The 144,179-nt window shown below is 41.5% G+C and overlaps 1 protein-coding gene across 1 annotated transcript; it reads right to left on the bottom strand.

Moving 5' to 3' along the window:
* Positions 1-52,948: 52,948 nt before the first annotated feature.
* On the bottom strand, positions 52,949-126,897 carry HECTD2 (HECT domain E3 ubiquitin protein ligase 2). Its single transcript, XM_025273811.3, has 21 exons — positions 126,628-126,897; positions 107,602-107,731; positions 86,319-86,457; positions 83,837-83,939; positions 83,197-83,283; positions 82,474-82,538; positions 80,173-80,218; positions 78,345-78,454; positions 76,497-76,645; positions 75,833-75,956; positions 73,072-73,168; positions 69,939-70,046; positions 68,993-69,125; positions 68,027-68,115; positions 64,028-64,186; positions 60,794-60,868; positions 59,524-59,611; positions 59,330-59,436; positions 57,468-57,583; positions 56,752-56,895; positions 52,949-55,456 (listed from the first exon to the last, which is right to left on the bottom strand). The coding sequence occupies exons 1-21, from the start codon at positions 126,763-126,765 to the stop codon at positions 55,336-55,338; spliced, it is 2,328 nt and encodes a 775-aa protein (XP_025129596.3). The 5' UTR covers positions 126,766-126,897; the 3' UTR covers positions 52,949-55,335.
* Between the last annotated feature and the right edge of the window lie 17,282 nt (positions 126,898-144,179).

The following is a 144,179-nucleotide window of genomic DNA, read 5'->3' as shown; positions in this document are numbered from 1 at the left end:
CAAGGACAAAGAGGCGGAGAGGTGGAGCAGCCTCAGCTAGAGCACTGGACAAACTCCCTGTTCTTCCCTTTCCGCGGACAAGGGCTCACTCCAGTGATTTTCCCTATAAACACGAAGTCTGCTCCAAGGTGACGTGCCGTCCCCACGTCTGGACGCAGAGGAGGCTGGCATTGCATAGGCCTGCCACACCGGCCACCCCCCGTCCAAATCCACATCCGATACAGCAGTGACTAGGCCAGCATGACTCATGGGTCACACCCTGCGGCATTCCTGTCCTAGTCGGAAAATTTGCTGTTTTCTTAAACACGCTCAGAACTTTCCTGTTTTCAGCCCCGTGTGCTACACTTCCTTCATTCTTTTGCTGCCAGAAATGCTCTCTTTTCAGTTTCCAACCACCCATCTCACCCATCCTTCAGAAGCCGGCTCAGAAACGCCCCCTCCCGTGGGTACTGAGATTGAAGGTCTCAACCAATCCTCTTCTTTGAGTGCCCATCACCCTTTGCTTGTCCCTCTCTCACTGCACTTATGGCTTGAATCCTGGCTCACTCTTTCTTGTCTGTGTGGCCTTAGGAAATGTACTTAACCTTCCTGGCTCTGGTCTATAAAATGAGGATGGGGATGATTCTTACCACATGGAGTGACTGTGAAGCTTAACTGGGATCAGTGCTGACTAGCACATGAAAAGTTAGCTATTCGTTCATTAAATATTTCTTGTGGGCCTACCATATGCGAGGCCCTGAGGATGCCACAGTGAACAGACCAAGTCCTGGCCTTCATGAAGTTCACATTTTAGTGGTGAAGAAACACAAGAAACAAACAAAAAAAAACCAATAACAGCTGTCTTGTATTAAGCAGTTTCTTTGTGCTCTGATATTTTCATTGATTATTCCCTTTGGTCCCCACAGAAGCCTTCTGTGCTACACATAATTATTATCTGCTGACAGACAGGAAGCTGATAGTAATTTGTTTCAAATCACACGCCTAGAAGGTGGTGGAACCAGGACTGGAATTCAGACAATAAGACTTCAAACTTGCACTTAAGTATTAGAAAGAAAATTAAGCTAGGAAAATAAAATAAATCTGGAAGGGGACTGAGGGTGTGTGTGCAGATGATCCAAGGGAGATCAGGAAAGGATGCTGAGAAAGTGACCTTGAGCTGGGGAAGGTCAGGACGGAGAGAGGGCGGGGCAAACACACAGACTCCAGGAAGGAATTGAGTTGGGTTTGTGGGACCAGCAAAGCTGGTCTGGTCAGATTTAGTGACCCAGGGGAGGAGGTACAACATGAGGTTGAGGAGCTGCTACCATGGACTATTTTGACTGCTATTAGAATATTTCCAGCCATTATAATTACAGGTCTTGCATCTCCCACTAACCTGTGAGGCAGGAACTGTGTGTCTTGTTCACACTCATATGTGACCAAAGCCCAGCTCTATGCCTTATTATGCATTGAACATTGTTGTTGAATTAGATTTTTAGTCTAATTGGGAAAAGCACAGGTTTTGCCAAAAATGAGAGCCGGGTTCACATTCTAACCCAGTCACTTAGTAGCATCCTTGGGGAGTTCACTCTCTCTCAATCCGTTCCTTCACTTGTCAAATGCAGAGAGGTCATGTTATTTTTGCAGCATTTTTTTTTTATTAAAAGAGATGCTGCATATACAACAGCTGGTGCATAGTAGATTTTTGATAACCCTTCCCTTCTAATACTCTAATCACTTACCCTTAGAACACCAATAACCACTCCACCTCCCCACCTAAGAAAGTTTTCTTTTAATTCCTTGAATGCCTTGGAAAGCTGGCCTATCCTATACCCCAGATGGCCTCTTTTTGTGGTCTGGGCTCAAAGGAAGCTTGAAGCCTCACCCTGGACAACAAGTCCTGGCCAATCCTCACTTCACATGTCCTTTGTGGGCATAACCTTCATAATCAGTTAAGATTTCAGGACTGTACATTGTCTCAAAGCTTGCCTAGGCAGAGGCCCAACTCTCAGCTCACCAATGCTGGCCAGGTAGGGCTGGTGAGGACATCTGTGGGACCTCCCACTCAGAGGAGAATTGGGCTGCAGTCAGGACCCTATTCAAACATACAGGGTGATTGCCTTCTCCTTGCAGCAGGCCCTTTATGAGACCTCATTTTCTCTCTGGTAAATAAATGATCCTTATTGTAGCTTCATGGTGAGTCCCTGGATGGTCACATTATTCAGGATGCCATCAAGTGGGAGGTTACCCCTTTTCACTCTTGGTCACTCTTTTTCACTCTTGGTCAGCCATTCACATAGCTGAGGCCTTTTCTTTGTCTTATCTGTGATCTGAGACTTAAGGCTCCACTCTTTAGTTTCTCCTCCCCTCCTTAAACTTGTCTAGTGATAAATCCTCTGAAGCACGTGATCCTCCCAGAGCTGAATTCGACTCCCTTGTGAGGAATTTCAGGGCATATATGTTAGGTAGGAAGGCAATTTACAGCTATGCTACAAAATCAAGAGTCCAGCTGTGCCGGCTGCATGCATCCCACTCATTGCCCTGTCTGGCCAGTATATTTGCTCAGCCCAACTCTTGGGTAAGCCCAGTCCTTTCTGGCTAGACCTCTGGTCTAACTCTTCTGAAGCCACTTAGTGCTAATAGTTTTCTGTCTTGAATTCTATAATTATTCAGAAACCTGTGATAGTTCCTCCACCTGCGCTCCCAAGTCTGGGGAAAAGTTTTATTAACATCCAGAACCTCAATCAGGGCTTCCCAGATTGAGCAGTGGTAAAGAATCTCCCTGACAATGCAGAGACACAAGAGACATGGGTTCCATCCTTAGGTTGGGAAGATCCCCTGGAGTAGGAAATGGCAACCCACTCCAGTATGCTTGCCTAGAGAATTCCATGGACAGAGGAGCCTGGCGGGCTACAGTCCATGGCATCACAAAGAGTCAGACACAACTGAGCAACTGAGCACGCACACACGCAGAATTTCAATCAAATGGCTTTCTTTTTTGTAGGCAGGTACCCATGGAAATCTGGTCCCATCACTTCATGGGAAATAGATGGGGAAACAGTGGAAACAGTGTCAGACTTTATTTTTTTGGGCTCCAAAATCACTGCAGATGGTGACTGCAGCCATGAAATTTAAAGACGCTTACTCCTTGGAAAAAAAGTTATGACCAACCTAGATAGCATATTGAAAAGCAGAGACATTACTTTGCCAACAAAGGTCCGTCTAGTCAAGGCTATGGTTTTTCCAGTGGTCATGTATGGATGTGAGAGTTGGACTGTGAAGAAAGCTGAGTGCCAAAGAATTGATGCTTTTGAACTGTGGTGTTGGAGAAGACTCTTGAGAGTCCCTTGGACTGCAAGGAGATCCAACGAGTCCATCCTAAAGGAGACCAGTCCTGGGATTTCTTTGTAAGGACTGATGCTGAGGCTGAAACTCCAGTACTTTGGCCACCTCATGGGAAGAGTTGACTCAGTGAAAAAGACCCTGATGCTGGGAGGAATTGGGGGCAGGAGGAGAAGGGGACAACAGAGGATGAGATGGCTGGATGGCATCACCGACTCGATGCACATGAGTTTGGGTGAACTCCGGGAGTTGGTGATGGACAGGGAGGCCTGGCATGCTGCGATCATGGGGTCATAAAGAGTCAGACACGACTGAGTGACTGAACTGAACTGAACCCACTTAACACCAAGGACTTCTTTTTTCTTTTACTTATCCTTCATGCAAAGATAAATTTACATTTACACGACAACTCTTTGTAGATTAGAATTATTGCTGGTCTTAACAGAAACAAGGAAGGTCCAAAATGTTAATTGAACCTGAGTATTCTTCGGGCCATATGGAAATTACTATATAAACATTTGTGGAACTGAATTAAGTTTTTTAAGGAGTACACCAGGTTATATCCTTTTCAGAAATCCAACCCAGTCTTCTGTGGGTATGCTCAGCTAAGATACTTTCAGCCTTACCACTGAAAAATACTTCTGTAGGATGATAGGAGATCCTCTCTCATGGTCCTTTCAAATGGAGCAGGTGCTGATGGGCTGGGGGGTGGGGGTGAAATATAACAGTAATGTTACAGGAAGGCAGAAGTTGGGCTGAAATTTGATCGAAGCTGCAACCTTATCTGTCATCAGCTAGATTAACTGTCATAGAGCGAGTGGGCCTTCTGTTATTATCACTGTGGGCACAGGGCCTTGGCAACTGTCTCACTGGCCAGCACAGCCCAATATAAAATCCAATGGCTTGGTAGGTTCTGGAGGCAGAGGCTATGGCCCCTCTTAATTTTGCATCCATAATGCCTGGGCCTGGTTTATAGTTGATGCTCAATAAATATTTGTTCAATCAATCAAAATATGGACTATGTATAAGATATGGACTATATATAAGACTATATAGGAATTTTAGAAGAGAGGCATTATTTTAGACTTTTCCAGGGCCTTGAAGGGTGAGACATGAGATGGTTATGTAATAAGTTACTGGGTAAGAACAATCTAAAACAGCTTGGAGTGGGAAGCTGCCAGCATGTTTCCAAGAAGATGGACACAGCTGGTCACCTTGGTTCAGGGTGAGTCCCTCAAATAGCATCTCTCAGTTTAGTAAGTATAAGCAGATACCTACTGGCCTGAGAGGAAGGTGAAATGGGGACTTGTCTTTTGTGGCTTACCAGCAGCCATTTCCCTCCTTGGTTTGCAGCGCCCTGAAGAAGGTTGGGTCAGTTCACATCCAAGGCCCAGGAATCTTCTGGGTGGGAAAGGACAAGAGCACAATCTCGTTTTGCAGAGTTTGGAAGTGAGGGGAATTTGATGGGAGTGGCCAGGACCTTTGACTGACTGGCAGAAAATCATTCCAAGGTCTACAGTGTCTGGTGTTGTGATGTGGGTTCAACACAGATGGCTGTGGAAAGCCGCTAGAATCCAGATCTGGGGACATAGCTCAGCAGAGATGTAATGATAGAAGCTATAACCTGTGTCCTGAGTTGGGGCAGATGTGTTCTAAGGTGGTTTAGGGGTGATCCTTCAATTGCACCAGGGGATAAGAAGCAAAAGCAGACGCGAACACTGTTTCATTTATCCTTAGAAAGCTCTTGGGGTTCTTAGACAAATTTAGGAGAACATAGAGGGAAATACAGTTCTAACAGGAACATGCAGGACCTCCAGGGGCTTCACGGAAAAAAAAAAGTGACTTTGTTTTACTGCAGGCAAATGGAGTAGATTAATGGGCTTCCTAAGTGGTGCAGTGGTAAAGAATCTGCCTACCAATGCAGGAGATGCAAGAGACACGAGTTTGTTTCCTGGGTTGGGAAGATCCCCTGGAGGAGAAGGAAATGACAACCCACTCTGGTTGGGAAGATCCCCTGGAGGAGAAGGAAATGACAACCCACTCTGGTATTCTTTCCTGGGAAATCTCATGGACAGAGGAGTCTGGTGGGCTACAGTCCATAGAGTTACAAAGAATTGGACATGATTTAGCATACACGCAATGAAATAGATTACACCAGTTACAGGTTGAGAAGCTTAGAAAGTTTGTCAGGTGGGAGGCACCCAATGAGCAAAGATGTGGACATGGAAACAAGTCTGCTGTGTGGTTTGTGGGTTGGTGAGAAGTCTTGACCCACAGTAGGAGGGATTTAACTGGCCAGTGGTCAGATACAAGTCTGTGCGGATAAATGAAGCTAGATTCTGAATGGATTACCACAGTGATGGACCAGGAGTGTATACATTATTCCCAGGAGGTCCTGGCTTAGGGGCACTTAAGCCCAAGAAGTCATTCTGAATGGTGCCCAGAGGAATAGATGGGAGGGGCAGAAGCTGGAATGCTGGGAGGTCAGCGAGGCTTTGGTCCAGGGAAAGGTCTCTGATGCCTTGAGGACAGGGATTCTGTCTTCTGCATCACAGACTGCCAGCAGAGCATCTGGCATAGGGGTATTCGATAAAGATTTGCTGAATACAGGAAGGCTGTCACATGGTGGGAAGCAACCTCTTGATATTAGGCAGAGCTGCTGATTTCTGAAGTCAGGAGACGCAGATTCCAAATTCTGGCACTTCCTTTCAGTGGGATGTGGTGAAACTCTTTTCACGATATTGGAATTTCAGTTTCTCAGGTCTGAGGAACAGCCACTCACTCACCAAGCATCTGCTGAGCACTAGTCACGTATCACTCATGCCAAATCTCAGAGAGGAATGACAGGTACTGGTCAAAGCAGGTACTGGCTCACTTAATCCTGTGAGGGAGCTACTTGTAGGATCCTCATTTTCTGGAAAGGGAACGGGAGCACGGAGGTTAAATAACTCGCCCAGGTTTCCACTGTTAGTAAGCGGCAGAGCTAGGACCCAGTCTGACTGTGGGGTTGGAGGCGGAGGTTCATTGAAGGATTCATAGGGATGTGATGTTTGAACCATGCTGGAAAGCTCCATAGGCATTTGAAAGATGGAGAGGGGCAACTAGCAGAGAGAACAGCAAAAGCGCAGGAGTCTGAAAGAGCATTTTGTTTGCTGGAGAGGAGACTGGTACAGGGACTGAAGAGGACCCACACCATCATGGGGTTTGAATGCTATATGAGAGAACTTGAACTCTATCCAGGAAAACTTTCCCACATTTTCCAAAGTGTACAAAGAAGCTCAGTTCGAAGGGACATAAAGAGGTATGTATTAGGATTCTCCAGAGAGAAAGAACCACTAGTAAGTGTGTGTGTATAAGAGATTTATTATAAGGAATGGGGGGCTGAGAAGTCTCCAGATCTGCAGTCAGCAAACTGGAGACCCAAGAGACAGGATAAGTTCCAGTCAGAGCCAGCAGGCTGGAGACTCAAGAAGAGATGGCATCTCAGTCTGAGTTCGGAGGAAGGAGACCCATGTCTCAGCTCAGGCAGCCAGGCTGGAGGAACTCACTTTTACTCCACCTTTTCATTCTACTCAGGCCTTCAACTGAGAATGGATGAGCTCACCTGCCCTGGGGAGGGCCATCTGCTTGACCCAGTCTACTAGCTCACCCAGAAACACCCTCTCAGCCACACCCAGGGTAATGTTTGGTCAAAAGTCTGTGCACTCTCTGGTCAACTCAAGTGACACAGAAGATAAACCATCACAGATATTGGTTGTGAAAGGAAGTATGCATTTGGAGTAAATGCTGCAGGTGGCCCAATCCTTCTCCTCTGCCTCCAACAGAGCTCCAGTTTTGTTCAGAGATGTCTTCTGGCTCACAGGGAAGCTGACCCACCAGCAGCCTGAGGGGGACTGATTGGAGGGAAAGGCTGTTCCTTTTGACAGTTCAGGACATGTGACCTGACTGTGGCCAACGAGACTGGAATGAATGCCAGGGGCCTTGTGGGAAAATTTCTTCTCATGAGGAAATGGTTGTCGTTCTTCCTCTGCCCTGTATCAGGCCATCTCATGACTGCCTGAGGAGAAAGCTGGCACTGAGGATGCCAGGGTAGAAAAACATGAGGATGTCTCCAGAGCCTGCCCTGCATCTCTAAACATCTGCTTTGTGAAATATCAATGTCCTGATTGTTTATCCCAGCTTTGCGTAAGCTTTTCTGTCCCTTGCAGCTGTGTCCTACCTGACACCATCGTCAAGTAAGACTGGGGATTAGACTTAAAGTCAGTGAGGTTTTCTTGATTCCAGGACTCCTCAGTGCAGCAGCATTTAGTATGTGGATGCACATTGCAACTACCCAGGAGTAGCATTTCCCAAACAGGCGAGACCAGATAAAGTTTTTCAGGGAAGAATCTCCTGGAGCTGGTGTTCATGGAAATGCTGGTATAGGTGGTGGGGAGACTTGTGAGACGTGAAAGCAGGCAGATGACAACACAGTAAACCCCACCCTTTTCTTCTCCAATCACACCAAGAATTATGTCTCTGGTGACCATGAAATTTAAGGAAATTCAGAAGTAGCTCCCCAGAAACAAGTTACCAGTCTTGACTTGCTCTGATGACTATTTCCTTTTCTCTTTTCAGTCCTCAAACTCTGTGAGGCTTGTATAATTTGGTACATTCATCTCTGAGCATTGAACAAAGTTTCCCTTCTTTTTTCAGTCACTTGCCAACATCTGTGAATGAAGTTGAAGTTGATATATATATATCTCTACACACACACACACACACACACACACGTACTCAACCAGTCTTTTTCTGGAGTGAATTATTTAAAGTAACCAACTGAATGAATCCCTGCTCAGTGGGCCTCTGACTAACGTTCAATTTCACTCAGGCTCTGACCATATTTTTAATTTCTCTGGTTTTCTGTTTTTTTTTTTTTTTAGTCTAACAGCCTCAGGGAAATGGCTTGAGGCCACAAAGGACAGTGTTAGAATGTTTTCTCTGCAGTTAGTGACAAGGTAGACAAATGGCATAAAATCGAAGCATCTACTCCATCTCACATGAGAAAAATTGCTTCTGTGGCTCTTCTTGATCTATGTTAAATTCATCATGGTTTTCAGACTGAAACTACTTTGGCTCCATAAAAGCAAAAGGAGAAGAGGAAGAGGAAAGTCTCTGGCAGGTCTCTGCACTAAATGAGCAGACCCCATGAGAATATGAACTGTGGGACCCTAGGCAGGACAACTCTCCTCAGTTTCCTTTTCCACACCATAGGATGCTGGCCATGACCTCCCAGAGACAGCATGATGTCGATGTGAACTAAGGGATGTAGCCAACAGCAGATCCGCTGTAAGGATGTGCTGACATGTCCCATGCTGTTTTCTGGTTTCATGGGCAGTGGTGAAGTCACTGCTGAGAACAACTGTGCTCCAGGGTGTGAGTGTGTCTCATAGGTGATGATTTATCGTGAGCTGGTGGTCATAGGAAGAAACACTTTCTCGGTCACCTCTCTCCTCGTGAGAGGAAGGGCCCTGTCCTTTCCTTACCCCAAAGCCCAAGCCTCAAAGGCCTACCCTGGGAATTCCTCTTTAACCCTTAGAGAACCATGCTGCTCATCTGGGTCTTGTGTTGATCCAGGGTTGCGCACATCACAAGAAATCCTTTACTTCTCTGTTGACTAAGTTCATATCAATATGGAATCTGCTTTAAAAAGCCCAGCTAGTGGCAGGAAGACCAGATGAGTGGACTTTTATTGTGGGGCAAGGATTGTGTGTTTCTTCTGACGAGGTCATTATTGGTTATAGGACAAGGAGGAAGCCTGATCAGCAGTCAACACTGTGAAATTAAAAATTAACATGCTCCTGTTTGCGGAACTGTAATCTTTGCATCAGTCAATAGCCAGAGGCTGCGCCACTTACCTAATTTGAGGGCGGTCACAGGTTCTGCTCAGAGACCAGCCCAAGTAAACAGTGAAGGCTGAGACCAATTGAGCAAGACTAGGACTAGATACATTTGGGAGTGGGGTCCTCACAAAGTGCTTAGGAATTTCTTGCGGGGAACTGGCATGTATGGTGCTGGGTGTGGGGGGCTTGAGAGGACCCAGAGCCCTAGACTTTTGGGAATGCAGTAATTTCAACTGTCCCTTTCCAAGGAAGGCCAAGGATATGGGCAACATCTTTCCCTTTTTCTCTCCTCTTTTCTACCCCTTTCTTGTTTCCCAACCCAATATGGCAGACAGTCAGATGGAGGTTGTGGGCAGGGAAGGAGCTGATCAGAGCTGGTGGGAAGTCAAGGAGTAACTGTCCCAGGCTGGATGACTCTTTCCCACCCCCCTCTTCATGTTGGGGATGAAAATAATCCCCAAAGAAGTGGGTGATGGTGAAAATTTTAGCTGTTGTTTAGTATTTTAATTTTATCTCTGAGCACAGTTCCTAGAACATAGGAAGTACTCAATAAATATTTGGCAAATGAAGGAAAGAATGAACGTGTGGACTAGGACCACAGAAGACTGGGAATTAGGAACAGGAATTGTAGCTCATGTTCAACTATTTTACATATATGGGATTCTCTGGTATCTCAGCTGGTAAAGAATCTGCCTGCAATGCAGGAGACCCCAGTTCAATTCTTGGGTCAGGAAGATCCCCTGGAGAAGGGCATGGCAACCCACTCAAGTATTCTTGGGCTTCCCTGGTGGCTTAGATGGTAAAGAATCCACCTGCAATACAGAAGACCTGGGTTCCATTCCTGGGTTGGAAAGATCCCCTGGAGAAGGGCATGGCAACCCACTCCAGTATACTTGCCTGGAGAATCCCCATGGACAGAGGAAGCTGGCAGGCTATGTAGTCCATGGGGTCGCAAAGAGTTGAACACAACTGAGTGACCCACCACAGAACATTTACATATATGTATCTGTACCTATGTCTAGGGCTTCCCAGGTGGCTCAGTGGTAAAGAATTCGCCTGCAAGCAGGAGACATGGGTTTGATCCTGGGTTGGGAAGATCCCCTGGAGCAGGAAATAGCAACTGTAGAGAACTAGTGATTAGCTAAGATGGCAATAGTCAGGCTCACTCACCCCACTTCCTGTAAACAATGACTTTGCATGGTTATATAACAACTGAGATCCTCTATAGCAATGCACACATGCATCGGTATGCAACAGCTTGGGAAATTGCCACCTCTGTTCATGTATACCTGTGTAATTCCTCCTGGAACATCTCTGGCTGCTGTGCCAGGCACTAGAGAATAAAGCATATCTGCAGTTTCTATGGCTCCTAGCATTTTCTTCCAGCTTCCCAGCTCGTGCCTTACCTACCCAGGGTTCAGTGATAAGCAAGAGAATTGTCATAGTAGGCAGGATTCCCAGCAGGTAGGGGAGCCTGAGGCTCCAATGAATGGAGGAAGTCAATGGCCCCTGCAAAGTGTGTGGTACCCGGTGGCCTCAGTCCTCTTGGTGTGGGCCCCAGTGGAACACACCAGTGGGAGGTGGTGGACGGGTCACTGGATAGTCTTGATAAGGCATTACAGGCAGTAAGTTCCCATTTGCCAGACAAGGTGGCACACGCTGCCACTGTTACAGTGAGAAGGATTTTCTTAACTTCCCTGGAAGCTAATATGGATGGTGCCATATGCAATGCTGCACAGGTCTGCAAATTGCAGGAACGTGAGGCAGAACTAGAGCAATGTATATGGAAGTTAGAGCCAGAAATGCATGGCCTGAGGAGCCCAATGTTTCCCATAACGAGGTGACACGGGATGGTGATGACGAACATTATGATACTGTGGGTCCCTGTTTGTTAGCGAGACCCGTCATGCGTCAGAAGATGAACCACCAGCAGCCTATGGCCCAGGTGTGGGGCATCCCCAAGGGGCTCCTAGTGTGTGTGACTGAGCTCACAACTTATTGGCCATGTATCCAGCCAGAGTTGATTGACCTGGGTAAGCAATTTCTACAGAAGCAAGGGGAACCCTTGGCAGCTTGCCACAGGGGTGCCATTTGTGCCAGGCATTATTTGTGCCAGAAATGAGATAGAATAGTTGGCATCTATAACCACTAACCCCTGGTTGAAACAAAGATTACAGAATGTTTGATACATGCAGGGTGTGCCTAACCAAACATACTCCCTGATGGAATGGATTAATGTTGCCATCCACGCTGTATGGACGAATGAGGACAACTCCTGGATGCTGCAAGTAAGTGGCATACCTTTGCTGAGTTAAGTTGTGAGATAGCTAGGAATGAAACAGTCTATGTTTAACTTAAATACTCGGGGCCCAGATGTAAAGCATTTTACAGGTGGCATGCGAGATGCCATTTTGAACAATGTCCCATGTACCTCCTTCAGGTCGTGTGCTATTCTTGTGCCCTATGTGGGCCATCCCATCTAGGAAGTGACCTCAATGGTGGCATCTTCAGAGAAGTAGAGGGATCGTGGCAGGCAAAGGGGATTAGAAGTGTGAAGACCCCAAAGGGGGGCCGAACTGGCAAAGGACCCAACTGGGTACGCGGATGCAGATGTGGGCCCATTGCTGACAGTGGGAGTTGATAAAACCAAGATGGATAAACAAGCCAAACTACATCCTAGAGCTACGGAGGCAATTGAGGCCAGAGCAGCAGTTTACCACATGTGGGAAACGCCCACAGCAAGAGAAACAGATCATCTACCTGGAGGACTATGTGGCCTCAAAAGGTGTATGCTCGGATGCCCTCTTTCAGTTTGAATAGGGCTCAGGCCAAGGTGTCCATCCAAAGAATCTAAGTGGGGACCAGAGGCCCCATGTAGAGCTTGAAACTTACTGGTCACAGGCTAATGTACAGAAGATAATGGCTCTGGTTGACACCGGTGCCCAATGCAGCCGTATTTACAGTAAGCCAGAACAGCTTCTAGGCCCCAGTGCACACGTTGATGGCTATGGCGGCCTAACAGTTAAGGTAAAGTCTGTGTACCTGCCTTTAGAAATCGAATGGCTCTCCGTGCGGATGTATACTGTGGATGTATCTCTGATCCCAGAATATATTCTGGGGATAAATGTTCTGCGAGGCCTAAAGTTGCAAACGTCTGGGAGGGAATTTTGTCTCCAAGTGCACGTGGTGAAGGCTGTTGTGAGGGGATACTGGAAGCATCCCCCACAGTTACTACTGACGCCTCGGAGGGCAACAGCTGTGAGACAGTACCGTCTACCGGGGGCATGAGGAAATAGTTACCGCCATTGCCAAGCTGGTGAAAGTGGGCATTGTACAGCCAGGTCATAGTCTAACTCCCCAGCGTGGCTTGTTCAGAAGGCAGATGGCTCATGGCGGATGACAGTGGGCTACAGAGAACTCAGCAAAGTCGTGCTGCTCTTTCTTGCATGCTGCCATACCATCAACCTGTGACTTGATGGGCCAACTGACCACAGCATTGGGCACGTATCACTATGTGGCGGACTTAGTTAATGATTTTTTTCTATAGCTCTACCTGATCAGAGCCAATATCAATTTACATTTACATGGGAGGGTCCTTCCCCAAGGATACCTACACAGCCCAACTGTATGTCATGGGCTGGTTGTGGAAGACCTGGCAAAATAGAAGCACCCAACGTCAGAGAAATTGTTCCATTATATTGCTGATGTGCTACTAACCTGATTCTCTTGAAGATTTAGAATAGTGTGTACCAGAGCTTTTTAAGCATTTAAAATCATGTGGGTGGGCTGTGAACACTGCAAAAATCAAAGGGCCAGGATCATCTGTCAAGTTCTTGGGAGTTGTCTGGTTGGCTAAGACCAAAGTGATACTGGAAGCAGTAATTGACAAAATACAAATGTTCCTGCAATCTACCACCATGACTCAATTGCAGACCTATGTTGGACTCTTAGGATACTGGAGGACATTTATACCTCCCCTGACCCAAGTGGCATGCCCCTTATACTCACTGATGAAGAAGGGGGTGGCCTGGGAATTGTTGGAAACCATAGGATAAGAATTCTGAGCCACGAACTGAGCAGCGCAGCAGACCCAGGCATTGCAGGTTGTGGGTCCAACCAAGCCCTTTGAATTAGAAGACCACGTCACCCATGAAGGGTTTGATGGAACTGGTGGCAATGGCAAGAGCGGTTATGCATCCCTTGGGGTTTTTGTCTCAATTGTGGAAGAGGGTAGAAATGAGGTAGTCCTTAGTGGAGAAGCAACTATACCACTTTATTGTCCACAGAAGCAAAAACAAGGAAGGCTCTGGTACATATCAAAGCAATGTACCTATAAGGGGCTGGCTATGGTCTTGGGTATCATCTCCCAAGATGGGGGTAGCACAAACCTCAGCTTTGGCTAAGTGGGGAGCATACCTAGAGCAAAGGAGCTCCTTGTCTGCCTGTCCTTTGTCACAAGAGTTGCAGCATATTCTAGGGCCTGTTACATTTACAGGAGAAACACCTGCTGTTGGTCTTGGGAGACACCCTGACAATAATGGAATGGAACTGGAATCCTTGCCACTTAAAGGAGATAAACCTTCAACAGATGTTCGAGCCTGGTACACTGATGGGTCCAGCAGAGGCCAGACTTCCTCCTGGATGGCTTTTACTATCTAGCCTGCCGCAGATGCAAATATGGTTTGACTTAGGATTGGGCCAAAACAGCCAGTGGGCCAATTGGAACTGTCTAGGGGGCAGCAAAGAACGAAGTAACACCCTTTACTATTTGTACAGAGAGCAGTATATAGAGGTCTTAACCTCATGGATCAACACATGGAAAACACAGCAGCGGCTAGCAGGGTACCAACCCCTGTGGGGACAAGCCATGTGGCAGGACCTATGGAACTGAGGGCATGAGAAAGACATAACAGTTGTACATGTGACTGGGCGTCTGCCTACGGCAAGCCTGGGGGAAGACGAAGCTGACAGGCTTGTGCGTGTCCCATGGGTGGAACCAGCCCTGCCTGGTGAGGTAGTGGGCTGGCTGCTCTGGTGCCTGCATTATGCAGGGATGAAAACCATGTGAGTGGTCACTAAAAGATGGGGTCTCCCCATCTCATGGAAAGAGATAGCAGGTGCTTGCCATGACTGCCCCACATGTGCCCTCTATCCCGTAGATAGAGGCCCGGGAGGACCTCTATCCCCGTAGATCGGCAGCCACTGATGGACAAGTGGTAAGAGGAAGGGTTCCCTTGACTCGGAGGCAAGTGGCCTTCGTAAGGCCTCTGCCAGCATCAGATAATCCCAGCTTTGCAGTAACAACTATAGACACAGGTACAGGTTTGCTTTTTGCCTGGCCATGTAGGGCCATGGATCAACGCTATACACTTAAGGCCTTCGATTGCCTGATGGCCCTATATGGCCAACCTCTGATAATAGAAAGTGATCAAGGTGCCCATTTCACTGGGAAGGTTTGGGAATGGGCTCGTAGACTGGGGATACAATAGATATTTCATGTCTCATGCCACCCATAAGCGGTAGGTATGATTGAGTGATATAATGGTTTGCAAAAACAGAGCCTATGGACATCTATTGATTACCCCCTCTTTGAAGGGTTGGGCCTGAAACCTATGGGAGATTTTTATGGGTCCTTAATGAGAAACCCTTCAGGGATGGAGTTGCCCCTCTGGAGGCTCTCCTACCTTGTGCCGCCGAACCTACACAATTGCAAGCAACAACAACAACAGACATTTTGTTAAAGTCTAGATACGGAACCCGGGGTAATATCCTGCTGCTGGCTCCGACAGGGATTTCACTAGGGCAGATGGTGGACTTGACTTGGCCATGGAAGATAAAAGCACCCCACATGTGGTAGATGGCTTTTCTAGCCCCATGGGGACAAGGACTGCAACATGAGTTTGAGGTAGTACCATGGGTGATGGGTGCCTGGCCCCCTCATGTGCAAGTCAGCTGGTTAGGACCACAGGGGGCCACCTCAGTGCTGAAGGATGCCTTCATGCTCTCTCTGTGGCTCCTTATGAGTTCACCTGTTATGCTTCATATAGAATCATAGGATGGGAGCAATCAGGCAAGCAAAGTGTGGTATACGAAGCCAAGTAAACCCCTGGTACCAGGAACAGTTCTCTCCCGAGACACAAAGCTTGCATGCATTTTGTTAGATGGGGAGGAATTGCCTATGTTGGTGTCTTTGACGTCTTTGTCTTTCTGCCCGTAGGTGTGTCATGATCAGTATGATTGTAGATGTGTAGGGTACACACTTATGCGATGGTACAAAACATCTATTGTTTTGTTGGCGTGTTGGTGTGTTGGGTCTGCACCGAACATGGGGTTTCCCTGGCATATTCAGCCTATGACATTGATTATCTAGACCTGGAAATGAAACACCTTCTGGTCCGAAAAGAAGAGCATTGAATAGAATGAGGCAAAGCACCTGATTGTACAAGATGTGAAGAAATGGTGGAATATGCCCTGCCCCTGGGGAGAACATGTAATATGGGGTGGGTTTTCCTGGTGGCCCGCAGTAAGTGGTGAATTACAGGAAACTGTACCCTTCGTGCAGAGGAGAATGGTACTGAGCCCACAGGTTGAACCCCCTCATCCCTCTGTGCTAACGTTAGCCTTAATTATACATATCGAGAGGCCTATAGGGTAATCCCTGTCCCTCATGGAACCCTATGGGTATGTGGGCTGTATGGGTGCCTGTCCAGGAATTGGACTGGACAGTACACTTAAGGCCAGCGGTACCTGCCTGCCTCAGTATATGTGACCCTCCCACAACAACCCACTAACTGGAATATAGTCTGTGCATGGTACCAACTGAAAGGGACCCCCTGGTGGTACTATGCAGTAGCCTTGTTTTGGCCCCAAGGGGCAGCTATAGTTACTGAAACACAAGTGACTGCACTTGCCTGGCATACTGCCCTTGCTTTGAGTTACACGCATCCCATCAGGCCTTAACTCTGTTGCATGAAGAAGTTTACCAAATTAGGATCAGTCTTACAGAACTGAATGGCCCTAGATTTATTAACTGCTACGCAGCGTGGAAGGTGTGTATTTCTAGGTACAGAATGTTGTGCATATATCCAGATAATCATAAAAATATTACAACAGCATTAGAGCACATGACAGGAAATTCATAAGATACAATGTCTTCCTGGAGACCCATTACAAGAATGGTGGGCCAATCGTCCAGTATCTGGCACTGGGTTTTGCTGTGTATTGGGGGTGTAGCTTGCACCCTAATATTTTGTTGCTGTAGCCTCTACTGCTGTTGTGGAATGTGGGTTCACAGGGTTTCTTTAGTCGCTGAAACAATGCCGCCGAAGACAGAAATTGCATAGTCTGTGGGGTGAGAGCCTCTGAAGGAGTGGCATCTAGAGAACTAGTCATTGGCTAAGATGGTGATGGTCAGTCTCTCTCTCCCCGCTTCCTGTAAACAATGACTTTGCATGGTTATATAACAACTGAGATCATCTATAGCAATGCACACACATATCAGTATGTAATAGCTTGGGAAACTGCCACCTTTGTCCATGAATACCTATATAAGCCTGCCTGGGAAATCTCTGGCTGCAGTGCCAGCCAATAGCAAATAAAGCATGTCTGCAGTTCCTATGGCTCCTCGCATTTTCTTCCAGCTTCCCAGCTCATGCCTTGCCTATCCTACCTGGGTTCAGTGATCAGCAAGACAGCAACCCACGCCAGTTTCTTGCTTGGGAAATTCCGCAGACAGAGGAGCCTGGTGGGCGACAGTCTACGGGGTCAAAAAGAGTCAGATAAGACTTAGAGACTAAGCAAAAACGTATCTATATTTATCTGTCCCTCTCCCTGCACCATTGCTCTGGCTTGTTTTCTCTTTCTCTCTGCATGTATATAGAACAGTAGATCTCAGGGAGGGGTAATTTTGCTTCCCATCCCCCGCACATTTGGCAATGTCTGGAGATGTTTTTGGTCGTCACAACTGAGGGGATGCTACTGGCACCTTCTGGGTAGAGGCTAGATACACTGCTGATCGTCTCACAGCAAAGAATTATTCAGCTCCAAATGCGAATAGTGCAGGGTTGAGAAAACCTAGTATGAACGAATGTTTGTTGCCAAACTGTTAGTAATGGTTACTGATGGGACAGGGAGAGGAGGACAGAACAGTTTGGGGAAAACTTTCCACTCACTAAGTTTATTTATGTTTTGTTGGGACTTTTTAACAACATGAGTGTATTACATTTGCACTCAGAATCAATTAGTAAGACAGAAATTTTTATGGTACACTTAGTGTATCTCAGGAGTCATCTAGACCCTGGGGATATAGAGATGAGTAAATAGTAGATGTTGCTCTTAAGGGGCCCACAGGTCAACAGAGAAGATCAAACAGTACTCATTTAGAGAGGTAGGAAGTGCTCAGAGCTAGCTGAAAATGACGTTTTTTTTTTTTTTTTGAAAATTAAGGAGAAAAAGTACTTGGTGTCACGAGGTGTAATCACTGTGCAGCTTGGTTCCAAAGCACGCAAGGGCATATTTGGCCTAAGGAGGAGGGGATGAGGCTCTGTCCAGGCCTGGAAACCCTCGTCTGGTTCTGGCCTCCAGGGCAGCCTCTCTGGGCAGGCCCAGCCTCTGCTCTGGCATCACCAACTCCCTCCCAGTGCCTCTCAGCCCTGATGGTGCAGGGAGCAGAGTCCCAGAGGAGACTGATATGAGAGGGAGCTCCCAATACAGAGTAAGTAGCGAGATTCTCTGACCAAGCCCAGGGCTTCTGCTGGAAGGACGTTGGGAACATCAGTGTTAATAGCTCATTGAATGGAAGAGGCCAAAGGAGGGGAAAGGCTTGTCATGCAGAGTTAATCTCAGGGCCGGGGCTAGAACTAACGCCTAGGCTTGGGGCTCTGCTGCTGCTCCAGGACACCATTTGCTTCTTGCAGGGCTGGCCAATTTCCTCCTCCCCCTCCCATCACCATGTTGTGGTAGGTGGTGGTTTAGTTGCTAAGTTATGTCCAACTCTGTTTCTATCCCATGCACTGTACTCTGCCAGGTTCCTCTGTCCATGGGATTTCCCAGGTAAGAGTGCTGGAGTGGGTTGCCATTTCTTTCCCCAGGGGATCCTCCCAACCCAGGGATCGAACTAGCATCTCCTGCATTGCAGGTGGATTCTTTATTGCTGAGCCAGTAGGGAAGCCCCCCCCCCCCCCCCCATTACCATAGCAGCCTTCAAATGTGTTTGCCTGGCCCTGAGATTGCTCCATATTCCCAGGCTAAAGTTTTTACTTCTGCAAGTTCTGGTGAAGGCTAGGGAGATTCAAGAGTAGCCTGTTCAGACTCACAGGTGGAATGGTTTCCACCACCTCTGAGAGTCCAACCAGTGAGGTTTTGAAAGCGGTTGTGAGAGAGAAACCACACAGCAGTAACCTCATGTTTGGTAGACTTGGGGCAGTGCCAGTACGAAAAGCCTTGGGAATGAGTGTGTGTGTATAATACATACATACATCTGTGTTAGCAAAATAGATGTGGATTAAGTGTGTGGGTGTGCGTAGCCATTTAAAAGAGTTAGATCCACATGTGTTGGGTGGAAGGAATGTCCAAAATACAATGTTAAAGATGAGAGTTACTGAAAAACAAGCTTAGTAATAACTCAATTTTTAGATCTAAACTTCTTGATGAACATTTACATATGTTTGTATTAGTTCAGAGAAAAATACAGAGGGATACACACCAAACTGCTAACACATCTAATCAAGGGATTGAGACCACTGGCGGTTTAGAGGTTTCTCTGAGAAAATCCACATTCCCCTTGTATAGGGTTTGTGGGGCATCTCCAGTGTGTAGAGTAGTGTGTGAAGTAGGAGAAGGTTTTCTTTTGGTTGGGGGTGGGGGTGGTGATGTGGAGGATGGCTGTACAAAAAAGAGGGTTTAGAAATCTCAGCCTATGTATTTTTTAAATTTTTTGGCTGGTCGCAGCTTGTGGGATCTTAGTTCCCTGAGGTATTGGTAGAACCATCTCTTTCCATCTCTTTCTCTCCCCCTCCCTCGCCACCACCTTCCCCCCTCCCTCCCTCTCTCCTTCTTTCCCTCTTCCTCCCTATCCCCCTCCATCTCCCGCTCTCTCCCTCTCCCCATCTTTCCCCTCTTCCTCCCTCTCCCCTCCCCTCTTCCCCCTCCTTCCTCCCCCTCCCTCTCTCCTTCTTTCCCCTCTCCCTCCCTCCTCTCCCTCTTCCCCCTCCCCCATCCCACCCTCCCTCCCTCTCCCCCTTCTTTCCCTCTTCCTCCCTCTCCCCTCCCTCTTCTCCCTTCTTCCTTCCCCCTCCCTCTCCCCTTCTTTCCTTCTTCTTCCCCTCCCCTCTCTCCTCTACCTCCCTCCTTCCCCCCTTCCTCTGTCTCCCTGTCCCTCACCCTCTTCCTTCCTCTCCCCTCCCCTCTCTCATTTAGCAGGATTTCTCAGGCGCCAGGATTTATTTGTTAAGTTTGAGTATGGGTCAGTGAAGTGGTTTACAGTGAAGCGCTCCCAACGCCCATTCCTACCCGTTAGGGGTTAGAAAGCCTTTTTTCCAATGTTAGGTGAGTTCCGGTGCATGTGTGTACGTGTGTGCACATGCACACTCACTGTCCCTCTGAGGAGACGCACCGAGACTGACCGAGGGTTGTACTGGCTGTTCCTCTGCGCACACGCGGTCCCTGTGAAACAGAAGCCAGCCATTCTGGTGAGCTGATGTCCTTCTTGCTGTAAATGCTACCACGTCCCTTCTCCCCCTAAGCTGTTGGTAGCAGCTTGGGGAGTCTGAGAGAAAGAGGGACACCCTTGTCATTGGACCCCCTTCTTTGGGCAGGTGTCACTAGTAGTAAAGAACCCATCTGCCAATGCAGGAGATGCAAGAGACACGAGTTTGATCCCTGGGTTGGTAAGATCCCCTGGAGAAGGGCATGGCAACCCACTCCCGTATTCTTGCCTGGAGAATCCCATAGACAGAGGAGCCTGGCAGACCACAGTCCATGGGGTCGCACGGAGGCAAACATGACTGAAGCGATATAGCACAGCTTAGCGTGCTGGGAGTGAGGCAGCTGCAGCCAGGCTGGCGGGACTAGCAGGCAGAGGTGTTCTGGCATTTTTCTGATATTTCTGGGCCCAGTCACTGGGTGGGTCTGTCCTCCAAGAACTTGGGGCTCTGAGGCTGCTTTTCCCCCAGAAGCCAGAAAGTGAGAAGAGGAAGAAGGAAACCAAGGAGGGCAAGAGAGAGGAGGAGGAGGGGAGATGGGCCTTCCCTCAGAACGACTTCCAAGAACCCAGGGGGAACCTTGCCCAGCTCTCTCCTGACTGCCTTGGGGCGTCAGTGCGAGGGGCAGGCAGAGGTGACTGTGTGCTCAAGCCTGCTGAGGGGAACCCTGGTTGCTGCTGTTTACTCTCTGTGCTTAATCACGAGCTCTGCCCTTTCTGCCCTCACTCAGGCTTCTCCAATCTGTCCATCTTCTTACCCCTGACAGAATTTTCCTCCCCTGAGCCTTTAAACCTGGACCTCTGTTCCTGGGGAGGGAGTGGGGTGGGTCTCTACATCGGTCTCCTGGTCTCCAGGTTCCCCTGTGCACCTTGGCTAGACCCTGCCACACCACTGCCCAAGAGCCTGCACCAGCTGCCGAAGGCTGGCAGCCCTCAACCACCTCAAACTCTTTGCTCCATTTTACTCAAGGGCCAGCTCGCCTGCTTTTCTCCCACCCAAACCCTCCTCTGGTGTCCCGACTTCATCTCTGCGCTGTGCCTCACTTTGCTACAGTTCTTATCCCTCCTGCATCAATTTAAAGTTCACTCTTCTCCCACGACCTGTTCACAGACTGGAAACCTCAGGAAGCCTCCCTGGTCTCTTCAACCCACACTGACCACCCCTGTTGCCCCAATTCTCCTGCATATACAGTTCAGAAGTCAAGAGTTTGCTGCTCATAGTTTTTGTCCCCCGCTACATGCAGGCTCCTTTAGGGCATTTACCATGCCTTTTACTTTCTTCTCTCTCTTCCCTAACCCAAGACTGGGTATCACTGATGGATTAAAATGGGAAAATGATCACAAGAGATTAGAGGAGGCAGAGCGCTTAGCCCAGAATCCTCCAGCAAGGTCGTCTTTGTCTGTGTTCACATGTTTGGCCATCGGAGGTTCCACCAACACTGTAGCAGATACTTGGATCTTCTATTGTTTATTGTCCTTTCTGGTTTCTTCTCCTCATATGGACATAGCCCAGGTGGCTACACAGAGGCAGAAAACATGAGAATGAAAACAGACTTGTGAGTCATTTCCCCTGCTCATTCTGTGACGAGAGAATCAACCACTCCATCTTGCTACCAAACCAGTTTTTTTTGACTCCTACACGCCAAGCCAAAACCCTGAGACACAGAGATTTGCAGCAAAACCACGGGTTATTCACCAAGGTAGCTAGAGGAGAAGACAAGACAAAAAAACTCAGACTGCCTCCTGGAGGGTGCTCTGAGGAGTGAGGAGTGTTGGGAGCTTGGGACAAGCTGATGAGAAACAGGTGTGGTAGTTGTTCTGTGCAGGAATTACTAGGCTGTAGGCATCTGCATGGCCAAAGGTCACCTAGCGGACACACACGCATGCCCAGTTGGAGGGTCAGTGGTCTCATCCAGTCTTAACAAGCTCAACTCCAGCTAGACACAGTTGATTCCAAGTTCCTAGAAAATTGCTCTGGCAAACACCTTGTTGTTTAGCTACGTGCAGCTTGGGGAACATTCAGGTCTTAAAACAACCTTGATTAGTGAAGGCAGGTGAAATGGACTTGACTAATCATTACACCAGGTTTCCAACTGAACCACTGCAGCTAATTTCGGAGATCAGGAACTCCCTTCATCTTAGGTGCGTGCACGCATGTGTGTTCAGTTGTGTCCGACTCTTTGTGACCCCTTGGACTATAGCCCGCCAGGCTTCTCTGTCCTTGGACTTTTCCAGGCAAGAATATTGAAGTGGGTTGCCATTTCTTACTCCAAGGGATCTTCCCAATCCAGGGATTAAACCTGTGTCTCTTGTGTCTCCTGCATTGGCAGGTGAATTCCTTACCACTGCGCCACTTGGGAAGTCCCTGGATCTTAAGACCACCCACTGAATCTCCATGTTTCCAAGCGTGGGGCATCCACCCTTCTTCAGAGTGCAACCTGCCAGTGATGGGGCAACGTCCTGGCTGGCCTGACACTGGTATCTGTAATTTTCTCCTAACTTCCTTTCCATGATGTTATGGCCTCTCTTTCCATAGAATAAAAGGTCAAGGAAGAGGGTGGATTTGAATGAGATTATCAGTTAAAATTCCTTACAACTTAGATTTGTGTTCCAATTATGATTTGCTATTGCTGTTCGGTCGCTCAGTTGTGTCCAACTCTTTGCGACTCCATGGGATGCAGCATGTTAAGTTTCCCTGTCCTTCACCGTCTCCCTGAGCTTGCTCAAACTCATGTCCATTGAGTCGGTGATGCCATCCAACCATCTCATCCTCTGTCATCCCCTTCTTCTCCTGCCTTCAATCTTTTCCAGCATCAAGGTCTTTTCTAATGAGTTGGGCCTTCGTATCAGGTGGCCAAAGTATTGTCGTTTCAACTTCAGCATCAGGCCTTCTAATGAATATTCAGGATTGGTTTCCTTTAGGATTGACTGGTTTGATCTCCTTTGACCTCCAATTATGATACATATTTTTATTACCTTTATAATGAGTCAGGAATCTCTGGTTGCAAGTTTCAAAAAACCTACAGATGTTTTCCACAGACACATCTGTGTCCATGGAATCCATTAACTGTTTCAATGATTGATACTGTCCAAGAAGGTGGACAATGTTGTCATTCCCCATAGCCATTCTACTCATCTTCTCCTCTGACAAAGCCCCAAGTGTGACCAGCCCCAGGGGCTGAATGTTGGGGGTTCCTGCGTTGGGGGTCCCAAGACCATCCCCAATTCCAGTAATTTGCTAGGAGGACTCACATGACTTAGCACATAGTTGTACTCATAGCTAAGGTTCATGACAGTGAAAAGACAAAAAACCAAATCACAAAGGGGAAGAGGTACATGGACTACGGTTCAGAGGAACCCAGGCACAAGCTTCCAAGAGCTCCTCCCAGTGAAGTCACATGGGACATCCTTAATTCCTCTCTCAAATTGTGATAGTACATGTGAAATGTTGTCCACCAGGGAAGCTCATTAGAGACTCCATGCCCAGGGTTTGTATCGGAGACTCTCTGCCTAACACATATCAATAATCCAGACTCCCAGAAGGAAAGCAGGTGTTCAACATAAACCATACTATTTTCATACACAGTTTCAGCACAGTGAGGGGAGGTCTCTATGGGGAGATCCTGAAGCAGAGGCAGAGAGAAGAGAAAGATCACTCTTTGTGTCACTGGGTCTGGGACAGACCATAGCTGGTTATGGGCTTTCTTCAGAGACAAGGACTCACGGGGGGAGTCAAATGACAGTTAGTTACCTCTGTGTGGCTTCTGGCTTGTTACTAGGAAAGATGGTCAGTTTTCTGTGGGATGCCTTGGAATGTCCTTCTGGTCAGAATGATTCTGGGCCTCTTGAGGATATTGTGTGGCCCAAGATTACTAGCTAAAGGTATAAGTAAGTCAGAGTAGCCACGAACCCAACTCAGATTAATTTAAGCAAAAAAAAAAGAAGATTTTATTAGCTTATGTAACTGGGGGTTCCAGAGCTGCAAGGGGCTTCAGTTGGATCAAGGGGCTCCTGAGGGTTGGTTTTCTTTCTCCACCTCCCAGTTCATCTTGTGTCTATGAGGCTTCATTCCTCCAACTAGCTGTTTCTACAAGACTGTCAAGGAAGTCACTCGCACACCTGCCAAAAGTAAACCCAGTCATGAGGAGATAATCAGACAGACCTAAATTCAGAAAGGTTCTACAAAACAGCTAGCCTATATTATAAAAAGATCCATCATGAAAGACAAAAAAAGGCTAAAGAGCTCTTCAAACTATGTAAGACTAAAGTGTCTCATTTTTCATTTATGAAAAGTAAATATAATGTACCAACCTGGATCCTGAATTAGATCCTGGAAAGAAATTGTTATAAAGAAATATTCTGTATATTAGGCAGTAGTATTGTTTCAATGTTAAATTTTCTGAATTTGATTTTTGTATTGTGGCTATATGGGCTTTCCAAGTGGCTCAGGGGTACAGAATCCACCTGCCAGTGCAGGAGATGGGGGTTTGATCCCTGGGTCAGGAAAATCCCCTGGAGAAGGAAATGGCAACTTAGTCCAGTATTCTTGCCTGGGAAATCCCATGGACAGAAGAGGCTGGCGGGCTACAGTCCATGGGGTCACAGAAGAGTTGGACATGCCTTAGTGACTAAACAACAACAAATTGTGGTTATATAAAAGAATATTCTTGTTCTGAAGAGATAAATTTAGAGTATTTAGGAATAAGAGAGTAAGATGTCTGCAACTTGCTCTCAAATACTGTAATAATTATGACAACAACTATATACTAGAATACTAGAATAGACTAGAATAGGATATGCAGGGAAGGGGCAGAGAGATAGAAAATGATAAAAAAATTTTGGCAAAATGCTAATCTAGGTGAAGGGCAAACTAAGTTCATTGTATATACTATTCGTACTATTTTCTGTAAGTTTGAATTTTATTGAAAATTTAGATTTAAAAATTGACAGAAAATGTTGTAATGGCAGACCTCTGTCTCTCAATGTGCCTGTACTGACCTCATAGACGAGTCTAACTGATGAGCCTGGATCATATACTCATTTTATGGGAATCAGATATTGTGATTGACAGCCCCACCAGGGACCTTCTGAAATGGGAAGAATTCCCCAAAGAATCCAAAGTAAAGAATGTCCCATCCATCACAACCCTCTCTGTCTTCTCTCTTCTCACAGCTCCCAGTCTCCCAGGCCCTCTTTTGTTGCTCTCCTGATGTCCACATGGCTCCATCTTTCCAGACCATGCCTCCCTCCAAAATGGCATCAGACAAGGCAGATTCCTCTCAACAAACAGTTCCACACTTGGGGCTTTGGGGGATTCCTCTCTCCTTTCATCACATCCATCTGGATCCCAGCCCTCTTGGTCCCACTTTCTCTTAGTTTGATGATGAAGAAATCTGTGTTCGTATAAAAGTGTTAACAAGGATTATGTGTGTGCTCTTACACTCAGCTTACAGATTCACATTTTTGACTGGACCTTACTTTAACCCAGACAAGAGAAGCCAATGGCAGGAGTTTCAAGCACAGAAGTAGTCCAAAGAGAGAGAAGTAATTTGGGGCAGGGGGCCTATGGCTTCCTTTGCACCCCACTGTGTGGGTGGCTTTTTTCTTCATCTCAGGCCAGGATTTCTGACAGGGGGCTGACTGCTGTTCCTTGCAGTTGGAGGAAGCCAGGGTAGCCAAAAGGAACAGGGCCAATATTACTTCATTTCCCAAAAGGCAATTTGATAATTGATTTGTTCCCAAGCAGGAAAGCTGAGTTAGCAAAGAGATGGCTGGAACTCCATCAGTGCAGTCTTGGCATGGTTATCTCTGCATTCAGCCTTCTTGAGAACAAGGCGGAATTTAGGAGACCCATCTGCTGAAAGTGAAACTAGTTAGAAGAAATGAAGAGAATTCATTCATCCATTTATCCTGTATTCACTCATTTGTTCATTTATGAAAAATTTAGAGATACCAAGGGAAACTTTTATGCAAAGATGGGCACAATAAAGGACAGAACTGGTATGGACCTAACAGAAGCAGAAGATATTAAGAAGAGGTGGCAAGAATACACAGAAGAACTGTACAAAAAAGATCTTCATGACCCAGATAACCACAATGGTATGATCACTCAGCTAGAGCCAGACATCGTGGAATGCGAAGTCAAGTGGGCCTTAGGAAGCATCCCTATGAACAAAGCTAGTGGAGGTGATGGAATTCCAATTGAGCTATTTCAAATCCCAAAAGATGATGCTGTGAAAGTGCTGCACTCAATATGCCAGCTAATTTGGAACACTCATCAGTGGCCACAGGACTGGAAAGGGTCAGTTTTCATTCCAATCCCAAAGAAAGGCAATGCCAAAGAATGCTCAAACTACCGCACAATCGTACTCATCTCATGTGCTAGCAAAGTAATGCTCAAAATTCTCCAAGTTAGGCTTCAACAGTATCTGAACCATGAACTTCCAGATGTTCAAGCTGGATTTAGAAAAGGCAGAGGAACCAGAGATCAAATTGCCAACATCTGTTGGATCATCAAAGAGCAAGAGAGTTCCAGAAAAACATCTACCTCTGCTTTATTGACCACACCAAAGCCTTTGACTGTGTATATCACAACAAACTGTGGAAAATTCTTCAAGAGATGAGAATACCAGACCACCTGACCTGCTTCCTGAGAAATCTGCATGCAGATCAAGAAGCAACAGTTAGAATCGGACATGGAACAACAAACCAGTTCCAAATTGGGAAAGGAGTACATCAAGGCTGTATATTGTTACCCTGCTTATTTAATTTACATGCAGGGCACATTAAGAGAAATGCAGAGCTAAATGAAGCACAAGCTAGAATCAAGATTGCCAGGAAAAATATCAATAAACTCAGATACATAGATGATACCACCCTTGTGGCAAGAAGTAAAGAGGAACTGAAGGGCCTCTTGATGAAAGTGAAAGAGGAGAGTGAATAAGTTGGCTTAAAACTCAACATTCAGGAAACTAAAATCATGGCATCTGGTCCCCTCACTTCATGAGAAATAGATGGAGAAACAATGGAAACAATGACAGACTTTATTTTTGGGGGCTCCAAAATCACTGTAGATGGTGACTGCAGCCATGCAATTAAAAGACGCTTGCTCCAGAAGATAAGCTATGACAAACCTAGACAGCATATTAAAAAGCAGAGACATTACTTTGCCAACAAAGGTTCATCTAGTCAAAGCTATGGTTTTTCCAGTAGTCATGTATGGATGTGAGAGTTGAGAAAGCTGAGTGGCATAGAATTGATGCTTTTGAACTGTGGTGTTGGAGAAGACTCTTGAGAGTCCCTTGGACTGCAAGGAGATCAGTCCTGGGTGTTTATTGGAAGGACTGATGCTGAAGCTGAAACTCCAATACTTTGGCCACCTGATGTGAAGAACTGACTCATTTGAAAAGACCCTGATGCTGGGAAAGATTGAAGGCAGGAGGAGAAGGGGACAACAGAAGTTGAGATGATTGGATGGCATCACCAACTCAATGGACATGAGTTTGAGCAAGCTCCGGGAGCTGGTGATGGACAGGGAAGCCTGGTGTGCTGCAGTCCATGGGGTTACAAAGAACCGGACACGACTGGGAGACTGAACTGAGTAACATAGTGTTGAACATCAGTTCACATGAACCTTCTTACAGGTTGTGCTGTGTTCTGCACAACTCCAGGGGGCGCTGTTCACAAGGATCGTACATGGCAGCCCTAGCTTAGAAGGCAGTTGTGTTGGGATTGCATCGCCTTGTTTCAAATCTGTTTACATCACCTCCAGCTGTGTGATCTTGACTAGACTCTTCACATCTCTTTGACTGAATGACTTCATATGTAGTTAGGATACCATCTGCCTCAAGGGGTATTGTAAGGATTAAACGCAAATACATCTTCAGTACTCTGAACAGTTTAGACAGCCTTGTAATGATCTGCTTCTAAAGGATTGGTAGAATTCTCTTGGGAAGCTGTCTGGGTCTGGAGTTTTCTGTGTGTCTGTATGTGTTTTACCAGACATTTTAAAAGCAAATCCCAGACAACATATTATTTCACGATAAAGATGGTATGTGCCTGTAACAGAAGAAGATGAAAGCAAAAAGCAAATAACAATGATAACTCACTCATTTACAAGGCCATTATCGCATAAACTTAGTTATTAATACTAATTCCTAATATCCAGTTCATATTAAAATTTCTCTGTCTCAATTTTGTTCTTTTTGTATTATCCAAAACGTGTTTAGTAGGGTGGTTTCCCCTTCATCCTGGGGCATTTAGCACTGCTTCCATCCAAAGGAGCATCCTTCAGGCAGCCTTGCCTTGCCTCCTGCAGTAGCCAACACGCACAACTCCCATTTGTGCTTGGTCACCTGCCATGGCCATGCGACAGCATCTGGGCATTTTGAGTCCATGAAGTAGGGTCTGGGGCTCTGAACCAGCAATTCTTGTGTTTCTTCCCCTGTTTTTGAGAGTGATGATGAGACAGGGATCCTTTGAGAGACATGGTCATGTAGGAAGCTTGTTCCTGCAGGAAAGCTCATACTTTTTACAGATGGTTTTCAAATCAGAATCCAAACACAGTTCACAAATAGTATTCATCTGATATTTTACCTGGCCAGTGTGACTTGTGTGTACAAATGCCTCAAACTCCTTCCCACACACTATGTCCCGTTTCCCTGGATGGGTGCCCTTGTTCCGTTTCCCACTTTGTGAAGGGTCTATATCCACATTCCCAGGTTTCTTGCTTTTCTCCTTCCAGCACCCATGCTGACATGGATGGTGGCCCATTTCCCTTCATTTTCTCAAAACACTGCCTGCGTGTATTGCAGCTGTCAGGGGCCTCAGAGGGGACTGGGAGCAGTGCTGGTATGAGAGGAGAACTGGTGAAATGGTAGCAACACACAGCACAACACTCAAGTCCTGATGAACCTCTGTTCTCTCCGTCACCTGAGAATTCTCCCTACTCTTTGCTTCTCTCCGGAATCCTGGCCTCTGGCCGTCTTGCTGGGCCCTCTCTCAGTTCCCATCAACGCAATCTCTCTCCATCTCTGAGCTTCCTCATCCCTTCCTCTGAGATTGCCAACAGTGACCTCAGTTTCTTCTCACATTATCGGGTCAGGCACAGAGTCCCCTTGGTCTAACTCCTCTCTCTCTCTCTCTCTTTAGTCGCTAAGTCGTGTCTGACTCTTGCGACCCCATGGACTGTAGCCTGCCAGGCTCCTCTGTCCATGGGATTCTCCAGGCAAGAATACTGGAGTGGGTTACCATTTCTTTCTCCAGGGGATCTTCCCGACCCAGGAATCAAACTGAGGTCTCCTGCATTGCCTCTGTCCAAACTCTCGAACCTCTTACTACAAAGAAAAGCCCATCGGAGTGCTTTGTTAAACAAGAGCCGGAGTTCTCAGCTTCCCAACTCCCATCCCTAAGTCCTCTACAGCCTCTGGCTGTGTTCATCCAGACTAGCACAGTTGTTCACCAGGACCACAGTAGCTTTTTACCTGGCCTCTGTGATGTCATCCTTGGTTCTCTCCAATGCATACTTTATACTAAAGCTAGAATGATCTTCCAAAAACACTGATGTGCTCACACGGTTGTCCTGTTTAACATACATCAGTGGTTGGCATATTCAAGATGGATAATCAACAAGGACCTACTGTATAGCACAGGGACCTCTGTTCAATGTTATGTGGCAGCTGGATGGGGGAGGAGTTTGGAGGAGAATGGATACACGTATATGTATGACTGAGTCCCTTTGCTGTCTGCCTGAAGCTATCACAACATTGTTAATCGACTTTACTCCAATATAAAATAAAAAGATTAAAAAAAAATCATTGGTGTTCCATTTGCTTCAGACAACACTCCAAATTTCCCACATGCTCAGTCCCTGCCTGAGTCCAACGCACTCCCCACCCTCACCTCTCATTTTCTCCATCCACTGGTTTTCCTTCAGTTCCTGCAGTTCTAATATCTGTGGTTATCTCTAGTGGCCAGACTGTGTTCATGCTTTTTTCTCCATCAGTTTTGCTCTCCTTCCTCCTTTCACCTGGTACCTCCCACTCCTCCTTTGAACATTTACTTATAGAGAAATTTCCTGGCCTTCGGTTGCACCTTCCTCTGCCTTTGTTGTAGAGGACAAATGTCATAGCATTGTTTGTCTAAAATCTGCTGTCCCTTCTGCAGTGTGAAATATGTAAAGGCAGGGGCCATGACTGTCTTATTCATACCCCATTGCCAACTCCTGACACAATATCAGGCACAGATATTCAATGAATAATTGTAAATTCAATTGAGCATCTAAAAGGATACCGGTGGTGCCATGGCCTCTGGTGATAATAAAAAAACTCCAGTAACTCCGAAGCAGACTCATCGCTCTTTTAAGGAAATCAAAAACACTGCATTAGGCTCGTACACAGGTGCCAAGATTCTGCCATTTCAAAAGGGAAAAAGAAATAAAAAGTGCATCCAAAGCTGCCCAGCTGGTGCTTACAGAAACATTGCTCTGCAACATTGCTTTCTTCACCCAGGAGAGGGTACTTTTTAAACCACATTTCCAGAATTATACAGTTGCATGAGAAATGCCTCAGCTCCTGCTGATGAAGTGATTTCTGCAGAAAACTGACTGCCTTCCAAGAGGAAGGAAGGGCCCCGGAGATGTCTCTGAAAAAGATGAAAGAATTTCTAAAATAGCAGCTTAATGTTGTATTACATATGGGATTTTCAAATTCACAGCTGGTTGGAAAACCATTTCTGGCTTCAAGTCACTGACTTACTGTCTCTGTGGCTGCAAGCACCCAGAGCTTTTATTTATCTCCTGGTGACCCAGGGGGTTTCTCTGCCTTTTTCTTCCCCTGGTCCCTCTTTCCTGTTGAGTATGTCCAGTTGTGTGACATTAGCATTTGACAAAGTGTTCACATAGAACAGAAACTCCACGGAGGTTGTACCACTTTTGTGCTTTGTCCCTTTGATCTTGCATATGGCTGTATCTTAATATGTTGTTGTTGTTCAGTTCAGTCGTGTCCAGCTCTTTGCAACCCCATGGACTGCAGCATGCCCAGCTTCCCTGTCCTTTACTAGCTCCCAGAGCTTGCTCAAACTCATGTCCATTGAATTGGTGGTGCCATCCAACCATCTCGTTCTTAGTTGTCCCCTTCTCCTCCTGCCTTCAATCTTTCCCAGCATTAGGGTCTTTTCTAATGAGTCAGCTCTTTGCATCTGGTGGGCAAAGTATTGGAGTTTCAGCTTCAGCATCAGTCCTTCTAGTCAAAAAAGCATCCTGAAGAGAATCCCTTATGGATAATATTGATCCCTTATGATAATATCAAAAGAGAATATTGATACCAATCTAAACCCTCAACTTAAATGCACTCACTCATGCCTTATGCACACTTCAGTTCCTATTGCTACCTAACAAACTACTCCAAAACATACTGGCTCGAAACAACTACCATTTTTATTTTGCTCACAGACTCTGGGTCAAGAATTCAGACAGGGCCAAAGGGAATGGCTGGTTACTACTCTGTGATTTCTGGGACCTCAGCTGGAAAGACCCAAAAGTTGGGGGTGACTCAACAGATGCGAACAGTTGATTGGGGAAAAAAAAAGCACAACCTAAAAGTTGAGAATTATGTTTTACTCAGTGGACATACTGAGGATGTAAGCCCAGGATACAGCCTCTCAGATAGCTCCGAGGGACTGTTCTGAAGAGGTAAGGGAGGAACCAGGATATATAGGAGTTTTTGCAAAAAAACTCGTGTAGCTGGAATATTGTAAGATTACTGTTAATTAAAGAAAAACAGACATCTAAAGTTAATAAATTTAGTGTTTTTCCACTATTTACAATATCCAGGACATGGAAGCAATCTAGATGTCTATTGACAGGTGAAGGGATAAAGAAATTGTGGTATATATAGTGAAATATTACACAGTCATAAAAAGAGTGAATTTGAGTCAGTTCTGGTGAGGTGGATGAACCTAGAGCCTGCTATACAGAGTGAAGTAAGTTAGAAAGAGAAAAACAAATATTGTATATTAATGCATATATATGGAATCTAGAAAAATGGTACTGATGAATCTATTTGCAGGGCAGGAATAGAGACTCAGACATAGAGAGCAGACTTATGGACATAGTGGGGGCAGGGGAACTGAAAGAGTAACATTGAAATATATACATTACCATATGTAAAATAGATAGCTAATGGGAAGTGTCTGTATAACACGGGGAGCTCAACCTGGTATCCTGTGACAACCTAGAGAGTGGGATATAGGAGGGAGGTTCAAGAGGGAGGGAACATATGTATACCTATGACTGATTCGTGTTGATGTATGGCAGAAACCAACACAACATTGTAAAGCAATTATCCTCCAATTAAAAATAAGTAAATTTTGAAAAAATTCAGTGCTTTCCTATGTATGGGGAGATGCAATGGTTTCTAGGTTCATTGAAATCATTCCTTAGCTATCCAGGGCCAGTATCCTGCTTATCTGCATCCTGACTCCCCTCAGGGTACACAGTCAGGGGCGGCTGTAGTGACTGATGACTTGGTGACCACAACATCGTTTGTTTACTGGAAGAGACATTCTTCATCCACTTGCGATAATCACCTGCAGGTCCCTCACTCACATCCGGTGCCCGGGCTGATATGACTTCAGGGTCAGTACTGACGACCAGAGCACCTACCTGTGGCCTCTCCGTGGGGCTTGAGCTTTCTCACAGAGTGGCAGCTGCAGGATAGTTGGACTTCTTACATGGCTGTGAATTTCCAGGGAGTGAGGTACAATCTGTGGAGAAGGAAATGGCAACCCACTCCAGTGTTCTTGCCTGGAGAATCCCATGGATGGAGAAGCCTGGTAGGCTGCAGTCCATGGGGTCGCACAGAGTCAGACACAACTGAAGCGACTTGGCAGCAGGCAGAGGTACAATCTGCATCTCTTTTAATGAATTAATTTATTTATATTAAGTCTGCATTGCAGAAAGGAATGTGAGACAGGAGAGATTTTTGCAGTCATCTTTGAAAGATTCAATCTGGCACACTCCTCCAGGCTTTCCCTGCTGATGGATGGGTAGCCAACTTCCAGGGTATTGGAAGTAAGGACCTGGAGACAAGGCCATTTCATGTTCATTCTGAATCTCTCTTGGGATTGTTTTTTCAAGAAGAGATAAATGTATTTTTTTTTTTTATCCATGCCTTTTTAAAACAATTTTTTTCAATGATAGTTGATTTACAATGTTGTGCCAATCTCTGCTGTACAGCAAAGTGACTCAGTTGTACACATGTAGACGTTCTATTTTAAAATATTCTTTTCCATTACGGTTTATCATGGGATATTGAATATAGTTCCTTGTTCTTTACAGTAGGACCTTGTTGTTTATCTATCCTATATATCATAACTTACATCCATTAATCCCAAACTCCTGGTCCTTCCCTCCCCCATCCTTCTCTCCCTTGGCAAAGGAGGAGTCTGTTTGAAGAGATTCGTCCTTATCTTCTTAGTCAGGATTGATTTTTGGCTTAGGAAATGATTTTTTTAGATACAAATAGATAGGCAAGATGAGACCAACATTTCCCACCTGTTATTTATCAAGGCAAGTGTTTGTTGTGTAAGAAAGGACTTAAAGTTTGAAAAAAGGTTAAAAATGATTTTGCTCTTAGAAATTAATGCACATGATATAAATACTGAGAAGCACTGCCATAAAGAAACCTCTTACATTTCAATTTTGGCACCTATTAGGTGGTCAACAAAATGGTTAATTTTGGGAGACCAGAGTCTGCTCCCCAGTGCTTCACTAACCATCTCATGACCCTGGGGAAGTTAATTCCCTTCTTTGAGTCTCAACTTACTCCATTTATAAAATGAAGAAGTTAAATTAGATGATATGGAAGGTCTGGTGGTCTTGAGGGGCAGATATCAGTTCCCCAAGCCACCCCCAAGTCAACTCACAACAGTGTGTTTCCATGCACACCAAATTTCAAGATAATCCCCTTTCCAGGTCACTGACCCAAAGAAATGACAATTCAGAAAACCTAACACGTGTGTGTGTTCTAAGCCGCTTCAGTCATGTCCAACTCTTGGCAACCCTATGGGCTGCAGCCTGCCAGGCTCCTTTGTGCATGGGATTCTCCAGGCAAGAATACTGGATTGGGTTGCCATGCACTCCTCCAGGGGATCTTCCTGACTGATGGATAGAACCCGAGTCTCTTACATCTCCTGCATTGGCAGGCGGGTTCTTTACCACTAGTGCCACCTGGGGAAGCCCCTGAGAAAACCTAGGGCAGATGCCAAAGGTCCACCTGCTCTTAACCTGCTGGGCCAGCCTGGCCCCTTCAGCCTCATGGGGTTGTGGTGAGCTTTGAGGGGTAGTGTGTAGCAGAGATGCTGCATATGCTCTGTCTTTCATCTTTGTAAATGACATTTATCATTATAAGTATCATTGAAATTCATCATTGTAAACAACAGCATAACTGCTCAGAGCTGAGATCAAAGTCCAACCTGACTCGGTCTTTAGAGTGATCGAAGTGAGGAGTGGTGGATGATACATAGGGCTTCCCAGGTGGCCCTACTGGTAAACAACCCGCCTGCCAGTGCAGGAGACATAAGAGATACAGATTCGATCCCTGGGTCAGTAAGATCCCCTGGAGAAGGGTAGGGCAACCCACTCCAGTATTCTTTCCTGGGAAATCCCATGGACAGAGGAGCCTAGTGGGCTACAGTCCATAGGGTTGCACAGAGTTGGACACAACTGAAGCAACTTAGCACACACGCGTAGATGATACATACCACTGACTACTTGAATTTGTAAACCATCTGTTAGGAGGAAATTTTTTGATTAGATTAGGTTAGGATTCACGGTTTGGTAGAAGGGCTAACAGACGGGGTGGTGAAATCAGTTGAGCAAACAGAAGTTTCCATCAAGCCTTTGCGACATTGGGCAGAGTGGTCTCTAGGTGGAAGAACCAATCAGAAGCTTGTGGTTGTGGCTTCTCTCTCCAGGACCCCTGAGAGATCCTTACCCTATGTCTCTACTATAGGCCATTGAGGGGTTTGTGTTGGGGAGTGATATGTACCAGCCAGCCTAGACTGCATGGTCCATGAGCTGTAACAGCAGTAACAGTTCAGTTCAGTTCAGTTCAGTCGCTCAGTCGTGTCCGACTCTTTGCGACCCCATGAATCACAGCACGCCAGGCCTCCCTGCCCATCACCAACTCCCGGAGTTCACTCAGACTCACGTCCATTGAGTCAGTGATGCCATCCAGCCATCTCATCCTCTGTCGTCCCCTTCTCCTCTTGCCTCCAATCCCTCCCAGCATCAGAGTCTTTTCCAATGAGTCAACTCTTCGCATGAGGTGGCCAAAGTACTGGAGTTTCAGCTTAAGCATCAGTCCTTCCAAAGAAATCCCAGGGCTGATCTCCTTCAGAATGGACTGGTTGGATCTCCTTGCAGTCCAAGGGACTCTCAAGAGTCTTCTCCAACACCACAGTTCAAAAGCATCAATTCTTCGGCGCTCAGCCTTCTTCACAGTCCAACTCTCACATCCATACATGACCACAGGAAAAACCATAGCCTTGACTAGACGGACCTTTGTCGGCAAAGTAATGTCTCTGCTTTTGAATATGCTATCTAGGTTGGTCATAACTTTCCTTCCAAGGAGTAAGCGTCTTTTAATGTCATGGCTGCAGTCACCATCTGTAGTGATTTTGGAGCCCAGAAAAATAAAGTCTGACACTGTTTCCACTGTTTCCCCATCTATTTCCCATGAAGTGATGGGACCAGATGCCATGATCTTCGTTTTCTGAATGTTGAGCTTTAAGCCAACTTTTTCACTCTCCACTTTCACTTTCATCAAGAGGCTGTTTAGTTCCTCTTCACTTTCTGCCATAAGGGTGGTGTCATCTGCATATCTGAGGTTATTGACATTTCTCCTGGCAATCTTGATTCCAGCTTGTGTTTCTTCCAGTCCAGCGTTTCTCATGATGTACTCTGCATATAAGTTAAATAAACAGGGTGACAATATACAGCCCTGACGAACTCCCTTTCCTATTTGGAACCAGTCCATTGTTCCATGTCCAGTTCTAACTGTTGCTTCCTGACCTGCATACAAATTTCTCAAGAGGCAGATCAGGTGGTCTGGTATTCCCATCTCCTGAAGAATTCTCCACAGTTTATTGTGATCCACACAGTCAAAGGCTTTGGCATAGTCAATAAAGCAGAAATAGATGTTTTTCTGGAACTCTCTTGCTTTTTCTATGATCCAGCGGATGTTGGCAATTTGATCTTTGGATCCTCTGCCTTTTCTAAAACCAGCTTGAACATTAGGAAGTTCACGGTTCACATATTGCTGAAGCCTGGCTTGGAGAATTTTGAGCATTACTAGCGTGTGAGATGAGTGCAATCATGCGGTAGTTTGAGCATTCTTTGGCATTGCCTTTCTTAACAGTAGCCAACATTTATTAAGTGCTAAATAAATGCCAGGCCCCGAGCTAATGTTCTTACAAACTCATTGCATTTAGTCTTGCCAACAACCTTCTGAGCTGGGTCCTGTTACTATTCCCATTTTGTGGATGAGGAAACTGAAGTTCCAGAAGGCCACATCCTTTAGCAGGATTCAAAGCCAGGTTTTCTAATTCCACAGGCATGTCCTAAACACTGCTTTGACCCTTGGCATCAGAGTTTCCACTGTTTGCTCCTCGAAGAGGGGAAAATGCCTTTTGAGAGTCCACAAGGAGGGTAGCACCAAGTACATAGTCTTCAATAAATCTTCAGTTGCCCTGCAAGGAGGGTGTTATTATTTCCACTTTACAGATAAGACTGAGCATGGAGATTTAACAAGGACAAAGTGACACAGCAGGAAGTGGAAGATTTACACCTGACCTGCCCAGCTCTTCATCCTCTGCTCCTGACCCTCCCTGTGCTGTCCCAGATCCACTCACAGAAATGATTGCTCCCTTCTAGGGATTCTGTGATGATTCTCTCTCACAGTATACCCCACCACATGCTCTATGACACCAGTATATAGAGATCCCATCTTTACCAGGTGGAGAGCTCTCATCTCTGCTATCTGTGCCCTGATGCCAAAGGAAAACATGGTCCTGAGTGGGATTACAGAGAAGCTTGGTGGTAGAGTCCTTGGGCAGAGCTTTGGGAGCTCAGACTAGCAGGAAGGATCCTGAGATCTTATAGGCAGGGAATGGTGAGTTGGGACAAGGTCCCATTAATGGAGGGCAGAGGGGTAGAGCAATGCTTTGGGGACTAAAGGCCTGGACAAGGATCTAGGATGGAGTGGGGAGGTCATCGAGGGGGTAAGAGAGATAAGAGGCTCTGAGAGCTGATGCCAACCAACAGGCCAGTCTCCAGGGCTTTATGTACACACATTCCCCCAACATCCTTGTTGGGAATGCCCTTTAAAAATGCCAAAGGGAGCATCGCATCGCCCCCACTGTCAGCCCTTGGTTCACACAGTGCTTCATCAGCACCCGGCAGTCCCTTGTTTAGAGGCGTCAGGCACAGCGAGCAGAGGCAGAGGGGTCCAGGGAGCTGGTGAGGCTCCCTGTCATGTGCCTCAGCACTGGGCCAGTATCGAGGAGCCAGGGGTACCAAACGCTCTTGCAAACTGTCCGGGGCCAGTACTGATGCAATCACAGGCCTTGCTGCAAGCTGACACGGCCATCAGACCTCCAGGAAATCTTGAAAAGAAGAAGAGTGGCTCCATGAAGGCTGAGTCACCAGGGGAGCCTGCCGGGGTCCAGCCCCAGCTGATCCAGGGTATTCGAAGGAGAGACGGCGTAGGCGAGGGTCAAGGAACAACTGCTTAATTAAACGTTAATTAAGGATATAAAGAGTAATAGAATGAGGATAGCTCAGTAGGAAAATTCAGTGGAGAAAAGAGGCTGAGTAGCTTGGTTTACGCGGGGGACCAATAAAACTTCAAGACAAGAAGCTTGCACCACTTACGTAGGCCGCAGGCGTCCTTCCGTTCTCCCGAAGGAGAGGAGACACTGAGGCCTCCCCGGTCGGATCTTAGAAGCCCAGGCATAATTAGTAAGCATGGTGGGTTCCGCGCTCCAGATGGAGACTCAACCAGAGTGAGAGAGAGAGAGACATGGGGAGACCAGTCTTTCGAGGAACTGATCCCCATTCTTTATTTTCCATGGTCTACTTTTATACACTGAGATGTTATGCAAAAGTCACGCGGGGTCAGCAGTCCTGACTTTTATCAAAGTCCGGTGCTTCATACAAATGTATACAGAGGTCTTAGGGGTGTTACATCATCTTCTGGCCAGGGGGCCTGCTGACAATTTACGACCCTCTCCTTGTGACAGCGGTCAGTCAACCAGGACACTTATTTCTCCAGGGGTGATTATTCTTAAAACAGACGCCACCCAAATAAAGTTACATTCCTATAGGGTGAGGGTGTATTGGGTTTTAGTTAAGGAAAGAATTTACTTAGCCTAAGGTCTAACGTGATTTATATCAAAGGTTAATACTTATTTCTTCTATATATTCATTAATGTGTGTAAGGGCAGGGGATGTGGAGACTTAGCAGTAAACATTGGCTCAACAAATGAAAAACCCTTCACCAATACAATTTCTAATCAGCCCATTACACTTATACTAATAATTTTCTAACTTTTCTAAAGAACCTGTTTTTAGAAGGTTTAAAGCATCTCGTGCCTCTCACGGTTGGGAGGCTGTGAGCAATCACATGTGGCCGGACAAGCCTGTCAGGCAGGCTAGAGAACCTTCAGAGGAGTTTGTAGGTTAAAACACTCCTATCACGCCCAGGAATTATTATTAACTGGAGCTCTAAGTTAACTCCTTCTCCGAAAGAGGTGGTGGGGGACAGCCCCCCGTAAAGCCAGAGGTGTAGGTGAGAGCACAAAGTAGTAAAGTAGGCAGGCTCTGGTTATGGGGGTAGATGCTCGAGGATTTCCAGGGGGACTCCTGAGGCTCGATCCCGCCTTTGCGTATGTCAAGCCTCCTTCCTCATGACCTTTGCCATGGGCGGAGTGCCTCACGCCGGCCCCCAACAGGAGCCCAGGCAGGGCTCTGCCAGCACTGTGAAACGATGGGACGGGTTTCCCCTCCCCGCCCCCCACCTCCGGCTCCTCCTGCAGCTACACCCCGAGGGGCTGGATTGGATGGGTGACGTTTTCTATTTAGGGTTTTGGGAGCCCTGAGGTTCTGCAAAGAGGCCTGGGGGAAACTACCAGATGGAAGCCAGGTGGTCTGAACCCCGAGTCCCTCACCCCATGTTAAACAAAGCCGCTCCTCTGATTTCTGTTCTTGGTTACAGGCGTCTCTCCTCCTGCCTGTGTTGTCCAGTGCTCTGCTGAAGAGCCAATGGGTACATACATGTGCACAAGCTACGAAGAAAGTCCACTTAGTTCCGTATCGCGCGTTCACAATGATGCATTCATAATTCAGACTACAGAAGTGGGTGAGGAGGTGGCCTGAACTTAGCTGCTCCATCTGTGCGGGGCCTTTCTCCAGCCCACAGAGGTGTCCCAAAGCAACTGCAAAGCATGGCTCCCTCATCACTTCTCACCACCCTTCTCTGCTCCTACCCTGAACCCTGGCTCCTTCTGCAGTCCACGCCCCTAGATGGGGAAGTCTCCAAGCCTTGAGCACGGAAGGGGGCCCTGTGATGAGTCATTCTTCCTGGGGGTGGAAGAGGGAGGGAAGATTGCCAACGTGGTTGGGGGCTGGGATAGGGTGTAAAGGTGTAAGGGGACCCACCTGCCTTTTCTTGCTTTCTGACACACCCTGGAGAGTGAAGCTGAAAATCTGATGTGAAAAGGTAGTTTACTCATGAGATGATTCCCAGAGCTCTGGGGGCCTTACCTGCTGTATACACCATTCATCTCCTTTGTGGTCTTGGGTACAAAGCCTGGGATGCTGTGACTATGTTCCCTCCTAGGTGGTCTCTGAGTTCTGACCCAGTGTGTGAGGTTTCTGGTTCTGTGGGCGCTGACGTCCCTTACAACCAGGTTGCCATACTGGCCACAGTAAGGAGGCAAAAAAGAAGCAAGCCTTCAACAGATCAACCCATAGTGATGCACAAAGGACTTTAGCATGATCCCCAGGCATTTGAACAGAGGAACTCAGAAGCAACAAAACCCTCCCCTGGGCGTCAGACCTCCCTGCCATCCGAGATCTGGTCTAACATCCACTCTACATGCCCATACCTGCTGTGCTGAGTAGGATTCCAGGTGCAAGACTTAGGGGTGGGGTGCTTTCTGCTTATCAACACAGGCTTATAAGCAGTGTATGTATGTGTGCTGGGGGTGAGGGTGGGAGGGATAATGGCTCCTTTTCCAGGGCCCTGTCTGGCTCTTGGGTGGGATAGAAGGACCACCTCACTGGCATGGAGAACAGCTTGTTGTCTTTCCCCACTGGTGAGTTCTTAAAAACCGGGATTAATGAGAACAAAACCATAGGTGGTTCTGGAGGAGATTCTCAGTGGTAAAAGGATGCTGAGTCAGGATGGACCCTTCATCTCTTTTCCATCTCACTCCCACAGAATAAAGCACATGTTTCCAGCTTTCAAGGGAGGGAGCAGGGCAGTGGTTGGACTCGGATGGTGTGGCATCCAAGTTCCTTAGAGACAAACTTGGTGACTTCCTGGGATCCGGCTTTGCTCATAGGTGGTGACACTATGGGGGTGTCACACAGAAGCTGCTCTACCGTCCTCACCAACGCTATGTGTCCCCAGCATCTACCACTGCATGCCCCGTCCTGGTTGCATGAGGGTATGGTGGCCACATCAATACTAAAAAAGAGTCTGGAAGAAAACGCTAGGTAGCTTTTCTAAGCTGGTTACCAGCTGGGCCTTTCTGTCTAGATTGCTGCCCACTTGAGAGCCCTGGGGCACATGCTGCTGTGTCCTGAGACCTCCAGTCCTGACCCTCTGGGCGGATCTCAGGCCTTTCCACATCAGGTAAGTCTTCCAGCTCTTTTGATGCTTGGTAGGTGATATAAACACCCCCCAGTGACTCTTAGAAGCTGCTTCCTCTTGTCTGCATCGATAGCGTCACTAGCCAGAACCAGCCTGGGATCCATGAGTCATGTCACATTTAGTTCAGTCAAATGTTGTTGTAAAACTGGTTGTAAAACTCCACACTTAAGGAGCCAAGAGCTCCCAAAGAGACCATCAAGATGGCAGTGTTAACTCAGATGGTGCTGGTTTGTGGGAGGAGCAGCCCAGCCATTTGTGATATGTGCATCTCTGAGCTGTTTGGGTGACAAATGCTCCCAGTATCACTCCCTACGGTCACCAGCGCCCAGCCTGGGGTGAAGTGGGGCATGAGTGGAGCCATTACTGCAGAACAGGGCTCTGCCAGTCTGTGGAGCCCCAGGATGGAACACCGCGTTCTGTGGTTGACCAGGGGCAGTCAAGGGGCAAGAACGTGGCTTCAGGGGTGCAGCATTACTGCTTACTAGCTGGTGACCCAGCTCTGGGCCCCAGGGTACAAGGGGGCCCTGGTGTTCTGTGACCTCAGCACCCCTCCCTTTGAGAAAGCTCTCGGATTCTGCCCTCAGGAATGGGAACTGGCCTATTTTGCCTGAATGTACTGTTTTCCAAACAAAATAAACCCTAGTTACTAATTACCTGACCTACATTTCCTGTGATTGCAATGGTGGGGGGCAGAGCTAAGATTTCTAAGGGAAAGTTGGAAAGAAGGGAACAGATAGTACTCAGAGGTGAGGCTGAAGGCTCACAACAATTGGGCAGAATCCTGAAATTCTGGTTGATGTCATTCTCCAGAAAAAGCTCTGTTTTAGAAGAGCCACTTAGTCTTCAAACACAAATAAGAACTGTCCTATTTTTTTATAGTTACAAAAATTAAGATGAGTTTATTATATTTATCACATTATGTAATTATGTTATGATATATTATGTTACTATTCTATCAATATTATATATATTCTATATATATGTTGCTATGTGATATTAATATATCATACATAGTAACTATTATATAATGTATACAACACAATTATTATGTATAATTCATATAATACACATGTGTGTATGTTAGTTGCTCAGTGGTGTCCAACTCTTTGCGACCCATCACCAGTCTCCTCTGACCCTGGTATTCTCCAGGAAAGAATACTGGACTGGGTCATCATTCCCTTCTCCAGGAGATCTTCCCAACCCAGGGCATGAACCCAGGTCGCCTGCAATGCAGGCAGAATAATACACATGACTAAAATCAAACACTATAGACACGATGATTTAGAAAATCTGGAATTCTATGGCTATTTCCTAGTTGTTCCCAACCAAGTTAAAAGTTTGGTTTATATTCTCATGTGTATTTTCAATGTAAAACCAAAAATAACTCTATGACTTTTATGGAAATTGAATGACACTGAACATGCTGCTCTGAAGGGTGTTTTTCATACTTCACCCATTTTGGGTATCTGTCCACGTTCAGTTCAGTTCACTTGCTCAGTCGTGTCCGACTCTTTGCGACCCCATGAATCGCAGCACGCCAAGCCTCCCTGTCCATCACCAACCCCTGGGGTTCTCTCAGACTCATGTCCATCGAGTCAGTGATGCCATCCAGCCATCTCATCCTCTGTTGTCCCCTTCTCCTCCTGCCCCCAATCCCTCCCAGCATCAGAGTTTTTTCCAATGAGTCAACTCTTCGCATGAGGTGGCCAAAGTACTGGAGTTTCAGCTTTAGCATCATTCCTTCCAAAGAAATCCCAGGGCTGATCTCCTTCAGAATGGACTGGTTGGATCTCCATCACCAACTCCCGGAGTTTACTTAAACTCATGTCCGTCGAGTCGGTGATGCCATCCAGCCATCTCATCCTCTGTCGTCCCCTTCTCCTCCTGCCCCCAATCCCTCCCAGCATCAGAGTCTGCCCATGTTAGCATGTGTCAATTTGTTTCATTTAACAGGAAGAGGTCTTCTTAAAGCATTGGGGAATTTTAAAAAAAGAAGTTTTTGAATTATATAAAGTTTTTTTTTCCAGTTTCAATATTGTTTCTGCTGTATTTAGGAAATGGAGATTATCCAAAATTAGTTTTTAAATACTTTAGATATAGTTGAAAAAACTATCACAGGAATGATAGTTGGATTGGTGTAGGAAATCAGTGAATAGATGGAAGATGCACTTGCAAGGGGCTTGCCTATTCTGACCATTCCATCATTTTGTTTTTGTCCATTTTTGCCTTCAACTGGACTGTTGGACAATGGACAACTGTCTGTAGTATGCAGAACAGTGGCTTCCAAAGATGCCCACCTCTGAACCCACGGACTTGCGAATGTGCTACCTCATCTGGCCAGTGGACTTCGCATATGACTAAATAGGGATGTTGAGATGAGGCAGACTATCCTGGGTTATCTAGGTGGGCCTGAGGTAACCACAGGCACTCTCGTAGTGAAAGAGGAAGCAGGAGGGTCAGGGTGCTACACCGGCAGCTCTGATGATGGAGAAGGAAGGACCCTTGAGCCAAAGGAACACGGGCAACCTCCAGGTGCTTAACAAGCCAAACAAACGGATTCTCCTCCGGAAGGAAGGCAGCCCTGTTGACACCTCAGTTTCAGCTGAGTAAGACCCACGTCGCACATTGGAGCCCCAGAACTGCTAAGATGATAAGTTCGTGTTGTTTTAAGCCTCTGGGTCTGTGGTAGTTTGTTACAGCAGCAATAGGAAATGAGTACACCTCCATTCATCTGTTCGTCTGCATGCTGAGATGACATTTGGTCCTCTTTTGGATCCAACCACAAAGGCTGTGTCCTAAATCGTGACACTGAAGCTCCAATACTTTGGCCACCTGATGTGAGGAGCCAACTCATTGGAAAAGACCCTGATGCTGGGAAAGATTGAGGGCAAGAGGAGAAGGGGGCGGCAGAGGATGAGATGGTTAGATAGCATCACCAACTCAATGGACATGAGTTTCAGCAAACTCCAGGAGATAGAGAAGGACAGGGAAGCCTGGTGTGCTGCAGTCCATGTGGTCACAAAGAACTGGACACGACTTAGTGACTGAACAACACCACCAAAATCATGACCCATCTGTGATCCCAGATGACCAGAAATCAACCAGAAGTGGCTTGTGGGAAGCATTTTAGGTTATTAAAATGAAAAGAAGTATGACAGAGGAGAGCCCACTGGTCTCCAAGAGGATGTGCAGGATCTCCAGGTTTAAAGGCCACCAGAAAGATAGGGGGACTTCATATTCTGGCTCCATTTAGTGGCTGGAGCATGAGGCTCTGTGAGGTTACTTCCCAAGGTCACAGAGTGGGCTAAGGCTTGAGCAGGTCTGAGAAGATCTCCTCCCCCGGGTTCTGTGATGGTTCCCCAGCTCCCTAAAGGGAACCCCAGCTTTGGGCACCACTGAGGCGTGGCAGGGGGAGGGGTGGGCCTACATTTGCCCGTGCAGCCAGGCCCACCCCTCACTTACCCCAGCTGGGGGCCCAAAGGGTTTCCTCCCTGGGGAGGTGCCATGGTACCCAATCCTAGTTCCAGGTGATGAGGAACTCACCCGGGCAGCCTCCCTGGCTGGTCAGAACTTGTGTTTGGGTGGAATTTCCCAATGCTTTCATGCAAGAGGCCAAAGAGGAGGGCTGGGCAGTTGTGACCAGCACAGAGACCTGCCCAACTTTTCCTCTAATCATGGGAACCTCAGACGTGACAGTCAAAAAGAAAAAGTGGGAAAAAAAAAGAAAAAGTGGGTCACTTGGTACAAAGTGGGGGACTTACTCTAGGTCTTCAGATTTCTCTCTTGGACCTGAAGGTGACTGAAGGCCTTCAGAACCTCGGAGGTCAGAGCTGACAGGCCAGTGCATAAACAAGGGCAGTTGTGTAACCCATTTTCATCTCTCCCTTTTACTTAATACTTCACTCTGAGTCGTGATGAGAGGGACTCCAGCGGGGCTGGGCATGCTGTGAAAGAAGTCAGATCCAGTCATGAAAGCTGAGACAGAAGCCACACGGATTGGGCACCTCCCGTCCAGGCACTTTACAGATACTATTCCTAGGGTTAAGTCCCTGGGCCTGCCACCCTGCTCCCCTCAGGGTTCTAGCAGGTGTGGTAAACCCGAGGCCAAATGCAGTTCAGACTGGCTGCGTGTTGGTTCCCTCCCAAGTGCAGGCTCCTCTGTAAAGTTGGAGAGCATGCTGAGACCTTGTCTGATTGTCAGCTGCCACCACACCGGGCTCCCCTTCCTCTTAGGCAGCTGGTCCACATTTCCTCAACTCCCTGGCAGTTAGGTGTGGCTGCGAGTGGCAGACTGCAGGCCTCTGGGGCCCCCAGGGAATGGCTTGCTGCCCAGGGGCAGACAGCTGCTGGCTGTCAGCCCTTCATGGTTAGCCTCAGCTGCAGAGAGCTGCCTGCCTGCCGTCACACCCTTCCCCGGGGCCACCTGACACCTGACAGGAAGGCTGGCCATTTTGGCCGACTGAGGACAACTCTGAGTGGCAGCATTGGCTTCATGACTTTGTCAGGACTGGGTTTTACCTCAGTGGACCTCTCCCCTTGCCCGATGTGGCTTCCTCTTCTTTTCCTTTCACAGGCGTTGATTCCCAGTAGCCTTTACAAACCCCACAATTTCATGTCAGCATCTGCATCCTGTGAGTCCACCTGCGACGGTGTGTGCCCGCTCTCCAGGGCGGTGTGGGCAGAGCGGAGGTCAGAGGAGAGGCTAGGGTGAGGGATGGAGCAGCCCCGGAAGGGGCCCTGAGGTTAGGGTGAGGGATGGAGCAGCCCCGGAAGGGGCCCTGAGGTTAGGGTGAGGGATGGAGCAGCCCCGGAAGGGGCCCTGAGGCTAGGGTGAGGGATGGAGCAGCCCCGGAAGGGGCCCTGAGGCTAGGGTGAGGGATGGAGCAGCCCCGGAAGGGGCCCTGAGGCTAGGGTGAGGGATGGAGCAGCCCCGGAAGGGGCCCTGAGGCTAGGGTGAGGGATGGAGCAGCCCCGGAAGGGGCCCTGAGCGATGCATGCCTGCTGAGCAGGATCAAGCGGCTCTGGGGCTCAACCCTGCTTATCTGCCACTGTTTCTTGTTTCTAATCTAGTGTGGTTTTCCTTTTTACCTGATTATAATTTGCTAGAAGTTTATTGATTTTATAAAGCTCAAATCTCCTTTTGAGTTTATGACTCAATTATGCTTCTTTTATATTTTCTAATTGAACTATTTATTGATACTTCTTTCTTTATTCCCTGTTGTCTCCTTCCCTGAAATTTTATTTATTGAATTCATTACTTTTATCTTGTAGGCTTCCCTGAACGCACAGCAGGTAAAACATTTGCCTGCCAATGCAGGAGACTCAGGAGACGTGGGTTCAATCCCTGGGTCAGGAAGATTCTCCAGAGGAGAAATAGCAGTCCACTCCAGTTTTCTTGTCTCGAGAATCCCATAGACCAAGGAGCTTGATGGGCTACAGTCCACAGGGTCACAAAGGGTCGGATACGACTGAGCAACTAAGCACACACAATTTTAGTAAGTAAAATATTTAGGGCTATAAACTTCCTCACAAATACTCTTTGTCTATATCCCATGAGATCAAATACATAGTTTGTTGTCACTGTCCTGGATTTCCAAGTAGTCCTTATTATAGACTTGATTTCTTCTTAACCCAGAGCAAACTGTAATCTGTACTATATTTTAAAATTCTAAGGATATCTGTCACTTTTTTGGAAGACAAAAAGAGAAGCAAAAAAATCATTTAAGGTTATACAGCAATTGAGTGTCAGACTTAGGCCTAGAACTCAAGATTGACTGACTCCAACTCATTGTCTAAACAGGGAGAACAAGTTTTATCCATTTCTATCACAACAGTTCAAGCTTGGGAGTTTCTGGGAAGCCTAACTAGTTGAGGGAGCATATGAAATGGGGAATAGTGATATTTAGAGCCAGAGGGACATGAATTCAAATTCTTGGGCAAGCTTCCAGGCCTGAGTTCCCATTTCTTATCTTTAGCATGGGGACAGTAACAGCAGGTTTATGCTGTTGTAAAGATTAAATGAAATGTGATACGGTGCACCTCATACATCTTAGATGATCAATAAACATCCATTTCTGCTCCTTCAATTTATATTCTATAGATACTTAGGATACTGGACGTTTTGTTTAGTCAGCGATTCGTGTCCAACTCTCTTGTGAACCTATGGACTAGAGTCTGCCAGGCTCCTCTATCCATGGGATTCTCCAGGCAAAAATACTGGAATGGGTTGCCATTTCCTTCTCCAGGGGATCTTTGTGACCCAGTGATCAGACCTATGTCTTCTGCACTAATAGGTGAATTCTTTACCACTGAGCCACCAAGCGAAGATCTGGGGTACTGGATAACTGGTTTAAAAAATTAAACGAAGGGTTTTTTCCTCTTATTACAAAGTGTTCATTGCAAGGAAACTTTTTAAGAAGCATGACAAAGCAAAAAAAGGTAAAATCATGTGGTCATTACATTAACTGTGATAAAATTTTTCAGAACATACACGCACATATACACACACATTCATATACACTCACACTAACTCACAAACACACCCTCAGAATCTGGGTGATACCACAGAGCTGCTCTACAACCATCTTTTCCCCCCTTTCATAGTTAACCCGCAAAGGCATCACTGCTCACTGGTTTTGTGTCATTTGGTCACTGGCGGTGGGCAGGCTAAGGCTGTGTGGGAGTGGAAGGCTGCCCAGACTGATGGGAATGTGGCAGTACATTTGGGGGCCGGGCTTTCAGAAGGCGCTTCCCTGAGGCTGCCGCTCCCAAGTCGTGACAGCCAGGCTGATGGCAGGTCTGTGAGTCAGGGCAAAAGGTAACAAACTATAGATGAGACTATTTACCCATGAAGGCTTTTGGTTCATTCCACTAATTTGATGAGTGTTTCACCTGCCCAGTCAAGTCAACATGTCAGGTAGGATTTTATCTGAGTTGACTGACCCCGCTCTGTGCTGGATGAGGACACAGGAGATGCCTCTCTTCTCAAGTGGCTAATGTGCACACAATGAACCACAGCAAGCCTGAAAATATTAAGAGGCATCTGAGCAATGAAGGCGGTGGGATGGGTGTGAAAAAGAGGGCGAGATGCCTTCCAGCTAGCTTCTTTCTTTGTGGGGGGAGGGGTGGTGATGGTGGTAGCTCGGCACAAGGTTTGGCAGAGGAGGAGAGAAAATTCTAGTCTGGGGAGGTTTAGAGGGCAGGAGATCTGAGCTAAGGGAGGAGTTGATTAGAAAGCAGGAAGAGGACCTCGGAAGCACTGGGCTGAGCAGTGATGCCACTGTGCAGGGTGTCCACAGGACACAAGAAAGGAGCGATCTTTCTGGAAGATGGTACTGGGGAATATGCGAAATAAAAGTGGAACACAGGCTAGGCTTTGGAGTTAGGAGGTGATCAGATAAGCATGGTAAGAACAGAATTTGATAAAGATTAATAATGGGGACCTTATGATAAATGGGGGAAGAGTAAGTCTATAGTCAGAGAAGCCAGTCAGCTATTGAGGGTCTGAACCAAGGAGGGGTCTGTGGAAATGGAGTAGAAAGAAGGGTCAAATCTGAGAAACAGCATAAAGATGAGGCTTGCAGACATGAGGTTAAAGAGAATGAAAAGTCAAAATGAGACCCATGTTTATGAGCCAAGCTCATCAGGAGAATTAAGATTGCCAGCAACAGCAGTAAGGAAGGCATACTGAAGGTCTTATAAGCAGAGGTGACCGACATGCAGGTGGAAACAGCACAAGATTATGCTCCTTGAGAAACCCTACTGAAATAATTCTATGCTTTTTCTATTGCAACTTGTGTGTGTGTTTGCACACACAGAAAAAGTCAAGTTGGGATGCTGAAAAAAATCTACCAATTTAACTCAGTGGTGACTAATGCTTCTATGGTGCTTATATCTGAGTTGTAAAATTTATACGGCGTGAAAACTTTGAGTTGTACAATTATCACGAAAGCCCTAGAGAAATTTTCTTGCTATGATAGACATTAATGCTTTGCAAGGTAAGTTCTCAGAACCACATTTGCTTATGTTTGTAAAGAATCAGCAAATGATGGATGGAACTGAAGATCAGCCTCTAACTGAAATATAATAGGCATGCAAAACACAAATGGCAAATTAACACATAAATAAATTCGTGTAAATCATCTATAGGAAACAATACATTAAAAGTTTTATGCACTGAATGGGGTAAAAAAACCCAAGAGGCAGGGCATGTATAGGCTGAGCTGAAATGGAAGAGGTGAGTTACGACAATAACTTTTATAATTTTTGGGCAAAATATAGTTACAAAAGTCTTAAAATATAAATGTCCAAGATTAAAAGGAAGGGAAGAAGAGAAATCATCAGTAATGGGAAATGAAGAAGAAATGCAGAAATAAAAAGCAAGATTAGGTGACTCATGTGGGTCATGAACTCTCTAATGGATATTAATGCCCATATGAATTCAACAGACATTCCTTAAGCCCTAGTCAAGGTGAAGAGCCAAAATTGATTCCACCTCATAAAGCCCAGAATTTAAAAGGGCTGTTATAGCTATGAAAATGGGACGGAAAAACTTTACTCATAAACCCCAACCTGTGCCACTATACGGGAGGGCCCCAAACATACACAAGTGGAAAAGAAGGCCCAATCTGAGGAGGTCACATACAAATTGGTATAGAAACCTATAGGGTCTTTGTTGGCAACAATATGAAATTACTCTACTAGGACACTTGCATTTCTCAGGGCCCAAAATTAAATTAAAAGCAAAATTATAAGTGACACCAGGAAATAAATTACTATGAGAGCCAGTAGATGAACAAATACAAGAATCAGTATTTCAAGAACTGGGGAGAGTAAAAAATAATATAAAATAGAATATCAAACATGTACACTGAAAATTTTTTTTTAAAAAACCATAGGAAAGAATAACAGTATGATATAAGAGCGGGTGGATTTGAAAAGGAACTGAAAGAATTTCTAGAAATTAAAAATACAGCTATTGAAATACACCTTGGTTAAACAGCATATTAGGCATTGAGAGGGATTTGATGATTGATATGGTCCAACCTATGTTTAGTAAGAGCCAGACATCCTGGAATGTGAAGTCAAGTGGGCCTTAGGAAGCATCACTACGAACAAAGCTAGTGGAGGTGATAGAATTCCAGTTGAGCTATTTCAAATCCTGAGAGATGATGCTGTGAAAGTGCTTCACTCAATATGCCAGCAAATTTGGAAAACTCAGCAGTGGCCACAGGACTGGAAAAGGTCAGTTTTCATTCCAACCCCAAAGAAAGGCAATGCCAAAGAATGCTCAAACTACCACACAATTGCACTCATCTCACACGTTAGTAAAGTAATGCTCAAAATTCTCCAAGCCAGGCTTTAGCAATATGTGAACCGTGAACTTCCAGATGTTCAGGCTGGTTTTAGAAAAGGCAGAGGAACCAGAGATCAAATTGCCAACATCCGCTGGATCATGGAAAAAGGAAGAAAGTTCCAGAAAAACATCTATTTCTGCTTTATTGACTATGCCAAAGCCTTTGACTATGTGGATCACAATAAACTGTGGAAAATTCTGAAAGAGATGGGAATACCAGACCACCTGACCTGCCTCTTGAGAAACCTGTATGCAGGTCAGGAAGCAACAGTTAGAACTGGACATGGAACAACAGACTGGTTCCAAATAGGAAAAGGAGTACATCAAGGCTGCATATTGTCACCCTGCTTATTTAACTTATATGCAGAGCACATCATGAGAAATGCTGGGCTGGAAGAAGCACAGCTGGAATCAAGACTGCCAGGAGAAATATCAATTACCTCAGATATGCAGATGACACCACCCTTATGGCAGAAAGAGGAACTCAAAAGCCTCTTGATAAGTGAAAGTGGAGAGTGAAAAAGTTGGCTTAAAGCTCAACATTCAGAAAACAAAGATCATGGCATCTGGTCCCATCACTTCATGGCAAATAGATGGGGAAACAGTGGAAACAGCGTCAGACTTTATTTTTTTGGGCTCCAAAATCACTGCAGATGGTGACTGCAGCCATGAAATTAAAAGATGCTTACTCCTTGGAAGGAAAGTTATGACCAACCTAGATGGCATACTGAAAAGCAGAGACATTACTTTGCCAACTCCATCTAGTCAAGGCTATGGTTTTTCCTATGGTCATGTATGGATGTGAAAGCTGAACTGTAAAGAAAGCTGAGCGCCAAAGAATTGATGCTTTTGAACTGTGGTGTTGGAGAAGACTCCTGAGAGTCCCTTGGACTGCAAGGAGATCCAACCAGTCCATTCTAAAGGAGATCAGTCCTGTGTTCTTTGGAAGGACTGATGCTAAAGCTGAAACTCCAGTACTTTGGCCACCTCATGCGAAGAGTTGACTCATTGGAAAAGACTCTGATGCTGGCAGGGATTGGAGGCAGGAGGAGAAGGGGATGACAGAGGATGTGATGGTTGGATGCCATCACTGACTGGATGCACATGAGTTTGGGTGAACTCCAGGAGGTGGTGATGGACAGGGAGGCCTGGCGTGCTGTGATTCATGACGCCGCAAAGAGTCGGACACGACTGAGTGACTGAACTGAACTGAACTGAACTGAAGAGAGATTAGAGAGAAGAGGGAAGAGCAGTGTTCAAAGAAGAAATGGCTGAAGAATTTTCTAAAACTGAAAGACAGAAATTCCTACTTTCAAGAACCATAACAAATCCTAAAAGAGATAAAAAAAAAACATATACAACATACAATATACATGTTGTATGTGATGTTTTGCAGTTTCACAAGAAAAAAAAATCTTACAAGTGGCCAGAGTAAAAGAGATTACCTACCAAGGAATGACAATTATACTGACAACTAACTTCCCATCAACACTACCAATACTTAAAATGGACAACCAAGAAGGTCCCACTGAATAGCAAACAGAACTCGGACCAATATTATGTATCAACCTAAAACTTATATGCAGAGTACATCATGAGAAATGCTGGGCTGGAAGAAACACAAGCTGGAATCAAGATTGCCAGGAGAAATATCAATAACCTCAGATATGCAGATGACACCACCCTTATGGCAGAAAGTGAAGAAGAACTAAAAAGCCTCTTGATGAAAGTGAAAGAGGAGAGTAAAAAAGTTGGCTTAAAGCTCAACATTCAGAAAACGAAGATCATGGCATCCAGTCCCACCACTTCATGGGAAACAGATGGGAAAACAGTGGAAACAGTGTCAGACTTTATTTTTGGGGGCTCCAAAATCACTGCAGATGGTGACTGCAGCCATGAAATTAAAAGACGCTTACTCCTTGGAAGGAAAGTTATGACCAACCTAGATACCATATTCAAAAGCAGAGACATTATTTTGCCAACAAAGGTCCGTCTAGTCAAGGCTATGGTTTTTCCAGTGGTCATGTATGGATGTGAAAGCTGAACTGTGAAGAAAGCTGAGCGCCAAAGAATTGATGCTTTTGAACTGTGGTGTTGGAGAAGACTCCTGAGAGTCCCTTGGACTGCAAGGAGATCCAACCAGTCCATTCTGAAGGAGATCAGCCCTGGGATTTCTTTGGAAGGAATGATGCTGAAGCTGAAGCTCCTGTACTTTGGCCACCTCATGCGAAGAGTTGACTCATTGGAAAAGACTCTGATGCTGGGAGGGATTGGGGGCAGGAGGAGAAGGGGACGACAGAGGATGAGATGGCTGGATGGCATCACTGACTCGATGGACGTGAGTCTGAGAGAACTCTGGGAGTTGGTGATGGACAGGGAGGCCTGGCGTGCTGCGATTCATGGGGTTGCAAAGAGTCGGACACGACTGAGCGACTGAACTGAACTGAACTGAATAGATCTGAAGTTGTTGATTGATGGCCAATGAAATGTCACACTTAGTTCATTTCTAGGTGACCTCCATGGTGCTATAATGTTCATTTAGTGGGGTATTTGTGATCATCCAGTCATTGCCTATATGTTGTTTCATACCGAAAAATAATGCTAGCGGTTAGCTGCATTTGGTGTCAATAACACACCTTTTGAAGGAGTATGTATTAATTTTCCAAAGCACCAGTTTAAAAGACAGTGTAACAAACAGAGTTATATTTTAAACTTTTAATTCATTGCCTAATGTTCAAAAAAAAATGAATTGAAGTCTAGTTGATTATATAACTTTAATATTTGAAAAAATTTATCCAGAAATTAACAATATAATACAATACACATTTGTACAAAAAAGAGGGGCATTTAAAAACTTCTGATCGTACAGACAAAAATATGATTAACTAAACAAAGATTAAAAAAGGACAGAACATTTTGTAAATACTGATAAATACTGTGCAATGCTTTAATTTACTGTGGCAGATACAAAAATCAAGAGTTCATGAACAGATTATATAAAAAGAAAGCAACTGCATGAATTTTCTAGCTGTTTAAATTAACGAAATATAACAGTAGTGGTTCTTTTAAAAAATGAGGTATTAATTACACTGTAAACCAAAACCAGAGCATAAATAAATAAAGGCAATGTGCAATTTAGTGATAAATGATTATAAATTTCAACAACAGACAACAAACATTTTCCAGTTGTTTATGGACTCTGTCATTTAAAAATCTGGCTTGCTTGTATACTTCTTATTTAAAAATGACATTAGCTATTGATATACAAGCACATCATAGACATGCAGACCAAGCCAACACAATTTTCCCATCTCTACCAAGTAGAAGTTTTGTTTACATTTTATTTAGAACACTTAAATCTGGTTTCTTATACATGATTCTTTTGTGCTTATTAGTTAGCAGTAACCTACACTAAAGACCTTACTTTCTAGTTCAAGCAGTGTAAGAGAGAAGCAGTTTTATTTGCACATGGATTACAAACAGAGCAAACAAAACAAAACCAACATGCCCTTAAATCTCTTAGGTGTTCCAAGAATTTTAAGAAGAAAAATCCTTTAAATAGTATGTCCAAGTGGAAAAGTGGAATCACTTCTGTCCCAAACAGAATAGTAAATGAACTAACTCCTTTCCTCCAGGATTCAAAAGTTGGCTTTGGAAATGCAGAACAAGCTGATTAGTTCCTCCACCCTAGAAGAATTCTGCTGGTAGGGGTGTAGGAATCCTAGCAATAAGATAGTAGTGTAACTTGGAAATCGGGAAAGTATTATTTGCATGAGAACCATGTGCTGGTACTAAATGCTGGCTTCATTATTATTGCAAATACACCCTCAGAGTTTTCTGAAGGAAAGCTATCAAAGTATAATACAGAAGTCGATTTGGAAATACTGTAATGTGCTAATAAAACTGCTTCATTTGCTGTAAATTAAAACCATTTACTGTCTGACTTAAAATGCAGTTTCTTTTTACATGCTGCTTTATTAAGAAACTCCAAAAAGGGTACTTTTGAATTTGCTATATTCAGAATCCAGTGAAAAACAAACATTTGGGCCAAAATGTTGAACCTTATCTTTCCATCAAGCTATGTCACTGAGTGACTTTCGCTTCGCTTCATGTCATTTTGACACAAATGTTATCGTATTCACTTTTGTCAAATATCTTATCCTACTTGTTTTCAAAAATTAGTGTTTCAGTACAACAGGTGATCAAAAAATACTATAAATAAGTCTTGTATGTCAATCAAAGTATATATAAATCAGTTCTCTCTTTTTGTGCTTGTAATTGACTTAATTTATCGGTGACTAGTCAGATCTATTTCCTTTCTAATATTCTGACCCCTAAGAAGAAAGGATTCTACAAACATTACAGAGTACTCAAAGTAACCAGTTTACTGCGCATGTGCATGCAGACTGACGATACTTAAAAGAATATAACCTTGAGTCCAATTAGTCTGAAAATAGTTACACTCTTGTACAATCATCTTTATTGATTTGTAAAAGCTGTACACACATCTAAAACCCTGAATTTACTTTGTAAAAATAAATCTTTAGCAATAAATGGCACTATCAAAATCCCATTATTCTCAGGCTATTATGTAGTTATTTACATGCTGATTTTCAGGAACGGTTGAAAAGAATCTTTAGAGGACCAAAGCCAGTATATCAAAAAAAACCCCTGTAAATTGCATTTGCAATTATACTGTTGTTTAACCGCTATATGAAAATATGGCTACATGCCCCACATTAATGATAATGTAGCTGTCCATGTTGCTACTGTGTGCGAGCAGCACACGCTCTGCCACTGGGCTCCACCCACGCTGTCATCGCTGCATTCTTGACTGCACGATGCTTCCCCAGCGGGACACCTGTGATGCACTACTTATGGAGGATGATAAAGTGCTATAAAAAGAGGGACCGGACCCACCTGTCTCTGCCATCTGGTCTTTTTCTCACTCAAACTGTGTGGTGTTTTTAGAAAACCATGCCTCTACTGAACACACTTCATATTTGATTTTTTTTTTTTAAGTCAGTCTTTTAAAGTTGGTGAGCTTTTTCAAGGTATTTTGAGACAGAAAACATGAAAAGGTTAAAGGCACAATAAGAGGGAAGTGAATGCTACATATAAATGTATTTCAAGTCTTCTTGGTTACTCAAGTCCGAAACCTTCTGAATTTGAAATTCCAATGATCAATTTCTGTTTCAGGTCCTTTTTGCTCTTGTAGGGGGGAAGGCAAAGTTGATTGAAGCAGGTGTGGGCCACAGGCAACCTAGGGGAAACATTTTCTTCAAAGATACCAAGTCTTAAAACACACACAATGACTGCTAAGCAACTTTCCAAGTACCTGAACACACATACTCAAATCTATTTCACTAGACTGAGACGACTCATCCATTCCTTTACTGAACAAATACTTCTGGAGTACCTGTTGTGTATGAGGCACCATTCCACACCCTGCGGCTGGGTTTACTGACAAGACAATGGCCCTGCTCTCACAAAACTTACATTCTAGAAGCATTATTTTTAGAGTCAGACAAATCAATCTGAATACAATCTCCCTCACTTTCTGGCTGTGAGATCTCGTTCAAGTGGCTTCATGTCTGCAAATCTCAACTGCCTCATCACATAAGGGCAAACTATCAGAATGGGTGGAAAGACCCAGTAGAATAGTAGGTAAAATAACTATTATTTTAGCCTTGACTGTCAAAAAAATCATAAGAACATTTCTGAGCCACTTGATACCCACACTTCTTCTGTTGCTGCCCTCAAGGTACATGCAACCTTCATCCTCTGAATCTTTCTGATCAGATCTCCCAATTCTCTACCCAATGACACTTTTATCTATATCCAAGATTGCAGCAGAATTCTTAGACCCTTTCCCTCAGTTTTTATGAACTCCACAGAATCAGAACAGCTGTTGGTGGTAGCAGTGATAAAGGAAAGGACAAATTTCAGTTCTAATTGATGAAAGGAAGAACTGACAGAGCTCGGGGAATATATAGGGCAGGAGAAAAAAACATTTATAATCAAAGTAGTATCTACTCAAATTAGCTTTAGAAATTACAATGAGATTGGGAAAAGAAGTAAGTAGATCAACATTACCCCACCAACACTCTAGAAAATAATTTAAAGCCATCATCAGCATCACTTTCATATGCAAAATAAGGGAAAAAAAAGACCGGCACTAGAGGTATTCCAGTACAACAGGACTTCTGGAACTAATTATAATAATAGCCAGAAAACTCACCTGGCATCTTAAATAAAAAGACTTTTAAGTAAAAATGAAGGTCAGACAAACTAAATACCATGAAAAACAAGCTCGATTCTGGAAGTGATGATAAAGTAATTGACTTAGCAAAGTAAAAAGTTGATGGAAAGGAATTATTATCAGTTAGTATTGGTATGTCTCAAAGAACCTTAAGCCATAGTCTATAGCCATGTTTACTTCGAGGATTTTTCTAAGAAAACAACTTCATGTTGAAAGAATCTTCTAATTCCAAGCATACTATTATTAGCAAGACCTACAGATTAAAAACAAAAATGAATGACAATCTGGAAATTTACCAGTTAGTAGACGTTTCATTCTTTGAGATTTTAAAGTTTAAATCAGCCATTCCTCCTACAGGAACTCTGTCACTTCCTGTAGTAAAATGTAACAACTTCTTTTGAAGATCAAGAGGAAATCCAAGCACAACATCCCAAAAGTATCTAGAGAACACAAAGGACATTTATATAAAATGTATATAAAATGACAAAAGTCCTGCAGATGAGAATAAAATAATATAAAGTAAGCTCTAGGGAAACAACTTCCCTTAAAGGTACATACTGCTCTCAAACTGAAATGGAGGAACGACAGGCTTCTATATATAAATTAGATTTTTGACTAACGTCATTATAAAAATAGTCCAGCAACAGAGAGTACATAAGCCATTTTTCTTCTATATAATTTTCCGTATTTTTCAACACAGTGCTATTAAAAGGCTTTTTATAAGCATGGCATCCCTGCAATTCTAGGACCAAAGTCATTTTTTAAAAGAAGTCAACTCTCTGGGCTTCTGTAGAAACTTACTTATATCACTTTCTCCCAAGGGGACTGCTAAGTGATTTCATATTGAATATTCTCACATTACTTTCAAGAGATAAAAGAAGGCAGTGTGGGCTGTACAAGATTTCTGGTGACTTAACTTGATTTGAAGATTGTAAGTTACACAAATAAACCAGCCACATTCCCTTTCATTCCCTCTTCAGCAGCCTCACTCTCAGAAGGACAAAGAGCTCACCGGATAGTCAAGTCAGTTTTTGCATAACCATCATACTGTGTACTTCTCTGCAGGGCGTGCATATCCAGCTCAGGACTTCCACAGACCAGAATTTCAACCTCTTCTGGACGAAGCAGCTGCCAATAATTATTCATCAAAAATGATAAGAAAAAGTGATGATGAAAAAACGTGAAACTGGAACTGTTTTCATTGAATCAAGCCACAAAAATCATGACCTTCTTATAGTAAATCAAACCATTTTTTAAGGAAAAATATTCTCCATTTATATTTTTCCTACTGAGATATTTTTGCTTCTGAAAGTTTATAAATCTTGTCCAACTCTTAGATTCCCCCTTTTGCAAATAACAGCAATTAGCTAGAAAAACAAGCAGATGAGTGAGCATAAATCCAAATTACAGCTCTTCCCCAAGACCCAGCTTGAAACTCTTTGAGCCACGCTAGCATCTACTGACACGCCCGCGTCCAACACCCAGGAAGCCGCCTGTGCACAGTGCGGCGGCTGAGTAGTAGGTTAGTCTGTTTTGTGTTGTTCACTTGTTTTTTCACCTACATAGCTTGTCTCCCACCTAAAGAGATTAGAATTTAAAAATGAAGACTTGCTACACTATTCATTTCCCCTCCTTCCACCCCTATAAATACAGTGCATTGCAGACAAAACTTAATTAGAAATCAACAAGTGCTCCATATTCAAAGGTACTTTCAATAAACATGTGATAAAGACCATCACATATTGAGAGCTGGACTAGAAACAAAAATGAGCGCCGAAGAATTGATGCTTTTGAACTGTGGTGTTGGAGAAGACTCTTGAGAGTCCCTTGGGCAGCAAGGAGATCCAACCAGTCCATCCTAAAGGAAATCAGTCCTGAATATTCATTGGAAGGACTGATGAGGAAGCTGAAACTCCAATACTTTGGCTACCTGATGCAAAGAACTGACTCATTTGAAAAGACCCTGATGCTGGGAAAGACTGAAGGCGGGAGGAGAAGGAGACGACAGAGGATGAGATGGTTGGATGGTATCACCAACTCAATGGACATGAGTTTGAGGGAACTCCGGGAGTTGGCGATGGACAGGGAAGCCTGGTGTGCTGCAGTCCATGGGGTCACAAAGAGTTGGACATGACTGAGTGACTGAACTGAACTAAACTGAAAGACCATCACTCTACAGCAAGTTCTCTCCTATGCAAAATAATTCATATGGAAGACCTCACTCCAAACCCTCCTTATAAAACTGAGTGGAGATGGCTTGATGGAGTGTGCCCAGAGGAGCAGGGATGAAGAGACACTTTTATGACATTTCTGATATGGTATTCTCAATAGCAGCTGACCCATACTCACATAGCTAAGAAAAAGTCAAACCAACCAGAGCCCACCATGACTCTGGAGACAAACTACTTCCTGTGGGTAAAAGGCCACTCAGAGTTGCTGGGGGACCCCTGAAAGGGAATGAAGCAGCTATAAAAACCTGTTCCTTAAACAGTGAGAAGTTGTAGCTTTTGCCTGGAGCTTATGTGTTAACCATTTTCCGTGCTTTGCACCTCAGTTTTAAAGATCTGGAGCCCTTAGGGATCTCTTCATCCACTCTACTTGGGGAAATTTTTTAAAGCTTAGAAGACATATTTTAAGACATAGCATGATGGGTGAGGGGGATGGAGTTAACTGGTCTTTTTTCCCTTTAGAGAATTAAGGCTGAAATGAGAGAACTATTTTTATTTCCAGCTCTATCTCTAAAAACTAAAAAACAATTTTTTTTAATTTAAAAGTTAAAAAAATATATTTTTTAATTTAAAATGTTTTAAAGAACTACTTGTCAATATCATGGTATTACAAACCCTAACTGAAAGCGTGAAGCTTTAAACTCACCATTAGGGCATTTGAAGCACACACACTATGAAATCCATAATAAAATGCAGCAAACTGCTTATAGATGGATTTGTTGAGAAGAAAGTCAATATAAAGCTGTACATATTCTGAAAAGCAATTTTACATCTGTTAAATAATAAAAGTAAATGGCAAACACTAATACACTTTAATTAAGAAATGGTGTTTTAACTTACCTTTCCTATTTTGATTGGTAACTGGAATTTTATCACCACCTGGCTTTAAATTATAGGACTTAATTATTCCAAATTCTTCTTGAAACACCTGATGGGAGATACCAACACACCACATTTATTGGTATATGTTAACAGACTTCAGTGAACAGGTTTGTAAAACTTGAGAAGTTTTTCCCCTTTTCTAAATTACAAAATACAAAAAGCTTAGGCTCTTGTGATATTTGTATTAAGAATGGTGTCATGAAAGCATTTTGGAGTAAAAAAGTGGGGTCTTAACTCTCTTGAATACAGCTAAACACTTTGCTGCTGCTGCTGCTAAGTCGCTTCAGTCGCGTCCAACTCTGTGCGACCCCATAGACGGCAGCCCACCAGGCTCCCCCATCCCTGGGATTCTCCAGGCAAGAATACTGGAGTGGGTTGCCATTTCCTTCTGCAATGCAGGAAAGTGAAAAGTGAAAGTGACGTCGCTCAGTCATGTCCGACTCCTCGAGACCCCATGGACTTCAGCCCACCAGGCTCCTCCTTCCATGGGATTTTCCAGGCAAGAGTACTGGAGTGGGGTGCCATTGCCTTCTCCAAAGCTAAACACTTTACTGACGTTTAAAAAAATGTGTGTGACCATTTGGGTAGCACTCAGGCCTTTGGAGCTATGGGGATTACTACCATTTCCACCTTCCGATTATTTTTAGGCGAGTGGAAGTGAGAGAACTTTGGTCTGATCGAGTAACTTCTGCTCCTTACTTCTTGTACTGAACCAACAGAAGAGGCTTGTTTTTAGAAGGTAAAAGCTCTGAGAAAGTAACTGCATCCAGGATATAGGCCAGGTGCCTTGCAGAGTACCCTCAGCCTTGCTGGCTTTCCTTGATTGTTTACTTATCCATGTCTGCTTCAATGTCTTTGGGCTTCCCTGGCGGCTCAGATGGTAAGGAATCTGCCTGCAATACAGGTGACTTGGGTCTGATCCCTGTGTCAGGAAGATCCCCTAGAGTAGGAAATGGCAACCCACTCCAGTATTCTTGCCTGGAGAATTCCATGGACAAAGGAGCCTGGCAGGCTATAGTCCATGGGGGTCAAAAAGAGTTGGATGCAACTGAGCAACTAACACTTACTTTTTCACTGTTTTTATCGGGTTAAGATCCTTTAATATAGGGAGTGGTATGTACAGATCAATCCTTGTTCCTCTTTTCTAACAATGGGTATATGGTAACAAAAGGTATTTTTCATACATAAAATACCTGGTTAACAGAAAGGTATTTGCCCTTAATGGTACCTGAAATGTGGAATAGAAATCTTCTTCAACATTGCCTTCATATGACAGGAGTTCACTTAATCCGTGGGCCAACTCCTGTAAAGAGAAACCTGTTATTTGTGTTTTTAAATCAAATAGTACTACCCAAACAGTAAACCAGATCTACTATAGCTCACTTACAAGTGAGATAAACTCAGATTTTGAAATAACGATAATATTGGGACATATTTTCTAGGGTAAAAAAATACTGGTTAACGATTTCTACCATGTAAAAGGTTTGGAAAAATTTACTGGAAAGGTCACATGAAGGAAAATATCCAGTTATACCCATAAAGGCATAACTCTGGGGTCTATTCTTATGTAGTAAGCTAAGAGTATAGTTTCCATCATAATTCACTGCTATTTGCAATATTACTGTTTATGAATTTGTAGTATTTCTCATTCTCAGTTTATATTCTTAAAAAAACCTGTTAGTGTTTTATAATTCCTCTTTTAAACATAAAAATACACAGTTTATATGTGTTAAGTGGCTTTTACATTTCAGTTAAGGGCTCTCCCCCCCGGCAATAAAAAGTTGAGAACACTGGAAGAAATGTTTTCCCTGAACAGAGATTTATAAATAGAAAAACTAAGCTGGTATTTTTTAAAATTTCAGGTTGTATGAAAAATGTTTTATTTTAAATATTGGCAGAAAGATAAAGAACAGCATGTTTAGAATGAGCTTACACACTTTACATATTAAGTTTTCCATTTCACTAAAATAAATTTTAAAACAAATCTAGGGTGACATAGGTTTTAGTATGATTCTTCTAATTTGTTTCAATTACTAATAAAGTTATGGCTGCTGAAAATTATAATTGGGAGATCTGAATTGTTTAAAAGAATTCAAGGAACTAGTAGATGAATCCAATTGAAAGAATTTACCATATTCTTTTAAAGATCAAATTTTTAGTGATAAAATACAAAGTCAATTAGGTAATAAAGTTATTTACTCAGATCTGCTTTATTCGACTGTAGGGACTTTTATTCCCAGCCTTTCTATTTTCAAAACTCAATTTTTATTTTTTATCTATAGTTAAGATTCTTAAATGTAAAAATATTATTAATTAGCCCATAGTTCATTTTCATGATTTTTATAAATATAAAATTAAAAGTGCATGAAGATATAGGTTTTATAAACTATTTGAATACCCTGGTATTATTTAACAGACTGTATTGGACAGTGACTCAAACAGAAAAGAAAAGAGCTACTACAGTTGCTGATTTAAGGTTATACTTAGCCTCTCCATTCTCAACTGAACCCCTCAAGGGTAATTTTCACAAGGCTGTGTGGGGAAGGTTTGTTGTTGCCATGGGACAGTTCTGATGCTTTGAGTCATGGATCCCTTCTCTACAAAAGCAATGGAGTTTCCACTAACGTGGTCACGGAAAAGCACTGGCCTATTAACGCTATACTGAAGGCTCCATCATTGATTATTTGCTTGTTTTCTGTGATATTTTTTAAATCCTTATTCACAAATACTGTGTTTAAGAAATGTATCACTATAGGTTTCTCTTTGCTTGCCTGCTTACTCTTCTTGAAACACATATTGTACAGATACAAATGGTAAACAAAGCACTGAATACAAAAAGCACTTAAAACTTTTTTCTAGATAATTTTGCCATATATGAAATGGGAATTAGGTGCTAATTTTAATAGATGCCATTAATAAATTGATATTCTGTTTTAAAAATTTAAAAAAATTCCCTGCATTCTACTATCCTAACACAGTAGTTTTCTTGCTTCCTTTCTATCTTCATTCATACCTGTACAGACACTCAGTTTTTTTCAGCTGATCTCATAGTTTATGCACAATCTTGATTCATCATTAAAGAGGCAATATAGGAATATGAAATTAACTCAGTATCATCTTCAGCTCCATAATATGAAAAAACATATTGGTACAGTCATTCATAAAATATCCATTATTATTAACTGAAAACTTGGATCCAAAGGACTCAAGTTCAAATAGCTTTAATCCTAAAATCAGACAATTTATTGGTAAAAATCAGTAATAACATAAGGAAATTTATTGGTAAAAATTTGACAAAAACTGCATATATGAGACAAAAAAAATCACAGAAATCTAAAATGAGAAGTTAGTTCAGCCATTAGTATATATAGTATTAATATGTTTTATACACCAGTATATATTAGTGTACAATTGTAACAATAACTCCCATTGTTATACAAATAAGCAAATTCAGTAAATTGTCCAGGGTCATAGGTAGCATGTGGCCAAAATACAAGACTATAGAGGGCAAATCTTTCTTAAGTAGAATTTACTCTATTACCTTTTCCAACTACTGAGTCTTGTAAAAATATGGATTTAGGCTCTTAATTCAAAAGAATCCAAACTTACTTTCAAAAATGTGTTTGATATCACATGAAGAATGGTTTTCTAATTGGTCACATGTTCTGGAGAGGTTTTTCAACTTTGGTAGGAAGGTTCCAACCCTACACCAAAGTGATCTGACCATTAACTAGAACACAACAATATTTAAATAGGCCCTTAATGAACAAAGAGGATGTCCACATCCAGCTACTTACTAATAATAAGGGGAATTCTCTGCTGACCAATGGCTATCGAAATTCAGCTGTGAAAAGTATTATTATTGTAGGGGATTGTCAGGATGATGAGCATACTATCCACATTCTTCTACTAAATTTTAACACTGGATTAAATCTGATGATTGGAAATCTAGTCTCTGACTAGCAGAATATCAGAGACAGGTCTGTGAAATTCATTAATTTTATTAAGGGTGTTGTTGCAGACATTGTTAACGATATTGCATAGTGACACATTGATAAGAATCCACAGAAGCAATCACGTATTGAATACTGAATACTTTATCATCTCATGTAATCTTCCCAATATGTAAGTTTTACTATTCCACTGTTCACATAAGGAAACTAGAGTTCAGAAACATAAACAGCCTATTCAAATTCACAGAGCTAGTAAGTTGCAGAGGCCAGATTCAAATCTCTGCCTCTGACTCAAAGCTTGTTCCACTATGCTGGAAGAACTAAGAGCTGCAAAGTGGGTTATGTATCTCTACAGGGAAGGAGAAAATTAGACAAAAGAGGAGATGGGTTACAAATGTAAAGGGAAACCATATCTAAACATAAAAATAGTTATCAGGAGGAGACAGACTGTAGTAGAAGAAAGAAGATTCAGCAGTAAGGGATAAGATACTAAACAATTGTATACTTACAGGCATAATTTGACACAAGTCGTCAGTGGTAACACTGCAGATGCCTACTGGCGTATTTTGATCACTAGGAACGATGGGAGGGCTCAATAATTTCTTATAGCAGCAGGGGGGGAAACGAATATCCAAAGTAATGCTGTTATAAACAGCTAGTCCCATAAGCTATGCATACTAAATGTTAAGCATTAACATAAAATCCATGACAACAAATGAGTTTTGAATTATGCATCTATTTCTCGCATACTTCTTTCAGATCTAACACTGATTTTCTAATTAATCCCACATACTTACTCTTTGCTTTATTTTCCCTTTATTTTATGTAATATAATTCCTTGATTACCAAAAATCATATAAAAAGGAGAGGTTCAGGTAATAGTATTTAATGATTTCCCTAGAAAACTGCATATCTAAGATCACAATAGCAAGTTCACACATTTCTATAAAGTATTTAACATATAAGAAAACTTCTAAATTTAAACAAAGATGGTGGTGATTTTATTAGCAGCAGTTTATTCAGAACTCGCTGCAGAACATGCCATTGATTTTGGTGACCATTCTGGGTATTTTCAAACTAAATACAGGCTACGTAGAGAGAGCTGTATTGAGTAGGCATATGGAAACACACACAGGGATGTCTGCATACACACACACTACTGATACGACACAATCTCCCACAGTAATACCTGAAAGACTTATTACTTGGAGTTTACTCAAAGTGTTAAGTTAAAAAGCTACAGATGTTATATTTATATACTTTGACCAAATGTATTTTTTTTATCAGTTATACAGCAGAATGTAACTTCATCCATTTGATAAATGAGGGGTTTTAGAGCAAATTTTATGACATTTCAACTGTCAAAGATTATAATAACAAGTTCTTAAGGAAGTCATTACTTTACTGACTTTAAAGGAAATCTAAACATATGGTCTGGACAAATCATTAAAAACAATTTAAAGGATTAGAAAATAGCCAATATTTTAATTTGCTAGGGCAGAAAAAGGCTAATAATAATCTGAGGAACAGTTATGTTATTTTATACGTAACCATACCAACAGAGACTGAGCAGTGTGTTCTAGAGGAAAGATACTGAAAATAAGCTCTAATATACTCCTATAACTATGATAATAACATTACAGAAGCACCATACTACTGTAGCTACCATTTATGATCATTTACTGTAGTGATAAGTTCTAAGCATTTTTCATTACAATTTTTTTTTTTAATTATAATCCTGAAGGAAGGTTTTTAACAGATAAGAAAGTAGGTTCGCAGGATGTGCTTTAGGGCACCTTGATTGCAGGAGAATCACGCTGCATTCCACACTACAGCTGCTCTGGCTGAAGCAGGGGTTGGGGTGTGGGAATTCTGCTCCAGACACCATGCGGTGCAAACAGGGCAGAGCTTGAAAACCCTGAACCACATTATATTGCCCCATCCTTAGTCCCAATGCCTTTCTGGTAATTCTGCTTCTAAAAAACTATTAGATTATGGATCTCCGTGTGACCTTCAAAACATTTTTTAATTATTACTATAGGTTTCACTACAATATTTCTTATAAACTCCAAGGCCTTAATATTTAAAAATAATCGTATTAGACATACAACACTGTGAGAACCGATAGCCCAATCAATCTTTGGCTCTGAAATTTTAGTGAATGCTTTTGTGTGTGTGTGCTCAGTCGTGCCCACCTCTTTGCAACCTCATGGACTGAAGCTCACCAGGCTTCCTCTGTCTATGGGATTTCCCAGGCAAGAATATTGGAGCGGGTTGCCATTTCCTTCTCCAGGGGATAGTCCCAACCCAGGGATCAAACCCATGTCTCCTGCATTGGCAGGCAGATTCTTTTACCACTGAGCCACCTAAGCCGCCCCTCTGAAGTTTTAAAACTGAAATTATGTATGGAGCCAATTATATTTTCTTAATCACCACACCTATCACTTCTAAATGTTTTGTTCGCTTCACCTGTGGTAGATTTTTCAACCACTTGTGTGACCACATCCACTGTCATCACACATTTTTCATAGACAATATCATGCTTTTCAGGGCAGCAACCTTTATATAGTTTGTGTGTGAGATCAATACACATAATAATGAGATAGTGGTGGTTATAAATTAATTTTAGATATAACTGTTAAACTTGTAATATACAACATCTAAATACATTTAATATGATCTTTTGGGTAATGACTGAATAGAAACTAATGTCTATTGCAAAAAAAAAAAAAATCTGGTAAGCAAGTTCACGATATCACATATACTACTCTAAAAATGTACTGTAAGAGCTAATACTTTATTACAAACACTAGAAAGTCAAAATAAGCCAAACCTAAGCCATGATAAGAATGTAAAGTATGACAAACATACTTATCAGGAAATTCAAATGACTCCTAGTGTAGTGAGAAGCGTTAATAACACAGGCCTTCAATGAAGTTAAAACATTCAACAAACGACTACTGTAAATAACAGAATGAAAATATGAGTCTAGGAATGTTACACGTTCCTTACTGTGGGCTTGGCGCTTTGGACCTTTAGATACGACAACACATAATCAAATTTCAGATTAAGTTTACTATCACAGTGTGTGGTTTTCCCTACTCCCTTTTCTTCCATGCAGTTTCTTGATTTCCATATACATTCTTTGGGATGTATTCCAACAAACGTCACAAAGTCAGATGATATTCAAAGCCCTCCATCAGACGTCTCTTAATCTTTTTTGCCTGAATATTCATTGGAAGGACTGATGCTGAAGCTGAAACTCCAATACTTTGGCCACCTGATGCAAAGAACTGACTCATTGGAAAAGACCCTGATGCTGGGAAAGACTGAAGGCAGGAGGAGAAGGGGACAACAGAGGATGAAATGCTTGGATGGCATCACGGACTCAATGGACATGAGTTTGAGTAAACTCCGGGAGTTGGTGATGGACAGGGAGTCCTGGCGTGCTACAGTCCACGGGGTCGCAAAGGGTCGGACACGACTGAGCGACTGAACTGAATTGAATCTTTTTTGCCAGCACCATCTATAGCTCTCAGAGAGCCCCCTGCTCCCATCAAGTGGACCTACACATTGCTCTGTGACGGCCAGCACAGTGTGGACTCTTTCCCAGCCGTTCTCCCAGTCCGGGTCCCACTCTCTCCAGTACTGGTTCCATTTAAAAACTCTACCTTCTCTGGGAGGAATACAATGAACTGTTTCCTTCTCAGAATTCCTCAGCACTTGGTGCCAAATGGTCATTTGGCTGAGAACAAACTACCTGCACGAGTGGTCATCGTCCATCTGGACGGTAAGCTTTTTAAAGCAGATATGTTTTCTTTTTTTAACCTATATATCCCTAGGGTTTGCTCATTTATTTATTCTTCTTTTTCTTCCACAGACACTTATATTTTTCAGTATTTAAAAATGAATGCAGAAGGCATCCTGTCCAATCTCCACCCAACGCAGGAACACCCTCTCCAACAAACCTGAAGGAATCAGAGGATGGCATAGGAATTTATATCATTTTAAAAAACACTATAAAATAATTCTGTATGCTTCAAATGTTCCCATTCCATTCAATTTTTAATTCTTATGACCATCTCAGGATTTGAGGCCACATTAGGTTTAATCTTCATAATTTCAATTTAGAAAACTGAGTGAAGTAAGCACAAAGGGAAATAACTAAAGGAATAGTTCATTGTGAATAGGAAAGATACTGTGACTTTTAAAAATGTCTTAAATTTCTGATAATTTAGGTTGTAAATGAAATAGCAAATAATACTTGAGATAAGGTTTCAGAGAAATATGTTAACAGTTCAGTCACTCCTTCCAGTTAACTAAATCTGCTGATAATTATATAGCTGTGATATTACAAAATAATAAAGAACTAGTGAAAAATCTACTAGTAAATTTAATAAGAATCTTTAATCTGAATAAATTAATGAGAACAGTTTTCCAAAATTCAGGTAAAATTCTTAAAAATCTCTAATCTACTAGCACCTCCTAGTGGAAAGTTTAAAGGATACAATTCCAACCAATCGGAATTCAGAATAGTTATCACATTTAAAGCTGCTAAACCAATGGCAGTATGAATCCTTATGATATGTAAACATGCCTGAAAAAAAGAAGCATAATTTCATCAATATGATTGATTTAAAAAATCAGAATGGTAAACATGTACATGATATCTTATCTATTAGAAGCAAAACAGTTCAGCAATAGCTATGTTACAGACCAATTGTCATGTTAAAATATATCAAATATGGGTCCAGAGAGTGTGCAAGAGCCTTTTATTCTTCACTGGTATCCTGAACCAAGGGTTGAAATGATAAAAAGACAGAAGCTAAATTAATCAGTTGACTTATAGAAACTATAGTTTTATACTTTATAAGTTATCAAAATTAATTCTAAGGATTATCTGGAGACTTCATCACTCTCATCTCTATTTCCCATTACCAGAGAGATATTATATAAACATATATACAAAATTAAGAAAAATAAAGAATAAAAAAAAACACTTAAAACTCTTTTGAAGAAAATGCTTAACAATACTCAGGATTATATAGGTGTTTTCTCAAAATCAAATGAAAGCAAATGAAAGTTCAAAGGTTTATTTAATGCTTCCTATTTATTAAAATGGCTCATTATTTTATGAAAGACACTTTGAATATTAGTGATGAGCAAACTATAGCTCTGATCTTAAAATTTTTAATGTTCTTTTTATTTCAATGACAAATTTTTACATATTTGGCTTAGTCAGAAAACATGTGAATGCTTCTATGCTAATACATTTTGTGTAGGATTCCCTGTAAGATTATAAATATTATAATCATCAATTTGGTCAATTTAAAAAATGTAACTAACAGTCTTTAAAAAATTATTCAACATTTATGATTGACAAAAAAAATCTGTAAAATCATAGATTAAAAGTGAGTGACTACTTAAATCTAACGATCACGAAGAAAACACTTTCATAGAAATTAGCTACTCACCATAATCTGGATGAAAAATTTGGCGAATTAGGAGGAGGAACCATTCTTTAGTCAAGCCACCCATATCCAAACCAGCCTCCCCTACAAATGTAACTTTCAACTTCTTTTTCAGGTCTGCTCTTTTCCGAGTTAACTATTTGAGGAAATTATAAAACAGAGGAGAACAAAAGGCAGTAGAAAAGGAAATTAACCTTTTAAATTCTTGGAAATGTATTATCATATTTACAATGTTACAAAACTTCATCCATCCATCCATCCAATAAATCTGCCCAACCCTATTGTAATGTTTGTTGTATAGATCAAGCAACAGAATTAGGAAAGTCAGGTACCTTGCTCAAGGTTATTGCCTACTGGCATCGTACTGACTCCAGGATTTTAATTTAGCCAAATACAATACAAAGTAATTCATTTAAACTTGCTTTCAACACTGAAGTTTAAAAAAAATCACATTACTAAATCAAATATTGTAATATTCACATGGAAATCTGGTTGAAGAACTGTACATGGTTGAAGCTTAATAATACATGTATATACAATCAAAGTATCAATATGTTTGACCCTAAATGTACCCAATATACCCTTGTAGATCAGACTTCCAATCTGAGGCCTGGAGGAATTAAAATGACTTGTTAGGCACCCAACCAGTTAACAAATGTGGTCTAGAATCTACATTATATATTCAGAAATATGAATTACTCATTTAAGTGTTCTATATGAAATCCTTTTCTGAATATTTAACAACAAACCACTAAAAAACATAAAAAATGAACATAAGGCTTAACTGTGAATACAGAACTGTTTTTAACCATTGTATCAAAATATAAGGAAGCACACCACTGGCATACAGAAATAAAGAAAGCTTACTAAGATTTTAGAAATAAGCCATATTATCAAGTTATTTAAAGCTTTAGTCAATTAATACTATTCTGGAATAAATAATCTATACCTCATCAAGAGAATCGCTAACCAGATGTGTCCGCCTTACTTTCATATTTAGAAACAACATATTCATATCAGGTCTCTGTCTTCGAGATACTTTATCCACCAGACTTTGCTGATTGAAAAAGAAAGCAAACATTTTCATTTTTACTTGAACTATAAACTCATTTAACACATTTAAACACTTAGGTAAAAATAACTTATATTCTTCTCTTTATGTAACATCTCTCACATAAACAATTTCATAAACTCAAGCAAATTTTGATTTATGAAAATGCCTTATTATTTCATTTTGGGACACTGATAACAGAAGGGGATACAAAATGGAGGACCCCAAAATAATTCAACTTCTACAGTAAAAGAACGTTGCATTACTGCTTCTACATGTCTCACCTCTTACACAGCAAAGTTTTCTGTTTAATAAATACGAACAAAGTGGGAACACTGGGAACAAGGCACATACTTCTGATGATAAGCTTGGCTTATGCTTTTTAAGATACTGGATTTACTCTAAAATCTACTTTTAGAAAGTAATTTTCAACATATTTCAGAAACCATCAACAATGTTCGTATCCTTTGTCCCAATAGTAAACAGAGGAAATATTTTATACAGTGACATTCATCACAGCATCATCTATAAGAGGAAAACTTTAGAAATATACTAAGTATGAATCTCTAGTGGAATTACAATACTTATCAAAAATGATGGTCATAAAATTATGTAAATAACATGGAAAATGTTTAAGGAATGTACAACTAAAAAAAGCGAGGAAACAAAATTGTATACACAATATTGTTTCAACTCTGATGCCTTTTAAAGATAATATACATAAAGACTATCAAAAGCAAATTCCCTACAATGTCAACAATATTTATGCCTGGGTGTTGGAATAAGGGGATGTTTTACAAAAATATAAGAAATATATGAATGTCATTTATCATATAAAGTCTACATGCTTGTATAATATATTTATCTAAACTCTTTTTCAGACTACCTCATCCTCTTTGGTAGCAAAGAAAATGAATTATTGTGCAGATTAAAGATAAACATTCTGAAATTTTAATTACATGTAGCAATATGCTTTAGCAGGTAAAATTTTAATACCCCAAATCTATATAGTAAGGCTACTTTCATGATTTTGTAGATTACTATAATAATACACTAATTCAGAGCCCTTCTTCATCTCTCCAAGTATTCGATTCTAAAGGCTTGCAGAAGGTTTTTTTTTCCTTTCCCCTTCTCTGGGTCCTCTCTTTTGTGCTCAAACAGATCTATGTTCCTAGCATAGTATGCAGTGTCATGGACCTGTTTTTCCAACCCTTTCTTATCTTCTGTTCCCAGTCGAGCTCCTGGGAAGCCATCACACTGGAAATATCCAACAAATTTAAACTAGGATGCTAATGGAAGACAAAGCTTAGTGGCTACTCCTCCCACCAGAAATTCATACTGCATAGAAAGTGCTTCAGATGAAAGAAATAACCCAACGATGGTAGAATTTTAGACACAGACTGATGAGGAAGTTATTTTTAATCTGGGAAATCACTTTCACAACTTTAAGTTATACTGTATAAGTTCTTGCTTATATTAACCATCTGTAAGGTTACCCTGTGTCAAAATAGTCACTAATCATTAATTCCAAATGGTATGGCAGTTTAGAAGCTCAAATGCTGGGAAATACCCATAACTGAGAACACCACTGGACTCTTCAATTGCTACTCATTTGTGCCCATGCTCTGAGGAAGACAGCCCAGGATACATTCTACAGCTGCCACTCTCCTTTTGATTGGAAGGAAATTTAAAAGAAGATATTTAAAATCTTAAGTGTGAGTGGCACAGCAGAAACCTGCTCAGAGGAACTTAAACTTCTAGCTCTTTAGATTTTTTTCTTATAAATAGAAAAAAATCATAGCCTAAGGCTTAAAAAAAAAAACTAAAAAGGCACATGAAATGGCATAAATGCTAATCATCAAAATGACTAGCTATATATAGACTAGTCTTTGAGCCAATATCTAACCAGGATTAATAATTCTGGTGCTAAATATTCCTGTTGAAATCTACTTTTCAGCCAGGTAATATGGCTATGTTAGTCCTTTGGTACACAGAGGCAATATCACTTCTTCTAATACTCCAATACTCAGTGTAAACTGACTCTGGGATGGCACTAGTCACTCAAATCTTTTGCCCTGCTCTGTGATAGCAAACAACACTCACCTTTTGGTAAATTACTGAAGAATCAACAATTCTTACTTTTATGGTATTTGAAGTATTATAATTTATGCCTTAGAATTCTTTTTATATCCTTGAACAAGACATGGAAATCATTTCCTTTTACTCTACAGGTCTCTCTTGGGGTCTCTATTTTAAGAAGACTATAGCCAACCTCTCTAAGTTTTAAAGTTGTTAAGTAATCATGTCGCAAAAGCAGAAACTCAAAAACATTTGAGTATAAAAATGTATAGTCTAGAGCTCTAATTTTTTTTTTTAAAGCACAATCAAAGTAATTATGTACCTCATCTATAACTTTACTGTGCTATGCAGAAATCGTGGTAGGTAGTGGACAGGACAGGCCCAGGGATGAACTTCATCCTGCCTAAAGCCGGCCTGACTGCTACCCGTTTCAATGGGCCTGCACGCATTTTGGTTCCCTAAGAATCAATAAAACACCTCTCGCCATCTATGGACATATTTCTCAGTTTTCTAAGACTGTACTTTCTGTTGCATTTTCTAATTTTTCAGCTGTTTCTATTTGACTTTCATAAAATTTAGAAAACGTGTCGGTGGTTTGCTCTTAAGGACACCCCTTCCCTTGTCCTCCCTGTAGTTCTTTCTCACCAATGCACTGCCAGTGACCCTGGAGGATGGTATCTACAAAATGATGTCCAAGTTCCCACTACTTTGGATCTGTGAGAGGCATTTAACCTTCCTACTATATTTATAAAACAATGAGAAGTTGATGAGGAGTATTTTTTTCCCTGTATCATGAATAGGTTTAAGTACTTTTTGAGGGAGTATGATATGAATTTTACTTTTGACATTTCCTGATTATACTAGAACAATTCACAAGACATTTGACTTATTTGTTAAATTATTTACTATATATTGATTATAGTCAGCATAAATGTTTTCATAGCTGGCTTACCCTTGCGATGCTTATCATCTGTTGTTCTGAGTCTCTTTGAATAATGGTTTTTTTTGCAGCTATAGAAATAACGAATGGGTACTGACAGAAGGAAAACCTGCTCAACAAGTGAAAACAGAAAAAGCAAAATGGTGTATTTTTAGCAAAATTATACTAAGGGAATCTAAGGTACCGCTTCCAACAATATCAAACCATTACTTTTGTACTGTGTTTTACCATTCACAAAATGAGTTGATGTGCATAATTTCTTTGAATCCCACAGCCTTGTGACCTAGACATCACTATCTGATGTGCAGTGGCTTTATTCCCTAGAGGAAGCTACATCCAATGTTCTGAAATGTGTGCTGACGGCTTACACTGTTTATACAAATAATCTCAGTTTATGCAGCCACTTGTACATCATTACCTGGGAAAAATATGGCCAACATCAGAAACAGGAAGCAGAAGTGCTGATGAAGGATTAGGACAGAAAATCATGTGCAGAAATTAATATAAGAATGCATTACTCTGTGAGTATGCATATGCATCAGAAATGCTTATACATCAGAAATGAGGAAATCTAGCAAGAACTATGGTAGGAAAAGTAACACATTTAAGAGTAATGAAATAAAAGTGTTGCTTTAGCACTGTTATTTAATGATGCAGTAATATGAAATGGTATGTATTTGTAAACACACAACATATGATCAAAAGTTATGAAAATAACTTCTTTCCTGGGTCAGAGCTCACTCTGTTATATAAAAGAGCCATAAAGCACACAGATAAAATGCATTCAGAGAGAACTAGTAAGGCAGCAATGACCCTTCGGGAACTAGACTCCCACACAAGCGGCTGTAATGAATCCATCAGCCGTAGTTGGAACACATCCAAGGACAGTTCATCAGCACATGTGTGACCACTGGTCACACTGTGATGTAGGCATTAGGAGGAAAAAGGAGATAGCCCTGGAATGACCTGAAAATGAAATGGTTTTCCTCTTGGAATGAAACTGTTAGAAAGCAGTAAGAAAATTGTTCAGCATTCATGTGTAATAATTTTGAATCACAAAGTGCTAACTAAAAATTTGGAAACAGAAGTGCAATGAACTTAGCAGGATAATGCTGGTCTAACTATGCACTTTAAAACAGTGTTCTTAGCCCTTCCCTAGTCAGAGCACACAGACAAACGATACCATGTGTATGGCACACTGAGACAAACGCGAGAGGCTGGCCACAGCCAGACAGTGACTTCCCTGCGGCTCTGATCCCCTTCTAGGTCCCAAGGGCTGAAGGGACCATAGGATCAAGCCTCTATAACTCATTCGTGGTACACCAATGTTACCATACAGTGTTTAGAGGAGCTTTGCATTAAAAGATGTCACTGAAATATGCAGAGTAACTCTTGGCACCGTATTGTAGATTTGTCTAAAACATTACAAATACATTAAAGTGGGACAAAAAATACCTTTGTAGAATAAACTCTGTCAAGAAAAAATCCATCAGACTGGCCAAGGTCCCCCAGAAACGGAATTCTTACTCATTTCAGGTGTGGATTGAGATATATCCAGGATTCTAGTCTATGTACTGCTACTGCTAAGTCGCTTCAATCGTGTCCGACTCCACGTGACCCCATAGACGGCAGCCCACCAGGCTCCCCCATCCCTGGGATTCTCCAGGCAAGAACACTGGAGTGGGTTGCCATTTCCTTCTCCAATGCATGAAAGTGAAAAGTGAAAGTGAAGTCGCTCAGTCATGTCCGACTCTTCACGACCCCATGGACTGCAGCCTACCAGGCTCCTCCGTCCATGGGATTTTCCAGGCAAGAGTAGTGGAGTGGGGTGCCATCGCCTTCTCCAATTCTAGTCTATGTTTTAGGTCAATTCTGGTAGAAAGGGTCCCTGGAAGCTTGAACCAGTCTGGGGTCGTGGGTTACTTATATCCATATCATATCTCTCAGTTAGTCTCTCTTAGAATAATGCATTCTGTAGGACATCTCAGAGTCTAGGAATAAATTATGTCTGGGATAGTCTTGCTGGTTTAATCCAAACTGTAAATGTCACTATAAGGTGCAGGGTAATGAAGAATTTGGCCAAGTGTTTTGAAAATCTATTACATTAATGTAACAAACCGTTTCTGGTGAAGCCCTTTCTGTGTAACATCCATTCTTTTAATGCTATGTATAAAGAACAAACACTTCATCTACAGGAAAAGGGAGAAAATGAGTGAATTCATGTGTGTATGTGCACACATGTGTGATCACTGTGTGAGATCAGGCACCAGCATACTATGGTCCATGGGACCAACATGGCCTACAACCCGGGCTTGTGAGTAAAGCTCTGGAACACAGACACACACCTTCAGTTACATATTTTCTAAGGCTGTTTTGTGCTATAATGGTAGACCAGAGACTGCACAGCCCAAAGAGCCAGACACATTTATAATCCTGTACTTTCCAGAAAAAGTTTGTTGACCTCTGTGCTGGGTGATAGCACACAGAATAAGAAAATTTATAAGAAACTGCATACTAAGAACTTTTCCCTTCTTAAAAAGATGTTACTAACCAAACAAAAATCATATTAACATAACATAAATTCAGACGAAATAGATAAAGAAGATGCTTTAGGAAATATAATGATTTCAAGGCTGGATATCTAAAATACACTTAAAAGTTTATATGTTAAGGTATGTGTATATGTAAATTTACTTACACAAACTTAAAAGCCAGTCATTATTTTGAATAGTATTTTATTCAGGTGAATAATCAAATGAACTTTTGATCATACCTGTGAGAGTTTCCAAAGCTCTGCCAGGTGTGGTATTCTTCCATGAGGTCAATGTGATCCAATGTAGAATTATAGAAATCAGTGTAAGGAATAAGGGGAGGGTGAACCAAACTGTTTGCAGTATCTGTAAAGATAAATTCTAACATAATGATCTTTCCCAATATGTACATGATTCACTCTAGTAGGAAGAATATTTTAATGCCCACCAGAAAGCCTTTATCTAGAAATTCCTCTTTTAAGCAATTGTAGTGCTGAATGAAGAAGGTAGCTTTAAAATTAAGGTCGAAATGCAGCCAATAATTACTTGCTTTAAAAGAAAACTTGAATGGTGAGGATTATAATAGTATAGTAAAGGGAGTAAGCAAATGGCGTACCCACGAATGAATATAAGTTCGTGTATTCTTAGGAACCTCTACTTAGGAGGTCATATGCAGTTGACAGCCATAAAACAGAATTCTGCTCCATAAAATGCATAAAGCTTTTTCATGCTTATACATTAATTGTGAGATCCATTAGCAAAATAGAAAATACATTACTACAACTCTCCTTCTCAAAGGAATGATTTAAGATGTATGTAATGCCTCTATAGTATTTTGAGGTCCTTATGGAAATATCCTTATATTTAATAAAAGAAAAGTAAAGATGATTGAATAATAAAACCTACTAAGTAAAGCCAATACTTTAGATGCTGATGGGATCCACCACGAACACTTTGATATAGGTGGAAATTCTTCAGGTTTTGCAGGAAACAGGCGTAAAGAAATAAACTGCAGCAATCTCTCTACCAATGGTTTGAACCTCTTCTGGGATAATCTGGTAAAGATTTTGAAATAATTCCAATCAAAATTCACATTTTTCTATTTTCGCAATATATTTGTTAGAGATCAAAGTTCATCCTTTATGCATAAAATTTTAGACTATTCCCCCAAATTCTATTTCTTTAATTGCCCCAAATTTGAAAAGATGCAAAAATTACCTCAAATATCATTTCTTAATTAAATAAGAAATAGACACCAAAATTACTATGCTGCTGCTGTTGCTAAGTTGCTTCAGTCGTGTCCGACTCTGTGCGACCCCATAGACGGCAGCCCACCAGGCCCCGCCATCCCTGGGATTCTCCAGGCAAGAACACTGGAGTGGGTTGCCATTTCCTTCTCCAATGCAGGAAAGTGAAAAGTGAAAGTGAAGTCGCTCAGTCGTGTCTGACTCTTAGCAACCCCATGGGCTGCAGCCTACCAGGCTCCTCCGTCCATGGGGTTTTCCAGGCAAGAATACTGGAGTGGGGTGCCATTGTCTTCTTAAACATTTCACTTTTAAGGCTTTTAGTATTCAGTCACTCCTCATTCATAGACTCTGTATTTGCAAATTCACCCATTTCCTACTATTTAATTCTAAACCCCAAATAAATAATTGTGGCACTTTTGTGGTCCTTTCATGGCTGTGCAAAGAGTGACAAAAAATGGGAGTTGCTTCTGCTGAGGCTGAATAAGGTGACGCTCTGCCTCCTTGTTTTAGCTCTCATACTGCAAATAAGTATTCTTTATGCAATCTACTCGGGTCATGTTTTTCAAATTCTTATGCTTTTCATTTGTGATTTTGCCCCTAACTCTAGTGCTAAAGTTCTTAAGTTCTGACTAGTGTTCCTAAGAAGGATGTGATGTGCCTTACGGAGAAGGTACTTGTGTCCAATAAACTTTGCTCAGACATGAGTTATGATGCTGTTGGTGGTGTTAGCTGCTCAGCTGTGTCTGACTCTTTGTGGCCCCATGGACTGTAGCCTACCAGGCTCCTCAGTCCATGGAATTTTCCAGGCAAGAATACTGGAGTGGGTTGCCATTCTCCTCTAGAGGGGATCTTCCCAACCTAGGGATCGAATCTGGGTCTCCTGCATTGCAGGTAGATTCTTCACCTTTTGTTGGCTGTGAGTTGAATGTTAATAAAATAATGATTTTATCAAATAAGGTGTCTTTAAAATGAAACACAGATAAAGTAAGGCTATGTACTGATATGCTGATAGAAATGTTGTGAGCAAAGGCTTGTAGGAATCTAACCCTCTTGAGTGCGAATAACGGTTCACTATTCACCAATTCGGTACTCACAGTAGCTTTATAGAACGTAACTATTGCTAATAATGAGAACTGATTGTATTTAAAATTAATTTTGGGATTATTTAGCTTCTTTAGCTTGTATTAGTCATGGGGAGAAATAATTGTTAATGTAAGTACAGTACTGTGAAAAAATACTGTACTTTTATAAATTGATATTGATGGCTAATATGTTCAACGATAAGAATGTGCTGTATAAAATGCAAAAGCAGTGGACAGAAATCTCAACAACAGCGGGTACAAGCAAAATGGTTACTTACACACAAAACAGATTTTTAATACCCTCTATGTAGTACTAAATGATACACTTGTAATTGGCTTCTGAAGCACTGTGCCATTTCTAAAGACCTGAAAACATTTAATGTTATTATAAAATTAAAAGTTCTTAATATCATAGAGTAATTTACTTTTTAAACCAGTGAGCTAGGAAATGATGGTCAGCTTCCACTAAGCTGGCTGTCTGTCGTAGCAAGTGAGCATAGATGACATACGTAGATGTGTTATTAAATTGAGGATTCTGAAAAAGATATTGAAGATAATTGTGTTAAAATTCTGTTAACATGTAAAAAGAAAGACGCTAAGCTTAATGAGCTAAGTGGCAAATTCAGAAAACTAAATTTGAGATTATGAAATACTAGGTGAAATCCTTTAAAATAACAAAATAAATTGTTTCATTATTTAATTAACAGAGACTTGGATTTCCACAATGGTCCAGTGGCTTTGAATTAAGAAAGATTTAGGTCTGAGGGCTAATTCTACCACTTACTACTATATGCCCTTAAGAATGTTCCTTAAACTTTGATGCTCAACTTCTTCATCTAGAAAATGGGAATGATAATATCTATCTTGGAGGTTGTTTTGAGTATTAAAAAAAAAAAAACTACAACATAAAGCACCTAGCTCACTGCCTAGTATAAATGGAGGGAATCACTCCTTTCCAATTAAGCAAAAACCTGGTTCTTTCTTGATTTAAAAAAAAGGGAAGGGGCAGAGAATGCTAGAAAAATAAAAGCTGGTAATGAAACTTCTGCAATGTGAAAAGAGTTATTTGCATATTTCACAAAGAACAAGGGGAGAATCACCTAACAGCTCCTGAGAACTTTTAAATGTTAAAGGAGAGCTTGTAAACCAAGCACAAACTCTAGTTACATTTCCAAAATCTAAAACTCACAATGTACATTTCAGAACTTGATGGTAAAAATAAGTATTACTGAACAATAAACTGAAATTGTAAAAAAGAAAAGAGCACCACATGTTTTTCAAAACCATCCTGACTTATGGTCAGGATGGTTCAAAATGAGGGAGTGACCCCAGCTGATAATCTCATTAAGTGATAGCTCTTATGCGTAGAGCCTACTGAGGACAAAATACACTCTCCTAAAAATCTGAGCTTCATGTTGTTACTTTCTAGCTTTTACTATCTTCACATATATTTCCTTGTTTTTTTTTTTTCCAGTTTTGTCTTTCTCATCTTACCTTTTTATCTCCCCTTCCTCTCCTTACATCTCTCAACTGCCTTTTATCTATTTCCCCCTATTTCCCCCAACTTTTTCTTTTCTTTTTTCTTCTCTCCTCCTCCTTCTACCCATATCTTCCATATTTTTTTATTGGACACAATATTAAACATTATATCTTATTTAACATAATTTTTCTTATCTTTAAATGAGACAATAATCTATACAACCATCTTTGGTAAACTGTGAAAAATAATACAAATATAATATGCTAGCTATGGGAATACCATACTTCTCAAAAAATTATAAAAGTTAAAATTACTTTTCATTTGTTTGGAACTTATTTATTTATTTATATCAATGAATCTGTATCTCTTGAGAGGAAAAAGTTCATCATCTTGATTTTTCCATTAGAATTCTAGCTTAAATATTTATTGAAAAGTTAGAAACCTACTAATTGGGAAACAAAAAACAGTTTTGAAGCCCCCTTAAAAAACTAGTTACAAGAAAGGAAGTTGACTGGAGGGGGAAGAAGTGCTTCTATTCTGTTTGTTCCAGAATTCAACAGCAGGAAGGCAAGAGCTAAATTAACATATTAATTCTGGAGATAATTTAGCATCCCACTGTTTGTTATAGCTTTAATTCTCTGATTAAAAGTAATTATAATCTAAAAAGTATCAAAAACGCTGCTCAAAATAATAGTACTGGATATCATTTTACTTACACATGTACAGATTGAAATATGAATTATCCAATTTCAACTAAGTTCTTGCTTTCTTACCTGTAAAAGTATAAAATATGCTCTAAGATCATCTTTTGTTCGTGGACTGAAAAAGAAAGAAGTGTAACTGATGAGAGATGCTTAATCTTACACCATCTAATAAAAATTATCACTGTTTCTGTGAGAATTGACTTGATAAAAGCTAAAACCTAGACTTAAATCTGAAAACATAAACATAAATCATTGCCTAAAGTGTACTAGATGCCCTTTATAAATGTAAAGCCACATCATCTGAAATATAAATAAATAACATGTGTATTAAATTTTGAAATTTATATGTATGTATATTACATATATAATTTTAAAATTAGTAGTAATATTCCTCTATGGAAGAATTATCTGACTGAATAATGATTTAAATTATTTGGGTTTAAATAAAATCTAAACTATTTCTTTCTATAGTAGTCTACATAGTTTTCAGGTTATTTTCTCAATGGGACTACTGTTTTATTTTATAAATTATATTTGAAAATATTTTAATAAGGTCAAAGCAATTCATAAATATTAAAATTCCTGGTGATAAGAGAGTCTTATTTTTTTTTTTCCTTTTTATAGCTGTACAATTAAAATTTCCATCTTCCTGTCCTATGCACTAGTATTTTAGTACAGTGTACAGGAGAAGGCAATGGCACCCCACTCCAGTACTTTTGCCTAGAAAATCCCATGGATGGAGAAGCCTGGTGGGCTGCAGTCCATGGGGTTGCGAAGAGTCGGGCACGACTGAGCGACTTCACTTTCACTTTTCACTTTCATGCATTGGAGAAGGAAATGGCAACCCACTCCAGTGTTTTTGCCTGGAGAATCCCAGGGACGGGGAAGCCTGGTGGGCTGCCGTCTATGGGCTCGCACAGAGTCGGACACGACTGAAGCTACTTAGCAGCAGCAGCACAGCTTTGGGTACAGAAATGGTGGTTAAGATCATAGGCTCTTTTGCCAGAGAGCCTGGGTTCTAATTATGACTAAGGCACTTATTGTGTTAACCTAGGCAATTTACTTCTCTGTAAATTAATTTCCTCAAGTGTGAAGTGAAAATAATCCTATTACCTATTTCACAGGTTTGCAGTGAAGATTCAATATGAGAAATACATGCAAAATCTTTCAAAAGGTGATGAGCCCATAGTAAACAGTCAATAAGCTATAGATCTTGTTGTTGTTACTGTAAGTCCAAAATAAAACACAATTTTGGGGGTAGAGACCACATGATCCTTTCATAAGTAAGTTGCATCAAATTATTTTAATCTGTCTCAGGTACACACTTGAGGAGCAGGGGTTAGAAAGCTGTGGGAGCGTGCTCAGAGGGGACTAAGGTCCTGCAATTTCAGACCACTGGACTTCCTCACTCTCCTAAGCATTCTGTTGACATTCTTATTTTTCCTCTTCATCTCCAATGAGGCATTATATATTCAACCAGAAACATAAAGTTCAAGGAAAATGCAAAAGTATTACTAGAACGATAAACTAGGAAAATATTAAGATAAAAATCACATGCAAAATATAATATGATTTCAATTGTTTTAAAAAGACAACTAGGAAAAAACTGCACAGTTACACTTTTACTTTTTTAATACTATTCTGCCCTTTCTCAATGTTCTATAAAAAACCACAAATTTCTTTGAAAATTGGAACAATGTTAAAATATATAGGGTATATTTAACATATTTAAGAACTGTGGTTTGGTATTTTCAAACCGGGCTTAATATAAACATTTAAATTATAATTTAATGGCATTGCTTGGCTTTAACAGCAGCTATTATTTAAATTGTTACTTAAGTAATATCAATTTAAATATGTACTTTTAAAACTGTATTTTTGTGTTCTGCATATTCCAAACACTATCAATTACATTGTCCATTCTTTATATAACAATGCAATATTTAGCTCCAGAAAAAAAATATTTTAGTGGCTAAATTTATGTTTCCTTATATTAGAAATAAGGAAATGTCTACTCTGCTACCCAGAAACCCAAGGATAAATTTAATGCTCGTATTATTTCATTCTAGGTTACTGATTTAACCACCCATCCTATTTTTGTAAAGCACATATATCTCTACACAACAAATTTTATATACAGTTTTAAAGAATTCACAGATCCTCTGAGGCTCATGTGTGGATCCTCCTAATAAGTCATAAGTCTCAAGTTAAAAAGCTTTGTTATAAATGGTTTACAATTTCATTCTATGTTTTTACTATATCAACTAAAATCTTTTCTGAGTAAAACACACACATAATTCAAGTTGGATGAGGTGTACAGATTAACTATCTATACCGATGAGCTACAACTACAATACCGGTCACAATTACCCTTTCCATTCTTGTAACAGGCTGTTAATGATTCCCTTTAATACTGTCTTCTGAATGTCTTGAGGCTGTAGGCAAACGAAAATCATGAAATAATTACGATTCGATATTTAGGTGACTTTTATATGTTACTTATATTTACAGATCTGTTTCAGTGGTTAAAATTGGACTTGATGACTGATTACTGCCATGTACGGTGGTCTCAATTTCACTTACGAAAGATTACAATGAAAACGTTCCCTGGGATGTGCACTGTTCAACCTGCACAAACATACGTGGTGGCTGTTTGATGATTACCATCAGTTTTATGTAACAGTGAAAAACAGAAAAAGAAAAATAATTTCACTGTCTCTGGATCAACAAGATTAAATCATTAACACAAACTGAAGAATAGCATATTTAACAATATAAAATGATGGCATAACATTTTATACATATTTATATGTTATAATTAGCAGTTAAGTCCACAGGTCATTATAAAGTACAACCAAATTATGTTAAAAAAATATAAAAAAATGTTCTTACAGAATTTGAAAAACTTTTTAATTAAAAAAAATAAGAATTAAAAAATAATCTAACTTTCTGAGAATTTCAACCAAATTTACCAAAAAAGTTTCTTATGTAATTATGTTACAAGGTGAGTTTTACATTTGTGTGGCTGATTTCAAAGTACAGTATAGACTCAAACAATTGTATGATTTGCATGTGTTCGTAAATGATACTTACAGTATTAAGTAAGGCGTCATATACAGCATTCACAAATTTAGCATTAATCCCAGAGTCTTCAATAGTATTAGAGGCAGAGGCATCTTTCTGAAAATTCAATTAAAGAACTAAGTGTATATAACATTTTAAGAACTATTCTAAGTAATATCTGTATCGTAACTATTCCTTCATAATTTGTAATATTCTTAATATGATGATATAAAAGAACTGTTACGGCTAAATTGCTAAAAAGGAAAATAAATACATAAGGATTATTTTAATAATTTCTTTTTTAAAAACTTAAAGAATGTAGTCAAACGTTGTTGTTATTCGCTAAGTCATGTTTGACTCTTTGTGATCCCATGGACTGCAGCACGCCAGGCTTCCCTGTTCTCTGCTATCTCCTGGAGTTTGCTCAAATTCATGTCCATAGAGTCAGTGAGATTATCTAACCATCTCAAGTATTACATTAGTACAAATAAAAACAATTTTTAAGATATCACTTAAGTAATTATTGTGATACCTATAATTTCAGAATTAATACATACTTATATTTGCTTAAGTAGCTGCTTAAGCCAATATTGGGTAGAAAAAGAGGTAAATTCATTGTCTTTTGGGGGGGGAATTTAAAAAGTGAAAAATGTGCGTTATGTGTTATTACCTTAAATGCAGCACTTAGTTCTGGAAAAGAATCAAATGTTGTAAGATAAAAATCATATACTGTTTTCCAATCTCCTGATGACTTAGCTTTTTCTACATCTTCCCTAAAATAAAAGCATTTATTAGCCACAACAGATAAAAACATTATTTAGATAATACAGCACTGATTCTTTACAGATAAATGTTACCCAACATGCAACTTGAAATAATGAAGCTGAATACAGGAATGTGTTCCAGTTAATGTAAATATGTAGTTTCTGAATTTATAATTCTTAATTGGATTAAGATATTAATCCAGCTTCAACTTTCCCATTTATTTGCTTTTTTAAAAGTTCACTTTTGGGCTTCCCTGGTGGTCCAATGGTTGTGAATCCACCTTGCAACGCAGGGGACGCCAGTTAGATTCCTGGTCTGGGAGGATCCCACACGCCATGGAACAACTAAGCCCATGCACCACAACCACTGAGCCCGTGTGCCTAGAGCCTGTGCTCCACAACAGGGGAAGCTGCTGCAATAAGGAGCCCGTGCACCACAAATAGGAAGTAGCCCCCACTTGCTGCAACGAGAGAAAGTCCATGCACAATAGCAAAGACCCAGCACAGGCAAAATAAATAAACAAATATTTTTTAAAAGTTCATTTTGACATGCTCCTTGTAATTATTTTTCTTTCCGTTCCAGCCAAATTTCTTGACAGATTTTGTTTACATTCTGTCCCTATTTTCTCTTTCTCACTTAGTCCTTTGAGTATCCATTTGGTTTTTATTATTAGGTTGGTGCAAAAAGTAAATGTGGTTTTGCATTGTTGAACTTTGCCCTTTGATATTGGAATACACTCTTAAATAAATGTGGTTATGCTATTCTACATCATTTTAATGCACATTTCTTGCTTTATGTTTTTTTGCTTTATTACTAGCTGTTTATTTTATATTTTAGACTACAGAAATGATGTTAGACAAAAAGCTAACTTGAGCAATTTTTGTATTCGAGTTCAAAATGGGTCATAAAGCAGTGGAGACAATTAACAACATCAACAACACATTTGGCCCAGGAACTGCTAACGCATGTACAGTGCAGTGGTGGTTCAGGAAGTTTTGCAAAGGAAACGAGAGCCTTGAGATGAGGAGCATAGTGGTCAGCCATTGGAAGTGAACTATGACCAGCTGAGAGCCATTACTGAAGCTGTTCTTCTTATAACTACATGAGAAGTTGCCAAAAAACTCAACGCTGACCATTCTAAGGTCATTCGGCATTTGAAGCAAACTGGAAAGGTGAAAAAGCTCGATAAATGGATGCCTAGTGAGCTGAATGCAAATCAAAAAAGCCATTGTTTTGAAGTGTCATCTTCTCTTATTCTACGCAACCATTTCTTGATTGGATTGTGACCTGTGATGAACAGTGGACGTTACATGACAACTGCAATGACCAGCTCAATGGCTGGACAGAGAAGATGCTCCAAAGCACTTCCCAAAGCCATCAATGGCTGGACAGAGAAGATGCTCCAAAGCACTTCCCAAAGCCATCAATGGCTGGACAGAGAAGATGCTCCAAAGCACTTCCCAAAGCCATCAATGGCTGGACAGAGAAGATGCTCCAAAGCACTTCCCAAAGCCAAACCTGCACCAGAAAAAGATCATAGTCACTGTTTGGGGGTCTACCGCCTGTCTGATCCACTACAGCTTTTGGAATCCCAGCAAAACCATTACATCTGAGACATCTGAGAAGTATGCTCAGCAAATCGATGAGATGCGCTGAAAGGTGCAACACCTGCAGCTGGTACTGGTCAACAGAAGGGATCCAATTCTCCATGACAACACCTGACCACACATCACACAACAAATGTCTCAAAAGTTGAACGAGTTAGGCCATGAAGTTTTGCCTCGTCTGCCATATTCACCTGACCTCTAACCAACTGACTACCACTTCTTCAAGCATCTTGACAACTTTTTGCAGGGAAAACACCTCCACAACCAGCAGGAGGGAGAAAATGCTTTCCAAGTGTTTGCTGAATTCTGAAGCATGGACTTTTCTGCTACAGGAATGAATGAACTTATTTCTTGTTGGGAAAAATCTGTCAACTGTAATAGTTCCTATTTTGATTAATAATGATATGTTTGAGCCTAGTTATAATGATTTAAAATTCATGGCCATAAACCAATATTACTTTTGTACCAACTTAATAGCAGCAAGGTAGCTTTTGTGGTTTGTGTGTCACTTAGTAAATGAAATCTTATTTTTTAAAAAGGACACATTCCTTCATCTCTGCTTGTTTTGACTCACTTTCTCTTATTTAGTGTTTCTTTTGTTGCAACATTATATATTTGTTTTCACCTTCAACTTAAGTCACCAGTCTTTGGTTCCTTCACTCTTATAATACCTTATGAGCCATAAGTTCAATTAATTTCCCACACAAAAATATTAAATTATGTGAAGTGCTGACATGCAGTTGATTATATGTCTACATGTAGCAATGAGCCAAAACTTACAGAAAGTCTTTCATAGTTTTGGGCTGAACTGGAAGGATGGGTTCTGGCAGAACTGGGGCTTTCATTTCAGATGATAATGGATCTGTGGAGATGCGCTGTTTCTGTCTAACATCAAGGGAAATTGGTGGTGGATCTCTCACTGTGAAGGATAAAGTATTCAATGCAATTAATCATAAGCTTTTCCAAATTATAAAAATGCCATGCTAAGTCAACATGAACAGAAAACGAATGGATTACTTTGTATTGCATTCACTTTGGGATCATATAATAGAAAAACCTACCACACTGAAGGGCACTTACTGGGACAGTCTGTTGTCACCCTACCCAATTTCACCCACAATAGAAAAATTATATGACGTTAAAAGTTATCTACAGATATAATATGGGGCTTCCCAGGTGGCTCAGTGGTAAAGAATCTGCCTGCTAAGCAGGAGATGCAGGTTCAATCCCCGTACCTCCAGAGGGCTGGGAAGATCCCTTGGAGAAGGAAATGACAACCCACTCCAGTATTCTTGTCTGGAAAATCCCATGGACAAAGGAGCCTGGTGGGCTACAGTCCATGGGGTCACAAAGAGTTAGACACAACTTAGGGACTGAACAACAACAAAAACAGATATAATATAGAATTTTTCTTTCACCGTCTCCCTTCCTATAAATTGTCTTTTAGAGACTATTTCAGCGAGATTAGATGTTTTTAGTGATTATTAGCTTTCTGAATATAGTTGCTCCTTGAATGGTGCAGAACTTGGGCACCCACCCCTCACATAATTTTACAGTTGGCCTTCTGCACCCTCAGTTCAGCATCTGCAGATTCAACCAAACACAGATTCTGTAGTAGTACAGTACTTCTATACTGAAATTTATTGAAAAAAAAAAATCAGCCTGTAAGTGGACTCACACAGTTCAAAACCATGTTGTTCAAGGGTCAATCGTATAGGTAGGTCACTTATTTATATTCTCTGCAATTTTCTGTTGGAGTTTCAGCACTTTGTTATCAATTTGCATGAAAAGTTTATGTATTTTTCTTTTCCCCCAAATACCCACTGGTTCAATGACTGGCCTTTTTGTTGCATTTCATAACCTTATAATGGTAAAATAAAACAAGTACAGAAATAGCTCATAAAACAAATGTATGGCTTAAAGATTACTGCAAAGCAAACACCCGTGAAACACTAACCAGTCAAGAAATACAGTGCGACCAGCTCCTCCCTCGGAGAAGGCAATGGCACCCCACTCCAGTACTTTTGCCTGGAGGGTCCCATGGACGGAGGGGCCTGGTGGGCTGCAGTCCATGGGGTCGCTAGAGTCGGACATGACTGAGAGACTTCACTTTCACTTTTCACTTTCATGCATTGGAGAAGGAAATGGCAACCCACTCCAGTGTTCTTGCCTGGAGAATACCAGGGACGGGGAAGCCTGGTGGGCTGCCGTCTATGGGGTCTCACCGAGTCGGACACGACTGAAGTGACTTAGCAGTAGCAAGCCCCTCCCTGCTCTGTCTATTCCAATGTTAGTTAATTTCTCTCAATTTCTTTATAACTCTTTTCTCATTTCTTTTTTAAATGTTAAATATTTTCTCATTTTTTTAGGTCTCATAAGGTGCTTTTACATTTGTTTTCTTTTATGTTCCTTCCAGTTTATTTCTAAAATTAAATTCTAATTATTTCCTTTATTGTCACTTCAGTTTTCATTTTTTGCAGTTCTAATTTATGGCATTCTTTCAGGTGTCATATCATTTTCTTAACGAATTTTAGCTCATTTTGAAATAGAATTTTATCTTTTTTTGTGGGCATGTGTTTCTGATGCGCTCTCATTGCTCAAGTGGCTATTATTGTTTTTTATTACAATAAAATTTTGTAATTAAAAATTATAAAATTTGCAGCCAATTTGATTTGAAATTATTTCCCTCAAACTTTTAGAAGGAGGTGTAGCTCTCCTTTTTTCGTTTTTATGTAGAACTCAAATATATGGTAACTTGCTTTCTGGGATTCCAGGCCCTGCTTCCCTGCTCCACTTTTATTCCGGTTTTCTCTGTCTTTAATTGCTATTGTCCCAGAGCTGCTCAAATTTGATTCTAATCTCAGGATGCCCTCCACACCCACCCCCAGCCGGGAAGGAAGTACTAGTTGGGAGAATTCACAGGGGTTACCTGCTCCCTTCAGACCTCACATGGGCCACCTGCATGCACCTGCTCTTGGCAAAACCCCTCCCAATTTCAGTTTCTGTTCTCTAATTGGCCTCCTGAGCTTTCCAATGAATAGCCATTCCCTTTTTCAGAGGATCTTCCCGACCCAGGGATCAAACCCTTGTCTCCCGCATTGCAGACAGATCCTTTACCATCTCAGCCACCAGGAAAGCCCTTACCCAGTGAATACCTGCTGCTTATTTGAAAGCTCTCTTGATCTCGAGTCCGTCCAACAGCCCAGATGCTTCCTTCTGCTTACATCTTCTGATTCTAGTGGTGTGTCCTGCTATCTTTTGGGGTTTACAGGGACATTTTATGAGCTATTTCTGTAGTAAATGATGTCCAAGATGTTTAATTTTGCTATAGAGGTGGTGTGTGTTTTACTAGGGACTCAGGGAGATTAAAAAACAATACTGCTTCTGCTGTTACGTTCTTTAAAATCTGTTTGCCTTTTAATTTTATTTCTGAACACAGAAAAGTAATTTTTCTTATTTTATTCATTTTTAATTGGAGGATAACTGCTTTACAATATTGTGCTGGTTTTTGCCATGTATCAACATGAAACAGCCACAGGTATACATATGTCCCCTCACTCTTAAACCTCCCTCCCACCTCCCAGCTCATTGCACCCCTCTAGGTTGTCACAGAGCGCCAAGTTTCAACTCCCTGTGTCATACAGCAAATCCCCACTTGCTATCTGTTTTACATATGGTAGAGTATATTTTTCAATGCTACTCTCTCAAGTCATCACACCTTCTCCTTCCCCAACTGTGTCCACAAGTCTTGGAAACAGAGAAGAATTTAAATAATACTTCTATTACTTAATTTATCAACATATTCCTTTAGTAATTTTTTATGATTAGTAATCCAAGCCTTCCCTCCCTAGAGACCTAGAGAGCAGATGACCATGTATCTCTTCTAATCTGTGCTTCTTTTCCCACTGCAGTACATGTGAAGGATGTACTTACCACATTGCCAAGCAAACAGTAAATGCTCAATAAATTTTATCATTTCTAGAATTTATGAGGCAATGCAATGTAAAGTGTATTTTTTTCCTAAATGGCCCATTTCAGAATACCATGTATAAAAGTATATCACTGCACACTGTTTTTTGATACTTTTATCATATATTAAGTTCTTCTATATTCTGGAGCCTATTATTGGGCTAATGCATATGACTCTACTGACCTGTTAACTTTTGTACGAGATAATTTCACTTACTATAGCTTAATATCTATCAATACCTGGTAAGGCAATAGGCTTGGTGAGAGATAGCCAGTGGCTTGGGCCTGAGTGGTAGTAGTAAACTGATGAGAAATGGTTGGATTTGTGACATATTCTGAATATAGAATGATAGGAAGATGTGTCGGCAGACAGAGAAATGCCAGGATTTGTTAAAAGAAAGATGAGCCAAAGATGACTTTGATAATTTAGCTTGACCATTAACTGGGCCCATTTACTGAAATGGAGAACACTAGACCACTCAGTTCAGTTCAGTCGCTCAATCGTGTCTGACTCTTTGCAACCCCATGACCCGCAATAAGCCAGGCCTCTCTGCCCATCACCAACTCCTGGTGTCCACCCAAACCCATGCCCATTGAGTCGGTGAGGCCATCCAATCATCTCATCCTCTGTCATCCCCTTCTCCTCCTGCCCTCAATCTTTCCCAGCATCAGGGTCTTTTCAAATGAGTCAGCTCTTTGCATCAGGTGGCCAAAGTATTGGAGTTTCAGCTTCAACATCAGTCCTTCCAATGAACACCCAGGACTGATCTCTTTGCAGTCCAAGGGACTCTTGAGAGTCTTCTCCAACATCACAGTTCAAAAGCATCAATTCTTCGGTGCTCAGCCTTCTTCACAGTCCAACTCTCACATCCATACATGACCACTGGAAAAACCATAGCCTTGACTAGACCGACTTTTGTTGGCAAAGTAATGTCTCTGCTTTTTAATATACTGTCTAGGTTGGTCATAACTTTCCTTCCAAGGAGTAAGCGTCTTTTCATTTCATGGCTGCAATCACCACCTGCAGTGAATTTGGAGCCCAGAAAAATAAAGTCAGCCACTATTTCCACTGTTTCCCCATCTATTTGCCATGAAGTGATGGGAGTGGATGCCAGACCACTAGAGGAAGTTTGGGGTTTTTTCAGGGGTTGGGGTGGGTGGGAGTCAGAAAGTTTTCTTTCGGCCATATTAAAGGTAAGATGCCATAAGCATCCAAATGCAGATGTTGAGTAGATATGATTCTTGAGTGCAGGGGAGCTGTGAAGGTTTATAGCTCATAGTAAAAATGCTCAATTAACGAGATCCCTAAGGAGAAGGTAAACAGAGAAGAAGCCTGAGAATTGAGCTTTGGGCACTGTGTCCTGGAGCAGTTCAACACTGGAAGCCAATTAATTCTCTCTTATTTCACAGTGAAAATACTGAAGGCTGGACTTTTATTTTGAATGTAGCTCTAGTCTTCTCTTCTAATTTATGATGCAGTACTTTCATATTAAATAGTTGCTATTTTCTAAACCTGTAAGTTCAGTCTTAAATTTCTAAAATATAGAAATTAAGGAAGCTATTAAAATTTTTTTCAGCCAGTACACTTAAACTTCTATTATTTATTCTAGTTTTATGCCATTGCAGTTAAGGAATATAAACTTAACAATTTCTTATATAAGTAATTTATTGAAAACAACTTTGTCCATTTATTATAAAATTTTATTAAAGACTCAGGATTAGAAAGGATGAAACAACACCATCATTTTCAAATGATTTAATTATAAACACTAAGTCGCTTCAGTCGTGTCTGACTCTGTGCGACCCCATAGATGGCAGCCCACCAGGCTCCCCCGTCCCTGGGATTGTCCAGGCAAGAACACTGGAGTGGGTTGCCATTTCCTTCTCCAATGCATGAAAGTGAAAAGTGAAAGTGAAGTCGCTCAGTCGTGTCCGACTCTTTGCGACCCCAAGGACTGCATCCTACCAGGCTCCTCCGTCCATGGGATTTTCCAGGCAAGAGTACTGGAGTGGGGTGCCATTGCCTTCTCCCAATTATAAACACAGACAAATCCAAAACAACCTCCAAATATTGCCAATAATCCAAAATAGAAAAACTAAGAGTTTAGCAAGGTGCATGGATTTTTAACACCAGCAACAAACTACAAACTACAGTTTTTAAAATGTGTAAAACTATTAAAAAAAAATAATAAATAAATTGTAAAATCTCCGTAGAGAAAATACTAAGTTTGTTTACGGATTGAAAAAAAGATCTAAATAAATAGAAAGCAATACCATATTTGTGGCTGATGATCATAAAGAAGACAATTTTCCCTAGCTGGTCATCAGATTCAAAACAGTTCAATAAAATCCCAGGCTTCCCTGGTGATTCAGACATAAGGAATCCACCTGCCAGGGAGGAAGACACAGGTTCAATCCCAGGTCCGGGAAGATCCCATTTGCCATGGAGCAATAGACTGGGCCCCACAACTATTGAGCCTGTGCTTTAGAGCCAGGGAACTATAACTCTTAAGGCCACGTGCCCTAGAGTCTGTGCTCCAGAACAAGGGAAGCCACCACCATGAGAAGCAGCTCATGAATTGGAACTAGAGAGTAATCCCCGCTCGCTGTAACTAGAGAAAGCCTGCACAGCAACGAAGACCTGGCACAGCCATAAATAAATAAATAAAATTATTTTAAAAAAAATCCCAGCAATATTTTGGACTTTATGTATTCTAAAAGTCATATGGGAGACCAAATGCACAAGAATAGCTACAGCATTTCTAAAGAAACAGGAGTAAGAAGAGGGGACCTTGCTATACCCTCAAAATTTTTTTGAGGTTATAGTAACCAAGACAGTGTTTTACTAACATAGGATGAGATAAGTTAACCAATGGAATAGAGAACCCAGAATCATATCCATCCATACATAAAAGTTCAATATATGAAATATATGGCAGATCATTGGAAGAAACAAAGAATTTGAAAATACGGTTAACCACATGGGGAAAATATGAAGTTGAATCCCTATCACATACTTTATAAATTAGGAACAGAAGAATCCTTCTGCTTTTGGGACAAAGAAGTTTCTTTTTTTATAGGTGTAACCAAAAAGTACAACTATAAACAAATTGATACTTTTGACTATGTTAAAATTAAAAACTTCTGATCACCAAAGATACCGTGAATTAAAAAAATGTAAGTTACAAGTTGGAAGGAAAATTTGAAATAAATACAACAAAAGATGAGCACCTAGAGATATTTCCTAAAAAATCACTGAGAAAAAAAAAAAAAAGAAAGAAAAATAATCCAAACAGAAAGTCTATAGTATTTTTCGCTTATCATGTTCCTTCTTGAGTTCAACATTGCTTCTTTCATTGTTTCCTTTCTGTTCAGGGAACCTCATAATACATTCTTTTAGACCATCTACTGGCAACAAATTCTGTTTTTTTTTGCTTCATCTGGGAATGTCCTGATATCCTCTCCATTCCTGACAATAGGATTCTGGGTATAGGATATATGATTCGGTGTTGGCAGTTCTCTCAGCCACTTCCTTCTGGCCTCCATGGTTACTGATAAGAAGTTGTTATTTGAAAGATTTCCCCCTATCAGTAAAGGTATCATGTTTCTATGGCTACTTTTCAATATTTTGTTGCTGTTGTCTTTAGTTTTTAGAAGTCTAATTATGCTAAGACTTGGTGAGGATCTCTTTGGGCTTACCCTGTATGGGATTTGCTCAGCTTCTTGAACCTAGAGGTTCATGTCTCTTGCCAAGTGTGGGAAGTTTTCAACTATTTTTTGAGTACTTTTTCAGCCTACCCTCTTCTTTCTCTCCTAAGACTCCAATGACAAGAATGTACTATCTTTTGTTACTACCTGTTACCCACAGGTCTCTGAGATGATTCATTTTTTCCTAGCCAATCTATTTTCTCTTTATTGTTCAGATTGGGTAATTTCCACTGTTCTATATTCCAGCTCATTAATTCCTGTCCCTTCCATTCTGCTGCTGAGTCCACCTACTAAGCATTTTACTTTGGTTACTATATTTTGTCAAGCATTAATACTGTGAAGAAGGCTGAGCACCGAAGAATTGATGCTTTTGAACTGTGGTGGTGTTGGAGAAGACTCTTGAGAGTCCCTTGGACTGCAAAGAGATCCAACCAGTCCATTCTGAAAGAGATCAGCCCTGGGATTTCTTTGAAAGGAATGATGCTAAAGCTGAAACTCCAGTACTTTGGCCACCTCATGCGAAGAGTTGACTCATTGGAAAAGACTCTGATGCTGGGAGGGATTGGGGGCAGGAGGAGAAGGGGACGACAGAGGATGAGATGGCTGGATGGCATCACCGACTCGATGGACATGAGTCTGAGTGAACTCCGGGAGTTGGTGATGGACTGTGAGGTCTGGCGTGCTGTGATTCATGGGGTCACAAAGAGTCGGACACAACTGAGCAACTGAACTGCACTGAACTGAATACTTACAAGCCAATAGATTAATATTCTGTAGATCCTAAATTCTACAATAATGAAATGTAATTCCATTACTGTAATGTAATCAGAATATATTTCAACTAAGAGAAGACAATCATCACAGAAGTAACATAGCTATAAGGTTCTTCCTTCCTTCCTTCCTTCCTTCTTCACTCTCCCAATCAAGCATTATCTTTGGATATCTCAGTGACTTCAAATTTAGAGTATCTTTTAAAATAAACTTTTCACATTAGAAGATAGCACAGAACTGCTTATTTCTTATACTCAAGAGCAATAATTTTTGAGCTTTACTGTAATCAGAATCACCTGAAGACCCTGTTGAACTAAAATAAAAATAACTGGGCCCGCTAAAGTTTGTGATTCAGTAGGTCTGGGGTAGGGCCCAAGAATCTGCATTTCCAACATGCAAGCCTGAGGATCACATTGAGGAACACAGTTCAGTGATTTAGAGAGAACAAAGACAGTGATAATATAGTGAATAAAACAGATGATTAACCTTCTTTAATTCTACAATTTAGTTTTATACCTAAATATTAAATATGGAAATATCTCATTTCTAGCAATCTGTACTTTAAGCACAAATCAGACAGAAGTTCATCAGTTAGTAAAATGAGATAGCTCTGTAAATGATTTGTTAGGTGTTATGTTTGGCAATCGTTAGTAAAGGGAAAGAAAGCTGCAGAAAAGAACCTCTCTCCAACACCAGACTTGTTTTATTATTACTTTTTGAGGCTCCTCTACAGTTTCTCTTCCTCTTCACCAGGCTTACCCTTTCCTATCCCTTCCCACACACCTTTCTCAACCTGGCTATAAACACCCGCTATTAGATACAAACAGGCTCATTCACATATAAATTAACTTATTCACTCACAGAGCATATATACACATTTTTATACCCACTCATTTTTATTAATATCACGCTGAGGTGGAAGAGAGAAATTTTAGTTAGTAAGAGAACTGGATTTTGGCAAAGATTGAGAGTGGGGAGATTCTTACATAAGAGAAATCGTAATGCCAAAGCCCAGAGGATTAGAGGATGAGGTTAGAACCAGAGGCCCAGATGGAATTTATTTTTAGTTTGGAAGGTAACTTGGGCTGAAGAGTAGTGCAGAATGCTAACGTACTATGTTAATGGGACTTGAGTCACAAAGAAAGGCAGAGTCCTTTGCTCACATTAGTGAATGAAAGCCAAACTACAGGATGTGACATTCAGTTATTAAGAAAGGAAGAATAACAGCTCACAGCTGCTCTCATGTCCCTGAATATCAAGGCATTGTTTCCAGAGACAGGCTTTCAGCCTGTTCTCGCAGATGGTTATTAAAACCTAATTCAAAAGAGAAAATCAATAACGGTGGTGATGAAGGATTAATTAAATCTCAAAGTGATATTATAAATAGAACAGCAAATCTTGTTCTATCATATACAGCTTTCTCTGCAATATAGAATATCATAATACACAGAAAAAAGTCACAATATACCCTTATCAGCGAACCTGTCATTTAGGTTTCATTCAGCCAATACATAGGAACACTCTGTGCTAAATTGATAAGCAGTAATCATTTTCCCTTTCTTTTACTATACTGTTGCCAATTTTAGTTGGTTGCTTAGAAACATTAAGTAAAATACTTGCTGCCATGTGAGAAGAGTAAGGGTTATGGTGGGGGTTGGTAGTGTATTTTTAAAAATGGGAGGATCATAATATAACCACATATAAGGGTGTGAGATTATTAGCCAAAATTTACCAGCTCAGTGTTTTCAAGAAGTTATCATAGGCTGACTCTGGTTGGAGACCAGTAATATGGAGCTTTCCACAACCGCATCACCGAGATGATGACTGACATTGTAAACTGGCCACATGGATAAGAGACTGAAGGTAGTTTGTAGTCAATCAGCACAGGTAGCAAGAGCAGCATCAAAAGCAATACGAGTCTCTTTGAAGGTTAGGCATTCAACAAGAGAACTGGGTCTTTGATCCTTATCCCCGTTGCAGGAAAGTAAACGGCGATGCTTTTTTGCTGCTGGTGTGCTGCTGGTGACACACCGATGCCAAACGCTAACCCGAGTCATCCCGAGTCATCCCGAATCATCCCGAGTCATCCCGAATCATCCTGAGTCATCCCGAGTCATCCCGAATGATTTGTAACTAAATAAGTGATACGTAACGGAAGAAGCGCCAGTCTCGGAAACAAGAGCCTAGGTCCTGTTGCTGGCTGGGTTACTAACTTTCATAACCTTAGACAAATCACTGACACTCTTTCGGCCTTGGCTGTGACCTTATAAAATGAAAGAGATGGCCTAAGTTGATCATTCCCAAGGCTCCAAAAAAGAACTTCAAGGGCCACCTCAGGGGAATGGTGCTGTGTCCACTCAGGGAAACTAAGCTTTTATCTGCTTAATACACTGAAGCTCTAAGAAAGATTGCTTTTCAAAAGGTGTTTGCTCTGAAAATTTAAAAGCACTGACCCAGAGGGATGGTATGGGGAGGGAGGAGGGTTCAGGATGGGGAACACATGTATACCTGTGGCGGATTCATTTTGATATTTGGCAAAACTAATACACTTATGTAAAGTTTAAAAATAAAATAAAATTAAAAAAATAAATAAAAGCACTGGTTCAATAATTTCTAATTCCCATCTCTAAAACTTTTAAGAACAAAATGGACAGGACTTATAAACCAACTGAAAAGGTAAAAATTCTCTTATTATAGAAGAACATAATGTAAAAAAAAAAAAAAACATAATGTAATGACCTATAAAAGAAAAATTGAAGGAGCTTGGAAATTTAACATTCATATGTCATCTAAACACCTGATTTTAGTTATAAGTTTCTGTCTTACAACAGGGTAAAGGAAAAAGTTCTGAAATAAGCCTCAAAAGACCTGTTCCCCGCCCCCGCTCCCAATATACACCTTACATTCACACGATGTGGCAGTTCTAAAATAGGTCCATAAATTCTTTGATATTCCTCCCATCACAAGATGGAGTCTAATTCTCCCTTTGAATATAGCCCAGACTTAGGGGCTCCCTGCTGATGAAAAATGTGGCAGAAGTGACGCTGTATGACATTACAGAATAAAGCCAATCTTTCTATCATGTATAAAGACAAGGGGCAAAAATGAAGCCTAAGTTTACATGGAAGTAGGAGCTAGTAAACTATGAAATGTCAAAAACAAAACTCAACAAGGATCAAACAAGATCAGTATCTTGGAAAATTAACCCTTTAAATAAAAAAAACCTCTGGTGTAGAAGATATTTTACAACTCATAATGCCCTGTTTCCTCAGTCTATAGATGAGCAAATGAAGGGCCATCAGGTCTAGGATTAATGTCTAAGGTCCCAAATGACAAGTTATTCCCTGGTAGCTCATCTGGTAAAGTATCCTCCTGCAAGTATCCCTGGTTCGATTTCTGGGTCGGGAAGATCCCCCAATCCACTCCAGTATTCTTGTTTGGAGAATCCTCATGCACAGAGGAGTCTGGCAGGCTACGGTCCATGGCATCGCAAAGAGTTGGACACAATTGAATGGCCAAGCACAGCAATAGCAAACTCAAACACTCAGTTCATACTTAATATCCTAATTGACAACCTGCGAGTGCTGGGCAGGTAACAAGTGAGTTACAATTTGAAGGCTCCCTCTACTGGTTCAGTACTCTGCACTGCTTCTGACTACTTCAGCAGTGGCAAGCCGTGGAAACAGGAAGAGACCAGAGTGAATTAGTCATAACAGGTGGTGTTTACATCTTTGTCTATAGGATGACTTTTCTGAACATTTGGCAGAAAATAAAATTGAAGGCAGGAGAGAGAAAAGAAGAAAGAAGGGAAAAAGAACCCACTCTGACTCAGAGAGTCATCAGAGCCAAATAAAAGTGACATATTCATTGGTGTTTGGAGATGTACTTTCTTACTGAGTTCAATAGTGTGTGTGTTTGTAAAGCTTCAGCAGAAGCATACATAAAATGTTCTTTTTTGGGTCTAGTCATAAAAATATTCAAAAGCGAAGTCGCTCAGTCGTGTCTGACTCTTTGCGACCCCATGGACTGTAGCCTACCACGCTCCTCCGTCCACGGGATTTTCCAGGCAAGAGTACTGGAGTGGGTTGCCATTTCCTTCTCCAGAGGATCTTCCCAACCCAGGGATCGAACCCAGGTCTCCCACACTGTAGGCAGATGCTTTACCATTTGAGCCACCCAGGCTGCTTGTAAAATATTCAAAAGCCCTTTTTATACAAGGTTACCTCTAATAGAATAGATGTCTTACCCTGGACATACATTAGAGAACTATAGCTCTGAGACAGATTACAGGATGAACTGGCCAGAAACCCAGAAAAAGTTCTTCCCACATATTTCCTCAAATTATTTGTTGAGTAAAGACTCTGAGTACCATGGACACTGGATCCTGGGGATATACAGAGATTGTAAATGCGTTTACTGCTGAACCCAACAATTCCACTTCTAAGAATATCCTACAGATAAGCCACACAGGAACAAATGACACATGTTCAGAGCCATTCACTGTGGCACTGTACACAATGCAAGAGACAAAATAAACAATTTATTGATTTTAATAGGATCTTCGTAAGTCCAATATAAAGGAATATAAAAAAAAGAGTAAGGAAGCTCTTTAGGCACTGATACAGAAAGATATCCAGGATACATTAACAACAACAAAAATAACAAGTGCTAGGTAATATGTAGGCAGTTACTTTTTAAGATAAAGTGGAAAATCAGCATGTATATTTATATTTGCTTTCATTTGCATAAAAACACAGGAAAGAATACAAAAGACAGCAGTGTGAAAGTGAGACATCTAAAACACACCTATTTTTATAATTTTCATTTTTGAAACACATAAGTGCGCTAGCCATTCAAAAAATTATAATTTTAAAAAGTTAGATAAGCCCTTTCCCTCTCCCCACAAAAAAAGCTTAAAGAGTTTATAGACTGGTCAAGAGACAGATGAATCAATAATTCAATGCAGCAAGGTACTCTAAGTTCCTGACAGACAAATCGCTCCCACAGGCATGGTTAAGAAAAAGTAAGTCCAAGGTGAGTCACTCTGACCTAGAAAAGGATCTTGGAGATTTAGCCCCAAATCAATTCTTTCTCCCAGGAATCCTGGAGATGGGGTCATCTGAGGCCTTGAAAGTGAAAATGAAGTCGTTCAGTTGTGTCCGACTCTTTGTGACCCCATGGACTGCAGCCTACCAGGATCCTCCATCCAAGGGATTTTCCAGGCAAGAGTACTGGAGTGGGTTGCCATTTCCTTCTCCAGGGGATCCTCCCGACCCAGGAATCAAACCCGGGTTTCCTGCATTGGAGACAGGCGCTTTGCCGTCTGAGCCACTAGGGAAGTCCTTGGAGATACTTTTTCTAAGGCAGAAATCCTACAGCAGCTATTGTGAGCCCTTTTCTCTCCCCAGATGCCAAGTCCTGGGTTTCTTCTCACAGTGTTTCCCTGTCTGCCTCTAAAGCTGCTCCTGGAGAGGCTGTGAAAACTCTGTGGCACTTCACCTGCACACAGCTCACAGCACCCCACCACTCACAGACCCAGCGCCCTCTGAGCTGAGACCACTCTCTTCTTCCCTGGGCTCTTGGAGCAGCATGGACCATGGGACACACTTCTCCAGGTAAAAACCACACAGTTCACTATGGCACCTCATGGCTCATCTAGAGTCAACTCAGAAAATGGACTGAGCAGGGAGAGGACTGGTGCCCCTGGGCGCCGTCAGAGTTCATGTCAACTCTTCCTGAAATAACCGAGAGTGCAAAGACATTTGAAAAGGCATGGAGAGGAATTACTTCCCTTCTTTCAGAGATGGTCTGTGCTGTTTAAAGAAGTCTTAAAATAATCTGACAGGAGCATGATCACTGTAGAAAAGAAGGTACAAAAGAGTAAGAGAGGATGTAGTGCTCACCCTGTCCCCCATTATTGCCATTTATATTGTTTCTCTGAAGATGTATCATCCCCGGCAGCTGTTATAGTAGGTAAAACTCCCACACTGCTCTGATCTTTAAAAGGACAGCCAACTCGAAAGGCATACCTAGTCATGTGATCCGCAGGGAAGCGAGGCATCCCTGGGCTGTGAGGTAAACCCACGCTGGGCTTTTGCAGCTTCTCTAATACCACTTGAAGATCAGACGGGGAGACAAGCTGTTAAGAGAATACCCAGCATGGGTCCCGCGAGAGGGAGGAAAACTGGAATAACTGCCAAGAATGAGGCATCTTTGAGGAAACAATCTTATTGGCAAGAGAGGCTTTGCAAAAGATCAAGGAATTATAAACATGCTTACATTTGGAAGACTTGGTCTAACTTCCCACTCAATAAAAGAGTTCTTTTGCAGCAGCCCTGACATATGAACCCCACATCACGCCTGAATTCAAGCGGCACCCAGACAGAATGGTTACGAGAAGCCAGCGCCAGCAGTTCCAACACAGTAAAGGCAGTCTGCTAAGAGGCCTGTCCCGTAGGGTGATACATACATAAAGATACATACGCTCCAAGATTAGGGTGGGGCTGAGTGCAGATTCCACAGAATGGAACAGACAAGAGGGCCAAGTGGTGGGAGCCCAGGCATGTGGACCACATTCCGAATCAATACATGCACCCCAGGGAGGAGGCAGGCAGGTGTGGGCACCAAGTTGGCAAGCTGGGTTCAGAGGTCAAGATAGTAGTGGTATAGAAAGAATGGAATAGAGGAATCAGTGGGAATCAAAAGCAAAGGAATTTGAACAAACAGTCCAAAGAAGGTTATGGCTATGCGTTGCTTCTTTTTGACTCCCTGTCATTCTCCTTAGCAGGTAATTCAGTGTTTATAAGGTTCCTAACCCTCTGTTGTGGGCTGAACTGTGTCTGCCAAAAAGATATGGTGAAGTCCTAACCCCCCGGGAGCTGTTAATGTGACTCTGTTTGGAAATAAGGTCTTTGTAGATATAATCCAATTAAGATAAGGTCATATTGGATTGGGGTAGGCCCTAATCCAGTGACTGGTGCCTTTGCAAGAAGAAAGAAACCCGGGCACAGGGGAGAAGGCCATGTGAAGACAGAGGCAGAGGTTAGAGCGAGACATATACAAGTCAAGGCATATCAAGAATTGCTGACAACCGGCAGAAGGTACGAGAGAGGCATGGGATAGTTTCTTCCCCAGAACCTTCAAAATGAACCAGTGCAGCCAACACTTGGGTTTTAGACCCCTAGCCCCTAGAACCAGGAGAGAATAAATTTCTGTTGTTGTAAGCCACCGTGTTTGTGGTGCTTTGTTACAGCAGCCCTAGAAGACTAATACGTTTTCCATGAAGATGACTGAATTCAGGGCAAGACAGAGTGAGTTTCCTACTTGCTTCTCCTACCTCCTCTCTTCCTTCAAGTCCACAGTCTGAGCAAGAAGTGCCCTTCTCTCCTTGCTGGAGCCAACCCCTGAAGCCTTCTGCCCGCCTCTTCCTCGATCCTATCCTTTTACCGCTGCTCTGTTCTCTGTGCATTCTATTAGCTTGTGTTTCTACTGAAACTTTAACCTCTCCCTGCATCACATCTTTTTGCTTGATCACACTATCCTGCAAGACTCCACTGTTCTTCTTCGTTTCAGTTCAAGCTACTCTAAAGGCTGTCTACACTGCCCCTAGATCCTGTTAACCTACACCTTAACTTTTTAAACCCAAATTCTCCTTCTAACTATCCTACTGAAATGGTTCTCAGAGTCACCAACAAGCATACTGACCAACAAATCCTTAGCTCTGCCTCAGCACTCACTCATCTTGTGCTCTCTCAACAGTGGCACCACTGACTAAATCCTCCTCTTTAAATTCTCTTTTCCTTTGAATTTTCAAGTCAGGGCACAACCTGGTTCTTTGACTTCCTTCAGGGCTTATTTCCTTTTACCAACTCTCCTTTTAAACTCGCTTTTCCTTTTCTGTCTCTTTCATTAGTTATAAAAATTCATGCAGGGCAAGGCACTTACAACTCCCTGTGGCTTACGTTTCCCTACCCCTGGCCTGGGAAAATAATTCCTATCTTAGGCTGGAGGCTCAGACTGTAAAAAACCTGCTTACAGGGCAGGAGACCTGGGTTCGATCCCTGGGTCGGGAAGATCCCCTGGAGAAGGGAATGTCTACCCACTCCAGTATCCTTGCCTAGAGAATTCCAAGGACAGAAGAGCCTGGTGGGCTACCGTCCATGGGGTCACAAAGAGTCAGACATGACTGACTGATTGATACATAAGAGGCTGCTGCAGGGACTACATGTATCTGTGTATGTTCAGTGCTGAGAACTGTGTCCAACATGCAAGAGGCACTCAATAAAATTGCTGGTTGGCTCCTGTTGTTACTGCTTGAGTGCACCCACTTTCCCACCCCAAGCTGTCTCTTGTTTCACTCCATGCAATAAATACTTGCTAAGAACCCCTGATGGACAAAGGAACTGCCCTTCGGCTCTGCAGGGGTTACCAAGGTATTTATTCCCTCATGAAACATACAGTCTAGGAGATTAAAGTACACAAATGATACTACACAAGATTGAGACTAAAATAGGTAAGAAAAAAGAAACATCTATATTGTAAGAAGGCAAGAATTACAACGGTTAGGGAGAATCAGCAAGGGTTCAGTTAGAAGGTAGCACTGAAGAACAGATAGGATCTGCCAGCGAGAGAAGAGGGAAGAGTGCATTCCAAGGCAGTGGGAACAAACTGCAAAAACTCTGCAGTGAGCAGGCATGAGGTACCCAGGAGAACAGTTCCAATGTAAGTTGTATGGAGGAGAAAGGTGGGAGATCAAGTTGAAAAGCTGTCATATTATGAACATCCTTGCGTGTCAAGGTAAAAAATCTGTATTTAATTTTGGAAGCTTTAGGGAGTATTAGAGATGATGTAATTACAGTTGTGTGATTAATGTCATATGATTAATCAGACAAGAGAAACAAGTCAATCAGGAGTTTCCTCTATCTGTCAGAACAAGAGTTTTGTTGTCAGAAAATGTGGGATTGAATTGCAGTTCTGTCACTTAGCAGCATGACCATGGCCAAGTCACTTACCCTGTCTGAGCTCCAGTTTTTTTACTTATTAAATATGTGTTATAAGCAGAGATTTAAGAAGGTCTAAGGAGTCTCAGCCACCTGGTGGATCACATTACATGACCAAAGGGATTGTGAAGATCTAATTAAGATTACTAATTGTGTTGTTGTTCAGTCACTAAGTCATGTTTGACTCTGCAATCCCAAGAAGTACAGAACACCAGGCTTTCCTGTCCTTCACTATCTCCTGGAGTTTGCTCAAACTTATGTCCATTGAGTCAGTGATGCCATCCAACCATTTGATCCTCTGTTGCCCCTCAGGTGGCCAAAGAATTGGAGCTTCAGGTTCAGCAGTAGTCCTTCAATGAATATTCAGAGTTGATTTCCTTTAGGATGGACTGGTTTGATCTCCCTGCTGTCCAAGAGATACTCAAGAGTCTTTTCCAGCACCACAGTTCAAAAGCATCAATTCTTCAGTGCTCAGCCTTCTTTAGGGTCCAACTCTCACATCCATAGATGACTACTAGAAAAACCATAGCTTTGACAATACAGACCTTTGTTGACAAAGTGATGTCTCTGCTTTTAATACACTGTCTAGGTTTGTCATAGCATTTCTTCCAAAGAGCAAGTGTCTTTTAATTTCACGGCTGCAACCACCAACTGCAGTGATTTTTGGAGCCCAAGAAAATAAAATCTGTCACTGTTTCCACCTTTTCCCCTTCTATTTGCCATGAGGTGATGGGACCAGATGCCATGATCTTAGTGTTTAGAATGTTGAATTTTAAGCCAGGTTTTTCACTCTCCTCTTTCACTTTCATCAAGAGGCTCTTTAGTTTTTCTTCACTCTCTGCCATTAAAATGGTATCATCTGCATATGTGATGTTGTTGATATTTCTCCTGACAATCTTGATTCCAGCTTGTGATTAATCCAGCCTGGCATTTCACATGATGCACTCTGCATATAAGTTAAATTATCAGGGTGACCATATACAGCCTTGATGTACTCCTTTCCCAATTTAGAACCAGTCCATTGTTTCATGTCTGGTTCTAACTGTTGCTTCTTGTCTTGCATACAGGTTTCTCAGGAAACAGGTAAGGTGGTTCGGTATTCCTATCTCTTTGAGACTTTTCCAGTTTGTTGTGATCCACACAGTCAAAGGTTTAGTGTAGTCAATGAAACAGGATTACATGATTTTTTTGAATTCCCTTGCTTTTTTCTATGATCCAACAGATGTTGGCAATTTGATCTCTGGTTCTTCTGTCTTTTCTTAATCTAGGGAGATTCATCCAGGAAGGCAAAACCTTATAACATGAGACCTTTACAAGCAGAGGGTTTTCTCCCACTGGTTGCAGAAGACAAAGTCAGAGACACTGAAAGCATGAACAGGATTTGACTCAAGGGATCCTCCTGCCAGCCCTGAAAAAGAAGGCTGGGAGACAGGCAGTGAGCCCATAAGCAGCCTCTGGGAGCTGAGGGCAGCCCTGGGTGACAGTCAGCAAGGAGATGGGACCTCAGTCTTATAACTGCAAATAAGTTCTGCCAGCAACCTGAGTATTCCTGCCCAGAATCCAACCCAGCCTCCACGTTGAGAGGCTGTGAGTAGAAAACTCAGCCACACTCACCAAGATCTGACTTAAAAGAGCTGTGAGCTAATACGTGCTGGTGTTTTAAAGTCATTGTTATTGTGGTTTAGTTGCTAAGTCATGTCGAACTCTTTTGCGACCCGATGGACTGGACTGTAGCCCACCAGGCTCCTCTGTCCATGGGATTTCCCTGGCAAAAATCCTGGAGTGGGTTGCCACTTTCTTCTCCAGGGCATCTTTCTGACCCAGGGATTGAATTTGTGTCTCCTGCATTGGCAGGCAGACTCTTTACCGTTGAGTCACCAAGGAAGTACCCTTCTGAGTCATTAGGTTTGTGATAATTTGTTAAGCAGCAACAGAAAACTACATCGTAGCAATTCTAGTATATATTTTATGTGATTGCTATGATGCTCAAAAAAAGTTTTCCCTAAATCATAAATATTACTCAAATAAGTTAGTTACTATCTAGCTAAGGTCTAAAATAGAAATCATCTCTTTCAATTTCTCTCCCCCATCGAATAGGCTCATTTTCTTTATTTCTGTAATTTTATCTATAATGGAATCACAATTATAAGTTTGTTTTGTTGTGGGACTGTGACATATGAGCACTGGTGCCTCCTTAGAGTAAGACTGAGGTGATGAAATGTTTGTGTGTATATATATATATATAAATAAAAGAAGAAAGCAGTTATCAGGGACAAAGGTTGATAAATGAGATAATAGAAATACTAACTGGTAAGAGTGCAGAATAGGTCTAGCAATCCCTTGGAGTGTCAACAGAAAATATATGCAAGAATAATTTATGCCATGTGCAGCTTATCAGTTCAGTTTAGTCCAGTCGCTCGGTTGCGTCTGACTCTTTGTGACCCCATGAACTGCAGCTTATGGGCACAGGCAATTTACCAGAACAAAGTCCTTAAACATTTTGAGGTTTGTTTTGTTTTGTTCAGGTGTGAGGGACATTTAAACCTTTGCTGATTTGTTTCGTTACAGGGTAAGGGGCACTTAAAATTGTGCAAGTAATGTATGATTCCTGTGATAAAACAATATAGGGTTATATAAAGAAACAGAACATATTAGCCACATCCACCCAATCCTACTTTTCTGAGGAAACCACAGACAGGTTGGTGGTCGTCCTTCCACATCTCTGTATCTGCTCAAAGAAGCCTAAAAGGTTTACCCACACTTAAGAAAACTGGAGTCATAGTCTACCTACTAATGTGTAACGTGCATTTTTCATTTGACAATGTATTGCATTTCTCCTAGAAAATTTATATACATGACATATTTCTCTTAATAGATGCATGGTATTTATAATATGGTTTACCACAATTTAGTCAACCAGTTTATTCAGATAGCTTTCAAATTATCTCTATTGTAAACATTCTTTCCATATGTCTTTCAACATATATTATTTCCTTAGAATAAATTCCTAGAAATGGAATACTGAGTCAGTAAGTATATGAATATTTTAAAATTTGAATATATGTCAAATAATTTGCTCTCCAGAAAAGCTGTATCAATTTCCAAGCCCTCTACTCAATAAAAGTGCCAATTTTCACACTCCACAGACAAGACCACAGATACACATGCCTTTTTCTCTGCTACTAGGTAGGGAAATGTTAACTCCTTGTTTTAGTCTCTACTTCTTTATACTAGTGAGACTGAGCCTCCTTTCACATGTGTATTAATTGTTCATATTTCCTTTTTGGATTGGTCTGTTCATACGCTTTGCCTTTTTTTCCCCCTCCAGGAATGTTCATTTTACTGATCTATTAATGATCTCTATGATACAAGAATTTATTTTTCACTGACTACATTTTACTTTGTTTATGATCTTATAAAATTTCTTCAGAAGTTTTAAATTTTCTTATCCCGCAAACATTGATTTTTTTTGTTTGTTTTATGGCTGTTGGCATTGTCATCGTGCCAAAAATTTATTATAAAAACATCCTGTGCTTTCTTCTAGTACTTTTGTAGTTTTAAAAAATCTAAAGTTACTATTTTCCAAAAGTTGGAAAGTTTCCATAATTCTATTTTTTAAAGTAATTTAACATCCTGTGTATACAATGTTTTTCTGATCCATTTCCATCTATTTGACTATCTTGGTAGTATCACTAGTGCAGCTTTATGTTACGACAAACGAATGGGATCCTTCGTTACTTTTTCTTATACTCTCTTCTTTATTCATATAGGTCAAATAGAGCATGCATCATTTTCTTAAGTTTTCTCCCAAAAAACTGTTGAAAAATTCATCAAATGTTAGAGAACAAATTGGTGTAGCTGATATCTCTACGATATTTAAGATTTTCCATTAAAATCATCTTTTAGTCTTTTGATCAAATTTTACAGGCTTTTTACTTTGTATAGGTTTTGCTTTCTCTTTGGTTTATTTATAAATATTTCATATATTTTCCATCAAGTCTTCTAATTGATTACTGCTCAAATAAAGGAAATCTATTTAATTTTTATATATTTTTATTGTGTCAGGCTCCCTAACCAAACTTTCTTATTCATGAATTTTGTATGTCATTCTCTTATTCTAGGTAACAATTACCTAAATATAATGATTTTGGTCCTTTCTGTAAATATTTATAGAGCTTTTTTTTTATTGTATTGACTAACCAGACGTAGCAGAATAATTAAAATCTACTTAAAAAAATTTTTTTTTAATTTTATGTTGGAGCATAGCCAGTTAACAATACTGTGATAATTTCAGGTGGACATGAAAGGGACTCAGCCATACATACACATGTATCTATTCTTCCCTCAAGTCCCCTCCCATCCAGGCTGCCACATAACACTGAGCGGAGTTCTCTGTGCTATAAGTATGTCCATAGTGGTTACCTATTTTAAATAGTAGCAGTGTGTATATGTTCATTCCAAACTACCTCTCTCTCCTTCATTCTTCCCCCCGGCAACCATAAGTTAAAATCTACTTTTTTAATATTTCATTAATATACTTTCAGCCAAGATATATAGACTGTGTATACTTTTAATAATTGTAATTACATTTATTTTAAAATTTTTAAATCTTTTACCATTCTTGATGTTAGGGAAAACAAGATGTGTAGGTGAACTTCTGTTTTCAGCGGCTTCTTTCTTTTGGTTAACAGTTGAAATAACACTGCTGAAAGTAGAAATCTGGCCTTTGAATCCTCTGTCCAAACCCTAAAAATAGAAAAGTTAACACTGCAGCATAATTCCTACTAGGTATATTTAATTTTACTGTAAAAATCATAACCATTTATAATAGAGATTTTAGTTTGATAACAAATGCATGATAGATAAAACATGTATATAATATTGACTTACCTTTTCTAGGACCAAATTGTTTTAAGTATAAAATGAAAGTAGTCATACCATCTGATGGCTTGTAAGTTGACAGAGTTTGGAAGTGAGGATAACAGTGCCTTTTTCACAGAGTTATTGTGAGGTTTACCTAAGATAATATGTGTAAAGCAAAGAGTTTTCTTGTCTTATGATGCAACTTTAAAAGCTCAGGTAAAAAGATAAACCCTTTAGAGTTCATTTCTCTCTAAATATATGATTACAGTCTTTTGGACTATGTGCTAGAGGGAGAGGGTGGGATGATTTGGGAGAATGGCATTGAAACATGTATAATATCATATAAAAAATGAATCGCCAATCCAGGTTCAATGCAGGATACAGGAAGCTTGGGGCTGGTGCACTGGGATGACCCAGAGGGATGGTACGGGGAGGGAGGTGGGAGGGGGGTTCAGGATGGGGAGCACGTGTACACCCGTGGTGGATTTCATGTTCATGTATAGCAAAACCAATACAATATTGTAAAGTTATTAACCTCCAATTAAAATAAATAAATTTAATTTAAAAAATAAATATGTGATTAGACTTTCAGTATAAGGGGATTTAAAAAAAAATTAAAAGCAACTTAAGTGCAAATAACGAGCAATCTGCCTATAGCATAGAATCTATCCATTAAAGTACCTTCCACAAAATAATGCCTATAAAATTCATAATATATAATCAATGTGCACTTTAATTGAAACATGTATAATATCATATATGAAACGAGTCGCCAGTCCAGGTTCGATGCACGATACTGGATGCTTGGGGCTGGTGCACTGGGACGATCCAGAGGGATGGTACAGGGAGGGAGGAGGGTTCAGGACGGGGAACACATGTATAAAGTTAAAAAATAAATAAATAAATAAATAAAACCACATTACCAGGTCAATACTCAGTTATAAAGCTAGCTCAGGGCTTATTCTCAGTTCTCAGCTCTTTACAACTTAAACTATATTCCAGTTTCCAAATTCTTAATCAAACATAGTAGTTAAATTCTTCCCTAACATTCACTTTTTTACACTAAATATATGTAATTTCTTTGCCTTCAGAGGAGAGTTTCTTTTTCATTTTCTTCTACATTTACCAGGCTGATTTTCACTTACCTTTTCAGAATTAGCTCAGGTGCCATGTAGCAAAAATATACACTCACCAAATATTTACTTTCCCACATCACCCACTCTCTTACAGCTAAATGAAACTATCTGATTAATTCTAACAGGCTACAGGTGGAGAGATGTTGGCCGTCGGTGGCCCAGAAAGTGCTAATGCACGTAAGGCTGGTGGTAAAAGCACCAGCTCCTTTTTCTCCTCTCACTGTGACGCTCACAGAGGCTCCGAGCCGAGATGTGCGAGCATCCATGGCTCAGGTCCCCAGTCGCTACGTGGGGCAGAGGCACCGGTGGCCAACAGCGGCTCATACAATCAACAGTAAGTGCACCTTTACAATTTCCAAACACTGAAATTTGGGACAACTTGGTAAATGCAGTCTGACCCATTGTCATAACTTCTCTGCAAAGCATTTTCTGGTGGCCACCATTTCCACAAAAATCCATCACTCTTATTTATGCTTGGGATTTACTTAACTTATTCCACTGGAATTATAATTGTTTATATACTGGTCCTTCATGTTGGACTTGAAATTTCTTATTCATCACAGAGCTTGACATCCGGTGAACCCTGTGCACAGATCTTACACTTCAGAGTAAATTTATTTTTCTTTTAAAGACATTAGTATAGAAAATAACCCAGAAAAAAATCACATACACAGAATTTAAAAGTTTCTAGACTTGAGACTTTTTAGAAATTAGCTATCTGACCCCTTTATTTCACAGATGAGGAAAACAGTATTGAGATTCACTTAATGTCATTCAGCTAACAAGCAACAGAAATGTGATGGGCACTAAATGAGAACTTAAAGAATGCTTCCATAAGGAAAGTACATGTATGCAATTCTGTGTATGCAACATCTTTGGCTGCTCACAGAATATGTTTTTTTTTTTTTTTTGGTTGTTGTTTGTTAGCTTGTTTGCTTTTTGGCTAGATTTAGGCTCAGTGAAGTGTGAATCAGTATTTCTGTTAGGATTAGCCTACATGATCCAGCCTACAAAAGTTAAACAACTGAAATAAAGTCTTCTTCTAACGGATGCCTGAAGTTTCAGAATCACAGACAGTATCAACAAGGGTATTGTACAGAGCCTATGACACACTGGATGTCCCATAAATGATACTCTTGTGACAATAACACTTAAAACAAGTCATGTATTGAGTGCTTGGTAGAAGGAAACGGCAACCCACTCCAGTCTTCTTGCCTGGAGAATCCCAGGGACAGAGGAGCCTGGTAGGCTGCCGTCTGTGGGGTTGCACAGAGTCGGATGCGACTTAGCAGCAGCAGCATATGCATACTACTAATTGTAATAGGTGCTTTAATACAACATTTCTAAGAGTTATATATTTACACCCCACTTTACAAATGAGGAAACTCAAGTACCACACCAAAGTTCACAGAGCTGGAAAGTGGGAATTCAATGAATGACCTTGAATGACCTGAATGACCTTGCTCACTACAAGTAGCTATCACTTATTAAGAGCTGAGCATGAGACAGCGTGCTCCATATATCAGCCTGTTTTCACAACCCTTGCGGCTGATATTCTTTTCTATACTTTTATAGATATATGCCGAATGAAATTTAACGCCTTTGGGAGCAACTCACTTAACCAAAGGAAATCAATGTAAGTGGAAAAACTAACTGTATTTTAGGGAACCCTCTGATATCCTAGCAATCTGAGAAAGGCTCAGTATTTTATTTTCCTCCTCTTTCCTCTACCCCTTCTTAATAATAACAGATTCCAGAGAACATTGCTTGATTCACTAGTGGAATCTTCAAATAATAATTTAAAAACCCACAAGTAACTGACTGAATCAACAAAACCATTTAACAACTATCAGTTCTAATCTCTAACAGATTTATAATATAGATTCCCAAGGAGGAGAGACAAAATTGGAGAAAAAGATTAATAAGAGAGTGATACACAATACTTTTCTATAAAAGTCTTAGTAAATTACATACTTTGCATAACTTTGGTAAATTAAAACATTATGCTCAAGTTCATAGAACTGATTAGAAAAATAAAATAACCCATACATTTGAAAAAGTATTATCATTCCTTGCTATAAATATTATGATACTTACATAAGAAATATATTAACTTCTGAGGCCAAGTTTGTTTATTTGTATGTTTTGTCCTATCAAAACATCTTAAATAATAATGGGAATGAATGTCAAATTTGATATACATATATTTCATTTATGCATGAGAGTTGATAAAAGTAACCAATCTATAAAATGAGGTCAATGAATGGCCCCTTGGAACTTTGTAATGTTGTTGTTTAATCACTAAGTCATGTCCAACTCGTTGTAAACCCATGGACTGTAGCCCACCAGGCTCCTCTGTCCATGGGATTTTTCAGGCAAGAATACTGAGTGTGTTGCCATTTCCTTCTCCAGAGGATCTTCCTGACCCATGGATCGAACTTACATCTCCTGAATTGGCAGGTGGGTTCTTTACCACTGACCTACAAGGGAAGCCCAGAACTTTGTTAACTTAGCTGTAAATATTTACAATAAATTAATATACCAAAGGTTTTTTCACTGATAACTGTCACTGATGTTATCTAAGATTGAGCAACTTAGAGGATTTAAAGAGCAGTGTAGTTGCGGTACAGAATCAGAAAGGGAGAATGGTCTAGTGAGGTGAGATTGGAAAGATAGGCAGGGACAATACTATGAAGCCTTCAGGACAGGGAGTATAGATTCTGTCCTGGAAGGGAATAGGGAACAGTCATGGAGGACTTGTAAAAAAGGCGTGACATCATTATATCTGTATCTTAGGAAAATCACTGTCAGTAGGTGTAGGGAATAGACTGAAGGGGAGCAATACCAGAAAGATACATCAAGTCTACTTACTGGGAGAAATAAGTCTAAACTGAGAAAGGAGTTAAAGGAAATGAAGAAGAATGACAGCCTGGGCCAAGGTATGGCAAAATAGCAAGAGTTATTTCAGGTCATAATGAGAATCAGAGAACCCTTCAATAAATTATAAAATAAATGAAATGAACAATGTAAACTGCTTTATTTCAAATTTCAGGAAAAATATTTTGACACCTCACCATAAAGAAGAGGGCATATGATTCAAGACTATTGACTATGCCAAAGCCTTTGACTGTGTGGATCTCAACAACTGTGGAAAATTCTTAGAGATGGGAATACCAGACCACCTGACCTGCCTCCTGAGAAATCTGTATGCAGGTCAAGAAGCAACAATTAGAACTGGACATGGAACAACAGACTGGCTCCAAATTGGGAACAGAGTATGTCAAGGCTGTATATTGTCACCCTGCTTATTTAACTTATATGTAGAGTACATCATGAGAAACACTGGGCTGGATAAAGCATAAGCTGGAATTAAGATTGCTGGGAGAAATATCAATAACCTCAGATATGCAGATGACACCACACCTGTGGCAGAAAGCGAAGAACTAAAGAGCCTCTTGATGATAGTTAAAAAGGAGAGTGAAAAAGTTGGCTTAAAACTCAACATTCAGAAAACTAAGATCATGGCATCTGGTCTCATCACTTCATGGCAAGTAGATGTGGAAACAATGGAAACAGTGGCAGACTTTATTTTGGGGGCTCCAAAATCACTGTAGATGGTGACTGCAGCCCTGAAATTAAAAGATGCTTACTCCTTGGAAGAAAAGTTATGACCAAACTACACAGCATATTAAAAAGCAGAGACACTACTTCACCAACAAAGGTCTAGTAAAAGCTATGGTTTTTCCAGTAGTCATGTATGGATGTAAGAGTTGGACTATAAAGAAAGCTGAGCACCAAAGAATTGATGCTTTTGAACTGTGGTGTTGGAGAAGACTCTTGGGAGTCCCTTGGACTGCAAGGAGATCCAGCCAGTCCATCCTAAAGGAAATCAATCCTGAATATTCATTGGAAGGACTGATGCTGAAGCTGAAACTCCCAATACTTAGGCCACCTGATGGGAAGAACTGACTCACTGGCAAAGACCCTGATGCTGGGAAAGATTGAAGGCGGGAGGAGAAGAGGATGACAAAGGATGAGATGGTTGGATGGTATCACCAACTCAATGGACATGAGTTTGAGTAAACTCTGGGAGTTGTTGATGGACAGGGAGGCCTGGCGTGCTGCAGTCCATGGGGTTGCAAAGAGTCGAACACAACTGAGTGACTGAACTGAACTGAAGAAAATTCTACACTGGGTTATATAAACGTATTTGTGGAATAACTAGAAAAGGAACCAATGGTCACTAGGCAAAAGTATGCGTCTCATGCCAAAATACTGTAATTTTTCTAGCTGACAGGGTTATCATTATGCTACGGTCAGGTAGCAACTGCTATGCAAAACTAATATAAGGGCAAAACCATGGAAACACTGGCAAATAGGACATGAGCTTACAAAGAACATGAAGAATGAATGACCAAAAAAGATAAGAGATCTAAGAGAAGATCATGTGTTAAAAATGAAGGAAGGATCATCAAGGAAAAAGCGGTCAGCAATGCTGAATAATGAACAGTGGCTAGGTCTAAAGTGTGCCTACTAGCATATGCAGCTGTGAAATCTTGGGGACAAAGGAGACAACAGATTCCGGGGAGAAACTGCCACTCCTGGTGGCAGAAACTGTATGAAATAGATTGGCAAATGAAAGGGAAGTCAGGAGGGGAAAGCACTGAGTAGGATTTGCTCTGTCCAGAAGCTTTATGGAAGGGTACAGAGTGGCTGGAAGGGTACAAAGATGTGAGGGGAGATACACTGAGCATGTTATCATGGCTGTCAAATCCAGGGGTCACGACTATCTACCCAGAGCATTAATGCTATTCTTTGTGCAGCAAAGGCCACAGATTGGAGCAGAGACAGGCACTCAACCAAAAGGCAGCCATCTGTCGATTAGGTGGCCACACATTAGGTGGCCTGGCATACAAGACACTGATGCTTCCTAATATGTCAATCAGAGAAGGTCTTTCCAGATTTCAGATGGAGGAATATGGAAAAGAGCAAGCAGCCAAGAATGAGAGAATAGCAGGCGCACAGAGAGCAGCTGGTCTCTGTTCCTGCCTGCTTTCTGGTTCTATCTATGTATGTTATTTCCATAAATCCCCCTTTTCCAAAAGGAGGCATATATGGCCTGATTTTCTGTTCCTTGTGATCAAAAGAGCTTAACATGAGAAAAAAAATCCTTGGTCTAATAAGTCTCTTGCTTATAAGATGACTGTGCCCTTGATACTTCACACTTGAGATGACAGGAAATAAATCATGGACAATTTCACAGGTTGACAGTGTACTACAGATAAATAAGAACAAACTCTCAAAACAGCAGTTGCCCCACACTGGCTTGCACAAGAGAAACCTTCCCATAGCCTAATACTTCCATGAGAAAGCAGGGTCACATGTTGTATGATGGTAAACTATTAAAAACTAGAGAATCAAGATGCTAGTGAGTGTTAATAGGACATGAGTAAATTAAAGGTTAGGGAACATTACAAGTCTTCTAAGAATTGGATCTTCCACCATTACTACATCTAGTTCCCCAAGGAGTTTTGTCTATGAGCAACTGTTGTCTATGAGTCCTAAGTAAGTACCACACTAGAGATGACATCCTGGAATGTGGCCAGCCTGCAAACAGTGGGCTGCATGTGTAGAAGAATAGATAGTAGCAGGATACCCAACCAGCTGTTACAGAGGAAGAAGTACAAATAGGGAACACAGGGGGAAAGAGACGCTGAGAATTCATTGAGGAGAAAAACTCAAAATACACCTAGCATAATAAATAAGACTTGACTCTCTCTCTAGGTAGAGGCTGACCATAAGTTTAACAAACAGCTGAAAAATTTTATGTGGTAATTGCAAAACTAATCAAAGATCATACTTCTTTCAAGTAGCTAACATAGACCTCAATGGTGTTTTTGACTATATAATCACACAGATTATATGTAAGATTATAATAGTTTCAAGAAATTAAATATAATTTTAAAAAATTAAATTAAATGGAATACCTGTTTTCCCCTGTTAATCTATAATTAAATACTGTTGACCTTATTTTTAAATTTTAATACATGAGCTCCTACTTTCAACATTTACTGAGGAACAGACTACATCTGCTCGGAGAAGGCAATGGCACCCCACTCCGGTACTCTTGCCTGGAGAATCCCATGGACGGAGGAGCCTGGTGGTCTACAGTCCATGGGGTGCTAGGAGTTGGACACGACTGAGCGACTTCACTTTCACTTTTCACTCTCATGCATTGGAGAAGGCAATGGCAACCCACTCCAGTGTTCTTGCCTGGAGAATCCCAGGGACAGAGGAGCCTGTTGGGCTGCTGTCTCTGGGGTTGCACAGAGTCGGACATGACTGATGCGACTTAGCAGCAGCAGACTACATCTGAGTTAAATTTCTGATTTATCATATTTTCTATTAGATGTCAATAAGAAGGATACTCATAGCTTTTATATTTTTATATTGAATACCAAGTTCTTTTTATATTCAAAATTCTGATAAAATTTACTTTGGTCATCTACTATTCCACCAAAAGCGGCCTTAGAAAATAAAACATTTTCATTCACATTCTAAACCAATCTTTTTTTTTGGTCACATTGCACAGCATGTGGGATCATAGTTTCCTGATGATGGATTGAACCTGTACTCCTGTGGTGGAAGTGGCTGAGTCCTGACCACTGGGTATTTCCTAAACCAATCTTTGATAAAAGAATAACTGCTGGCTCTGTTCCATCATGAGGAGAAGGCAATGGCACCCCACTCCAGTGTTCCTGCCTGGAGAATCCCAGGGACGGCAGAGCCTGGTGGGCTTCCGTCTATGGGGTCGCACAGAGTTGGACACGACTGAAGCGACTTAGCAGTAGCAGCAGCTGTTCCATCGTGAAACACTTTTTAAAACCAAAATATCTCACTATATTTCTCACTATATATATCTCTCACTATATATCTTTGAGGTGAAATATTTTAAACTGTATACACAATTCATTATTTTGTAGTGTTTACAAAATTCATTATTCCTAACATTCATTGACCATTTATGCTAGAGCCTTTGACTGTGTGGATCACAACAGTGGAAAATTCTTAGAGATGGGAATACCAGACCACCGTACCTGCCTCCTGAGAAACATATATGTAGGTCAAGAAGCAACAGTTAAAACCAGACATGGAACAACTGACTGGCTCAAAACTGGGAAAGCAGCACGCCAAGGCTGCATATTGTCTCCCTGCTTATTTAACTTCTATGCAGAGTACATCATGCGAAATGCGGGGTTGGATGGATCACAGACTGGAATCAAGACTGCCAGGAGAAATATCAGCAACATCACATATGCAGATGATACCACTCTAATGGCAGAAAATGAAGAGGAACTAAAGAGCCTCTTGATGGGGGTGAAAGAGGACAGTGAAAAACCTGGCTTGAAACTCAACATTAAAAAACTAAGATCATGGCATCCAGTGCCATCACTTCACAGCATATAAATGGGGAAAAAGCAGAAGTAGCGGCAGATTTTATTTTCTTGGGTTCCAAAATCACTGCAGACAGTGATTGCAGCTATGAAATTAAAAGATGCTTGCTCCTTGGAAGAAAAGCTATGAGAAACCTAGACAGCATATTCAAAGAGACATCCCTTTACCGACAAAGGTCCATATAGTCAAAGCTAAGGTTTTTCCAGTAGTCATATAAGGATGTGAGAGCTGGACCATAAAGAAGGCTGAGCGCTAAAGAATTGATCCTTTTGAATTGTGGTGCTGGAGGAAACTCTTGAGAGTCACTTGGACAGAAAGGAGATCAAACCAGTCAATCCTAAAGGAAATCAACCCTGAATATTCATTGGAAGGGCTGATGCTGAAGCTTAAGCTCCAATTCTTCGGCCACCTGAGGTAAAGAGCTGACTCACTGGAAAAGACCCCGAAGCTGGGAAAGATTGAGGGCAGGAGGAGAAGAGGGGGACAGAAGATGAGATGGTTAGATAGTATCACCAACTCAATGGACATGAACTTGAGCACACTCTTGGAGATGGCAGAGGACAGAGGAGCCTGGTATGCTGCAGTTTATGTTGTCACCAAGAGTTGGACATGACTTAGCGACTGAAAAGCAAACATATTTTAAACTACCAACTTCGCAAACAGCTGGAAATGTTAGCATTTTATACCATATCAAGTGAAAATTAATGCTGTTATTCTAGCTATTATATAGGTCAGGTTGGCAGAAGTTTTATTTACTATAGAGACAACACACACAATTGCACACGTAGATGGATTCTACATAGAGCCGTCTGGTTTGGCTGGTGATTCAAAGTTGTCATACAGGATCCAGTCACCAGCATATGTTAAATTATGTTCAGTAGCTTTTATTTGAGAAGCTGCTGCTACTCCTGCTAAGTCGCTTCAGTTGTGTCCAACTCTGTGCGACCCCATAGACGGCAGCCCACCAGGCTCCCCCATCCCTGGGATTCTCCAGGCAAGAACACTGGAGTGGGTTGCCATTTCCTTCTCCAATGCATGAAAGTAAAAAGTGAAAGTGAAGTTGCTCAGTCATGTCCGACTCCCAGCGACCCCATGGACTGCAGCCTACCAGGCTCCTCTGTCCATGGGATTTTCCAGGCAAGAGTACTGGAGTGGGGTGCCATTGCCTTCTCCATATTTGAGAAGAGATGTACATATTTCAGAAAGTGCTTCATGCAATAAATAAACGGGTATTCTAAAATGTCCAAGAACACTTGGCTAGCTGGGAAATTCACTTATGTGGAATACCTGTCATCGGTAATACAGAACAAAAAGCATTAATAGTAATTATACAAAGGAAATTCTAGATAGATTAGCATGGTGGTTTTCAAACTTTCTGGTTTCAGGACCTCTTTACATTCTTAAAAATTATTATATGTATGTACTCATTCCTGTTTAAATACCACTAAATCCACTTACGGTCAACAACTATTTTCCCAACAAACAAAAATCAGTGAGAAGAGTGACATGGTTTACATTTTGCAAAACGATTTTTCTATTTGTTTCTGCATTCAATTTGTTGCAATATCATCTGTCACATAGAAAACTACACGGTACACTAGAGAGAAGGAGTGAGAACAAGACAACACAAATAACATCCTACTACCATTGCAAACGTAGTGCTGACCTCATGGACATCTTAAAGGATACTGAGGATCACATGCTGAGGACTGCTATCGTAGGAATAAAGTAATCAGCACTAAGAATGAGTCTAGGAAATCTTGGGAGAACAAGAAGACAATGTTTAAATCTGCTCTAATACAAGCATTTGCCACATGTGGCTGTTGAGAACTTGAAATGTTCTAGTAAGTGTAAAATACACAGTTTTCAAAGACTTAGTATGAAAAAGAGGTTAAATACCTCAGTAAGTGTTCATACTGATTAAATATTGAAATGGTTAAGTTTCTGGATATACTGGATTAAAAAATATGCAATTAAACTTTATTTTACCTCTTATTATCTTTAATTAGCTATTAGAAAAATTAAAATTACAGATGTGGTTCACATTTTATTTCTCCTGGACAGAGCTGATATAAATGAAAATATACTTTCCTAAACTAGATCCAATCTAACATACAATCTTAGGACACAGGTCAGAATTATTATTTTGATCCATCATTTCTCTGCATTGTTCTGGAGAAAAAGATCTGATGTAGCAAATGTAAACATGGTATAATATGTAGATGAAGAATCAAAGATATCTGAAGGAATAAAATCTGAGTTTCTTGCTTTGGTCATTTCAGGTATGTATACAGAGACAATGGCAATTTCTACACTTTCAGCCGCACCTCGATGAAATTTATTTTTCAAACCCAAAGGTAAATAGCTTGGCAACATATTGTGTGCGCCAAGTCAGTTCAGTAGCGTCTGACTGTTTGAGACCCTATGGCCTATAGCCTGCCCGGCTCCTCTTTCCATGGGATTCTCTAGCCAAGAATACTCGAGTGGGTTGCCATGCCCTCCTCCAGGGGATCTTTCTGACCCAGGGATTGAACCCTCGTCTCTTATGTCTCCTGCATTGGCGCCACCTGGGAAGCCTGGCAATACATTCAGTACTCCTAATATAAAGCAGGGATCCTTCAGTCTTATGAGTACACGGAATACCTATGATACACAGAAAAAACCTACAAAAGACTGAATGGCTTCCTGAGATACTGAGCAAAGGTTTCTGCATCAGAAGACCGGTGAACAAAGTACATTTATATGTTTTAAGTTAAAACAGAGTCACCAGGGAAGCCCTTAAACATTGACTATACTTTGCTTTACTAACTTTTAAAATAAACTGACCTAAAGTGCCTGTTAGGGCCACACTAGATGAGAGGCCTCAACCGTATTTAGGGTCTAACAAAGGAGACTATTTTAGCCCCTGTTTCCAGGTAAAAAGATTTTGCTTTTCTTTTTTGTATGTTTTTTCACAGTTCCCTATTAGGATGCTGTGTTATAAAATCAGTGCTCTACCTCCTTCTATTAAGCTGTGAAAAGTTGGCTCCTTTCAAGATGTGAACCTTCCTCCCCCCAAATAAAAGGCACCAACCCAAGTTGAACTGTTTTCTTTAAGTGATATAAACCACAACTTTCAAGGGAGACTAGGAAGGACGGGGATTCTGAAACAAAAGTTTAACACCAAAAAAAATCACAATGCAATTGATCTTATAGATAACTGAAAATTAACCCTACTTGATACAAATAAATGTTAGTCTTGAAGCTCAGAAATGTCAGTGTTTGCTTATCAGGAAGGCAATGTGTCTTGGGAGATGTTATTATTATACAACATAGGGAAAAAAAGCAATTATACCAACAGATTACCCTTATACAGCAAAATGCTACTTTTAACTGCGTGATTTGATGAACTCACAATTCTCAATTTATTGTTCTTTAAAAAAAAAAAGGATCAAAACCAAGTTAATTTGAAACAAAAGTTTTCTTTAATGACTAGATTCAAACTTCAGACTGATTTTTCAATTAAGCTGAATTAGTAAAATTTCAATAATTTCTATTTTTAAAAGGCACATTCATATATTATAATTATTCCCCTCAAAATGTTTCTTGACTGCTTACTAAACTATTAGCAAGTTATAAATATCAACTTAGCAACAACTAGTTATTCATATAAGGCTTAGCAGACTAACATTTTTAAAGTGCAAGAAGGTATCCTCATAATAAATGTAGAAAAACACAAAATTTCCAGAGGTTTCTCAGCTCCACCCACTTCCTTATTCATATTCTGTTGATCTTTCTGTCTCTCTCTTCCTCAATTCAAGTAAACATAAGCAAATTAATTTCCAAACAATATGCCAAAATAAGCTGCTACTCTGGGACACCAGTAGTACCCCTTTCTGAAGCCATTACTTTTCCCTTTCAAAAAAATTCTTCTGAACCCAGGAATACCCCAGCCCTGAAGACTTCAGAGAGCACAGGATACCTTTTAATTCAGAAGGCATGTATGTGAGCATGTGTGTGGAGTGCAGGAAGAGGAGGGAGGTACATTGGTAATATCTACAGAGTGATACAGGTAATATCTACAGAAAAGGTTGTAAAGGGAAGTACCATAGCCACAGGATAGATTAGAAAGGGAGCTACAAATAGCAAGGCAGTATCATATTGGACAGGCTTCCCTTGTGGCTCAGTGGTAAAGAATCTGCCTGCCAATGCAAAAGACTCAGGTTCGATCCCTGGGTCAGGAAGATCCCCTGGAAAAGGAAATGGCAACCCCCTCCAGTATTCTCACCTGGGAAATCCCATGGACAGAGGAGCCTGGAGGGCTATAGTCCAAAGGGTTGCAGAAGGGCTGGACACAGCCTAACTAAATAACATCATACTGGACACTTTGGGAAGTTCTCTGGTTCATAACTTACAATGACCATTTTTCTTCAGTTGTTAAATACAGTCAAATTATTTGTGTCCTAACACCCTGAACTAATTATGAAAGGGAGGATAAGCAGGCAACTACAATATGGCTTCAAAGTTAAAAAAAAAAAAAAAAAGTGGACAAATGACTTTAAAAGTCACTCAAAATTAAACACATTCTGGCTACGTGTTTATATAGCTACAGCCCTTCCTTTCTGTGTCTTAAGACTCTCTGATCACTTCTTTAATGAGACTGCTTTATTTTACATAGAATTTAATGATACATTAATACCATAATGAAAACTGATATTCTCAGATACATATTTCTCTCCTAAATAGTTCTATCTCTAGTAACAAAGTTTTGAACAAATTTGTCACTGGACCACATCCTCTTTTCTGATCTAAGAAATACTGCTATAGGTGGGGGGGTCTCTGAACCACACGGACCCTGACCACAGACAGAGAGTACATGGAAAAAGAGCATGGGTTTTTTTTTTTTTTTTGAGTCAGAAAAGTCTCAGCTGAAACCGAGTTCTGCCCCCTTACCAGCCATTTTACCCTCTGGCAAGGTATATTATATGTAACCTGACTCTAAGATTCCTATCTGTGTGGAACTGGGAACAGAATCTTCCTCATGATTAGAATGATCAAGTGGTTAGTGATGAATTTTGGTTGAACTAAGTGACGAGATGAGAGACATGAGAAGGTACTAAATAAAGAGTAGCAATAGTTTGTATTATTTATATGTATTTCATCTATGGATACATGATATACCTGTGGTTTATTAAATTGCTTAAGACATCTTCACTACAACAACCTCTACTCTTCCCTATCTCAACTCTTGTTGAGAAAGGTACAAGATTTCCCAAAAATAAGACTCTTCCAAACACCTAGATGGCCAAGTTTTATCAAAGTTCACACATACATATGTTTATTTGGAATGCTGTTGGCTGGACTGCCTTTTTATGTAAATGTTTTCCTCTGAGAGAATTCATCTGCAAACTCTAGAATTCTTTTCCTTTATCAATCTTCCTTCTCTTTCATGCCACTAGATTCCACTTTGTAGGGATTCTTCCATCTCTTACACCTTATCACATGGCCATGACCCTAGTGGATGCTCCATCTCTTGTATGAACTGCAAAGCTCCTTCCTTGCCCTCTTTCTCCTCCCTCCTCCAGTCTAACTACCTCTAATCACTTCCACTAATTTCATTCTGTTGTTCTTTTATTTAAGAAACTCCAATGGTTTCCCGTGAGGCACAGAAAAAAAAAAGTCCCAACTTCCCTGCCTGCTGATCTGGTCCAGCCCCCATGCAATCTCATTTACCTCCCACAAGTTGCCAGCATGCTTCCATTGGCTTGACTTTATTACTCCCTAATTCTTCCCTTTAAGCCTTGTTCACGTTCTTTTCCCACTTGCTTTTGCCCATCCAAATCCTATCACCCTTCAATGGCCAGCCAGCTTAAATAATTACCGCTGCTTAAAGGCCTTTCTTCACAGTTCTGCACGCACTGATTTCCTTTCTCTGATCTCCTAGAGCGCAAATTGTTTCTAGGGCACATGGTGGCTTTTACACATTGCTTTGCTTTGTTGGGTTTTCCTGTGTTAGCTCTGCCTACCCTGAGGCAGGAATCTATTTTTCTTTTTTAAACTTTGCGTTTTCTGTAGCATCTAGCCCAAAGCTAAACATAATAGAGGTTCAATAACTGGTAGTTACATTGTGGCCCAGCGGATCCATCAAGCCAGGTGACACACCCCTGATAGAACCTGTACAAACTTCTCATTTTTATTACTGGACTTCCTACCAAATCCTCTCCACATACCTCAAGACTTGCTCTCGCCTTCCCCCTACTTGACAAATCTCCTGACCTTCACTGCGGGCAAACTTTCCCTTTCCATCCTAAACTGATTTCCTCCATTTCCCTTCACTGCCCTGACCTAAGTAAAGTCCAGCTCTTTCTTTCGGAGAAGGCAATGGCACCCAACTCCAGTACTCTTGCCTGGAAAATCCCATGGATGGAGGAGCCTGGTAGGCTGCAGTCCATGGGGTCACAAAGAGTCGGACAGACTGAGCGAGTTCACTTTCAATTTTCACTTTCATGCATTGGAGAAGGCAATGGCAACCCACTCCAGTGTTCTCGCCTGGAGAATGCCAGGGATGGGGGAGCCTGGTGGGCTGCCGTCTATGGGGTTGCACAGAGTCAGACACGACTGAAGTGACTTAGCAGCAGCAGCTCTTTCTTGAACCCACTTCATTTTTCATAAACCTATGCCATGGAGAGTCTCCCCTTCTCTTCTCACCTGATTTAAATGAAGTAGACACACTCATCTTCACTCATCACTATTATTTGCTCCTCTTTTGACCCTTTTCTCCTTCCCTATTCACCAATTTTTTCTAACTTCCATATTACATCAGCAACTAATTTATAATATTCTTCTCCAGTCCAATCTGTCAACTTCAGTAAATACTCACATCATCAGTCCTTCATATTTATTTTCTACTCCCCCTAGCTCTCTGGGCCTGCATCACTTCTCCACAGCAGCAAAGCCAAACTCCAAACACTGACAGGCTTCTGAGGGCTCTATCTTGGGCCCTTGAGCCACTCTAACGAGGAACCACTTTAACTGCCATTTCTCTCAATTCCCCAAACTACACCTGATTTCTGGTGTGCCTCATTCACTTAACCCATACCTTTTACTATTCCATTTCAAATGCTGCTCCATAAACTAAGCAGACTTGGGGCAGTGTAGTTAAAATACAGACTCCAAGGAACTTTTAATTCAGTACACAGAACATCAATTTTCAATCTTTGCTACACCTGGGAATTTAAAAAAAAAAAGTAGTTGCCTGAGCCCCACTCCCAGAATTGATCTAACTGGCCTGCATCTGGGCCTGAGCAATGATGGCTTCAAAAGTTCCCATTCGCCCGTGCAGCAGCAGTTGAGAACCGGTGAGCAAAGGTGAGATCTAGGAACCTGGACTTCACCAAGCTACCAAGGGATCCGTGGTCAGTCAGGTTTGTGTGTTAGGCACTTCCTGGCTGGAATGGACTTCCTGCATGCTTAGGAAGTTGTAGGATCAATCATGTTAGGGTTGTTTTTCCAGCACCGTCAATCCCACTTCTGCACCTTTAAAAAAAAAATTTCTGCAATACAGTCCCAACTCTTCAAGTGTAATCAGGGTCATCAGAACCTGGCTTTCTACTTATTTTAGGGAGCTGTCACTCTAAATTATTTCCAAACTCTCATAAAAATGTAATACGGTGATTTTTGGAAAATGTCAGTACTGTAAGGTTACAGTAATTGAGTCATAAACTCAATCAACAGAGACAGAGCTGTTAACCTGGGGCAAAAAGTAGGCATCACTAAAATAGCTCAAAAAGATAAGTTATTGATAGTACTCAGCTTCCTAAGCAAACCTCCAGAAGCTCTATTTGATCTACATGGAGGCTAAAAAAGAACCAAGCAGGCCACAAGCTGTCTTTCCCTGTCCCCCACACCAAGGCTTTCCCATCTATACTGGTGAGCTTGGACGTCATCCAGGCTGCCTGGCTTTCTCATCCTCAGGAGGATCAAGCGCACATTTTCTTGACTAAGGCTTTTCACTGCTATCACTCAGAATTCCAGCTCTAGAAATCTCTCTTTAACAAATACACACCAAGTATCTTAATTACTGGCTAAGTTTCTCTATCCTCCCCCTTGCTCTCCTAACTCTTGCTGCAAAACCTGAGAACTCCTTTTCTCTCCTGACGTGACTCAAAACCTCAGTGCTAATGATGAACTCTATCATTTCAAAGAGTCGGAAATTCTGAATGTCATTAAAAAACAAAATCCTGTCATTAAAACAAACAAAAAAACAATGTTACCAACTCTGCTTGTAAGGCACCAGAAATTGCCTTCAAAAATCTCAAGTCTTCATTCTTATCCTCTTCTAATTTAACCTATGTTTTTTCAAGGTTTTATTCAAGATCTTAAAAAACTTTTTGAACTCTGTTCTTCTGTCTGTCCAGCAGTACAAGCCCATATTCCTTTATTCACACTTATGAAATCCTCTAAGCTCTTAATACTGAAAGAACTTATTTGGTAATTAAACACGTACCTGAACTGAACTTTTTGACAATCCAACCTGAGCTGAACTGATAGGAAGCTACCGATAGACCTTATCTCATTTAGTGTGAACAACCCAAACTTTTCACTGCAGAGTTATTAGTATGCTTAATTATGAGGAACTGGCCAGGACCCCACTGTGGATAGTATACATGATACATATAAATTAACTTTCTAAAATCCAAAGAACTCTCAATTTCAAAGCCCCAAGGTTTCAGATAATAGTCTGTAGACCTATGTCCACACTGTATCAATTTCTCCAAGTTTTTATCCCAAGCCTTCGATTTTTCAATTACACAGAAATAAATAAGTTTTGGGGAGCGTCCTTACTTGAGGACCTAAACCCATTAACACAACTGTTAGTATAAGTGTGCATGCATTCATTGTTTTAAACTGACTTAGAAATAAACTGCTGAAATACTATTTGCCAGTTAAAAACATCCCAGATAAGCTCCAAAAGCCCAGGAAATCAACAGCAAGAACTGGGTCTATAAGCAGCTGAATGACAAATTCCTTCAAAGCATTTCCCAAAGTAATTTCTACCTGCAACTCCAATTTACCAATCAACTGTAGTAATTTTTTTAAGTGTCTTTTTATCACTGTCTACACTTTGCTGTGATTTAAAGTATGATGCTCGTTCTAACAATTTTCAGTTATCACAATCCTTAGACATTTTCCAAAAACCTACTGAATCAAACGTTATTTCTATAACATTTTAAATTAGAGTTAGCTATTTTAGTAAGTTCTTAGTCATTTAAGAGGGAGGTTTTAGGAAATGAATTGCAACCAGGAATAAGGAAAATGTATCATGTTCTCTAAACTTTTACTATTTTGTCAACACAGGCTGCATAAATCATGCTCTTTAAATGTACTGAAGTTTCAAGAAGTATATAAATATGGGATCAAATAAAAAATCTTAAAAATTAGAGGTTAATTTTGTGTGTGTGTGCGCTCCAAAGTAAACAGTCATAACCACCAGTAAAAGTAGGGAAGAGGGGCTGTCCCATTACATCATCTGGCAATCTGTAGTTTGAAGCCTGAAAGCGCTCTCCAAATAATCCTTAAGAAAATCCAGCTGGGAAATCATCCCCGAGAAGCTTAGATCCCTTGAGTTTAAATATAAGGTTAAAAAAGCTTCCCCACCTTACGTCACATGTCTGTACCATATGAAAAAGAAAACCCATCACCGAGGCATCTACCTCCCACTATCCTGACAGCAACCGAAAGGTCACAATTAAGTGGAAACTCGCCTCAGAGCCTGTTCAATCTGAAGGGGGAACGGAAAGAAAAAGCGAGGAAAAGGGGAGAAATCTTCGCTCTCCCACGGCAGGCAGACGGCTCAGCGGAAAACCCACTCCCGCTTGCTTGACACCTTATCCTCATCCAAGAGACGATGGACTCCAAAATGCTGGTCATTTCCTTAGAAAAAGAGGGAAGCCCCCAAACCAGAAAATGACCGAAAACAGCCAGCTGACTCGGCCACCCCGGCATTCCCCGAGGGTGGAAGGTGCAGCTCGAGAAATGATCACGGCTGTCCTCGAGACACAACTCGATTTCAGCCCGAGGAAGGGCAGCCTGAGCGCTTCTCCCCGGGCGGGTCCGGGGCTCCCTGGAGGAGAAGCGGGTCCCCGGGCGCCCCTCGCCCCCCTCGCGACCGGCCGTCGGGGCGCCCCGCGGCCCCCGCCCGGCACCTACCGCAGGGGCACTGGCTCCCGCCGACACGATGGGCGGCAGCTTCTCACGCTCCGGTTCCTTCCCTTTCTTCTCCTCCGGCGCAGTCGCCGCCACCGCCGGCGGCGCGGCGGGCGAGGGCACCCGTTCCGCTTCACTCATGTCGGGCCGGGCGGCTAGAGCGCGAGGCGGCGGCAGCGGCGGCGGCGGCGGCCAGGCTGCTGCTGGGGTTGGCGCTGCTGCCGCCGCGGCCGCGAGAGGGCTCTGGGCCACCGCGTCCAGCCTCCGCCGCCGCTCCGCCCCCGCCCGCGCCCGCGCCCGCGCCCGCGCCGCGGCCTCGCGCTCGCGCCGCGCGCGCGCCCGGATGCCCCGCCCCGCCCCCGCCCCCGCCCCCGCCCGCGCTCGCTGGGCCCGCCAGCCCGCGGCTCCGGCCAGCTCCTCGCCTCTGTCGCCTCCTCCCCGCCCCCGCCTCGGCTCACAGGTAGCGGGGCCCGGGCGCTGGCCACTGCCACCCTTGCCAACCCCGGGGGCCTGGAGAGGAGGCGCCGCAGCCGGGCCGCCATGTTGTTTGCCGACCGTCGCCCGAACCGGCGAGGAGGGGGTCGGGACTAGAGAGTCGGTACCCTGGGGGACAAGGCGAAGCCAGCAAAGGTCGCGCGGGGATAGAGCGTTCCGGAATGGCTTCTGTGGGGCGGGGCGAGCGCAGCAGCCTCCTCTGCACCGACGGCCCTGACTTGGAGCGCCTAGACCCGCGGGAGGATTTTTCCTCTCCAGCGCCTGCAAAACCGTCGCCTTCGGGCCGCTGCTTGTCCCTGCCACCCCTGCCCGCCCGCCCGCTTGCTCCAAGAGCGAGGTCTCGAGCCTGGGCGTCCTCAGGAGACAACCTTCCTTTTTATAGTCGACCGACCCTTTGTAGATGCCCCAAGAGCCCCCATCTACAAAGGAAAAGGCTGAGGTGGGGAGAGGGGAAGTGAGACGCCGTGGGCTCCACCTTCCCCACCGCAGGGCGGGACGGCCAGGCCACACTTTCCATTCCTGTTCTTCCCGTCCCTACTTGGACTGCCAAATCCGCCTCTCCCTTCCCGTCCCCACGCGCCTACATCTCGCTCTCTCCCCGCATCTCTTTGCTGCCTCCTATCCCTTCCTTGTTCGTTTCCTTTTATAAGTTGCAGATGGACAGACCCAAACTCCGCTGCATAATCCTTAATGTCAGATCGTTAATATGGGTGCGAACTTGAAAAGTGAGGAGGAAAGCTTTTAATCATGATATTAAACCATCCCCCATTCCCACCCCCACGACCAAACCACACAGACATTTCCTTTCCTTTCCGCCCCCTCCTTTTCCTTTTCTCAGTCTACTGGAGCTGCGGAGACACCTGCTGATCTAAGGGAAAGGAGAGTAAGAATGTGCTGCATCGTCTATTAAAAACAGGGAATTCTTGACAGTCACATCTCTACATTTCTCGGTAGCGGCTTTGTTCTTTTACTTGAGGATGAGTGAATTTTCAAATCATGGGTACCTAGATCCAAATAACTAAAAATATCTCTGAAACATGTTTGGGAGGATGTTTGGGTTATCTGTTATTTTACATAATTCGGAATTATTAGCATAACTGAGTACTAGTTATAGTGCACCATGAAACGAGGTTGCATGTTTTTTCCTTCAAACCCAGAGTTTGTAACAAACAGATCTGAAGTAAACCATGTAATGACTATAATAATTAGTATTCAGATTGCCTTTTATATTATAAATTCCGACTTTCATTTATAGAAGGGCTTTCTGGTTTTAATATAGTTGGCAAAAAGTATTTCACTGCTAATTAGTCTTGGAGGGAAAATGACACGGACACACATTACTTTGAAGCATTCTATTTTTCTTGAATTCTTCTTTAGGATTTGCATTTCTTCTCAAACCTATGAAATATTCACCCTATAGGAGGAATATATAATTATTTCCTACTTTTAGCAGGTCATTGTTCTGATCTTTTGATACAGCAGCAACTGAAATATTATAAATGGAAGGCTTTAACTGCAGTTCAAGATAGTCTATGCTGCCAAGCTATATTGATAGAACAAATTGTTAAGTTGCTAAGTCTGACTTTTTGCGACCTCATGGACTGAGGCAGGCCAGACTCCTTGTCCTTCACTATCTCCCAGAGTTTGCTCTAATTCATATACATTGAGTCGATGATGCTATCTAACCATCTCATCCTCTGTTGTCCCCTTCTCCTGCCCCCAGTCTTTCCCAGCATCAGGATCTTTTGATGGTTAGCCAGTGAGTCAGCTCTTCGCATCTGGTGGCCATAGTATTGGAGCTTCAGTATCAGTCCTTCCAGTGAATATTCAAGATTGATTTCCTTTAGGACTGACTGGTTTGATCTTGCAGTCCAAGGGACTCTCAAGAGTCTTCTCCAGCACAATTCAAAAGCATCAGTTCTTCTTTGGCACTCAGCTTTCTTTATGATCCAACTCTCATATCCATACATGACTACTGGAAAAACCATAGCTTTAACTATATGGGCCTTAGTTGGCACAGTGATGTTTCTGCTTTTAATCACACTGTCTAGGTTTGTCATAGCTTTCCTTCCAAGGAGCAAACGTCTTTTAATTTCATGGCTGCTGATAGAACAAATACTAGGGGAAAATAACAAAATCTGCCTTCCATATCCACAGGCTCAGCCTCTGTGTATCAAAAATACTCGAAAGAAATTTTTTTAGGAAGTTCCGTAAAGCAAAACTTGAATTTTCCACCAAATGTTTATATAGCATTTACATTGTATTAGGTATTATAAGTAATCTAGAGACAATTGAAAGTACGTGAGACCATATATGTAGGTTAAATGCAAATACAATGCCATTTTACAAGGGACTTGAGGATCCTTGGACTTTGGTATCCAGGGGGACCTGGAAACAATCCCTCTTGGATAGAATGAACAATTGTATCTTTTGCTATCCTTTTAAACTAGATTTAGTAATTTGTGATTAAAATGCTTGGAAGAGAAACCAGTTGAATTATAGGCCTTATGCTTTCTCTTTTCATGTGTGAGACTAAATAGAAGTTTGTCTGTACATGTAGTCACATTCAATAGAACAAATGCTTCAATATTGGCAAAACAAGGCAAATCAGAAATTGTAATTTCTGCTACTGTGCCAGAATAGATAATCCACTTCTAAACAAGTATGCTGATTAATTCACCTGGAAGTTACATTCTCCCCCCCAACCCCCTGCAAAAAAGAAGAGGTAATTCATTGATGTTTTCTTTTACTTCCTGTTAAATACATTGCTCTCAATACTCCACCCTATCCTTTCATCATCTACATGCGCTCCAGAATGGAGAGTGGGAGAGGGATTTCTGGAATGCTGCAGAGTGATGACTCCAGTGGGCTGGGGGAACAGAGTCCTAACGGCCACCAAGACACGTCTGAAGGCCCAGGTAGGAGTGAGAGATCGTGGTACAGGACACACAGAGTGTTCCGGTTGCTCTGTACAGAAGTGTGAAAAAGATGCTTTTCAACCCTGCCAAGCGTTAACAAAAAGCCCAACTGTGGTGGCATCTAAGTTCAAACTCGTTAGCCCAGGAAAACTTGGCAGTGAAGCAGGCGAAACATTCACCTTCCTAAGTCCAGATGGAAAACATGAGCTGATTCATCATACCTGTGGGGTATAAGAGTTTGGGAGTGGGGTGGGGAACTTAGAGAACGGGTTATTTCTGTGAAAGCAAAAACAAAACTACAAGGTAATTAAAAGATCTAAATTATAGGTAACATTCTACTGTAATTGTATACAGTGGTACTAATCTAGTGAACAGTAGCACAGTAAGTTCTGAAAGTTTGGTTCAGTTCAGTCACACAGTCGTGTCTGACTCTATGTGACCCCATGGACTGCAGCACACCAGGGTTCCCTGTTCATCACTTACTCCCGGAGCTTGCTCAAACTCATGTCCACTGAGTCAGTGAAGCAATCCAACCATCTCATTGTCTATCGCCCCCTTCTGCATTCAGTCTTTCCTGAATCAGGGTTTTTTCCAATGAGTCAGTTCTTCACAGCAGGAGGCCAAAGTATTGGAGTTTCAGCTTCAACATCAGTCCTTCCAATGAATATTCAGGGTTGATTACCTTTAGGATTGACTGGTTTGATCTCTTTGCAGTCCAAGGGACTCTCAAGAGTCTTCTCCAACACCACAGTTCAAAAGCATCAATTCTTTGGCACTCAGCTTTCTTTATAATCCAACTCTCATATCCATACATGACTACTGGAAAAACCATAGCTTTGACAAGGCGGACAGTTGTTGGTGAAGTAATGTCTCTGCTTTTTAATATGCTGTCTAGGTTGGTCATGACTTCTTCCAAGGAGCAGCCTCTTTTAATTTCATGGCTGCAGTCACCATCTGCAGTGATTTTGGACCCCAAGAAAATAAAGTCTCTCACTGATTCCATTGTTTCCCCATCTACTTGCCATGAAGTGATGGGGCTGGATTACATGATCTTAGTTTTCTGAATGTTGAGTTTTAAACCAACTTTTCACTCTCCTCTTTCACTATCGTTAAGAGGCTCTTTAGTTCTTTGCTTTCTGCCATAAGGGTGGTGTCATCTGCATATCTGAGGTTATTGATATTTCTACCAGGAATCTTGATTTCAGCTTGTGCTTCATCCAACCCAGCATTTTGCATGTTGTATTCTGAATATGTTAAATTAGCAGATTGACAATATACAGCCTTGAGGTACTTATTTCCCAATTTGGAACCAGTCCATTGTTCCATGTCCGGTTCTAATTGTTGCTTCTTGACCTGCATACAGATTTCTCAGGAGACAGGTAAGGTGGTCTGGTATTCCCATCTCTTGAAGAATTTTCCAGTTTGTTGTGATCCACACAGTCAAAGTCTTTGGTATAGTCATAAAGCAGTAGTAGATGTTTTTCTGGAACTCTTTTGCTTTTTCTATAATCCAAGGGTTGTTGGCAATTCAATCTCTGGTTCCTCTGCCTTTTCTAAATCCACCTTGAATATCTGGTAGTTCTTGGTTCATGAACTGTTGAAACCTCACATGGAGAATTTTGAGCTTTACTTTGCTAGCATGTGAAATGAGTGCAATTGTGTGGTAGTTTGAGCATTCTTTGGCTTTGCCTTTCTTTGGGATTGGAATGAAAACTGACCTTTCCCAGTCCTGTGGCCACTGCTGAGTTTTCCATATTTGCTAGCATAATGAGTGCAGCACTTTCACAGCATCATCTTTTAGGATTTGAAATAGCTCAGCTGGAATTCCATCACCTTCACTAGCTTTGTAGTGATGCTTCCTAAGGCCCACTTGACTTCTGACTCCAGTATGTCTGGCTCTAGGTGAGTGATCACAGCATCGTGATCATCTGGGTCATGAAGATCTTTTTTATATAGTTCTTCTATGTATTCTTGCATTGCTTCTTAATATCTTATACTTCTGTTAGGTCCATACCATTTCTGTCCTTTATTGTGCCCATCTTTGCATGAAATGTTTCCTTGGTATCTCTAATTTTCTTGTAGAGATCTCTCGTCTTTCCCATTCTATTGTTTTCTTCTAATTCTTTGCATTGATCACTGAGGAAGGCTTTCTTATCTCTCCTTGCTAGTCAGTTATGGTTATGCTATGACAGTTTGGTTAAAAGTGGTTTATAACTAACTAACGCCTTAATTATGTAAGATAAAGTTATGAATTAGTGAGGGCTTCCATGATAGCTCAGTTGGTAAAGACTCCATGTGCAATAAAGGAGACCCCAGTTTGATTCCTGGGTTGGGAAGATCCTCTGGAGAAGGGATAGGCTACCCACTCCAGTATTCTTGGGCTTCCCTGGTGGCTTAGCTGGTAAAGAATCCACCTGCAGTGTGGGAGATCTGGGTTCGATCCCTGGGTTGAGAAGATCCCCTGGAGAAGGGAAAGCCTATGCACTCCAGTATTCTGGCCTGGAGAATTCCATGGACTGTATAGTCTTTCGGGTTGCAAAGAGTCAGACACAACTGAGCGACTTTAACTTTCATGAATTGGTGAAGATTTTTAAAAACTTCTTTTTCACATTTCAACTGCATGTTGTTCTGAAGTACTAGACTTGGAGAAATGAACTTATTTTAGCCATGTTGATATTGTTAAAAAAACATTGTTAGAACTCTTCCTTAGATTTAATCACTGTGACTTTTAAAGATTATTTTAAAGAATAATTTTGGTTTATTAAATGAACAATACATTATCATTACAGGAAAAGTTATAAAATACAGTTTAGCAAAATGAAGAAAATAAACTCTGGATCCTTCTCAACTTCAATAGTGGCTAAGACCTTGGAATGTATCTTTATAAAATATCCTGTCTGTCTCCCTGCCTATCTGTCTACACACACACACTGTGTTTCTTTCTTTGTTTTTATGAAAACAGAACATCCTGAAATACTGTTTTGAACATGTGTACCTCATTCTTCAAAATACCCACAGTGGTGTTGTAAATCTATCCTCAGAGGATGAAGTTTTAAAAATTACTCACTGTTAAGGAGGGCCAAGACTGAGGGAAAGAGTGAATGATGATCAAGCTTTATATTTTGAATCTGACCTCTCTTGAATCTATTCTTTCTATCTGAATTCTCTTGTCCATTGACCTAGTCAATCCTTTAACATCTCTAACCCAAAATATTAACATAGTTTTCAAACAGGTCTTGCCCTCAATGTTTTACCTGCTCCTATTGCCACCAGAATGATGTTTTCAAAATATGTGACTTCTTGTCAGACCTTTCTTTAATAAAACTTTCATGATCTCTTGAAGCAAAACTCTGAAACCCATAGTAGAACATTCACCTGAATTGTTTATGATGAACTCTTTCTTAATGTCCTATGTGTGTGCTCGGTGGCTCAGTTATATCTGACTCTTTGTGACCCCATGGACTATAGCCTTCCAGGCTGCTCTGTCCAAGAGATACTCCGGGCAAGAATAATGGATTGGTTGCCATTTTCTTCTCCAGGGGATCTTCCTGACCCAGGGATTGAACTCGAATTTACTATGGCTCCTGCACTTTTAGGTGGATTCTTTACCAGTGCCCCACCTGTAATCTTATCCTTAATGTCCTAACTAGAATCAATTGTTTCTTTCTTTCTTCTTCCAGAGTGTTGTACATACTTACATTTATGTACCCAGTTACTTGTTCCCCCAATAGGTCATGACAGAGAGGAGAAGTTCATTTCAGTTCAGTTCAGTTCAGTCGCTCAGTCATGTCCAGCTCTTTGTGACCCCATGGACTACAGCATGCCAGGCCTCCATGTCTATCACCAACTCCCAGAGTTTACTCAAACTCGTGTCCATTGAGTTGGTGATGCCATCCAACCATCTCATCCTCTGTCTTCCCCTTCTCCTCCTGCCCCCAATCCCTCCCAGCATCAGGGTCTTTTCAAATGAGTCAGCTCTTTGCATCAGGTGGCCAAAGTATTGGAGTTTCAGCTTCAACATCAGTCCTTCCAATGAACACTTAGGACTGATTTCCCTTAGGATGGACTGGTTGGATCTCCTTGCAGTCCAAGGGACTCTCAAGAGTCTTCTCCAACACCACAGTTCAAAAGCATCAATTCTTCAGAGCTCAGCTTTCTTTATAGTCCAACTCTCATATCCATACATGACTACTGGAAAAGCCATAGCCTTGACTAGATGGACCTTTGTTGACAAAGTAATGTCTCTATTTTTTAATATGCTGTCTATGTTGGTCATAACTTTCCTTTCAAGGAGTCAGCATCTTTTAATTTCATGGCTGCAATCACCATCTGCAGTGATTTTGGAGCCCCCAAAAATAAAGTCTGCCACTGTTCCCACTGTTTCTCCATCTATTTGCCATGAAGTGAAGGGAGTGGATGCCATGATCTTAGTTTTCTGAATGTTGAGCTTTAAGCTGACTTTTTCACTCTCTTCTTTCACTTTCATCAATAAGCTTTTTAGTTCTTCTTCACTTTCTGCCATAAGGGTGGTATCACCTGCATGTCTGTGGTTATTGATATTTCTCCCAGCAATCTTGATTCCAGCTTGTGCTTCATCCAGCCCAGCGTTTCTCATGATGTACTCTGCATATAAGTTAAATAAGTACAGTGATAATATACAGCCTTGATGTACTCCTTTTCCTATTTGAAACCAGTCTGTTGTTCCAGTCCAGAGAGGAGAAGGGTCATGTTTAATTGTACCTTGAATCCCCACATGTAGTACACTATATGGCATGTGCTGTTGAGGCACCCAATAAACTCAGAATAAAGGAAAATAAGATGTTTTTCTTAATGTGGCTTGTAAGGTGTTATAAAAACAGTTTCCAAAGGGGAATAACAAAAATGCTTCAAGTGGAGACACACTCTTGTTTTTCTTTTTCTTTTTTAAATTGAGGTATAGTTGATTTGGACCCCACGTCCAAGGTAAGAGAAACCCAAGTAAGATGGTAGGGGTTGCCAGAGGGCATCAGAGGGCAGACACACTGAAACCATACTCACAGAAAACTAGCCAGTCTAATCACACAGACCACAGCCTTGTCTAACTCAATGAAACTAAGCCATGCCCGTGGGGCCACCCAAGACGGCGGGTCATGGTGGAGAGGTCTGACAGAATGTGGTCCACTGGAGAAGGGAATGGCAAACCACTTCAGTATTCTTGCCTTGAAAACCCCATGAACAGTATGAAAAGGAAAAATGATAGGATACTGAAAGAGGAACTCCCCAGGTTGGTAGGTGCCCAGTATGCTACCGGAAATCAGTGAAGAAATAACTCCAGAAAGAATGAAAGGATGGAGCCAAAGCAAAAACAGTACCCGGTTGTTGATGTGACAGGTGATAGAAGCAAGGTCCGATGCTGTAAAGAGCAATATTGCATAGGAACCTGGAAGGTTAGGTCCATGAATCAAGGCAAATTGGAAGTGGTCAAACAGGAGATGGCAAAAGTGAATGTCGACATTCTAGGAATCAGCGAACTAAAATGGACTGGAATGGGTGAATTTAACTCAGATGACCATTATATCTACTACTGTCGGCAGGAATCCCTCAGAAGAAATGGAGTATCCATCATAGTCAACAAAAGAGTCTGAAATGCAATACTTGGATACAATCTCAAAAACGACAGAATGATCTCTGTTCATTTCCAAGGCAAACCATTCAATATCATGGTGATCCAAGCCTATGCCCAAACCAGTAACACTGAAGAAGCTGAAGTTGAACAGTTCTATGAAGACCTACAAGGCTTTTTAGAACTAACACCCAAAAAAGATGTCCTTTTCATTATAGGGGACTGGAATGCAAAAGTAGGAAGTCAAGAAACACCTGGGGTAAAAGGCAAATTTAGCCTTGGAATACGGAATGAAGCAGGGCAAAGGTTAATAGAGTTTTGCCAAGAGAATGCACTGGTCATAGCAAACACCCTCTTCAACAACACAAGAGAAGACTCTATACATGGACATCACCAGATGGTCAACACTGAAATCAGATTGATTATATTCTTTGTAGCCAAAGATGGAGAAGCTGTATACAGGCAACAAAAACAAGACTGGGAGCTGACTGTGGCTCAGATCATGAACTCCTTATTGCCAAATTTAGACTTAAATTGAAGAAAGTAGGGAAAATCACTAGACCATTCAGGTATGACCTAAATCAAATCCCTTATGATTATACAGTAGAAGTGAGAAATAGATTTAAGGGACTAGATCTGATAGAGTGTCTGATGAACTATGCATGGAGGTTCGTGGCATTGTACAGGAGACAGGGATCAAGACCATCTCCATGGAAAAGAAATGCAACAAATCAAAATGGTTGTCTGAGGAGGCCTTACAAATAGCAGTGAAAAGGAGAGAAGTGAAAAGCAAAGGAGAAAAGGACAGAGATTCCCATTTGAATGCAGAGTTCCAAAGAATAACAAGGAGAGATAAGAAAGCCTTCCTCAGCGATCAATGCAAAGAAATAGAGGAAAACAACAGAATGGGAAAGACTAGAGACCTATTCAAGAAAATTAGAGATACCAAGGGAACATTTTATGCAAAGATGGGCTCGATAAAGGACAGAAATGGTATGGACCTAACAGAAGCAGAAGATATTAAGAAGAGGTGGCAAGAATACACAGAAGACCTGTACAAAAAAGAGCTTCACGACCTGGATAATCATGATGGTGTGATCACTGACCTAGAGCCGGACATTCTAGATTGTGAAGTCAAGTGGGCCTTAGAAAGCATCACTACGAACAAAACTAGTGGAGGTGATGGAATTCCAGTTGAGCTATTTCAAATCCTGAAAGATGATGCTGTGAAAGTGCTGCACTCTATATGCCAGCAAATTTGGAAAACTCAGCAGTGGCCACAGGACTGGAAAAGGTCAGTTTTCATTCCAATCCCAAAGAAAGGCAATGCCAAAGAATGCTCAAACTACCACACATCTCACTCACATGATAGTAAAGTAATGCTCAAAATTCTCCAAGCCAGGCTTCAGCAGTATGTGAACTGTGAACTTCCAGATGTTCAAACTGGTTTTAGAAAAGGCAGAGGAACCAGAGATCAAATTGCCAGCATCTGCTGGATCATCGAAAAAGCAAGAGAGTTCCAGAAAAACATCTATTTCTGCTTTATTGACTATGTCAAAGCCTTTCATTGTGTGGATCACAATAAACTGTGGAAAATTCTGAAAGAGATGGGAATACTAGACCACCTGACCTGCCTCTTGAGAAACCTATATGCAGGTCAGGAAGCAACAGTTAGAACTGGACATGCAACAACAGACTGATTCTACATAGGAAACGGAGTATGTCAAGGCCGTATATTGTCACCCTGCTTATTTAACTTATATGCAGAGTACATCATGAGAAACGCTGGGCTGGAGGAAGTACAAGCTGGAATCAAGATTGCCAGGAGAAATATCAATAACCTCAGATATGCAGATGACACCACCCTTATGGCAGAAAGTGAAGAGGAACTAAAAAGCCTCTTGATGAAAGTGAAAGAGGTGAGAGAAAAAGTTGGCTTAAAGCTCAACATTCAGAAAACGAAGATCATGGCATCCGGTCCCTTCACTTCATGGCAAATAGATGGAGAAACAATGGGAACAGTGACAGACTTTATTTTGGGGGGCTCCAAAATCACTGCAGATGGTGATTGCAGCCATGAAATTAAAAGACGCTTAGTCCTCGGAAGGAAAGTTATGACCAACCTAGATAGCATATTCAAAAGCAGAGACATTGCTTTGCCAACAAAGTTCCATCTAGTCAAGGCTATGGTTTTTCCAGTGGTCATGTATGGATGTGAGAGTTGGACTAGAAAGAAAGCTGAGTGCCGAAGAATTGATGCTTTTGAACTGTGGTGTTGGAGAAGACTCTTGAAAGTCCCTTGAACTGCAAGGAGATCCAACTAGTCCATGCTAAAGAGACCAGTCCTGAGTGTTCATTGAAAGGACTGATGCTGAAGCTGAAACTCCAATACTTTGGCCACATCAGAAGAGTTGATTCATTGGAAAAGACCCTGATGCTGGGAGGGATTGGGGGCAGGAGGGGAAGGGGACGACAGAGGATGAGATGGCTGGATGGCATCACCGACTCGACGCACATGAGTTTGGGTGAACTCCAGGAGTTGGTGATGGACAGGGAGGCCTGGCGTGCTGTGTTTCATTGGGTCACAAAGAGTCGGACACGACTGAGCGACTGTACTGAGCTGACAGTTGATTTACAGTATTTCAGGTGTACAGCAAAATCATTCAGTTTTCAGATTATTTTCTATTTTAAGTTATTACAAAATAGTGAATATAGTTCTTTGTACTATACAATAGGACTTTTTATATATTTTATATATAGTAGTGTGTATCTTTTAATCACAAATTCCTAATTTATCCTTCCCCATCCCCTTTCCCTTTTGGTGAATTTAATTTAGATGACCATTACATCTAGTTCTGTGGGCAAGAATCCCTTAAAAGAAATGGAGTAGCCCTCATAGTCAACAAAAGGGCCTGAAATGCAGTGTTTGGGTGCAATCTCAAAAAGGAGAGAATGATCTCTGTTCATTTCCAAGGCAAACCATTCAATATCAAGGTAATCCAAGTCTATGCCCAAATTACTAATGCCGATGAAGCTGAAGTTGGTGGTTCTAGGAAGACCTACAAGACCTTCTAGAACTAACACCAAAAAAAGATGTCCTTTTCATCATGGGGACTGGAATGCAAAAGTAGGAGGTCAAGAGATACCTGGAGTAACAGGGAAGTTTGGCCTTGAAGTACAAAATGAAGCAGGGCAAAGGCTAACAGAGTTTTGCTAAGAGAACACACTATTCATAGCAAACACCGTCTTCCAACAACACAAGAGACTACACATGAACATCATCAGATGCTCAATACTGAAATCAGATTGATTATATTCTTTGCAGTTGAAGATGGAGAATTTCTATTGAGTCAGCAAAAACAAGACCAGGAGCTGAGTGTGGCTCAGATCATGAACTTCTTATTGCCAAATTCAGACTTACATTGAAGAAAGTAGGAGAGTGAAAAAGCTGGTTTAAAACTCAACATTCAAAAAACGAAGATCATGGCATCCAGTCCCATCACTTCATGGCAAATAGATGGGGAAATAATGGAAACAGTGGCAGACTTTATTTTCTTGGACTTCCAAATCACTGCAGATGGTGACTGCAGCCAATCCTAGAGAGCGTATTAAAAAGCAGAATCATTACTTTGCCAACAAAGGTCTGTCCAGTCAAAGCTATGGTTTTTCCAATAGTCATGTATGGGTGTGAGAATTAGACCATAAAAAAGGCTGCTGCTGCTGCTAAGTCGCTTCAGTAGTGTCCGACTCTGTGCGACCCCAGAGACGGCAGCCCACCAGGCTCCCCTGTGCCTGGGATTCTCCAGGCAAGAACACTGGAGTGGGTTGCCATTTCCTTCTCCAATGCATGAAAGTGAGAAGTGAAAGTGAAGTCACTCAGTCGTGTCTGACTCCTAGCGACTCCATGGACTGCAGCCCACCAGGCTCCTCCATCCATGGGATTTTCCAGGTCAGAGTACTGGAGTGGGGTGCCATTGCCTTCTCCGATAAAGAAGGCTAGGAACAATTGATGCTTTTGAGTTGTGGTGGAGAAGTCTCTTGAGAGTCCCTTGATCTACAGGGAGATCAAACCAGCCAATCCTAAAGGAAATCAGTCCTGAATATTCTTTAGAAAGACTGATGCTGAAGCTGAAGCTGCAATACTTTGGCCACCTGATATGAAGAGATGACTCATTAGAAAAGACCCTGATGCTGGGAAAGATTGAAGGCAGGAGGAGAAGGGGACAGCAGAGGATGAGATGGTTGGATGGCATCACCTACTTGATGGACACGAGTTTGAGCAAGCTCCAGGAGTTGGTGATGGACCTGGGGGCCTGGTGTGCTGCAGTCCATGGGGTCACAAAGAGTTGGACATGACTGAGCAACTGAACAACAACAAAGTTTGTTTCTTATGTCTATGGGTCTATTTTTGTTTAGTAAATAAGTTCATTTGAATAATGTTTAATATTCCACATATAAGTGATATCATATATTTGTCTTTCTGACTTACTTCACTTAATATGATAATCTCTAGGTTGATCACTGTTGCTGCAGATGGCCTTATTTCATTTTTTTTTTTTTAGTTCTACCAGTTTATTGCTACCAGCCCATCTCCCTCTGCCCTCATGCACATGTGCTCAGTCATGTAACCCCATGGACTACTGTCTGCCACGCTACTCTGTCCATGGACTTTTCCAGGCAAGAATACTGGAGTGGGTTGCCATTTCCTTCTCCAGGTTTATTTCATTCTTTTCTATGGTTGAGTAAAATTCCATTCTTGGAAAAGACCCTGATGCTGGGAAAGATTGAGGGCAGGAGGAGAAGGGAACGACAGAGGATAAGATGGTTGGATGGCATCATCGACTAGATGGACATGGGTTTGGGTAGACTCAGGGAGTTGGTGATGGACAGGGAGGCCTGGCGTGCTGCGGTTCATGGGGTTGTAAAGAGTCAGACATGACTGAACGACTGAACTGAACTGAACTGAAAATTCCATTCACATCGTCTTTATTGAGCTGAACTCATTTAGATGATTTTGTCTGGTTTTGCTTCTTAAAAGTCTAGATTTTCTAGCACAGTCCAGTAGAACTTCCTGCTGTGGTGGAAATGTTCTCTATCTGTACTGTTCTGTATGTAGCCATTGGCCACATGTGGCTACTGAGTACTTGAAATGGGATTATTGTGACTGAGGAACTGAATTTTAAATTGTGGTCATTTAGTTAACTATATTAGAGTAACCAAATGGGACTAATGGCCAGCATATTGGACAGCACAGCTCTAGAGTCACGTATGAACTTTAAAAGAATAGCCAGCTCCCAAATTCATGGCACCTTTATTAATTAACTTTATTATATCTTAGGGTTTCCCTGGTGGCTCAGGGGTGAAGAATCTGCAATGCATAAGACCTGGGTTCGATCCCTGGGTTAGGAAGATCTCTTGAAGGAGGAAATGGCAACCTACGCCAGTATTTTTGCCTGGGAAATCCCATGGACAGAGGAGCCTGGCAGGCTACAGTCCATGGGGTTCCAAGCCTCAGGCATGAATTAATGACTAAACCACCACCACCATTCATTTCCTTCTTCAGAATATATGCAAGCAAACATTTCCAAAATAATGAGGACAGGTTTAAATGAGCTCTGAAAGACTAAACCTAAAAGACTAAACAGTTTTTTTTGGAGGTGGTGGGTTGGGTTCTTTTCTTTACTATTTTCACAGAAATTTGCATTTTCACAGAAGTAAATGAGACAAACTACATTTGACTGCATCTTGTTTTAGCCCAGTGCTGTGTGGAAATGACCCTAGTCTGTTGCTGTGGAGAAGAAAATGTTAATGGCAGTAAAAGTTGAAATCCCTGTATGTTTGCAAATTGGTTTTGGATGCCCTCCTTAGATGTTTCCAAAGAAATAATGATAACTAGGTACCCGTATTTATACCTCTTTTAAATCTTAATCCCAATTTTATATTTGTTTTCCACTCACAGGAGACAACAAATCCCAATAAAACAATAAACAGCACAGTAAAAGCATTCCACACGTGATTTACCTATTTCAAATTTTCATGGGTCTAAGTTAACAGAAGCTCTGTATGTCCTTTGGTTGTTGAAGGCATGAAAACAAGTCAGAATGGCAGACACTGCTATTCATTCTTTCCTTTTATCTTGCTAGCAGAACCTGGTTTTAACGTGGTTGGGAATCTGCATAGTTAAGAGGGGTTTCTTTTTTGGACTCCTTGCAGTTAAAGGTGGGCATCTGACATAATTCTGACCAATGAGGTGTAAGCTGGATGGTTTAGGGGAAGTTTTTGCTACCTTTGTCCTGCTTGAAATGAGGGTTTGATGTGTGGATGTGTTGCTATAATCTTATGACCATGAGTCTGCAATCATGAGGATGAATGTTAAAGGACTCTGGGGAGTGTAGTGGACAGACAGAAGGAATTTGGAATGTTTCTGAAATTGGGGAGCTTATACACCAGCTTGAATTATCTATATGTGGTTTTTCTCTCATTTTGGTTAAACACATTTCTTGTATATTCAGCTTGCACACATATGAATCCACAAATTTTTTCTTAGTTGATCCTCAAACTAGTTAACTGGTTGAATCCCTACTGGTTAAACATGTTGTTTCAGTTATGAAGACACAATCCTAATCAAGTAAAATCTCTTGTCTTAATTCTAAGATTTTTGGAAATTGTAGTAACCTTTACAAAAGCACGAACTTTATTGTTTGGAATTAGAAAAGATGCCTCTATATTTCAACTCAAAATACTGGGAAAAGTTAAGACTTGTGAAAGTTGGCTCTTAGTTCTGGTTTTTCCTATTTTTAACTATTTTGCAGTCATGGCAAAGTCTCTCTGTCCTTTAGTTTGTTTCCTGGTCCTTGCATGGGTGTTGTGAAGCAAAATGAGGAAACGTACAAAAGTGCCTTTTGAATTATGAAGCATTTTAACAAATCCAATTAATGAGCTCTCACTGGGTACCAAAGAATCTGCTAAACACTTTCCAAGGACTGGTTCATATATTCTTCTTAGGAACCCACTTTTAATATTGCCACAGAATAGCAACTTGTCCCCATTTTATACCTGGGGAAATGAAGGAGTCACCCAGTAAACTGTGCAGATTCATCTCTTTATTCCCCACAAAGCACAAAGAATAGTTGCTCAAAAAATATTTCTGGCAGGGACAGATGTGCATTTTATTCCCTTTGATGTCCTGTTACTGTGTACCACTTATGGACAGAGGAGCCTGGCAGGCTACAGTCCATGGGGTCACAAAGGAGTCAGACATGATTCAACGACTCACACACACACACACACACACACACACGGATTTTGTAAATGCATAGGTTTAGCCATGATAAAGGATGGCTACTGAGGGCTTACCTACCACCTCCCTCTTGCTTGACATCTTAACGGGCCATTTCCTACTACAGATACTGAACTAATCATCCTTTATTAAGATGGCAATCCAGGTTCAGCATCTTTGGCTAACAATTTCTCTTGCCTCTAGTTGCTTTTGAGGACAGATACAGAGGATTCCCAGCCTTTTGAAGACTGCTGGCCCACAGGTTCAACAAATAATTTTTAATGGACAAATGTTTAATGTTTCACAGAGACCCTGCTTTTTGAGGCTCTGCAAATGTTATTATGTTTCAGTCATGTTTTGATCAGGAGAGAAACAAAGGATATTCTCGAAAGATTTGAGTAAATCTTACATTATTTAAATACATCAGGTATTACAGTTTATTTCTGAAGGGCAGGCAAATATGTAATTGGGATTCCAGTGGCTCAGGTGGTAAAGAATCTGCCTGTGATGCGAGAGACCCAGGTTTGATCCCTGGTTTGGGAAGATCCCCTGGAGAAGGAAATGGCAACTCATTCCAGTATTCTTGCCTAGGAAATTTCATGGACAGAGGAACCTAGTGGGCTACAGTCCATGGGGTCACAAAGAGTCAGACACAACCAAGCCACTAATGCTGACATGAATGCTAAGCCACCGTCAGTTTGGTGAAGGTGTTAGCGTTTGGGGGATGCATTCACATGGTAAATTTCCTCCAAATCAAAGGCGAGGCATTAAGCCTTCCTGGGAATGACCCTATTTCTGTCATGTTTTCTTCACAGGAAGCTGAAGTCGAGTCACTTTATTGGCAACAGGATAGTGGGACCGTGTGATGGGATTGCTAGCATGAGGACACCTTCCAGAATGTCAAGGAGCTCCTGGCTTGAGGGTCTGTACTAATTCATTCTGATGATCATGAACCATTGTTTCTTAAATCTGACCCTTCTTTTCACCATGCAAGAGCTTTGCTTTGCAACAGAATGCTAAATGGTGCTAAAGCATCTACTTGGAAAAAAAAGCGCAACACGTTGGTAAAAAATTCAAGATGAAAGAAGTTCCTTGACTACGTTAATTCTCGTATGCTTTTATGTTTATGCTGATTACAAACCTCTTTTGGAAACCCATTTTTAAGGATGATTTTGGATGCTTTGTGATGGTTCTATTAGGTTGTATTCTCTTGTCTGTCACTGCAGATGGGACACCGGGCTATAAGCCCAGAAAAGGCAGG

Source organism: Bubalus bubalis, chromosome 23 (assembly GCF_019923935.1).
Source record: "Bubalus bubalis isolate 160015118507 breed Murrah chromosome 23, NDDB_SH_1, whole genome shotgun sequence".
Classification (NCBI taxonomy): Eukaryota; Metazoa; Chordata; class Mammalia; order Artiodactyla; family Bovidae; genus Bubalus; species Bubalus bubalis.
This window is presented reverse-complemented; position numbering and strand designations above follow the sequence as displayed.

Bases quoted from the DNA above. Each gene is read 5' to 3' on its own strand.
- HECTD2 (XM_025273811.3), bottom strand. From the start codon at position 126,765: ATGAGTGAAGCGGAACGGGTGCCCTCGCCCGCCGCGCCGCCGGCGGTG. The intron at 82,539-83,196 runs GTAAGTATCATT...GTTTGCCTACAG, and splicing joins ATGACGCCTTACTTAATACT to CCTCAAGACATTCAGAAGAC. The intron at 59,612-60,793 runs GTACCATTAAGG...ATCTCCCATCAG, and splicing joins ATTTCTATTCCACATTTCAG to GTGTTTCAAGAAGAATTTGG.